The 130066-nt window shown below is 36.9% G+C and overlaps 1 protein-coding gene and 2 long non-coding RNA genes across 3 annotated transcripts; 2 read left to right on the forward strand and 1 right to left on the reverse strand.

Moving 5' to 3' along the window:
* Positions 1 to 15930: 15930 nt before the first annotated feature.
* LOC145118825 (uncharacterized) lies at positions 15931 to 17639 on the reverse strand. Its single transcript, XR_013713514.1, has 2 exons — positions 16871 to 17639; positions 15931 to 16287 (listed from the first exon to the last, which is right to left on the reverse strand). It is a non-coding gene; the product is annotated as an uncharacterized LOC145118825 (long non-coding RNA).
* Positions 17640 to 18154: 515 nt separating this feature from the next.
* Positions 18155 to 71876, forward strand: LOC145118826 (uncharacterized). The gene is made up of 3 exons (XR_013713515.1): positions 18155 to 18262; positions 18525 to 18636; positions 71688 to 71876. It is a non-coding gene; the product is annotated as an uncharacterized LOC145118826 (long non-coding RNA).
* A 24378-nt stretch (positions 71877 to 96254) lies between these two features.
* LOC145119100 (aquaporin TIP1-1-like) lies at positions 96255 to 98090 on the forward strand. The gene is made up of 2 exons (XM_079054731.1): positions 96255 to 96787; positions 97564 to 98090. Exons 1-2 carry the CDS (start codon positions 96386 to 96388, stop codon positions 97933 to 97935), a joined length of 774 nt encoding a protein of 257 aa, XP_078910857.1. The 5' UTR covers positions 96255 to 96385; the 3' UTR covers positions 97936 to 98090.
* Positions 98091 to 130066: the final 31976 nt, after the last annotated feature.

Raw genomic sequence — 130066 nt, forward strand, 5'->3', positions numbered from 1 at the left:
TAAAATGGCAACTTAATGGGTGTCCACTCTCACCCACCGCTTCCTTGATCGGTGGAGGGTCGTTAGCCGAACGGGTAGGACAAGGACTTATAAATTCTCATTAAAAGTATAATGATAATACTAAAGTAACTAAACTTTATTGAATTCCCAATCTTAGTTATTTTAGGAAAATGTGAATAAGGTGCTAATCCATGAAATTACACTTTACACTTTGTTTAAGTCGTTAGTGGAGCGTGTGTGATTAACCGGCACACTAACTTGAACTTAACAAGGTAGGTAAAGGGTGACTTAATGTTTATCATAGTATCGATGGAGCGTGTGTGGTTAACCGGCACATCGATTGAGGGGTAATACATTAAGGGTACCAAGTAATTTGCATGGTTACTTCACACCTTGTTTTGTGATCCTCGGCATCCCAGTCACAAAACTTGAAGGGCACACTCGAGATTGAAACATGCCATTGAAGAAAGTTCAATGAATCTCAAAGAATCTAGGAGTTTCTAAACCAATTAAAACCTAATTAAATATTTCGTTTTTCATGGTAGAAATTGGTGAATAGTCATTCACCTACCTTCAAATATCTTACAGCTTAGATTACGGCATCCCTCTTCTAAATTATAAAATATTGTGTTGGGTCCTAGCCTTAATATTAAATTTGGGTGTTTTGTTAAGGAATATCTCTATATCTAATCTAATCTATTCCCTCTTCTTTTCAGATGTCTTCCAATAACAATGCTTCTGGCTCAAACCCTACTAGCTCCTTCTCTCTCATGAATCTTTGTGGGAGAGTCATCTTTGATGGGTCCAACTTTACAGATTGGATCAGAAACATCAGGATGGTCACTCGGTATGAGAACAAAGAATATGTTCTCGACAAGGAGCTGAAGGTACCCGAGCCAACTGCTACTCCTGAAGAGCTTGCTGAATATGAGGTACATGAAAGAGATGCTACAATAGTGGCATGCATCATGATGGCCACCATGACAGTCGAGCTCCAAAAGTCCTATGAGGACTATTATCCTTTTGAGATGCACCAGGACTTGATGGACCGCTACCATCAAAGTGCTCGTCAAGAGCGATATGAAATAATCTCCTCCATGATAACAACCCGAATGAAGGATGGTGAACGCATCACGGGCCACATGCAGAAAATGCAAAGGTATGTGGACCGTTTACTGAAGCTGAATGTGAACTTCCCTGAGGAGTTAGCAATAGACATCATTTTGCACTCCTTGCCATCGTGTTATGATCAATTCCGCATGACATATCACATGAACAAGGAAGAAGTCACCCTCAGCAAACTTCAAGGACTCTTGAAGACCGCCGAAAGTGGTCTAAAGGGTAAGTCGGTTGTTACTACTCCTACTCCTACTCCAACTGCGGCCAATGTCTTGGCAATCGGGCATGGAAAAGGGAAGAAGAGAAAGAACCCTTCTAAGGGTACCAAGGGTAAGACCCTTGAAGGCTCCTCTTCAAGCAAAAACAAGAAAGGTTTTGTCACTCCTTCTGCTAACCCTAATGAGGCTGAATGCTTCTATTGCCATGAAAAGTCGCACTGGAAGCGAAACTGCCCAAAGTACCAGCAAGATTTGAAGGATGGCAAAGTAAAACCCAACCATGCAGGTATATACATTATATTGTCTAATAACTCACCTCATTCTAAGTCTTGGGTCCTTGATACAGGTTGTGGTATTCACATATGTTGTAATTTGCAGGGACTAAAAAGAAGTGAGAATGTGGAGCAGGGAAAGATAAACTTGATCATGGGAAACAGGAAAGCTTCACCTGTCACCAAGATAGGAGTTTATTCCTTAGTGCTAAATAGTGGGTTTACATTAGATTTGAATAAATGTTATTATTCGCCAGAAATGGCAAGAAATGTTATTTCCTTTCATGCATTGTATAAACAAGGTTTTACCTTTTATTTTGATAATAATAATGGTAGTATTGATGCTTTCTTTAATAATGTTCTTTATTTTAAAGCATTACCTTGTGATGGCGTGTATGAAATTGTATCTGTTGGATATAGTGTCTAAGTCCATAACTTTATTTGGTATGTACTTGACCCGACCCGGCATGGTCCATTTGGGTTGCATGGCATTGCAATACTTGGATAGACAAAATGAGAGAAAGTACACTTGTGATTATTAATATATTATAAGTTCTAGTATATTAATAATAGTATTATTTAATTAGTATTGATCAAGTATTAATCTAGTATTAATTGATCAAAGTGAGACTAATTAAATATATAGGGTTGATTATGACAATCATCAGTTCTTGTATGGTGGATTAATGATCCATGGTTTATGGGTTTGGTTATAACCATATGGAGCTCCATGGATAGTCCATGGGAGTTACGAACCCATGGGTCATGAGGAATGAAGAGTCATGACAATTAGGGTTTACATTTGTAACTCCTAATTATGACACACTATAAAAGAAACCCTATAGCATGCAAAATGGGCACTAGAGTGTTTCTAGAGAGGGCATAACCGATTTTCAAGTGTAAGAATTATTCTCTCAAGTTATTCCAAGTTTTGTGGTGTTGTGTGAATCATTTGAGGCACAACATTTGGGGTGCTAGGCTCACAAAGTCTTGAAGGAATCCAAGCAACAACAAGGTATGTATTTCTACTAGTATTATGTTTTATGTAATCCCCATGCCATTCTAGTTAGGAAATAACCTTGAAAACGAAATTTGCATGTATATAGAGAAAACATATATTCAAGGTTATTAGGGTTGCATGTACACTTGAGAAGTGTTAGAATGCTCAAAACCCATCAGTGGTATCAGAGCCTAGGATTGTTTTCTGTATACTTGATGCAAAACTGCTTTAAAATCGAAAATTCTGCACTCTGACGACTGGACTCGCCGAGTTCATGGGGAGGACTCGTCGAGTCCATGAACAAATTCGTCCTACTCGTCGAGTAGGATCATGCACTCGACGAGTAGGAGCGTGCTGGGCAGTTTTTTTTCGAGTTTTGTTGCTGGAAATGGATTAAAATCATTATCCCAATCTGTTTTGGACTTGTAAAATCTGTTTTTCAAAAGGATAATGATTATGTTAACCCGTTTTACATGACTTTTATCAATTTTCAAGTATTGTATATGTTTATATGATTTCTTGAAATTGCTTGACATGAATTTGTGTTCTTATGAGTTTTAGAAGATCATAGGAATTATGTGTAACCTCCATGTGTGTTTAATTCATGATCTTAATGGCAATGATGGTGTCCATAACTTGTCCTCAAGTTATGGATAACCAAAAGTCACTTCTTTAAATTGTGATTAAAGAACTAAAGAGGTTTCATAAAATGAAGAGTCTTCATTTTATGAACCATTAAAAACTCATAAGTTACAAATTGAAGAGACTTGGAATAGTTTCAAATCTTGCCCTCAAGTTTTGGAATTTGAAAAGTCTTACACTTTAATACTTTAATTCCAAATTGAACCTTAGATTTTTAAAAAGTTTAAAAATCAACACTTATACTATTATTATAATTTTATTATATAGATATGTATAAGAATATGTCATTCTTACCGTTAGTAGGCCTCATTCACGAAGCCGGTCTATAAGGGGGGTATAAGGTTGTTGCCTATAAAATGGTGACTTAATGGGTGTCCACTCTCACCCACCGCTTCCTTGATCGGTGGAGGGTCGTTAGCCGAACGGGTAGGATACGACTTTAAATACTCATTAAAAGTATAATGAATTATAAAGTAACTATACATTATAAATTCCCAATCTTAGTTACTTTAGGAAAATGTGAAATTGGTGCTAGCCCATAAAATTACAGTTTGTACCTTACCAAGTCGTTAGTGGAGCGTGTGTGGTTAACCGGCACACTAACATGGACTAGTAAGTGTGGCAAAGAGTAACTTGACTTTATTATAGATCGGTGGAGCGTGTGTGGTTAACCGGCACATCGATTAGGTAATATTGTTGAGGGTACCAAGTCAATTTGTATGGTTATTCACACCTTGTTTGTGATCCTCGGCATCCCACTCACAAACTTGAGAGGGCACAATCGAGATTCAAACATGCCATTGAAAGTTCAATGTATCTCAAAAGATCTAGGAGTTTCAAATCCAATTAAAAACTTAATTATATTTCGTTTTTATGGTGGAAATTGGTAAATCGTCATTTACCTACCTTCAACTATTTTATAATTTGGATTACGGCATCCCTCTTCCAGTTATAAATAGGTTGTTGGGTCCTAGCCTTAATATTTCATATTGGGTGTTATATTAAGGACTTTAAATCAACTAACTTGAATTTCTCCCATTATAGATGTCTAGTTTAGACAGCTATGGTCTTCCCAAATCTTTAGGAACAAGCTTCCTAATGAAGATGATATCCCAAATGGCAACCAAGGTGAAATATCAATCCCTTTGTTGTGCATTAGTGGGACTGGAAATCATACTTCACTTCCTCCACCTCCTCCAATAAATCTCCTTATCCCACAAGTTTCAAGACCTGATAAGTTCTAAGTCACTCAATCCCTATTGGCAAACAAAGTCTATATGTGCTTAGGTCTTGGAGATTAAGTCCCATATTGACAAGCCGGGAGAGCCGGGTGTCGAAGTATCGAGGTAGCTGGCTGTTGACTTGGTTCTTCAGTCACTCCCTGATGACAGATCACGACATGACCCTTAATGATCTTACCTATTTGCTTGATGATGCTGAATCAGCAATGATTTGGAGCATTGGTAAAGCAAAATTTAATTGGAAGATCAACTTCCCAAACTTCCATGGACATTGACAATGGTAACATTGGAGGTCCAGAAAAACTTTTTCTTCCCAATTGAAAGGGATTGGCCATAGTCAACTCGGTTGACCAAATGGTAAAGAGAAAGGCTAAGTCTGTGTACCGTTTCCAAAGAGTCCATATGTTTCTGTTGCCAAAGGAAGGGCATTGGTTGCGAAGCTGCCAAATTTACCTAAAAGTCCATAAGGATAGTAAAGTCAAATGTTTGACTCTGCTTTAGGTAAAGTCCATTATCTAAATTTATTAAGTTTCTATTCTGAGATTCTTATTGCATGATGTGACTGGGTCACATATTGATGTTTTAAGAATCAAAGAAGAGTGAAGAAACTTAAAGGAAGTATATGCTGATTCTGATCGTGAAGATGGATTTCGATCGCATGGTTCGGTGATCAGAATTTTGAGTTGTTACTTAAAAGTTATGATATATTTCTTAGGAATAGATAACAACAAGTTTTCCATATGGATTGTAAGGATAAGTTTTCCGCAAAGTTTTAAAAATAAAAGAAAATGGTTTTGATTTTATTTTAAGTATCCTTACAATGGCATTTGTGAAAAAGGTTGTTGCTTATATGTTTCCATTGATAAGCAATATGGGTAAATGGATTTGATTCTTTCATTAGTGGTAGTGTCATAATTTACCAAATAAGTAAAGATTCTCATCACCCAAGTTTCAATTGGATAGAAACTTGGAATCATGCAAGTTGTATTGTGTGATGAATGAGAATTTTCATCTTTGGTAAATTAAGACTAATTCCTTGTTCACATTCGCATGTAATTCAAGCGAATGACTAAAGGATCGGGTACATTAAGTTGTGCACCAGTCAGGTCCACCACAAAGGTAAATAAGATTATTCGTTATGATTTACTAAAGTTTAGTAAATATGGTTATGCTTACGAGTTTAAGTGTAATTCTGAAACATTGGAAAAGTTTCAATGTATGGCAGAATGAATAAGAAGAATCAAATAAGGCAGAAAGATAAAAGTTTCTCAAATCTGAAAGAGATGGGAGAGTACTTGTGTATTTTGTTTTATGATTATCTTAGTGATTATGGAACCATATCACAATTGATCCTCTAAGGACACCTTAGTGTGTTTGTTGCCTGAGGAGAGGAATCGTGAATTGTTGAAATGGTTAAATCAAAAGATAATTCATACTTCGTTCCAAAAACAAATCCTGGAGTGATACTCCAAGATTGTAACTTGAGTGACATAGTCTTTAGAAGGTTCATAACACTTGTCAAATGTAGAGTAAGATGTTTCCTATTCTTGTACATTTGAGATTGGTAAGTTGTGATGTTTTGGATAAAACAAAGACCAGCTAAGACCAATAGTGAGAAGTGTTGAACTTGATAAGAATCCGCACTAGCTTTTGAATATTTGTATTGTTAAGAAATGGTTCTTGACAAAGAGAAGTCTTATATGTCAAGAGGACAGTGGGAGTCTAAAAGATTCTGAAATAGTTTCAAAAACTAATCAAGAGTTTTGTTAATCACTATCCCACGACTTGAGGTTTGTAACCTATCGTGTTGACATATTCTTATTTATGTTTCTATTCCAGTTAAAAGTTGATTATGCTTGTGAGTTCTATGAGTTCTCAATTGTTTGCATAACAACCCGGAAGCAATGGTGGGCATTGTGCTACCAGGTGGCAAGAAATTAAGATTGAACAAGTTCAGTCTATATGAGTTTGGATTTGTCACTAACCTTGTCTTGTGATTATGGTTATGACAAATTCACATGGATAGGAACACATACACCATAAAAAATCTAAGTGTCATAAGATTTCTCTTTGATTCATGAAAATGATGGTAAGGAAACTCTTTCACTAAGTAGATTTTGAGTAGATAGCAATTGTGAGAATGACAAAAGGTCTAAACATTATGATTATGGCATCCCTCTTCATAATTGTTTAGACACACAAGTGAGCTATCTAAGGAAAGGTGTATGATTTTGACAAAGTCTTATCAAAGCAATTGTGTATCAGAAATCTGAACTTTGGTAAGAAAGTCAATAAAGTGTTGGTTTCTAAAAGTCCAGCTGATCTCTGGATACATGTCAAAGCTAGTGGGAGCATAAGTGTTATGCTAATAATATAATAATCATTATGCTAGTGGGAGCATGATTTTTATGTTAAGTGTTTCAAGTCAGCAATATTAATTATAGAAAACAAAAGTTTCAATTCGCCTTGAAAAAGTTGTTTTGCTATAATTAAGGGAGAGGATTTTATACTTCACTCCAATTCTACAAGCTTAGATTGAGAATTTAATCTACTTTAGTCAAGAATATATATGAATGTTATGTTGGAATGGTTTAACATAAGGAAATTCTATATATGTTGCGTTCTCAAAATTCGATTATGATTACGGCATCCCTCTTCATAGTTCGAATTATGAAAACATGGCAAATAAAAAATTTTATAGCATAAATCATGTCCCATATGCTTTGGGTATAGGTTTGATTACATGTGCTATAATATTCATCCATTCTAAATTTTCCAAATGCCTAGGGCATTAAGATGGAAAAAGGAATAGAACTGGAAATGACTAAAATGATTAAGCAAAGTTGTTGAGGGCAATCTGAGGTTTACCAAAGATTGGTTGCTCATGGACAATTAGAAGTATAGAGTAAGGACCATATTGAAATATTTTGAAAAGAGGCAACTCTTGTTTAGAAGTGATGGTCAAAATGGTAATATGGAATTGTCTCCATAGGTGGAAGTTATTCTTTGAATCTGTGTAAGATTAAAGAACTTAATGCTAAGAAGGATGTTCAAAGGAATGTACTTTGAATTTGAGACTTCATTTCCATGGAATTGTTTTCCATTGGAATACTTTGTAATTTCTGTTGCCAAGTCTTTGTGACTTCTGTGTATAGTCATTACAAGGGGATCATTGCATATAAGTTTAGAATCTAACAGATTACAGTAAATGGCAAGAGTTTGGTATTCTTGCATTTACAACGAGGATTGGAATTGTGAAATGAGCATCATTGGAATATTGTCAATTGATCTATATGTAAACATAGTATGCATACTTGGAGTATGGCATAATTGTTGTTTGGAAAAACATAGTGTACATGCTTGGAGCATGGGACAACTAATGTTTTAATTCAAGCATAAAGTTGATTAATCGGAACATAAATAATGAGTAATCAATATGGTGCTTAAATAAAAGGTGTTTTTATTTACACTCAAAGTGTTGGGGCCATATAAGATTAGTATTATTCTTGTGTTTCACTTTGCATGTTTTGACTTCCAGAATAATTATGTTATGGTATATATCATATTATTCAAACCATCCACATTCAGTCATATGTTGGAAGTAGATATGAATCAAGACTGTCATGAATTTGGCTTGTATGATTTGTCTAAAGTGCTTTAGACAATGCAATGGTTGCTACAACATTCATGAGTACTCATAAGGGCTGAGTATTGGATTCAACCCACGCTCACTTGCATCACTTCATGGAATTTATCTCGAGTGATCGTGAGACGGTAATATCATATAAATCTTCAAACCTAGAGATATGAGTTGTTGACTATGAGTTGGTTATTCATTGATTGTACGAAAACGCATTGGTAACTCGATGTTATAAAACGTGCCTTTGTGAATAATTCAACAAGTAGTTAGTACAAGCATATCAGTCGAAGTTTATCTGTTCCTTCTAGAAATAGAAGCGATATCTGGGCCCCTCGATGATTTGGTTTTGACTTATGTACCGGGCCCGGTCAGAACCTAATTGATGTGTTCAATTTAGTTCTATGTCGAAACAAATCAGAGATCGAGAAACAAATGCTGGACAATAAGTAAGACCATGTTCCATGTGTTTGTCCGGCTGATATCATGAGAACAGAGGATTATATGATCACTTATCTTAAATGGCGTATCATCATCATCTCAGTTCCGAGAGACTTTGAAAGAGCTACGATTGCTAGTCGGATTTTGAAGTCATATTTGCAAATATAGTTATTAGACTTATCCAAGTGGGAGACTGTTGGATATAGTGTCTAAGTCCATAACTTTATTTGGTATGTACTTGACCCGACCCGGCATGGTCCATTTGGGTTGCATGGCATTGCAATACTTGGATAGACAAAATGAGAGAAAGTACACTTGTGATTATTAATATATTATAAGTTCTAATATATTAATAATAGTATTATTTAATTAGTATTGATCAAGTATTAATCTAGTATTAATTTGGTGATCAAAGTGAGAATAATTAAATATATAGGGTTGATTATGACAATCATCAATTCTTGTATGGTGGATTAATGATCCATGGTTTATGGGTTTGGTTATAACCATATGGAGCTCCATGGATAGTCCATGGGAGTTACAAACCCATGGGTCATGAGGAATGAAGAGTCATGACAATTAGGGTTTACATTTGTAACTCCTAATTATGACACACTATAAAAGAAACCCTATAGCATGCAAAATGGGCACTAGAGTGTTTCTAGAGAGGGCATAACTGATTTTCAAGTGTAAGAATTATTCTCTCAAGTTATTCCAAGTTTTGTGGTGTTGTGTGAAGCATTTGAGGCACAACATTTGGGGTGCTAGGCTCACAAAGTCTTGAAGGAATCCAAGCAACAACAAGGTATGTATTTCTACTAGTATTATGTTTTATGTAATCCCCATGCCATGCTAGTTAGGAAATAACCTTGAAAACGAAATTTGCATGTATATAGAGAAAACATAGATTCAAGGTTATTAGGGTTGCATGTACACTTGGGAAGTGTTAGAATGCTCAAAACCCATCAGTATCTGTTATATATAATCTAGGAAATAATGTATTGTGTATTAACTCTTCCACTAGCTTAGATAAAGCATCCTTATGGCATTGTCGTCTTGGACATGTAAGCAAGAAACGCATAGGCCAACTCCAAAAGGATGGAGTCTTGGAGTCATTTGACCTAAAGTCAGATGATAGTTGTGAATCTTGTTTGCTTGGTAAAATGACAAAGTCACCTTTTACTGGCACTTGTGCTAGGGGTGAAGGTTTGTTGGACCTCATACACACGGATGTGTGTGGACCCTTCAGAACCGCCACAAGAGATGCTAATCGGTTCTATGTGACTTTTACTGATTATTTTAGTAGATATGGATATGTCTACCTAATCAAGCATAAGTCAGAAACCTTTGAGAAATTCAAAGAGTTTAAGCAAGAAGTGGAGAATCAGTTGGGCAGGAACATTAAGATGCTTCGATCCGATCGTGGTGGTGAGTATCTTAGTACTGAGTTCCTTGACCATCTTAAGGAATGTGGGATTGTCTCATAATTGACACCTCCTAGGACACCATAGTTGAATGGTGTAGCTGAGAGGCGCAATCGGACCTTGTTGGACATGGTTCGTTCCATGATGAGTCGAGCTTCACTACCAATCTCATTTTGGGGGTATGCCTTAGAGACTGTCGCCCATATCCTTAATCTACTCCCTACAAAGAAGGTTGCCAAAACACCTCACGAGTTGTGGACTGGAAAAGTTCCCAATCTAGACCACATCAAGATTTGGGGTTGCGAGGCTTTCGTGAGACGCGAGACTCACGATAATCTCGAACCCCGAAGCGAAAGGTATATTTTCATCGGCTACCCACAGAAATCCTTTGGTTACATCTTCTACAGACCCAGTGATAATGTGGTCTTTGTAGCAAGAAGAGGATTCTTTCGAGAGAGAGAATTCATGAGCCAAGGAGACAGTGGGAGGCAAATTGACCTTGAGGAAATTCAAGAGTCAAGTGGTGAAGGAACCTCAAACCCTAGCCCTCAACATGAGGAGGAAACTCCTGTTGAGCCGACTGAAGAATCTATACCTCTGAGGCGTTCCACCAGAGTTAGGAATGCACCTGAGCATTATTATGGTTTTCATATTACTGTAGAAGGTGAGACACTTATCAGTGATAACACACTGGTAAATCTGGATGAGCCTAACAGCTACACGGAAGCCATGGCAGGCCCTGAGGCTGCTAAATGGAAAGAGGCTATGGATAGCGAGATACAGTCCATGTATGACAATCAAGTTTGGAACTTGGTTGACAATGTACCTGATCGTAAGATAGTTGGGTGCAAATGGATCTTCAAGAAGAAGACCGACATGGATGGTAATGTACACACTTATAAGGCACGACTGGTTGCAAAGGGTTATTCTCAAACTCTGGGAGTTGATTATGATGAGACCTTTTCACCAGTGGCCAAGATTAAGTCTATTAGGGTTCTGTTAGCCATTGTTGCACTTCATGATTATGAAATATGGCAAATGGATGTCAAAACCGCTTTCCTTAATGGAAACTTGGCTGAAGATGTTTACATGGTTCAGCCAGGGGGGTTTTGTCAGTACAGAGTACCCCAGTAGAGTGTGTAAGCTCGAGAAATCCATTTATGGATTAAAACAGGCACCTTGCAGATGGAATCTTTGCTTTGATGAGAAAGTCAAAGAATTTGGCTTTTCAAGGAGTGAAGATGAATCTTGTGTCTATATCAAGGCTAGTGGGAGTATAGTCAGATTTTTGGTAGTGTATGTGGATGACATACTACTCATAGGAAATGACATCCCAACCCTGCAGGAAGTAAAGTCCTGGCTTGGGAAGTGTTTCGCTATGAAGGACCTTGGAGAAGCTGCCTATATCCTAGGGATAAGGATTTTGAGAAACAGGAGTAAAAGACTAATTGGACTTAGTCAAAGCACCTATATGGACAAAGTGTTGAAAAGGTTCAACATGCATAACTCCAAGAAAGGAGAGTTACCCATCCAGAGTAACGCCAGATTGAGTATGACACAAAGCCCTAGTACTGAGGCTGAGATAGCAGAAATGAGTCGAATACCTTATGCTTCAGCTGTAGGATCGATCATGTATGCTATGACGTGTACTCGACCTGATGTAGCCTTTGCTTTGAGCATGGTTAGCAGGTATCAGGGGAACCCTGGCAAGACACACTGGACTGCGGTAAAGAATATCCTCAAGTACCTACGGAGGACTAAGGACTGGGTCCTTACCCTCGGTGGCAGTGAGGACTTGAGAGTTGTAGGGTACAGTGATGCTAGCTTTCAGACTGACAGGGATAATTTCCGCTCTCATTCGGGCTGAGTCTTTACTCTAAACGGAGGGGCAATTACTTGGAAAAGTTCCAAGCAGGAGACAGTGGCTGATTCCACTTGTGAATCAGAGTATATAGCAGCAAGCGAGGCAGCAAAGGAGGCTATATGGCTAAAGAACTTCATCGGAGACCTTGGAGTTGTACCAGCTATAAAGGAGCCAATGGAGATTTTATGTGACAGCAATAGTGCGGTTGCCTTAGCCAAGGAACCAAGAGATCATGGGAGATCCAGACACATTGACAGAAAATATCACTTCATCAGACATCGAATAGAAGAAGGAATCCTCGTGGCAAAGAGGGTATCATCGGATGAGAACCCAGCAGATCCCCTCACGAAGGGACTGACTCGGGCTAAGCATCTCCAGCATGCTCGGAGCATAGGGCTGAAGGATGATATTAGTTTTAGTAGTTAGATAATCTTGAAATTTGTAAAATGTAATTGACATTTGATGATAAATAAAAGCTGTTATTTATGAGTAAAGTGTTGCTATCTCTTGTCAATCGTTTACTATTATTTCTTTTTGCATGTTTTGACTTACATAATAATTATGTTATGGTTTATATCATATTATTCAAACTCTCCACAGTCGGTCATATGTTGGAAGTAGATATGAATCAAGACTGTCATGGGTTGGCTTGTAGAGGTCTAAGATGTTAGACAAAGCGAGGCTACAACACTCATGAGTGCTCATAAGTTCTGAGTATTGGATTCAACCCACACTCACTTGTATCACTTCATGGAATTTATCTCGAGTGATCGTGAGACGGTAATATCATATAAGTCTTCAAACCTAGAGATATGATTTGTTGCCTATGAGTTGGTTATGCATTGATTGCACGAAAACGCATTGGTAACTCGATGTTATAAACCGTGCTTTTGTGTGTAATTCAACAAGTAGTAGAGCAAACATATGAGTCGAAGTTTATCTGTTCCTTCTTGGATTAGAAGCGATATCTGGGCCCCTCGATGATTTTGTTTTGACCTATGTACCGGGCCCGGTCAGAACTAAATTGATGTGTTCAGTTAAGTTCTATGTCAAACAAATCGAAAATCGGGAAACAAATGCTGGACAATAAGCAAGACCATATTCCATGTATTTGTCCGACTGATATCTAGAACAGAGGATTATATGATCACTTATCTAAAATGGCGCTTCATAGTTCAACAGAGTTTTAAGAGCTACGATTGCTGATCGGTTCCTGAAGTCATACTTGCAACTATAGTTATTAGACTTATCCAAGTGGGAGACTATTGGAGATAGTGTCTAAGTCCATAACTATATTTGGTATGTACTTGACCCGACCCGGCATGGTCCATTTGGGTTGCACTTCACCCGAACAATTTAAGGATAATCTTTTGAGAATAGTATAAGTTATGATTTATTAATATATTATAAGTTCTAATATATTAATATAAAATCATATTATTTAATTAGTGTTGATCTACAATTAATTTAGAATTAATTTAGAGATCAAAAGTATGACTAATTAAATATGGGCTCTTGTATTTATATAGTGTGGGCTAATGCTTATTTGGGATGTGCTAGGCTTGCATGGAAAGTCCATGGATACTCCATGGAGCTTTAACCCATGGATCTCATGGAAATGAAAAGACATGGGTATTAGGGTTTACATGGATGTAACCCTAATCCACCACACTATATAAAGGAGGCTTTGGTTCTTGAAATAACACTAGTTGATGTGTGTAAACTAAGAGGGCCGATTTCAAGAAGTTTGTGACTATTCTCTCAAGTTTCCAAGTTTGTGGTGATTTGTGACTTCCATTTGAGGCATCCACATTATTGGTGCTAGGCTCTCAAACTCCAAGCAATCAACTACTACTTAATCCATAAAGTCCAAAAATTTCAGCCTTTGCATGGCTGAAAAGAGCTTAAACCTTAAAACTCTAACTTAATCCGTACTCAACACTACCAAGCTCTTTCATGGCTAGAAAGGGACCATCAAGCAACCATTTTATACAAGACCTCTAATGCATGAAAGGACAACTAAAATACTCTGGAGTACTCCATACTCACAAAGGTTGAATCTTTGGGATAAGAAGCTCATAAAAACTCATCCATGGAGATCTAAAAGGAAACACATCAAGGTATAAACTTGATACCTTCAAAAGTTGCACAAGGTGAAATAGTTTCTGGATCCACCACCTTCTTCGTTAGTCTTCTTCTTTAACAAAAGGCCACCAAAATCACCACCAAGCTTCAAGATCTTCACTCACAAGGGATACACTCGAGATTAGGGTTTGGAAGGAGTGGAGGTTGATTAGGGGAGGTCCAACGGTGAGTTAATGTCTTTCAATATGGATGAAACCCTAAAATTTAGGGTTTAGAGGTTGGGCTCGTACGCCCGATGTACCACATGTACGCCCGTGATCTGGGCTTCTCACAAGTACGATGTGCGTACCTTTACGTATGCCCAACGTACGGGCTAAAATGTGGAACTTAAACCACAAAGGACCAAATATGCAAACTTTGATTAGGTCAAGGGCTAAAAATGAACGTACCTTATAATCATATGTTACATATATAAACAATATATATAATGTATTAAATAATAAAAATTGATTTCAAGCTACGTTGATTTTAAATAGTCGTATTGGTTTATTGTCTTTGATTGACTACAAATTTGTGTTCTTTTTTAAGTTTCTCCGTTACTACTTTCCATGAGTTTGCTATCAAGCTGCTACCTTCCCGATCGTTAGTTTCAATTTCATGTATACATGCATCAATTTTTTTTCCATGCAGTCTTGCTTTCAAACTATTCTACGCCTCTGTTCGGACATGTCTACGATAAAATCAATGATAAAAATATGATTTCAGCATATATACTTCAACATATATACTTCAACATATATACTTCAAAAGATCCGATTTCAACATATATACTTCAATAATTATGATTTAAAAATATTCACTTCAAAAATTCAAGAAAGAAAATTCAAATTTTATGATTTCTGCATCTAGTTTTAGATTTCGGCAAACAAATAACATCAAAATTCTGATTTCTGCATCTAATTCTAATTTTAGCAAATGACAAATTGCAATAAAGTCATTAAGTTTACCAAAAGTTTTGATTTTGACACCATGTTTTTTCTCAATTATATCATTACATTGACAATTTTGTTGTAATATCAACAAAATGGTCGGTTCTATTTGTTCTCCTGGTAGCCAATTTGCCCAAATTGCAATAAAGTCACAAATTTATCGTGACTTTTGATTTTGACTCTGTATTTTTTTCTCAATTATATCATTATATTTATAATTTTGTTGTAATGTCAACTAGTTGACCGATTACCATCGATCTAGTTGGTCATTACATTTACAATTTTGTTGCATTGTTAACCAATTGACCGATTACTAACCTTACAACTTAACGATTGTACAACATGTAAATGAAGACCCCTAAAAGGATAATCAAAACCAGAAACATGGATATCATAACCCTCATGAGAAATAAGAGATTAGAGTTAGGGTTTTCATTTGTACCTTTACTTATAGTTGGATCCACTGGGAAGTGCTTGTTTTGAAACATAACTTTGTTGACCTTATCCTTGTACCTGGAAGTGCTTTATCATACCATTCGAAATAGCCATAGTGTTCTTTGTCGTTTGGAAAGTATCTACAACAAAAATATATTTGTAAAGAATTTTATCACTCATAGAGATTGAAAATCATGCTTCTAAACCACAAATAACATCTCCTTAAAGGGTGAGCATGCCTTTTTCGCTAACGTGTAAGTGACTTTGAATAACTGGATTGATTTGTGAAGAAATATTCTGATGAGAAGAAGAGAATAAGAGAATGAGACATGTGAATCAAATAGCCCTTCAAATAATTGACTCTGCCTTAAAATCTTAATCAAACACGAACAAATAGTAGAGTTAAGTCAAAAAAATATAAGACTATATGATTTTAATCATGCATAGCTCCCTGAAGATTGAAAGACACTCCTGGTCGGCTTATCAATGACTCTGATGCTCCCAGAGTAACAATATTGCCCTTGCTAATAGCAAGCTGCCTAAACGAATAACTGGCTCACAAGTCAAAAAACTGAAACATGACTAGAGTCGACTAAACATTCCATTCTACATGAGCATCAAAATAATACATCATCAACATAACTAAAAACATGCCGACAATAGTGGTTGGTGTTGGATCTAATACTACCCTTCCTACTCATCTCAGACAATCAACTAATCCATCGAATGCAATGAATCTAATCCTTCATCCCTGATGCCTTGCCATAACCATAGTACTGATAATGGCAGCAACAAGTTACAATCAATACATAATGTTATCCTATACTCTCTGCTCAATTACAGGTTCCCTTGTAACTTTGTGACCCCTCTTGATCCACATATGTATCATGTTCGTTTTCTCAAATTGTAAATGTAATGACCTGCTAGATCGATAGTAACCGGTCAATTGGTTGATATTGCAATAAAAGTGTAAATGTAATGACATAATTGAAAAAAAAACACGCTGTCAAAATCAAAATTTTGGGTAAACTTAGTGACTTTATCGCATCTTGGGCAAATTGGTTACCGGGAGAACAAGGAGAACCGGTCATTTTGTTGATATCGCAACAAAACTGTAAATATAATGACATAATTAAGAAAAAAAAATATGATGTCAAAATTAAATTTTTTGGTAAACTTAGAGACTTTATTGCAATTTGTCATTCATTAAACAAATAGCATGAAAATTCTAATTTATGCATCTAATTTAAGATTTCAACAAACAAATAACATCAAAATTCTGATTTCTACATCTAATTTCATATTTCAGCAAACAAATAGATTTAAAATTCTGATTTTTGCATCTAATTTTTTATTTCAGCAAACAAATAACATCAAAATTTTGATTTATGCATCTACATTCATATTTTTGCAAACAAATAGCATCTGATTTCATATTGTAACAAACAAATACCATTTATTTATGCAAATACATATCAGAAAAACAGAAGAAATAAACCTTACCGTCGAAGTTGCAGGGATGGTCGGTGCCAAAGGAGGAAGGTGTTGGGGGTGAAGGTGGTGGCGGATGAGTGGAGGCCGACTGTAGGAAAGGAAGCGATGACACAACACTATTGGACGATGGAGGTATAAACGATTAGGGTTAAAAACCAAATAACTCTCAATTTTATATGTCAATGTTTTTTTTGTGCACTCATTAAGAGGCATGCGGACAAGACAAGAGGCTAAAATTGTTGATATCAACCGTTTTTACCGGACCAAATAAGAGGTAACCTCTTACTTAACATAGTAAAAGGTAAATTAAACAGGTTCTAAGCCCAAAAATTATTAGCTTGCTAATTTCTGTATTTTATTGGGATTAGATCTTTGTCTTTATTTGATTTTGATCTGTACTTCAAATAGATATAATAAAAAAATTCAATGGTAAAATAAAAGAAAAGATAAATATATCATTTTAAAAAAATAACACCTCCACACTTGCATATAACGACATTCAAAGACGAAATTCAAACATAAAGCCAAGATTAAAGCAAAAATAAAATTTATACTAAAATGCAAATTTGATCGGACCACTTATATAATGTACTCCATTAAAAGGTTAAAAATGATGCATTCTAAATAGTAAATACATTTCAAAATACAAATACCTTTATTTTAAAGAGAGTAAATTACACGAATCGTCCCTCGTGTAGGTGTCAAAATGCACATTCAGTCCCTATTTTTAAAAATTAACTCGGACCGTCCCTTATTATTTCAAAATTTACACGCTTCGTCCCTAGTTTAAATTTACACATTGTATCCTTTGGCAACCATAAAATGACTATTTTGCTCTTAATATTTTATTTTTTATTTAATTATAAATTATTTTATATTAAAAAAAAGAAAAAGAAATTAAATACCCAACACACTCCTCTTCGTTCAATTTCCCCCTTTCCTTCCACCTTTCTTCTACCTTTTTTGTTTCCCGGTCACCGAACTCGACCAACACTTCACCGGCTTCATCTTCCTCCGACGAACATCGCCTCACCGACTTCATCTTCCTTCGACGACATGGTTACAGAGGGTTACAAAGGGTTGTGGATGATTTCTGCTGTGGATCTCAGCATCGATTTTGATCTGTGATCCGAATTTGGTTACAAATTGTGACCTAGAGGTGATGGGTGGTGTTAAAATAAGAATATGGTGGTGTTGTCGGAGAAAGAGGAAAGTCGACGACTGCTAGGGTTTTGAGTGGCTACCGGAGTGTATATTTCTCTATAAGATCATTATCTTTCTATCTTTATCTCTCTTCTATTTCCGTGGGCGGAGGAAGCAGTCAACAAGACCCTCTGATTTTTCTTCCATCTCTGCTTTATGTGAAGAGTCAACATGTCTTTGGTTCAGGCTTCTAACAACGTAAATCCCTTCACAAAATCACATTATAGTTATGTTACTTTATCCCAATTGAAAACGAAGACGAGATTGGATTCGTTTTCACTGGGGAATTTTGGTAGGGGATTCGATTTTAGAGATAGATTTTGATGGGTGATTCGATTTCTTGAACTTTTGTGTGTGATTGTGTAAAAAATAAACAAAACTTGTGAAATGTTTTGATTTTGTGGGAATGCATAAAAAACAGAATATCTTATCTCTATCTATTTGGGGTTATTGGTGGCAGATTATGGGGCTTGAGGGTGGTAGTGGTGGTGGCAGATGGTGATGGTGATGTCGGGCAGATATCCCAGATACAAACAACCCAAACAAACGAAAAACCAAAAGAATGGGAATGGGTAAATGCGGTGTCAATGTGTGTGTGGTGCATATTTCTTTTTCTTTTTGTTTTTTCATATTAAAAATAATTAAAAAAATTAAAAAGAAACTAAAAAAGAAATGAGAAAGGGCAGAATAGTCATTTTAAGTCGACAGGGATGAAACGTGCACGTTTAAAACAAATGAGGGATGATCCGAGTTAATTTTTGAAAATAGGGACTAAACGTGCATTTTGACACCCGCATGAGGGACGAATCGTGTAATTTACTCTTTTAAAGATAATGTTTTCCAAATTTAGAACGGGCCAGATGGGCACACCTTGTAGAAGTGGGTTACCATTTACCATTTTTTTTTGGAAACGGCATTTATCATAAAAAATAGAGATGGCAGTATAATAAATGAACTTGAAGGGGTAGAAACGAAATGGAAGGGCCCATGATAAGACTTATTTATTTTTATATATCGGAGAATGGAGATTATTAACCATTTCTGTTTTAATATGAGTCCAAATCCTAATCTATCAAAATGAATTAAAAAATTTGAGTTAGCAGTCAAAATTTTGAAATAGTAAGGTTGTGTTTGGCGTTAATGCTAACAGAAAATTTTGTTTTTAGCTTATAAGCTAGTTTATTAATAAATTATTTGTAGTTCATCAAAAATTAACTTATAAATTAGTTTATAAGCTACGATAAATTATTTTTATGTCTTATTAAACACTAAATTATGATAAACTAAAAAAGTGTATTGAGTTTCATGGAATTTATTAAGAAACCCATAGGAACTTCAGTAGCAACTAAGTGCAGCGACTCTCCTTTGCAGATTGCAACCCATAAGGCCACAACCTACTTCCCCTCATATTTTTCTGTTGATGCATCGAACAAGAAGGTAAAATTTTGTGCATCTTTAAAAAAACGATGAAACCACAAAAAGAAGGATGTAAGGATCTATAATTTTTATTTTACATATATAGAGACTTGAATGAATTGGAAAATAGAAAGGGAAAGCGGTGTTACATCTTTATCTGGATCAAGATCAAAAATTTTATCTATAAAACTCTGTCAATCGTGGCGTGATACAATGGAGAAGGACGACAAATAGTGTCTCGATTTTATCTAATACTCTAGTTGTTATCATTCGTTTTTGACTTTTTATTCTTCTATTTCGTTTCAAACTTTAGAACAAATGAAAAATAACTTATTTAAAAGTTTTAAGCTTTTTTTTATCAACTTTTAGATTTTGATAACCAAATCAGAAATCCATGACAAAGTTAATGTTTTATTTTTTGCAACTAAGCGTTTCAGTCATCTCTAATAAATAGTTTAACATTAAGTTCCCTCAACTATAATGCCACAGGTTGTTGTGGACCACTATATGCTTATTTGAGAACAAACTGAAAGTAATGATATATTTAGATGTTAGCCAAGTATTTTAGTTTTGTAATTTTGTTTCCAAAAGTACGATAGTTATTAAAAAATTATAATTGTCACAAGAACTATCGGATTGATGTACAAAGTATGTTTTTCTTAGGGAGTGGGTTCGGCAAACCACTAGGTATGCATGCTCGACGAACACCGGGCTAAGGTTTCAGCATGCTGAGCTCGGCTTGTCAACTCGGTGAAATATTGCCGATGAGAGAGACTTGTTGTAAGGTTGTGTATGCTTCTTCCAAAAGATGAAGACAACCAAATTTGCAACTTTGGCAGATCCGCTCCCTACGGTTTGGTTTAATAATAGATCCTACCCCAAAGTTGAAATATCTCCGAAATTGACTTCAAGAAATTGCAAAATATCCCCATAAACTTACAAAATCTATTTATATTAAATAAAACGATTCATTTTTAATTATTATTAATATTATTTTTATTTTTTTATATTATAAAACCTACAAAACTTGATTTTGATTATTTTTTTATATTAATTAATTTTTAAAAAAAATTACCATGGCAAATATGGCAAACCACATCATGTAAATGACAAATTTTGGTTAAAGTATGACAAAGCTAACATGACACCTACGTGGACTATAGCAAGCGTGACATCACTTTCCACTAGGCTTATTGTTGGACTAGTCCGCTTTAATAATAATACAATCACTTTGATTAAAATTATGAATAATATATAAGGTAGAATATAATTTTATAATAAATTATTGATACATATATTATATTAATATATATATATATATATATATATATATATATATATATATATATATATATATATATATATATATATATATTTTGATTTAATAAAAGGACTAATATCATAAAAACCCTAATTTTTTAACGCATAATAAAAAAAAGCTCTAACATTTTTTTTATTGTTGTAACCATAACTTTCTCGTAGAATTGTCAATCTAGCCCACTTAACGAGTTTCATTATTAGCTCTGTTATTTTTTTTGCAAAATCAATCCTAAAATTGGGTTCAAAGTTCAAATTGGTCTTTGTAGTTCGCAAAAAATACATCACACGGTTTTTTAACTTTATTTTTTGTTTTTTATATACTTAATTTATTTTTGTTTATATATATATATATATATATATATATATATATATATATATATATACACACACACACACACACATATATATATATATATATATATATATATATATATATAGACTTTATTTATTATTGTTTTTTATATATACTTTATTTATTATTGTTTTTTAACTTTATTTTTCAATAATTTGACCAAAAGTCAAACCGGTCAAAAAGTAAATGGTTAACAGTGAACGACCTCCACATCATGGCCAACTCCTAGACCACGATATGGTCACTATATGCCAAAAGAGTTGTGATTGGCCATCGCTACTAGCACCGTGATTCCCTAACATCCGCGTCGCGACTCCTTAACAATCACGTAATGGTTCATGCTACCTAGCCAACTTTAAACCAATGTCTTACTCCAATAAGACTGGTACCCAAAATATCATATTTGATTCCCCGAAGGTTTATACTGAATAAAGTTTCCAACTTTATTCAGTTCAAGGGCTCAACATACCACCAACCCAAACCCTAACTCAAAATATGCCTCAAAAGGCTTGAATCTATTACATGGAAATCAGGAATCACTCTTTATGCACTCTAACGGTCTTAAGCAAGTCCACAAGTCATCCAAATGAAACGAGTGGTTCTGGAATTCTCCAAATCTCAAGGTAATCAAGAAAAGGGAACAAAGTACAACCACACGTCTAGATCAAATGAAAGAACACATAAATGAAGAGACATTAAAGCTTATAATGGTTTAGAGACAAAGTAAAAAGTTGTTTTTTCTCTGAAATGGACTCCTCAAGGAACTAAATGCTTCTTTCTGCACCAAACTTTCACACCAAGCTCAATCTCTCAACAAAGGACACAACAAGGCTAAGGTTTTCTCTAATGGAGGTGGAGGCTGATGATTAAAGAGAACCCTAAAATTTAGCAACATTATATAAGACCCAAGGCTCGAGATCCAGGGTTTTGATTTTATCCGCTACCGCATCGTAGTCCACACCTGATTGTGCCGCAACTTAAAGGATATGGTCGTGTCGTAGTCTCTTCTCACCCGCGCCGCGACTTATAGTTTTACCACCAAAATCTTATTCTAAAAAACATTAAGTCTTTAGTTAATCAATCCTGAAAACATGTGTTACAATATGTCATGCCATACATGATCGATCCTATAGCAGAAACATATGGGACTCGACTCATTCTTTCTAGTTCTTCACTAGTACAAGGACATTAATCTTTACTCAATTTTTAGCCATGTTGTATGGGTAGAAACCCTTTCTTGTATTTATTCATCTTGCATTTCTTCAAGATCTTATCCAAGTATGTACTTTGGCTAAGTCTGATTTGATGCTTTGATCTATCTCTATAGAATCTTATACCAAGTGTGTGTCTGTGTGTGTGTATATATATATATATATATATATATATATATATTGCATATTCTAAGTCCTTCATAGTGAAACATTTCCAAATCCAAGTCTTCACATTTTGCAACGTTAGGATATCGTTTCCTATAAGTAGCATGTGATCAATACTAGGAAGACTACAACAATCCCACTATCTTTGACATAAACACATGACCCATCTTCACTTCTTGAAAATCAAAAATCTTTGACATTTTCATGAAAACAAAGATTCTACCTGCAAGATTGTTTTTTGAGTCTATAAATGGATCTCTCAAGCTTACACACTATATTTGGGTATTTAGAGTGTACAAAACCCTCTATTTGTGCCATATACACGTCCTCTGTAATTTTTTCATTAAGGAAAATGATTTTTACATCCATTTTCCATAATTCATAATCATAAAATGCAACTATGAAGAGCAATATCCTAATAGATATAATATTAGCCACCGGTGAGAAAGTTTCCTCATAATCAATTCCTTGAGTTTGAGTATAACCATTCGTGACCAATCTAGCCTTAAATGTATGTACACTCATATACATACTGGCCTTGTTCTTGAAGATCCACTTACACCCAATGGTTTAAGGTCAGGTGTAGGATCAACCAAATTCCAGAGTTGGTTATAATACAGGGGCTGAATATAGCTCTCCATGCTTTGTTATCATTCGGATGCCTATGGGTCTGACAACGCTTCCTTATAGTTAGATGGCTTCTCCATATTAATTAGTGTTTTATCACTAATCAGAATGTCTCCATCTGCAGTAATATGAAAACCATAAAACTTAGGAGGAAGCAAACTCTATTAGATATGAGAAAAAGAGGCTGAGATACGTACGTTTCGTCAAATTATGTTTCAACCTCTAGTTGAGTGCTAGTGTTACCTATAGGTTCTTCGTTTTTTCATTCTCGAATCTCTTCAATATTAATTTGGCTCCGACTAGCTTCTTTGGATATGAGATCCTTTTTCAAGGAAGACTCTCATTCGAGCCACAAACACCATATTCTTAAAAGGCTTGTAAAACAAGCACCCAAAAGACTTTTAGGGATAAGGAATGAAGTAACACTTCTCTGATCTGGGTTCTAGTTTGTCGTGGGACTCGCGGCGAACGGAAACTTGACAACCCTAAACTTTCACATGTGCTAGTGTAGGACGATCCCCACTCCAAATATCAGAAGGTATCTTTGCAACATTCTTAGTTGGTACGAGGTTTAAGATATGGGTGGTTGTGTCTAAAGCATAACCCCAGAAACGTATTGGAAATGTAGCCTAACTCATCGTGGATCGGACCATATCTAACAATATTCAATTTCTTCTCTTAGAAATGTCGTTAAGATATAGTGTTGTGGGTGGAGACAACTGTGATACTATTCCACAATTCCTAAGATGATCGCAGAATTCAAGACTTAAATATTATCCACCCCTTTAGGATCGGAGTATCTTGATCTTCTTGACCAGTTGATTCTCTACTTTATGTTGAAACTCTTTGAACACTTAGAAAGTTCCTGACTTATGTTTCAAATAAACATATCCATATATATATATATATATATATATATATATATATATATATATATATATATATATATATTGAAATAATTAGTAAATATAACAAAGTATCGTTCACTGTGCCTTGTGGCAGATCTGAGTGGTCCATACACATCCTTGTGGATAAGATCCATTAAATCCTTTCATGTTTCATAACTTCCTATGAATGACGATTTTGTCATCTTGCCAAGTAAGCAAGATTCACACACATCATCCGAGTTTAAGTCAAATGATTCCGATAACCCGTTCGGTTGGAGCTTGGCGATGCGTTTCTTTTTTATATGACCAAGACGACAATGCCACAAACTCGATTTATCCAATACATTTTAGGAGGAACCAAAATTTAATATTATGTTATCATTCTTACTCATGCAAACAACATTTTCATATATATACCATTACAAGTACTAGCTTTAAAGTAAAAACAACCATGCTTGTAATCCAAAATACTTCCATTATCATTATCAAATGCAAAATGAAAAGCATTCTTAAACAATAAATAAAATGAAATAATGTTGTGTGCCATTTCTAGAAAGTAGCAACAATATAATAATCTAACTGAAGCACCACTAGTGTGATGGGCTTTATAGGTTACAAAAACTATGTGCTTACGAAATTTCACTTAACACTTAAGGGCACATGCAACCTAAAAGGATCTATGTCATACACTTTGAGTGTAACATTATATAAACAACACAACTAACATGAACCCTAATTGAATCAAAACAAAGTTAGGGTTACATTCCTTTGACTTTTTGTAGTAAACAAATCACTTAAATCCTTCCTTTGAAGAGCTTGGAAAACTAGCACCAAAAGGATGATGCCTTGAATGGATCACACCCAAACCTTGGAACTAAAAGACAAGTGAGTAGAGAGGAGGAGAGGTATAATTTTCGTTCATATGCCTCTAGGAAAGAGTATGTGCCAATGTAAGTGCCCTAAGGGTCCCATTTATAGTTTAGGTAACTTAGGACCAAAGTAAGATTTGAATGATTAAATAATAGATTTAATCCTAATTCAAATATTTTCCTTATATACTACCAGGAGGCTTTTGGAAACCCTAAAAGAGCTCCCAAAACCGTCCATATGATGGTAGGTTCTAGAACTTCATTTCCTTGCTCAACTATGAACAATTACAAGTTACCCCTTGCAACCTTTAATTAATTCAAATTAATCCCAAATTAATTCCAAATTAATTTAGTTTAATAATTAATCAATTCTAACTGACTTTCATATTAATTTATTAATCATATATATATATATATTGACAAATCAATTATTTAACAATTGATCTCATATTACATTATTAATCACATAATAAATTAACTAATCATTTATTACAATTTATTAATCATATAATAAACTAATAAATTTATTCTCTCTCTAAAAATATCATTCTAACCAAGTTCTAGTTACAAGGGCAACCAACCTACCAAATAGGAACTGGCCAATCCATGGGTACACCATGAAGTTACAAAGGTTGTACCCATGAACCAACCCCCTACATCGAAATAGGCACAAGGAAAGAGCAATAGGCCCGACCAACCTAAAAAAATGCTAAAAAGGAATTTGATTCTAATTATAAGAGTATACCTGTTTTGTTATGATCTTAGACACCTTAATCCAATAGTCTCCCACTTCGATAAGTCTATAACTCAATTGCAGGTATAACCTTGAATCAAACAACAATTTGTGCTTCCCAAGCTACTACTGAACTTTGATTCAAATCAAACATTGGCCCTAAGATAAGTGATCAAATATTCCTTCGTTCTACAAAATATCGTATGAATAGAGTCATGGATTAAATGATCAACCTCATGTTCATTTGTTTTGTTTCCTGATTTCCTAATTTGTGATCTAATTCAGACTACAAAATCGAACATATCAATTTAGTCCAGACTAGGCCTAGTTCTTATAGATCAACTCAAATCATCAAGGGGCCACATATATCGCTTTTCCAATTAAGGAAAAAGGAGAGAATAAACTTTGACTATATAATCATACATTTTACTCATCAAATTATGCATAAAATTACACTTTATAACACCCAGTTACGAGATGCGTTGGTGCAAACCAATGCACAACTGATTTGCAAAATACGAGTTATATATCTCTATTTGAATAATATAAGATATTATCATCTTGGAATTACTTACGATTGAATCCATGAAGTAATCTCTAAATGTGGGTTTATTCAATACTTAAAATCCCTATTTTAAAAGTACTCATGAATACTGTAGCAATCCTATGCAATGCCCAATCTCTATGGACAATCCACAATCGATTCATGACAGTCTTAATTCACTACTTACTTCCAAAAGTATGAACGAATGTGGAATTTTGAATAATAATTAAATTACTCAGGAAAGTAAAACATGAAAAGTGAAACATAATACTAATAAATTACTTAACTATGGTATCATACACATTGAATATAAATAAATCTCCATTATTTAATCACAATAACAATTATGAATTTATTCATTGTATAATGTTTCGAGTAATCAACTAACCACTTGAATTAAATAACATCAGTCATTCCATGTTATAAACATGCATACTATGCCTCTCTATGGTCCATCCTTTGTGAACAGATCGATTGTACATCACTTTAATGATTCTTATTTCACAATTCCAAATTCTTATCATTATCTAAGATGTAGTGGAATTTCATCTTTACATGCATTGTCTTTCTGTGATGTCGGGGTTCTAAAGTCATAGAGACAGAGCCTTCGAAATTACAGAATGTTCTACTGGAACTTGTTACTAGAAACAATTCCATGGTTTTGAAGTCTTACATTCAAGGTACACTCCTTGAACACGTCTCTTGCATTAAAGCTTCCAACTCTCATAAAGATTCTATAAACATCTCCCATTATGGAAACATTTCCATCTTTCCATATGACCATCAATTATGATCTTAATCCAAAATGTGTCACTATGGTCCTTCCCAAACAATTTCATACTTCCAACTGTCCACAAGCTACTAATATTTAGTAAACCTCAGAATGTTCTTAACAATCGTTTAATAACTTTAGTCACATGAAACTATAGTCCCTTTCACACAATGCTAAAAACATTTAAAAATTAGAATAATCAAATATTATAGCATATGTAATCGATCCTATATCTAAAGCATATGAGACTTGACTCATTATGTCCTACATAAAGACTTGATATCTATTCAATTCATTGCTATAGTATTTCCATATATTGAATCTTCCATGTTGAAACATTTCAACATGATATATATATATATATATATATATATATATATATATCTTTGAATAAGTTCTATTAATCATACGATCTAAACCTTTAGACTCAAAACAAAGTATGAGTGCCCCCTCCCTTAAGTCCACTATAGTGAAACAATTCCCAAACTTTGCAATTTTAAAAAACAAAGACATTATTTTCTACGAACAATATTATCAACATGCAATACCATCATAACAGTTATGCTCCCACTAGCTTTGACATGTACCCAGAAATCAACTAGAATTTTAGAAATCAATACCCTTTGACTTTCTTACAGAAGTGCAAATTTCTGTTACGTGATGCTTCAATAAGTCTCCAAATAGACTTCTTGAGCTTATACACCTTAGTTGGATAGTGTGTGTGTGTGTGTGTGTGTGTGTGTGTGTGTGTTTAAACCCTTCAAGGCTAATAGATATATCTCTTTAAAGTTCAAACAATTCCTTGAAATTTCTCACAATTCAAAATATGAAGATGGATGATGTAACATATTGTAAATTTGAGAATGCAAGTAACATAACCAATATCGATATTGATCTTTATCAGATCTTTAAAATCTATTAGCAAAAGTGTTTCCTCGTAATCATTAACGTGAAGTAGAGAAAAACCTTTGCCACCCAGATTATAAGATTCATATGTTCCTATCCTTGTGGAACTTTCATTTCCAACCTACAGTCATAAGACTAGGTTAGGACAAACCAAATTCAAATTCAGTTTTCCTTCATGGACTGAACTTCACTATTTTTTTAAATTTCTTTCCTTCTAGCAACTCAAGGTCCTACCAGTGCTTCCATGTTGTTAGCAGATCACCCATATTGATCAGTGTACTTTCACTTACTAGCATGCTTTGCTTTTGCAGTTAAATGAAGTACATACAACTCATAAGTATTGGCAACTCAACTGGAAGTGCACAGAAATAAGAATGTGTCAATAAAACATAATAGGTTATCAACCTCAATTCGCGTGCTAGTGATAACTAAAAGGATCATTTTCGGTTGACTCTTGAAGATCAAGATCAACATGACTCTCACTAACTTATTGACATATGAGTTTTCTCTCGCAAGGAACATTCCTTGACGAGCTAAAAAAAATATTAAAAAGTTCGTGCAGATTCTCGACAAGAAAACACTCCATAGAATAGGACTCAATTTATCTTTTGTTTCTAGATTATCGAAAACATCACAACTCCAATTCTAAATATGATAGAGTAAGAAGACATTATTACTCCACATATTACGAGGTGTTATCAACCTTCTTTGTTTGAAATGAGTTTCAAGATACGGTTTGTAGTTACTAGAGCACAACTCTAAATCTGAATGGAACAAAGTATGACTCACCTATGATCGAACCATGTACAATAATGTCCGATTCCTCTTCTTAGTCATATAATTGCACTAAGATGTTCTTTGAGTATTAGTTGTGATATAATTTCCACAATTACTAGCATGATCATAAAACATGATACTAAAGTATTCTCTTTTCTTTTCAGATTAGAGAATCTTTTATCTTTCTGCCTAATAGATTCTTCTATTTGTTCTGCTACTCTTTGAATCTTTTCAAAAGTATTAGAATTATGCTTAATCTTGTAAACATAACCATATTTACTGAAGCATCAGTAAATCATGATGAATCGAGTTATCATCGCTTACGGTGGATCTGAAAAGACCATATCAACATGTATTAGATCCATTAATCCTTCACTTGCCTCACATAAACATGTGAATAATGAATTAAGTCATAATTTCCAATGAACAAGATTCTCATGCATCATGCAAATCGAATTGTATGAATCCAAGTTTCTGTCTAATTGAAACTTGGTGATGATATTTTTTCACTTGGTTAAAAATGACAATGCCATAAGCACGTTATTAAAAGAATCAATATCCACTATTAACATCACTATTATTAGAAATATAACCAACACTTTCATTAATGCTATTGCAAGTAAATATAAATAAAGCAACTTCATAAAACAAAATTTCATTTTATTGCTAAAAAGAAAATAGGAACTTTTCCCTTACAATGCATAAAATGAAAAATTATATTTCTTGACATCTCCAAAGAGTAATAGCATGGCATTTCCATTGCCTTTCCTTTGGGATGAGAAATTTTCTTCCTTTTAGCACCAACATGGCCAATGGCCAAGAAAGTAGCGGTGAGCCTGAGCCACAAGTTTTCATCATACTCGCTTCGACAATTTTTAGCATGTTGTGTAGCTCCATCAAGGTCTTATCCAATTTGTTCATGTTGTAGTTCATAATGAACTATTGGTATAGATGAGTATATGAGTTAAGTACCATATCAATGGTTAAATCCTTAGGAAATTAGACACTAAGATTCTTTAATCTGTCTATGTATAATTTCATCTTCTGAACGTGCATACACACAAATGCTCATTCTTGAAGTTTACATGCCATGAGGGACTTCACGATCTCAAATTGTTCCTTCCTTGCCTGCTCCTAAAACATTTCCTTGAGTTGGTATCTTATGTTATACGCCCCAACATTCTCAAATCCCTTTTTGTAACATCCATAAAGTTCATGAAAAAGTTAAACTTTTAAAACAACCCATAACTCATCATTTTTTACAAAATAGTTTTCAAAGCATGTCTAATTTCAGAGTTTTCCCAAAATCACAAAACCAAACACGAGGAGGTGCACGATCACGCCTTCGCCTTTCCGTGATCCACTGAGGTACCTAAAACATAATCCAAAACTGTAAGCACAAAGCTTAGTGAGTTCCCCCAAAATACCAATACAGAACAAATAACACATATAAAATAACAACATGTAATGAGTCCACAGTTAACAGACTGTATTACCCCTGAGCCCACAACATAAGTATGACTTGCCCTTAGCCTACAACTTATGTCTGGCTTGCTCCCCGGCCTAATTAGTCCTTGGACTGAATATCACTAAGCTCGTAGTACGAGTCTGACATGCCCTTCCCATCCCTGAACTTGTATTTACAATGCTCATGAGCCCTCAGTATGAGTCTGTCATGACCTCCCCGACCCTCAGCTCATATCTGGCTTGCTCCAAGGTTTGTTGGCTACAACACGGAGCAGTACAACCTCAAACCAACCCACATAACATGTCGACATATAACATATAATAACATACACATATATGATGGGTTTTAAGCATTACAACACTCCTATGGTGTACATGCAACCCTAGATGCTTTGGATCTATGTTTTCTCTAATATACATGCAAACTTTCAAAATTCCAAAGCATCATCCTAACTAGTATACAATGGAGTATCTATACTACAAAATTCTAGTTGGATGAAATACCTTTTAGGGTAGTTGGAAACCTGGAAGCTTTAAGAGCCTATCACCAATAATGTGAAGGCCTCAAATGGATCCACAAATCACCACCAACAAATGGAAGAACTAGAGAGAGAATTCCCTGCTTCACAAAATCAGCTAGCACTCTTTTAAGATCACTTAGGTGCCAATTTTGGTAGCCTTAGGGTCTCTTATATAGTGTGGTAAACTAGGGTTACACCATGTAAACCCTAATGAACTTCCATATCCCTCATGCTCCATGGCTTAAAACCTCCATGGATTATCCATGGATCACCACATGGGTTTAGCCCAACATAAAGAACTATGGATCATTAGCCCACTTTATAAGAATGAATGATTTACCAAATCAACCCCTTATATTTAATTAGTCTCTTTTGATCACAAAATTAATTCCAAATTAATTCTTGATCAATACTAATTAAATAATATGATTTCATATTAATATATTAGAACTTATAATATATTAATAAATCATAATTATCCTCTTCTCAAAAGTCCATCCTTCAAATTGTCCCGGTGAAGTGCAACCCAAATGGACCATGCTACTCTCGGGTCAAGTACATACCAAATATAGTTATGGACTTAGACACCCTATCCAACAGTCTCCCACTTGGATAAGTCTAATAACTATAGTTATAAGTATAACTTCAAGATCCGACTAGCAATCGTGGCTCTTAAACGCCTTTGTCGAACTTAGACGTACCATTTTAGATAAGTGATCATAGAATCCTCTGTTCTCAAGATATCAGCCGGACAAACACATGGAACACAGTCAATCTTATTGTCCAACAGTTTGTTTCCCGATTTTTGATTTGTTTGACATAGAACTTAATTGAACACATCAATTTAGTTCTGACCGGGCTCGACACATAAGTCAAAACAAAATCATCGAGGGGCTCAAGATATCGCTTTTAATACTCCAAGGACTAAAAGGAACAAATAAACTTTGACAGTATATGTTTGTACTAACTATTCACTGAACCATACACAACAACACGTTTTATAACATCGAGTTACCGATGCGTTTTCGTACTATCAATGTATGACCAACTCATAGTCAACAACTCATATATCTAGGTTTGAAGATTATATGATATTATCGTCTCATGTTTAGCCGAGATGAATTCCATGAAGTGATACAAGTGAGCGTGGGTTGAATCCAATACTCAAACCTTATGAGCACTCATGAATGTCATAGCAATGTCTAATCATTTCTGACAATCTACAAGCCAAATTCATGACAGTCTTGCTTCAATACCTACTTCCAAAGTATGATCGACTGTGGATGGTTTGAATAATCCAATTATTCTGGAAATCAAAACATGCAAAAATGAAACAATAGTAAAACTGACATGAGACAGTATCATACTAGTAAATAAAAAAACACCTTTTATTTAAGCATCAAATGTCAATTACAGTTTATCTATTAAAGGTTTCGAAATAGATATCTAATCATTAAAACTAATATCATCCCTCAGCCCAATTCGCCTCGCATGCTGTAAATGCTTAACCCTACTCAGTCCCTTCGTGAGGGGATCTGTTGGGTTCTCATCTGATGATACCTTCTTTGTCACGAGGATTCCTTCTTCTATCTTGTGTCTTATGAAGTGATATTTTCTGTCGATATGTCTGGACCTGACATGATCCCTTGGTTCCTTGGCTAAGGCAACCACACTATCGCTATCACAGAAAATCTCCACAGGCTCCTTTATAGCTGGTACAAATCCAAGGTCTCCGATGAAGTTCTTCAGCCATATCGCCTCCTTCGTCGATTCTCTTGCTGCTATGTACTCTGATTCGCACGTTGAATCAGCTACAGTCTCATGCTTGGAACTTTTCCAAGTAATTGCTCCTCCATTTAGGGTAAACACCCAGCCTGACTAAGAGCGGAAATTATCTTTGTCGGTCTGAAAGCTGGCATCACTATACCCCACCACTCTCAAGCCATCACTCCCACCAAGTGTAAGGACCCAGTCCTTAGTCCTCCGCAGGTACTTGAGAATGTTTTTCCACGTAGTCCAGTGAGCCTTTCCAGGATTCCCTTGATATATGCTGACCATGCTCAAAGCAAAGGTCACATCAGGGCGAGTACAAGTCATAACATACATGATCGAGCCAACATCGGAAGCATATGGTAATCGAATCATCTCAGCTATCTCAGTCTCTGTACTCGGACTCTGAGCTTTACTCAGTTTAGCATTGCTTTGGATCGGTAAGTCACCTTTCTTGGAATTATGCATGTTGAACCTCTTCAACACTTTGTCCAAGTAGGTACTTTGACTAAGTCCAATTAGTCTCTTACTCCTGTCTCTCAATATCCTTATCCCTAGGATATAGGCAGCTTCTCCAAGGTCCTTCATAGTGAAACACTTCCCAAAGACAGGACTTAACCTCCTGCAAGGTTGGGATGTCATTTCCCATGAGTAGTATGTCATCCACATACAGTACCAAAAAGCTAACTATACTCCCACTAGCTCTGACATATACACAAGACTCATCCTCGCTTCTCGAAAAGCCAAACTCTTTGACTTTCTCATCGAAACAAAGATTCCATCTGCGAGATGCTTTTTTCAACCCATAAATGGATTTCTCAAGCTTACACACTCTATTAGGGAACTCTGCATTGATAAAACCCTCTGTCTGATTCATGTAAGCATCCTCAGCCAACTTTCCATTAAGGAAAGCGGTTTTGACATCCATTTGCCATATTTCATAATCATGAAATGCAACAATGGCTAGCATAACCCTAATAGACGTAATCTTCGCTACTGGTGAGAAGGTCTCATCATAGTCAACTCTCGGAGTTTGAGTAAAGCCCTTCGCAACCAGTCGCGCCTTATAAGTGTGTACCTTCCCATCCATGTCGGTCTTCTTCTTGAAGATCCATTTGCACCCGACTGTCTTATGACCCGGTACATTGTCAACCAAGTTCCAAACTTGATTGTCATACATGGATTGAATCTCGCTATCCATGGCCTCTTTCCATTTAGCAGACTCGGCACTTGCCATGACATCCTTATAGCTGTTAGGTTCATCCAAATTTATCAGTGTTCTATCACTGATAAATGTATCACCCTCAGATGTTATATGAAAACCATATAACACATGTGGAACACTAACTCTACTGGAACGCATCAGAGGTACGGACTTGTCAATTGGCTCAATAGGAGTTTCCTCCTCAGGTTGATCGCTAGTGTTTGAGGTTCCTTCACCACTCAACTCTTGAAGTTCTTCAAGGTCAATTTGCCTCCCACTGTCCCTTTGGAATATGAGTTCCCTCTCTCAGAAAACCCATCTCCTCGCAACGAAGACCACATTGTCAATCAGTTTATAAAAGAGATAAGCAAAGGACTTTTGCGGGTAGCCAATGAAAATACACCGCTCACTCCGAGGTTCGAGCTTGTCGTGAGTCTCGCGCCTCACGAAAGCCTTGCAACCCCAAACTTTGATGTGTGCTAACGAGGGAGCCTTCCCTGTCCACATCTCGTGATGTGTTTTGGCAACCTTTCTAGTTGGGACTCGATTAAGGATATTGGTGGCAGTCTCTAAGGCATAACCCCATAATGAGATTGGTAACGAAGCTCGACTCATCATGGAACGAACCATGTCCAACAAGGTTCGGTTGCGCCTCTCAGCCACGCCATTAAGTTGCGGTGTTCTAGGTGGCGTCAACTGTGAAACAATTCCACACTCCTTAAGATAGTCTAGGTACTCGATACTAAGATACTCACCACCTCGATCGGATCAGAGCATCTTTATCTTCCTGCCCAGCTAATTCTGCACTTCTTGCTTAAACTATTTGAATCTTTCAAAGGTTTTTGAGCTTATGCTTGATTAAGTAGACATAGCCATATCTATTGTAATCATTAGTAAAAGTCACATATAAGCGGTTAACATCCCTTATGGCGGTTCTGAAGGGCCCACACACATCAGTGTGTATGAGATCCAACAAACCTTCACCCTTTTCACAAGTACTAGTGAAGGGTGATTTAGTCGTATTTCCAAGCAAACAAGATTCGCAAGTGGCATCCGACCTCAAGTCGAATGACTACAAAACTCCAACCTTTTGGAGTTGGCCTATGCGCTTCTTGTTGACATGTCCAAGATGACAATGCCATAAGGATGCCTTATCCAAATCATTGGAAGAATCAATATGCAACACAATATTTCCTAAGTTGTCTACAACCATCACAGTTTCATATGCACCATTAGAAGGTAATGCTCTAAAATAAAAAAAACACCATTATAATAAGCATTTATTGCACCAATTTCATTATCAAATAAAAACGTGAAACCTTATTTGTATAAACCATGAAAGGAAATAATATTTCTCGCCATATCAGACGAGTAACAACAATTATTCAAATCTATTTCTAACCCACTACTAAGCAATAAAGAGTAAACTCCAATCTTGGTGAAAGGTGAAACCTTCCTATTCCCCATGATCAAGTTTATCTTCCCGTGCTCCACATCCTTACTTCTTTTTAGGCCGTGCACATCAGAACATATGTGAAATCCACAACCTGTGTTAAGCACCCAAGAGTTAGTATGTGATGAGTCTTTAAATAGAATAGTGTAAATACATGCATGGGTGGGTTTGACCTTCCCATCCTTGACATCCTGCAAGTATTTGAGGCAGATTCGCTTCCAGTGCCCCTTTTCATCGCAGTAGAAACACTCTGCTTCGTTGGGAACAGTCGAAGGAGCAGCAGGACCACCTTTGGTTCAACTTGAAGAGGATCCATCAAGAGACTTTCCCTTGCGGCTCTTGGAAGGAGCCTTCCTATTCTTCCCTTTCCCTTGTCCAATTGCCAGAACAGGGGCATTAGTAGTAGGAGTAGATACAACATTTTTACCTTTGAGACCACTTTCATCAGTCCTCAAAAGGCCTTGAAGCTTGCTAAGAGTGACCTCCTCCTTGTTCATATGATAAGTCATACGAAACTGATCATTATAGGGAGGTAAAGAGTGTAGAATCATGTCTATTGATGAGCACAAACGTTTGCAAACTTCAGCAGACGGTCCACAAACGTTTGCATTCAACTTCAGCAGACGGTCCACAAACATTTGCATTTTCTGCAAGTGGGCCGTGATGGGTTCACCATCCTTCATTTTTGTTGTAATCATGGAGGAGATAATTTCATACCTCTTTTGATGAGCACTCTTATGGTATCTTTCCATCAGGTCCTGGTGCATCTCAAAAGGGTAGAAATCCTCATAGGACTTTTGGAGTTCAACTGACATAGTGGCAAGCATGATACAAGCTACCTTGGTGGCATCCTTCTCATGTGTCCTAAACTCAACAATCTCCTGAGGAGTAGAAGATGACTCATCGATTTCCTTAAGCTCTTTGTCGAGGACATATTCCTTGTCCTCATAGCGAGTGACCATCTTGATGTTCCTAATCCAATCATTGAAATTAGTCCCATCAAAGATGAATCACCCACAAAGGTTCATGAGAGAGAAGGAGCCAGAAGGGTTTGAGCCAGAAGCATTGTTGGAAGACATTTGAAAAGGAAGAAAGACAAAGTTTAAGATTAGATAATAATCCTTAATATAACACCCAAATGAAATATTAAGGCTAGGACCCAACACAATATTTTACAATTTGGAAGAGGGATGCCGTAATTCAACTTGCAAAATATTTGAAGGTAGGTAAATGACGATTTACCAATTTCCACCATGAAAACGAAATTGTTATTAATTTTTAATTGGATTGAAATTTCTAGATCCTTTGAGATTCATTGAACAATTCAATGACATGTTTAAATCTCGATTATGCCCTTCAGGTTTGTGACTGGGATACCGAGGATCACAAACAAGGTGTGAATAACCATGCAAATGTACTTGGTACTCTCAATGTCAATTATCACCTTAATCAATGTGTCGGTTAACCACACACGCTCCATTGACCTTATGATAAACATTAAGCTACCCTTTGCCACCCTTACTAGTCCAAGTTAATGCGCCGGTTAACCACACACGCTCCATCAACGACTTGGTAAGGTGCAAAGTGTAATTTCATGGATTATCATCAATTTCACATTTTCCTAAAGTAACCAAGATTGGGAATTTATAAAAGGTTTAGTTACTTTATATTTATCATTATAGTTTTAATGAGAATTATAGTCTTTGTCCTACCCGTTCGGCTAACGACCCTCCACCGGTCAAGGAAGCGGTGGGTGAGAGTGGACACCCATTAAACCACCATTTTATAGGCAGTAACCTTATACCCCCCCCCCTTATAGACTGGCTTCGTGAATGAGGTCTACTAACGGTAAAAACGACTTGTCTTATACATATATATATAAATATTAAACCTATAATAGTATAATAGTATAAGGGTTGAATTTTAGCTTTTAAAATTCTAAGGTTTGGAATTAAAGTTTCATTTAGGCAGACTTTACAAATTCCTAAACTTGAGGGCAAGTTTTGAAACTTGTCAAAACTCTTCAAGTCCATAACATATGAGTTTAATGAAATCTTTAATAGAAAAACCTTTCATGTTCCATAACATCCATAACTTGAGGACAAGTTATGGAGTCCATTAAAAACGTTTAAAACATTATTTAACTAATACAATAATCAAATAATTCATAGAAGTTACAATTAAACTCATATGAACAAAGACAATTCAAATCAAACAAATTTCATGTAATTAGCCTAACCATATAAACTAATACAAAACATGAAACTTTGACAATTATCTTTTAAATTGGATTAGCATGATTATTACCACATCAATTATCAGAACACTCGTACTACTAGTACTCGTTAAATGCGATTCAAAAATGTTCACAGTAGTAATAACAAGGATAAAACAGGAAGCCCTGAAAACATATACATAGAATAGTTCATCGTTCTAACAATCATTCCTTTCCAAATCGACTTAACATCCGTTGCTATAAAGAGTTCTGATGTTGTCATTCGACGTGGGATTGTTTTGGTCCTCACCATACCAATTTTATGTGCCACGTAAAAATCCTTCTCCTTAAACGACCGTCTAACAAAATGCTTTCAATCTATAACGACTGCCTCAACTCAAACCTCAGTATTGTCTCACGTTTCAAAACTCATAAGTACCCATACGAGGCGTACCACGCCTTTCTAGCTTACCCTGTAGACAATAAACATAAAGTAAACAACACCGGAGAATATTCTGGAAGTACGTAATCTTCCCGAAGCATCCCCAGTAGATCTCGTAGGAATACCACTCGTACAACAAGTTAAGTTCAAGAATAAAGATTTAGGACTTATACCACTAGTCTATCACTACTAAGTGTATACGTGAGAATAGTATATAATTAAGATTTTTCGGGTTTAGGATGTGTGCTCCCGCCCTATTTCCTGTTCCTTGTCTGGTTGTGGACTTGGGGCAGGGCCACCGATCCGAACGTCTTTTCAATCTTAATTATATGCGACTTGTATACACGAGGTGATGGTGGATGAGCCAAGTATGAGTCTTACCAAGAACTTCAAAGCAAAAGCCGTCTAGGTCAATGAGTGAGCATGCTATGATTCAGACAAACATAGACAAGTAAACCAAACCCACACATTCTCCCATCTTAAGTACCGCTTACCATCCACAAACGGATGGACAGAGAGAAAGAACTATTCAAACATTAGAATACATGCTGAGGACTTATGGGATCGACTTTGGTAAAGCATGGGATATCCATTTACCATTGGTCGAGTTTTCATACAACAACAGCTACTATACTAGTATCAAAGTTGCTCCATTTGAAGCCCTCTATGGCCGGAAGTGCAGATCCCCTCTGTGCTGGCCTGAGGTGGGTGACACGCAACTAGCTAAAGGACAAGTTTCTGACAGCACTCTCACTGGTCCGAAAATCATCAGGGAGACGACTGAAAAGATTATACAAATTCGTGAACGATTGAAAGCCTCTAGAGACAGACAGAAAAACTACGCTGGCAAAAGACGGAAACCCTTGGAATTTCAGGTTAGTGACCTTGTTCTATTGAAGATCTCACCCTGGAAGGGCATGATACACTTCGGGAAGCGAGGCAAACTAAATCCAAGGTACTTTGGGCCTTTTTAGATTCTCGCTAGAATCGGCCCAGTAGCTTACAAACTCCGACTACCTCAAGAACTTAGTAACGTACACCCTACCTTCATCGTATCCAACTTAAAGAAGTGTCTATCTGATGAGACTCTTGTTATCCCACTCGATGAAATCAAGATCAATGAGAGCCTCAACTTTGTGGAAGAGCCAGTAGAAATCATGGATAGGGAAGCCAAGCAAACAAAACAAAGTCGTATCCCGATAGTGAAGGTCCGCTGGAATAAAAAGTGAGGACCTGAATTCACTTGGGAACGGGAGGATAAAATGAAACATAAGTATCCGCATCTTTTCCCTTAGTCCATGTGTATCTCTTAGACTTAATTTCGGGATGAAATTCCCTTTAACAGGGGGATGATGTGACAACCCGTTATTTTCATTATTGTAAAGGTCGAGCTAAAGTCAAACTTCTTATCTTGATCTATTTGATTTAATTAGATTTAAATTTCTCGATTCGTTAAAAACCTTTAAATTAGAAGTGTTGCTTGAATTAGGAGGGAATTTCATGAAACTGAGAACCTTGTCCGAACCAAAAACCCCCTCGCAGCCGCAAACCCTCGCATGAGCCGCAAAAGAGGTCCGCAGCCGCAAACGAGGTTCGCAGGTGCAAACGAGGTTTGCAGCCGTAAACCTCGGTCTTATCCCTTCGGTGTGGAAACCAATGAAGGTGTCCCATAAATTTTTGACCCTATATAGGGGTTGGACCGTGAACTCCTCCTCACTTCTTCAATTCCACCCGAAAACACACCCCTTCACTCTCATGAACACCAACCGTAAACACCTTTTCTCTCTCAACTATCATCCTTCTTCCTTTGAATCTTCTTAGGATCTTGCTTAGGATATTCAAGTGTTCTTCATTCATCAAGATCCTTGGGCCGTAAACCCTTGAATCTCCTTCATTTCTTCAAGAGCACTCAACCGCAAACTCAAGAACACCAAGATCTTCTTGGGCCATAAACTCCCAGGCTGACCGTAAACCCCTAGTAGCCTTCCATTTTGCTTCTAACACTCTTATTTGTAAGTTAAACTTACAAATTAGTCCAATTCCTTATCATTCTTATGATTCTATTCACTAATTGTATACATATATATTAGGTGAAATGCATTTTGGGACTTGTTTTGTCTCGGGATCTAACTTGTGGAAACAATCATCCTATATCGAACATTCAAAAGAATCACTCACACAAGGTGAGTTCATACCCCAATAATTTACCTTTTTAAATGCTTTTAGGGGGAATACAAGTAGAACACAATTTATTTGTGTTAACATTTACATATGAAAACAAACAAACAAAGGATTTCTTATGCTTTTATAAGTTGTTAAAAATCATTTCAAAAACTCCTTTAAACTATTTTAGATTGCTGTTTATTATCAAAACTGTATTCATTTATATATTTATGTATAAGTATGCTTAGGGCAGGATCACTAGTCCGACTCTCGGTTAAATCATAGTTATGCATGCTAAATATATACATGAATATTAAACCCCATTTTCAAAAAACATACTTAACTCAGTTGCATATGTTAGGAAATTGAGTCTTTTCTCCAAAACACCAATACTCAGATGGTCTGATAAGGTCCCAAGCATCTAAGCCCAAAAAGGTGGCCCGAACTTGAAGCCCAAACTCCTAAATCCAACAGACTGAGTACGCGGGGCGTACCCAGCTGTACGCTCAGCGTACTCCACTTTGACCAAGAACGCGCTGCTGACCACCTACGCCCAACGTACGCCCTGGTACCCCCAGCGTACGTGGTGGCCATGCAAAACTTCGAATAAGAGTTTATTCCATTCAGTCCAAACGTCCAATAACTAGATCCAAGTCCAAGAAGGTGCTCTTAACCATAAAGTTTCCAACTCTGTGGTTATGCATGCATCATTAAGACCCAAAACCAACTTCCTATTTGGTCTTAACCACAAAGGACCTCCACACTTTGCATGCAAGAACTAAATGAGTTAAGAAAGCATTTTATGACTTAACACAACTCAAATCTTCTGAAAAAGTAGCTCCTTTGGTCTTAGAGTAGCATTTACTCATTAAGTCCAAGAAAATGGGACAAAACTCATAAAACTCCTTATGGATAGATCTCTAAGGAATACAAGTAAAGTTTAAGACTTTATACCTTCTGTAGCTTCCCAAAGAGATGAAGATCTCAGATCTACAAGATTGAATCCCACACCAAAGCTTTTCAAAGAATCCTTTATTCTTTCTTCAACACTAAGAACACACACACATTGAAGATCAACACACATAAGGAATAGGGCTTGCAAAGACGACTCAAAGAGGGTAGAGGCTGAAAGGGTGAGGGAAATGACGTTATAAGGGGGATTATATAGGGTTCAACCCTCAAAATTAGGGTTTTCAATGTCTGATGAGTACACCCCACGTACTAGGGAGCGCCTTAGTATGCTAAGCATACATATGTATGCATGGCATACTCTCCTTCCTTCCAAAATACAATTTTGCCATTAGGGATTCTCATGGCTACTTCCTTATAATACAGGGACCAAAATGACATAAATTAAAACCATAAGGATGAATTTGAAAGTACTTGAATACCGGGGTGTTACACTTTTGGACCTCGGAGGACATGGTCACTAACATGAGGCAAGCAGCCTTATTCGACTCATTATAGTTCTTATCATAAGCAGCTACCTGTTCTTCGGTGGCATCATCAGCAAGTTCAAGGATATCCTCATTAAGAACATAATCTTTGTTCCAATACCTTAGGGTGATCCTCAAGGTGCGGATCCAATCAAGATAATTGGGTCCCGTGAGTTTCCGCCTTAGTAGTACAGAGAGTCATGAGAAGTTTGAGTGAGACGGTTATGGAGGAGGAGGATGAAGGTTTATATTAACATTTGGAGCATACATCTAAAAAAAGTTATAGTTAGCTCGATTAATCCTTAAAAATAATTACCCAAAACCAAAATTGTTTAACAAGGATAGGATCCATATATCACTTTATGATATGAGGAGGGATGCCATTAGTCACACCACGAATCTATTTAGGCAGGCAACACTATTTACCAATTTTAGTAACTATGAAATTCCTAGATCTTTGAGATTCATTGACTATGGTCAATGGCATGTTCATCTCGTTTATGCTCATATTAGCCCATGACAGGGATACCATGGATTATGTATTATACGGTGGATTAACCATGAAAAAACACATGATCCCTGACTCAATATACACTTGAGTATCTCGAGTGCCACATCACTTTCAACTATACACTCAACTTGATGTGCTGGAAAACTGCACACACTCCATCAATAGATTATAAAGAAAATGTATATTTTTCATGGGTAGCATATGATTCACATTTTGACTATTTTAAAGAGGAATTTTGTTTAAATACTTTTAACTTGAAACATCGTCCTATCAAACCCTTTCAGTAACTCCACTCAAACTCAAAGATGAACTCTCTACATTAGGGTTTACCCTAATGTAGATTATATACTAATCTATACAAGTATATCTCTTGATTGAAGGGATTGTATCTAATCTATACTAAGAACCGATCCTCATGACAAAGATATTAGATCTGCTATTTATTCTATACTTATCTATATCATTACCTAATATACAAAAGATTACATAGAATAAACTATCTTCACGCTGACGCTGATAGGCTTTATACGTTAGCCCTGATAGTGATGTATATGCTGACGCTAACAGATAGCGTGTAAAGTGTTTGACTTATCAGATCATAAGGTGTGAGCTTATATATATATATATATATATATATATATATATATATATATATATATATATAAACCGTTTAAACTATATGTGTTTATTAAATACGAATTAGACATGCGAGGACGCAATGTTATAATTAATATAAATAAGTATTCAAATTTAGAATCACTATCTTAAATAATATTTCAAATAAAATAGATATAAACAATATTTGAAAAATCTTCATGTTTGTGTTTCTTGCAAAACAAGTTAGGAAACTTGCCAAACAAGTTAGGGTTGAAAAGGTGTTGCCTAATTAGAATCTTATGCAACATCTTTCCAGAAGACGTTGCATTAGGGTCGATACAGAAAGAACTTTTGATGCAGACTTTTTCTAGAAAATATTACATTAGGTTATGATCATAAGACAACGCCTAACATAATACTTTTTTTAAACCTGTTAATTCTTTCTCGCATGACGTTTATGCAAAATCTCCCATGTGTGGAGAGGCCAAGCCTCCACTGATCGTCTCTAGGTTTTAGTTGGTAGGTTCTGAGAACCAATGAGAGTGTGATTAACTCCTGAACCTGTTCATCGGTAGTAGGCATCAAAATCTAGTCCCAAGAAGCTCTTTCCAAATGCAGTTTGTCCATAATTTTACACCTATTTTTACGCTCCAGACGATAGATATTCAGGAATGCCGATTTTAGTGTCCCAGTGACAGAACAATGTGTCATCGCATCTACCCACCTGTTTCATGATAACATCGCCCATGTTTATTTCCAGAGTGTGTAGGACTTTCTTAACCATTGCAATGTTGTTCCATGTATCGGGTATGGACTTGTTAGATATGCAATCAACATGTTTGTTACAGAAATTGTGTATCCCCCTAATGGTCTGGGCCCATAACAGTGATCCATCAACACTAATTTGTCACCACCATTTGTTGATAGGGATCGATTTAGCGCTCTAAGCGAGCCCACTGCTAGCCCGACTTTACTCTTTGGAGCTATAACCTTCTCCCATGTGACCCAATGAAATCTCTTTTTATCCACACCCCCTCCCACAATAATTGTCTCCGAGTGATTTCCAGGGTATTTATTAACCTAATTGGATCCACAAACAATGAACAATAGATTTTTAGTAGTTTACTCAGAACCACTTTTTGTAAACTCTTCCTCTAAACGATTGGCTGTTAGACTTTTAAGAGGAGAGTTTCAAGTGGAACCTATCAATTACTAGCTTCCAATATTTCTTTAAGTTCATGCTTACACCTATTGGCACCCCCACGTAGGTGAAAAGGAGTGTTGCAGGATCACATCCGAATGTAGCAGCCCATCTAAAAACTTCTTGTGAATTGGATCCAATACCAAACACTCGCGAATTATTGAAATTGAATTTAAGACCGGATACCACATGAAAACAACTGAGGATTTGTGGTAGATTTTTTATGTCACTTTTGTTCCACTCGCCTACAAATAGCGCGCCGTTCGCGTAGAGAAGATGAGAAGTGGTGAGGTCAACATTAGGAATATTTATACCTATGAAGATTCCCGTCACACCCCCGGACCAGACGGCGGAAACGTCCGGAGGCGGGTGATTTCATTGTGCAGTATCATAACAGTTGAATATAAATGAAATATAGCAAATCCAAACATCATACATTGAGATAACAAACTTACATTGTTTACATATTGTGTTTGTTCTTCAAATTACACAAAAGAGACATAAGTAAGTAAATTCCAAACTACAGCAAAATAATCCTGAATCTGCGTCCCTTTAATCTGCTTACTGATTTCCTGAGAATACAAGTCGTTTTGAAAAGCGTCTACTAAAAAGTTGGTGAGTTCATAAGCATTTTCGTATAAAACTGGTGATAGTTTATAAATCCAGAAAATTCTAGTGTTTTCTTATCAAAACAGTTGTAAGTCTTGTTTTCTATCTAGTATAGTTGCATGTGTGTATTTTAGTTTATCATATTTCGAAATTGTGAAATCGTTTTCTCTAGAAAATCCTATATTTTTTTATATAAAATAATCGTAAGTTCTGTTTCCAATTGAGTATAGTTACATGTGTGTGTTTTAGTTTATCGTTTTCGAAATCGTATAAAATCGTTTACTCCATAAAATCCTATATTTTCTGATATACAAAATGGTGGTCTTAAAACCCTAAGACTGGTGAGGTGTGAGAAATCAACAGGCGATTGTGGACATTCCGCACAACGCAAGTGGACGATCAACACAACGAATGTGGACAATCACTACCATGCATAGGGGCAGTCAACACAATGTGCCAATTTATTTGTAAGGTTTTCCCTACATAAATTTTCTAAATAACATTATCATATTCTAGTGAGCCGTTATAACCATACTAATATGACGGATGCCTGTCTTGGCGTTTCTTAGGCGCCCAAATCGATTAAATACATTTGTCACCCTAGACTGGCCGGTCTAGCTGTAGCGAACAATGAATGTGCGTGGTGTCAATACCGTATAGATCTATACACAAATTCATGCTCTCCCTCCAGAAGACTTTGGTTACAACTCTTTACAGGACTTTAAACGTACACTAATATATTTATATATTTAGGTACTTTGGAGATGCGTCTGACTAGAATACCAACATATACTTGTGCTAATTGATGAAATCCGTTATTTAATAAATAACAATAATTGTGCTCATTGACTAGGTATATTGCTTTGTTTTGTTTATCGAAAAATAATCCACATTGAATCATATTTATTAAAAATGATCCAATATTATCGAAATTGGCAAAAATGTCTCTTCTTTTTATAATTCGTCAAATAAGACCCATATTTGTCAATAGGTGTCATAAGTGGTTCAAAACTAGGCGAATTATTGAAAATGGCCTATTTCTTCTAAAATGTTCATTTTAGACTTATATATATGAAAATAATCAAAAGGCCCTTGTTTATCCAAAAATTTCATTTTTGGTCTTTTAAGAATTGAGCTGTTTCAAAAATTCTTCAATTTTATTCCATTTTCCAAAATGATCCTTATATATATATATATATATATATATATATATATATATATATATATATATATATATATGGCCGAAAATGGTCCCCAAAATCTCATTATTTCCACATTTTACCCACTTCCAAAATATTATGTTCAACAACTTGTTTAAGCACATTTTTGAAGCAAATCCTTATGGTTCTTGACATAAAGTTTATGGTTTATATTCCATAAACATACTAGTTTTTGTTTCTAACATATAATTGGTGATATATAGTTCAAAACCTTGAGACTTGCTAAAAAATCTCGAGTTCTTGAACCATTATATGGAGTTCATAACTTTAAGCATATAAATCATAACATACATGCATAAACAAGCAATTATACTAAGATTTCACAAGACACTTGACTTGTATTCTCCCCCAAAAACAATGAAAACTCAGAAGATAGGGGTATGAAGCTCACCTTGGTTTGATTTGGTGGGTGATTTTGGAGAGGTGATGAGAAGTTTAAGCCCCAACACTTGAAAAGTTTTGATAACTCTTTGAACCTTGAAACTTCCTAAGAATATTAACACATATCTTCATGTGTAAATATGATGAACTATACAAGATAATGTGGAGAATTACTAACCAAGACTTGAAACACTTACAAGGATTAGGAAATTGCTTGAAGAAAATGAAGCTTGGAGCTTGCATACGTTAGAGAGAAAATTTGGAGTTCACAGAATGTGAATAAGGTAAAATGGGACACAATGAGGAGTAGTTTACGCCCCTAAAGGAAGAAGAGAGAAAGGTTTTCGTTCCTTGGTAAGAGTGTGGGGTTGAAGTGATGCTTGCTTGGAGGACTGTTGGCTAATTCATAAATATTCGAGATTGCATAGAAAAATAGCCAAATACAACTCATAATCCGTAAACACTTAAAATATCTAAGTGTTCACGGCCTAGTAGACTTCCTAGGAATGTGTTTTTGGTCAAGTATTGGAGTCTTTATGGGGTTTACGGCCTAGATTTTGCCTAGGATAGTGTTTACGCCCCAAGATGTTTTCCCCCTTGAGTTTATGGCCTAAAGGTGGCATGGGGAAGGGTTTACGGCCAAGATTCCTTCCTTTGAAGGTGTTCACGGTCCACAAGTTCCCTAGGATGGTGTTCACGGCTACTTTTTGGTTTCTAGGGTAGTTCACGGCCACTCATAGTTTCTTAAGGTGTTCATGGTCTTAGGTGGGTCCTATGGAAGTGTTTATGGCCTTAGCTAGTAGTAAACTTAATTATATTGTCCTTATAATTCAAGTGTTCAAACTTGTGACACAATTACAAGCTCTTGTGTCTACACCATGTGATCCTTGTTTGATTGCATTGTAGATTGAATTCCCAATTTATTTGCACCACTTTGTCTTGCTTAACTTGTTTATTTTTCTAAGAGATTACCTTATGTGCGACTTTCAAAGTGTATACTTCCTTATACATGCACTTATGCTCTCATGGTTTTCAAGGTTCTTATTGTAATAGGGTTACAATTTAGACCTTGCTTGATCCAAATATTTCGGGTTGTCACAATTCCTTCCCTACATGCTGTTTTCATTGCCACACTTAATCCCTCCATTACAATGATGAACAAAAAAGGGGATAAGGGATCACCTTTTTTAACCCTTTTTTCCAAGGAGAACTCGTTAGTGGATGACCCATTTATGAGAACGGAGGCTCTAGCCGATTCCAAGGATCCCCTAATCAACATCCTCCATTCCCCCACATCCCATTTGGACTAAAAGCGAGTCTAAATACTCCCAATTTATCGAATAAAGTGCCTTGTCAAAATCTACATTGAATAAGAGGATTTGCTTTTTTACTTTCTTTGCCCATGAGCACAATTCATTAACGATTAGGGAACCGTCTAGAATGTTCCTACATTCGACAGATACCGATGGTACTTCTTTAATATTAACGTGAATAACTCCTTTTAACCATATAGCAAGAGTCTTTGATATAATTTTGTATAAACGTCCAATAAGGATGATTGGGCGGTAGTCCTCAAGTTTGAGTGGGTCCTTGATTTTTGGTACCAATGTGATGAAGGAGGAGTTGCAACCGATACTAAGCTTCCCATGCATCTCAAAATACTTAACGAGTGAGAAAACATCACCTTAAGAATATCCTAATACCTTTTTATGAATTTGAATGTAAATTCATCTAGCCCGAAGCCTTCTCATTACTACACACCCACACAACATGTTTAATTTCCTCCATAGAAAAGGGTACCTCCAAATTTGTACTGGTGTTTTTGTCTAGTGATCGAAATTTGGGACTGATGATTTTTGGCCTTGATGACCATTTATCCTGAAATTTCTTCCTACAGAAGGTGAATGTTTCCTTCTTTATCACCCCTGCCTCCGTAACCCACGATTCATCTATCATAAGCCCATGGATATGATTCTTATGTTTATGTTATAAACTTAACCATGGAAAAATCTTGTGTTTTCATCCCCGTCAACCACCCATTTTATTCTAGATTTTTGTTTAATATCAAGAGTAGCCAACCTTTCCAAATCAGAAATTTTTTGAAACCTAGTTCTCCGTTCAGTGATTTAAGCATTGTTGAGATTTCTTGTCTCTACTGCATCATCAAGATCTTTCAATCTCTGTTTAATCCTTTGCAGCTTCGCCGTCTCCTTCGGAAAGTCGATGGAACGCCATTTCTCGAGCTCGTTTTTTTAGAAACTTAAGCTTTGCCGCAAAATATCTATCAGCTGTCCCATATCCAATATAGTTTTCTCACGCGGAAAACACAATTTGTTCAAAACCATCACGCCGCATCCATGAGTTGAAGAATTTGTATGGTGGTTTCTCAAAATCAATAACGGTTGTTTTGGAGTAAAATGGGGCAATGTTCGAATAACTCTCGAGGTAATGCAATAACCGAGACAGATGGGAAATGATTTAGGAACCCATGTCACATGAGGAATCGGTCCAACTTGCTTAGCTTTAGTTAAATTTGGCAGAAATATGTGTATCTATGCCCGTCCATTCTGAGGTCACGCAACTCCGCTTCTTCAATGAACGGATTGAACCGGAATGCAGATGAACAAAATTGGGAGTTATACCTCTCCTCTGGCCTCCAAATATTATTGATATCACCAAAGACAATCCATGTTCCAACTTTCTCCCGCTTGATTTGGAGTAGATCCTCCCATGGTTTTCGTTTGTCTGACAATGCTTGTGGTCCGTAGATGTTGGCAATAATTATCATCCCCCTAATACTTGACCAGTTCCCGATGGTAATCAAGAAGTGTCGGGACTTAATAACTTCAGATACTTTGAATAACCGATTGTCCCAAATGCTTAGGAGTCCATTTGAACGACCAGAAGCATGAGTTGCGGCATGATCAAAGTCGTTGGAGCCCCAACTGATGGGTTTTGAGCAAAAGAACATTCCTATGTGCACATGCAAAACCCTAAAGCTTTGGATCTAGGTTTCTCTATTGTATATGCAAATTTATCCAAAGCTTAAAAACCCTAGATCTAGCATACAAAATCTGAAATTAACAACTAAAACAAGTTTAGATGATTACCTTTCACAAGTAGCAAGAATCTTCAACTTCGAGAGCTTAGTATCACAATTTTAATACCTCTAATGGCTTACAAACACCAAGGCAAGAAGATGATCTAGAAGAGAGGGAATGGAGGAACAATTTCGGCTCTAAGAACTTCTTAGGGTTTCTGGTAGTCGATTTCTGTAGCCATAGGGGTCCTTATATATTTGAGGTGCTAGGGTTTTAGCCAAAACCCTAATTGGATAGCTTAGGCCTTAAGCAGTCCAAACAACCTTTTGGAATAAGGCTTGGACGATTTCAAGGTGGGCTTCCACCCTAAATTTGTCCCCCCTTATATCCATAAGGATCTACAGCCCAAATCCAATTATCTTATAATTGGCAATATTAGTCCCCTTTATTTAATTAATCTAATTTAGCCACAAAATTAATTCTTAATTAATTCTTGACCAATATTAATTAAACAATATGATTTCTCTTTTAATATATTATTCTTATAATATATTGATAAACCATAATATCCTCTCTCTCTCCATAAATAATCTTGTCAAGTTGCTTTAGTGAAGGCAACCCAAAAGGACCATGCTACAACCGGGTCAAGTACATACCAAATATAGTTATGGACTTAGACACTAATCCAACAGTCTCCCACTTGGATAAGTCTAATAACTATAAATGCAAGTACGACTTCAAAATCTGATTAGCAATCGTAGCTCTCAAAAGCCGCTGTCGAACTCTGACTCGTCCTTTAGACAAGGGATCGTATAGTCCTCTGTTCAAGATATCGTGCGGACAAATACATGGAACATAGTCATACTTATTGTCCAACAATTTGTTTCTAGATCTCTGATTCGTCTGGCATAGAACTTAATTGAACACATCAATTCAGTCCTGACCGGGCCCGACACATAAGTCAAACCAAATCATCGAGGGGCCCAAATATCGCTTTTACCCTCTTAGGATAAAAGGAACAGATAAACTTCGACTTATATGCATTTACTATTCACTCATCCAATCATACACAACAATGCGTTTTATAACATCAAGTTACTGATGCGTTTACGCATTATCAATGCACAACCAACTTGCAAACAATAAACCATATATCTAGGTTTAAAGACTATATGATATTATCATCTTGCGATCACTCGTGATAAGTTCCATGAAGTGATGCCAGAAAGCGTGGGTTTAATCCAATGCTCAAATCTTATTTCATAAGAACTCATGAACGTTGCAGCAAACCTTTGCTATGTCTAATACACTTTAGACAGTCTACAAATCAATTCATGACAGTCTTCTTTCATACCTACTTCCAAAGTATAAGCGACTGTGGACTGTTCGAATAATCTTATTATTCAGGAATTCAAAACATGCAAAGTGAAACAATAGGTAAATAATTAACACAAGACAGTAACTTTACTAATAAATAATACTCCTTTATTTAATCATCAAATGTTAATTACAATTTATCTATTACACGTTTCAAAGCTATCTAATCTAAACTAATATCGTCCTTCAGCCCAATGCTCCTAGCGTGCTGCAAGTGCTTAACCCTACTCAGTCCCTTCGTAAGGGGATCTGCTGGGTTATCCTCTGACGATACCCTCTTCACTATGAGGAGTCCCTCTTCCACCCGATGTCTAATAAAGTGATATTTCATGTCGATATGTCGGGATCTGACATGATCCCTCAGTTCCTTGGTCAAGGCAACCGCTCCTTCATTATCGCAGAAAATCTCCATAGGCTCCTTTATGGCTGGCACAACTCCAAGGTATCCGATGAAGTTCTTCAACCATATCGCCTCCTTTGATGCTTCTCTCACTGCTATGTACTCTGATTCGCACGTTGAATCAGCTACGGTCTCCTGCTTGGAACTTTTCCAAGTCACTGCTCCTCCATTTAGGGTAAAGACCCAGCCCGACTGAGATCAATAATTATCTCGGTCTGTCTGAAAACTGGCGTCACTATACCCTCGCACCCTTAAGTCATCACTCCCACCGAAGACTAGAAACCATTCCTTGGTCCTCCGAAGGTACTTAAGAATATTCTTGACTGTGGTCCAATGCGCTCTACCAGGGTTCCCTTGATATCTGCTGACCATGCTCAAAGTGAAGGCCACATCAGGGCGAGTACAAGTCACAACATACATGATCGAGCCAACTGCGGAAGCGTAAGGCACTCGACTCATTTCTGCTATCTCGACCTCGGTACTCGGACTTTAAGTCTTACTCAACTTGGTATTGCTTTGGATCGACAACTCCCCTTTCTTGGAATTCTCCATACTAAAATGCTTTATTACCTTGTCCAAGTAAGTATTCTGACTAAGTCCTATTAGTCTTTTACTCCTGTTTCTCACTAACCTTATTCCCAGAATATAGGCAGCCTCTCCGAGATCCTTCATAGTGAAACACTTCCCAAGCTAGGACTTAACCTCCTGCAGGGTCAGGATGTCGTTTCCTATGATTAGTATGTCATCGACATACAATACGAGGAAGCTAACTATACTCCCACTGGCTTTGACATATACACAAGACTCATCCTCGTTTCGCAGGAAGCCAAAATCTTTGACTTTCTCGTCGAAACAAAGATTCCATCTACGAGATGCTTGTTTCAATCCATAAATGGACTTCTAAAGCTTACACACTCTATTAGGATGCTTCACATCGAAAAAACCCTCTGGCTGACTCATGTAAACATCCTCCGCCAACTTCCCATTAAGGAAAGCGGTTTTGACATCCATTTGCCATATTTCATAGTCATAAAATGCAGCAATGGCTAGCATCACCCTAATAGACTTTATCTTTGCAATTGGTGAGAAGGTCTCATCATAGTCAACTCCGGGAGTTTGAGTAAAGCCATTTGCAACTAATCGCTCCTTACAAGTGTGTACTTTCCCATCCATGCCGGTCTTCTTCTTGAAGATCCACTTGCAGCCGACCGTCTTACGACCTGGCACATTGTCAACTAAATTTCAAACTTGGTTGTCATACATGGACTGAATCTCGCTATCCATAGCCTCTTTCTACTTTGCAGACTCCGGGCCTGCCATGGGTTCCTTGTAGCTGTTAGGTTCATCCAAATTTACTAGTGTGCTATCACTAATAAATGTATCCCCTTCAGTAGTAATATGGAAACCATAAAACTGGGGTGGAACGCTAACTCTATCGGAACATATAAGAGGTAAGGACTCGTCAATCGATTCAACAGGAGTTTCCTCCTCAAGTTGAGCGCCAATGTTAGAGGTTCCTTCATCATTCAATTCTTGAAGCTCTTCAAGATCGATTTGCCTCCCACTGTCTCCTTGGCTTATGAGTTCTCGTTCTCGGAAAACTCCTCTCCTCGCAAGGAAGACAACATTTTCACTCGGTCTATAGAAGAGATATCCAAAGGACTTCCGTGGATAGCCGATGAAAATACACCGCTCACTACGAGGTTCGAGCTTTTCGTGAGTCTCTCGTCTTACGAAAGCCTCGCAACCCCAAACCTTGATATGTGCCAACGAGGGATCTTTCCCTGTCCACATCTCGTGAGGTGTTTTGGCAACCTTCTTTGTAGGGACTAGGTTAAGGATATGGGTGACAGTCTCTAAGGCATACCCCCGGAATGAGATAGGTAGCGAAGCACGACTCATCATGGAACGAACCATGTCGAGCAAGGTTCAATTACACCTCTCAGCTACACCATTCAACTGCAGTGTCCTAGGTGGTGTCAATTGAAAAACTATTCCACATTCCTTGAGGTAGTCGTGGAATTCAAGACTAAGGTACTCTCCACCTCGATCGGATCGAAGCATCTTGATTTTCCTGCCCAACTGATTCTCCACTTCTTGCTTAAACTCTTTGAACTTTTCAAAGGTTTCTGACTTGTGCTTGATTAAGTAGATATACCCATATCTGCTATAATCATCGGTGAAAGTCACATAGAAGCAGCTCGCATCCCTTGTGGTGGATCTAAAGGGCCCACACACATCGGTGTGTATGAGATCCAATAAAACCTCACCCCTTTCACAAGTACCAGTGAAGGGTGACTTGGTAATCTTTCCAAGTAAACAAGACTCACATACGTCATCATCCCTAAGGTCGAATGTGTAACAACGTAAATTTTCAAACCAAAATTTTCATTTTCAAACACATTGAAACACATGTCACATTTTCTAAAAATGTAAAGTATCAATTATTAATACAAAATTCAAAGTTGTTTATCACAAATCCAGGATTCTCCAAAATCATATTTCCGTTGCGGGTGTGTGTACAATCAAGCCGTTGCCTTCCCGCGATCCTGAGAAGTACCTGAAACACATAACACATAACACGGTAAGCACGAAGCTTAGTGAGTTCCCCAAAATACCACATACACTCATTAGCCACTCGAGGCTACAACTCTGTAAGACCCTCCGGTCAATATGTCTCAGTGGGACCCTCCGGTCCCACAACTCTGATGGATCCTCCGTTCCTAACTCTGTGGACCCTCCGATCCTAACTCTGTGAACTCAGAATAATACACAACATAAATCACAAAGACATAATGCAGGATATCACCATACTCAATATAAGCACATAAGACCCTCCGGTTACACAAAAGTTACCACTCTAGGTAAAGTATAGTGAAAAGACTCGCCTCGTAAGCTAGCAAGTAACAACCTCGTACACGGAAATCTCGAACTAGCCTCCGCCTAACACATAGGATAAATTATCTCTAATTAATACTCTACTCATACACAAAATACTACAAGGGTTGTTCTCTCCCTCTCTCTAACTCTTGGAATGGGTAAAAGACCATTATACCCTTCCATGGTCTCTATTACTCATGTCGACCAAACCCTAAACTCAACAGAAGTCAAACTCGAGTCAACAGTCCATGTTTGACCCGACTCGCCGAGTGCACCCATGTGACTCGTTGAGTCCACTCGTTTTCCTCAGAAGTCTCGAGAAGGTCCAACTCAGCTCGTCGAGTTGACCCCCAACTCGCCGAGGTATCGGATGATCAAGCTCATCGGGACAAACCTTAACAGACTCGTCGAGTTGGATCACCGACTCGGCGAGCCCATTCGGAATCTTTTCTCATTCAGACAATTTCAAGGCAGAGAACCTTCCCAAACTCTAGATCTAAACTCTAAAGGCTCATTTATCACGTAAAGCCACAAACTTTAGATCCATGCATGTCACTTAGGGCTTGAAATGCCAAGAACATGCTCTATTAAGGGTTTTTCAATCAAAGCTCTATTAAGGATGAATAAAGCAGGGACCTTTGGACTCTAGGGACCTCACAAGGTCCAAATCTGAAGTTCAAACCTCCTTATGAAGTCAATACACTCAAAGTCCCAATATTGGATGGAAAAAGCCCTAACTCCAAAATCATGAGATCTACCCAATAACATGAGAAAGGTGTGAACTCTTACCTTTCACAGAATCTCTTGGATGAAATAACCACGGATATAACATCCCCTTCTCGTCCCTTGGCTTGGAATCCTTCCCTTCTCTTCAAAAGATGCACCAAACTCTCAAGGTTAGCTCAAATACTCACTCTTAGCTCAAAGGCCGATTAGGGTTTTCTCTCAGTGAAGTTGGGCAGCTCATGAACCGCAAATGAGGCTATAAGTGCCCTTAAATAGGTCCCAAACCCGGGGATTTAGGGTTTCCTTACTCAGCGTCTACTCAGCGAGTCGACTCTCGGACTCGTCGAGTAGGTCATTAATCCTACGTGGCCACACGCGACTTGACTCGACGAGTTGTGACACCAACTCGTTGAGTTACTCAATAATCCTCAAAATAAATAAATAAATAAATAATATACCTGGGAGTCCGGATGTTACAGAATGACTCCAACACTCCATCCTTTTGGAGTTGGGCTATGCGTTTCATGTTGACATGTCCAAGACGACAATGCCACAAACATGCTTTATCCAAACTATTGGAAGAATCAATACACAAAATATCATTTCCTAAAATTGTCTACAACCATCACAATTTCATATATTCCATTACAAGGTAATGCTTCAAAATAGAAAACACGATTAAAGAAAGCATTAATAGAACCATTTTCATTATCAAACGAAAATCTAAATCCTTGTTTATAAAAACCATGAAAAGAAATGATGTTTCTTGCCATTTCTGGCTAATAGCAATAATTATTCGACTCTAGTCCTAACCCACTACTAAGCACTAAAGAGTAAACTCCAATGTTGGTGACATGCGACGATCTTCTGTTCCCCATGATCAAGTTTATCTTCACATGCTCCACATCCCTATTTCTTCTTAGGCCCTGCAAATCAGAACAAATGTGAAAACCACATCCTGTATCAAGAACCCAAGAAATAGCATGCAATGAGTTATTAGATTGAATAGTATATATACCTACAAAGGATGGTTTTATCTTTCCATCCTTGATGTCCTGCAGATACTTCGGGCAACTTTGTTTCCAATGCCCTTTCTCAAGGTAGTAGTAGCACTCTGCATCCTTCAGGTTGGAGGTGGGTGCAGCGAGACCAATCTTGGTTCCACTAGAAGAGGTGCCATCATGTGACTTTCCTTTATGGTGGCTCTTGGAAGGAGCCTTCCTCTTCTTACCCTTCCCCTGTCCAATAGCCAAGACGGGGCAACAATAGGAGTTGATGCAACAGATTTGTCCTTGAGGTTGCTCTCAGCAGTCCTCAACAGGCCTTGAAGCTTGCTCAACGTGACCTCCTCTTTGTTCATGTGGTAGGTCATGCGGAACTGGTTGTAGCAAGGAGGTAAGGAGTAAAGAATTATGTCAATCGCCAGCTCCTCATTGAAGTCCACATTTAACTTCTGCAGGCGGTCGACATATCTCTGCATTTTCTGCAGATGAGTAGTGACAAACTCTCCTTCTCTCATCTTGGTCGTGATCATCGAAGTGATGATCTCGTACCTCTCCTGCCTCGCGCTTTGATGGTACCTATTCATCAAATCTTGATGCATCTCGTAGGGGTAGAAGTCCTCATAGGACTTTTGGAGTTCTGTCGTCATAGTAGCGAGCATGATGCAATGGACTTTCGTAGCATCTCGCTCGTGGGCCTCAAAGGCAGCAATATCCTCGGGAGTAGCAGTGTTGATATTTACTTCCTTCAGCTCCTTGTCAAGGACATACTCCTTGTCCTCGTAGCGGGTAACCATTCGGATGATGCAGATCCAATCATTAAAATTGGTCCCATCGAAGATCACCCTCCCACACAAATTCATGAGTGAGAATGAGCCGGAAGAGTTCGAGCCAGAAGCGTTGTTTAAGTTTGACATCTGAAAAGGAAAAGAGACAAAGTTTGATTAGATAAGAATCCCCAATTAATCACCTAAATGAGAAATTAGGGCTAGGATCCAACAACATTATTCACAACCTAAAAGAGGGATGCCGCAATTTAAATTGCAAATAATTTGAAGGTAAGTGAATGACTATTCACTAATTTCAACCATGAAAAACGAAAAAGATTAAGTTTTAAATGTATTTAAACTTCTAAATCTTTTGAGATTCATTGAACTTTTCAATGACATGTTTAAATCTCGATATGCCCTTCAAGTTTGTGACTGGGATACCGAGGATCACAAACAAGGTGTGAATAACCATGCAAATGTACTTGGTGCCCTCGATGTTATAGTCACCTAATCAATGTGCCGGTTAGCCACACACGCTCCATTGATCTATGACAAACAACGAGTCACCCTTTTCCACCTTTGCTAGACCCAAATTAGTGTGTCGGTTAACCACACACGCTCCACTAACGTCTTGGCAAGGGTACAAAGTGTAATTCCATGGAATAGCATCATATTCACATTTTTCCTAAAGTAACTAAGATTGAGAATTTTATAAAAACATTTAGTTACTTTATTAATCGTTATACTTTTAATGAGGAATTAGTTGCCCTATCCTACCTGTTCGGCTAACGACCATCCACCAATCAAGGAAGAGGTGGGTGAGAGTGGACACCCATTAAACTGCCATTTTATAGGCAACAACCTTATACCCTCGTTATAGATCGGCTTCGTGAATGAGGCCTACTAACGGTAAGACTAGCATTTATCTTATAAATATATAATAATTATTCTTATAATATTATAATAGTGTAGGGGTGAATTTTAAACTTGTAAGATTCTAGGGTTTGGAATTTAATTATTTCAAAATTAAACTTGTTAATCAAAATTTAAATTCAAAAACTTGAGGGCAAGTTTTGAAACATTTCAAAACTATCTAGATCAAAATTCAAATAATATAATTAAACAATTAATTGATGATTATCTACTTTTGACCAAATCTAATTTCATGCAAGATAATTGATCAAATAATTCAAATAATTAAGGTTTATCAAATAAGGCAATAATTATCTAATTAAATGATAAATATCTTTTATTTTGACAAAGATAATCTCAAAGAATCAATAAAATTCGGATTTTATTAATCAAAACAATTTTGGTAATTATCCCAAGTCAAAATAAGCCAAACTCCCGAAATTCCCTCTGTCTGACACCCCGACTCGCCGAGTTCATCTGACTCGTCGAGTTCACTTTGGGAGTCGACGAGTCTGTCAGACAGAAGGCAGAAAAATCGATTTTAAGCAATGAATAAACATACAATGCATCAAATACAATAGAAACCAAGCAAGGCTCTGATACCACTGATGAGTTTTAAGCAAAAGAACATTCCTATGTGCACATACAAAACCCTAAAGCTTTGGATCTAGGTTACTCTATTGTACATGCAAATTTATCCAAAGCTTACAAAACCTAGATCTAGCATACAAAATCTGAAATTAACAACTAAAACAAGTTTAGAAGATTACCTTTCACAAGTAGCAAGAATCTTCAACTTCGAGAGCTTAGTATCACAATTATAATACCTCTAATGGCTTACAAACACCATGGCAAGAAGATGATCTAGAAGAGAAGGAATGGAGGCACAATTTCGGCTCTAAGAACTTCTTAGGGTATCTGGTAGTCGATTTCTGTAGCCCTAGGGGTCCTTATATACTTGAGTTGCAAGGGTTTCAGCCAAAACCCTAATTGGATAGCTTAGGCCTTAAGCAGTCCAAAGAACCTTCTGGAATAAGGCTTGGACGATTTCAAGGTGGGCTTCCACCCTAAATCCCCCCCTCCCTATATCCATAAGGATCTACATCCCAAATCAAATTATCTTATAATTGACAATACCAGTCCCCTTAATTTTAATTAATCTCTTTTAGCCACAAAATTAATTCTTAATTAATCTGGACCAATATTAATTAAACAATATGTTTTCTCTTTTAATATAATATTCTTATTATATTAATAAACCATAATATCCTCTCTCTCTCCATAAATCATCTAGTCAAGTTGCTTTGGTGAAGGCAACCCAAAAGGACCATGCTACAACCGGGTCAAGTACATACCAAATATAGTTATGGACTTAGACATTAATCCAACACCAACAGCCTACCACATCAATGCGATCAGAATCTAAGAGTTGACTTTCTTGTAGGCCCAAAAAGAGATGTGATTTTAGTTCTTAAGCCTCCTAACCCACGTAACCTTGTGGTCCGCGCCAATTCCCCTTATGATTAGGGAACGATTGTCTCTCCAGTTTCACCCATTATTTCCTACAGAATAGGTATTAAAGTAGGGAACGATCGTTTTAACTAGGGGTGCAAACGAGCCGAGCCGAGCCCGTGCCTGGTCAGGCTTGGCTCGGGCTTGTTTAAGTGATATGAGGCTCGAGCTTGAGCTCGACTCAATTCGAGCTTTCTTGTACCGAGCTCGGCTCGGACTCGGGCTCGACTCGTTTTTTGTTTGATGTGCCTAAATAAGCTTAAGCTCGGCTCGAGCTCGTTAAGAAGGTCGTTTACTAATACTCTAAATCCTTAATTCCCCAAATATGTTTTTTATTTTAATATATAAAATTAATTATAAATTATATTATATAAAAGCTCGTTTAGGCTCGTGAGCCTAATCGAGCTTAGTGACATAGGCTCGAGCTCGAGCTCGTTTAATATACAGGCTTAATAACGAGCTCGAGTTCGGTTCGGGCTCGTTTAAAATCGGTTTCGAGTCGAGCTTTTAACGAAAAGATCCCGAGTAGCTTGACTCGTTTGCACCCTAAGTTTTAACAATTAACGCTGTTAAATACTCGTTAATGTCTACATACGTATCCGTATTAAATATTTATATGTTTAACTTTTATAATAAATGTTACTATCTTTTTCTAAAATTTGGGGCCCTATAGATTTGAATATTTATAGGATGAAAGCAAAAGCTTTCCTCTTAAACACGACGCATGTGTGTCATTTATTATATCTGAGTTGAATCAAAATAAATTTAATAATTTTGATAAAACAATATCTGGTTGTCCATTGTGTCTCCACGTTTTTCTTATATAACTGTTTAGTGTAACATCATTTTTAATTTGTCTTGCACGTTTTTGCACAATCACAACGAGCTTTAAACAAAACAAAAATATCATTTTCTATCACTTCTCGTTTTCAGTTCACCACTTTTTCTTTTTTTTTTCGTTCGTCCTTTTGTTAATGATAAATGATATTGATTCATTTCTTTTTAATAGAATCACTGAAATACATTTCAGGCAGTTAACTATCAATTAAACCAATTCTTTAATAAGTATATATTTGATGCTTATAAGTTTCTAAAATCATATTATTAACCCCTATAACTTTCTAAAAGTTACATTACTACGCCTTACCGTTTCTATTAAATTTATGTGATTGGGGATTATTAGGAGCTCCGACGGTCACCGCCGCCGACCACGAGTTAGGCGTGAGCCATTAACAAATCAGCCTCTCCGGCAACCAAAATAAATGCTTCAGACAAGATGATGTGGTGTCTATCCATAACGTACACGTATCATTCTCTTACTGTTTTGAAGGTGAAGCTTATCTGTCATTTTGGATTAGAAGGTCCCTCCCCCAAATCGCAACACTACTGACCCCGTCCACTACAACTCTATGTTCTCATTTTTTCTATCTCATACACATTGCATAAACAACCCTCAAGTTGCTTATAATTGTTAGGATCTTGACATATGATGTTTATGTGATTCAATATTTATGCGCATTACAGAGGCATTGATTTTTTTTTTTGGAAACGGCAAACGATTTAGCGGAAGTCTCACCACAATATTTCAATGGTGACCCCGAGTTCGAGCTTTTATACAGGGCAAACTCAGCCCCCAAGGGGATTTTCAGGGAAAACTTCCCACACATGGGGCATAATTGTAAGAGACAAATTTAACTGGTTCAAAGATTTGAACTCCTGACCTCAAACCCACGTGGGTATCAAACATGGTGCATCAATCCAGCTAGGCTAGACATCACTTGCACAGGGGCATTGATATAACTTTGATTACTCATGGGTGTTTATTGGCAGGTGGAGCACGGACATCAAAACTAGAATGCGTTATATTACTTCTCTACCTTTTTTGGAGAGACATTTTACTCTCTACTTAGTTCAGAGTTTCATACGAAGGAGTTCGGAACGTTGAGTTGCATTATTTATTAGGTATTGTTGTTACTCACCATGCAAGTAGGATATTTTTATCTCAACGGAAGTATGCGATTGAGATAGTTGACCATGATGGAAATTTTAGTATAAATATGTGTATTTTACTATCTTTGGACATATATAAATATATACATATGTTGTATATACAATTAACTCTAAGTGGGTTTGTGTTCTACTCGGTGAGAGCTTTGAAACGATATATCGTATGTCCAAAATGGAGTATATGTGAATGAGATATCGATACTCAAAGTTGGGTATTTGAGAATTGAAGTTAGCAAAAGAGGTGGGTGTCGGAATGAGTCTCACATTGGTAGGAAGACCATACTCAAGTGAATTTATAAGCTTGAATGTATGATAGACTTACAAGCTTGTGTCTATGGTTTTACTCCAACTCCTACCCACACGTAGGGGGTGCGGATCTTGGATTTCGTAGGCCAAATTCACCGAACTTGTGCATGGGCGCGACCTACGGACACGAGCGGACACGAATGCAGCTCTAAAAACTCGGGCATGCTCAATCCTCATTAAATAGAATATTCAAGATTTTATAATTAGTCAATGTATATCCCGATTGTGTCTCCTATAATTATGCTTCCCTCTCTATATGTACTCATCAAGACATTTATCGTTATATGGTATGAGAGAACCAAAACAACTTAAACGAGTAACAGAAGATCCATCATCTTCTACCTTGGATCATCTATGGCTCCCTCAAGCACTTTCCCATTAAGCTCACATCCCAAAATTTTCTAGTCTGGAGACGTCATGTGCAGTCCACACTCATTGGATTCGGGCTCGAAGGCTTCATGATCGATGCCACTACAACACCGCCCTCAACCATCAGTGATAAAGACATCACCCAACCAAACCCTGCCTACACTTCCTGGTTTCGATATGATCATGTCATTTATAGTGCCATTCTCGGATCTGTTTCTGATGAAATACAACCGCTCATTACGTCGGCTTCTACTACCAAAGATGCTTGGGACCGGTTAACCACTTCCTTTGCGAGTAAATCACGCTCCAGAATTATATCCTTGAAAACTAAACTTGCAAAGAACCCTAAGGGTAGTCAACCCATCTCTAATTTTCTTAATGAGATATGATCTATCGTCGATGAGTTGGATCTCGTTCAGAGTCTCTTTGACGAAGAAGATCTCATGGTCCACATTCTTACTCAACTCGGTGACGAATACAACTCCATCACTATTGCACTTAAGGTACGAGATAGCCCGAACTCTTATTCAGAAATTTTTGACAAACTTATGGATTTTGAACGATAGTTGACAACCAATGAGCCTAGTCCCACCACTCTTGTCACCGCTAATGCCACCCATAAACAACAAGTTCGACCACCTTCTCGATCCCATTCCGACTCATGCTACACGGAACCAGTTCCCTGCATTCTCTCAACGATCTTATCAATCAAACTGATATTAACCCCCATAACCAGTAAATCGAAACAACCAATTTTGCAACTTCTCCAATATTCCCAACCATGATACTCGTGATTGTCGAAAGCTTACCCGGTTTCTAAAAGACAACCACATCTCCTTCAATAGCAACTCATTAGTTCAAGTTGCAAATGTTGCGACTTCTACCACAGGATCCCAAATATGGATGATGGACAGTGGTGCATCGCATCATCTAACTTCATCTCCAACCTCTCTTTCTTCTGTTTCTGAATATGGAGGTCACCTATGCAACTCTATCTCTCGTTGGTTGTCGATCAACATATGAACAAAGTAACCATGCCTCTCACTGTATTGTATAACTCTTAATGCATTTCTTTTAGTTTAGGATTTTTTTTATGTGCGGATAGTTGGTACGTCCGTACTATATGAAAAGTAAGTAATTGATCATGCCCCAACTTGAAACCCCCATCCCTCAAGTCCATGAGAGGGGATACCCCTGTAAGGTCCACAGAAACGTGTTTCCCTCGTACCCATCCAAAAACCAAAATTTCAGTCGATCTTAGGGTTGACCTTCCTTCTGTTGGGTCAGTGTAGAAATTCACAAGTGTCTCTTTCATTGCGGAAACACTGCACGCTTAAATATGTCAAACAAAACATACTAACTATATCGTGTCAGTATTTGAACATTGAGAATTCTTTACAATGAACTGCATGCTCTTTAAAAGAGTCTAAACATGCCTTGTAACATACCAGACATATCTCGTCAGTTGGGATGTAACGTCCCAATTTTTCATAGGAAATTTTTCATTTTTATTTATTCAATTAAATAAGAGTATAATTAAGTTATGCAGAAAACATGATGTTGATGCATGTGTACAGTCAAGCCTTGTCATTCTCATGATCCGAAGAAGTATCTGAAATAATTTCTAATCAATTGGGTAAGCACGAAGCTTAGTGAGTTCCTCAATATACCACATATCACAATATATATATATATATATATATATATATATATATATATATATATATATATATATATATATATATACAAACAATGGATCACGACCTTTTGCTGATCCACTGATTGGTTCACGACCTTTTGCCAATCCACAATTAATATGTATATCTAGACTTACGCCCTACCTTTCATTTCGTCATCAACATGAGTCTATAGGCTCTCAACCTATTATCGTTCCACCATCAATCCCTCACTTAACCATAACAATAATTCAAGCACAATAACATTTCAGTACAAAGATACTATAATTTCGGCTTTACTCAATAACTCACGTACAATAGCATCAAGCACATAAACACTATACTTTCGGCTCTACTCTGCTATCTCTTATATCATAACATACATGAGTATATATTTTAATAAATATTATACTGAGATAACTCACATGGACAATTACTCAGACGATTAACAATTATTTGAGTGATCCAACCGACGTTTAATGCGTCTAACAAGTATTAACCTATAATGCTATAAGTTATTAATATCTATGGTAATCTGTTAATAAAAGCTAGATCTTTCACTAATCTCAGTGCATACTTTAAGTTCTTTCAAAAAAGGAATAACCAGGTAAGATCATATCGGAGGTAGGATCCATTTGCTATACAGAGTATACTGTTTGGAAAATCCACTTTAAACACCTTACTAGATCTAGCCTATACATCACTCCCATAAGTAGGTCAATCAATATTATAATTTAGAATTAACGATAAATATTATTTATAAATTCATAATAATGAATATGAATATAAATATAAGTTACACTTAAAGCAAAATAAGTGTAACATAACTAACAGAGTTTCTAGCGAAAAGTCAGAGAGTAGCGGGGAGAGCTTCGATTCCAAATTCTTCATCTTTTCGGGATTTCCATCACAACAACACCTTGCTAAAACACCCGAGACTTAGAAGTCAGATCCCAGAGGTTTGGGAGAGAGTTTGAGCGAGATATTTGTAATAAGGTGTGAGAAAATGAGCTAATTTTTGTTGTAATATATAGGTTTCTCAAGTGGGCGCGTCGCGCTTTGTGGATAAGAGAGTGGCACACTTTGTTGACAACACTCTTCCCATCTGTTGCCACGTTTTGTACTCTCGCTGGTCCACACCGCCTATTCGGCAGAAGATCCGGACCTCTCTTTGCCATGTGACGCGCTCTCAGATCGCCACATCATCATACACATGTATTTTCTTAGTTTTTAAAAAAATCATATCTCTCTCATACATGCTCCGTTTTTTATGTTCTTTATATCCATGCGTAGGTATTTCTGAGTACTAAAACTTTCCTTTAGATCTTAATAGCTAATTTGCAATCTATTTTAAATTCATGTTTTATGAAGATTACACTGTACAGGACCGTGCAAAATTTACTACTTCTTCATACGAACTCCGTTCTCGATTGTCTTTATATCAATGACTTTGTTTTTACGAGATCTTCAACTCTCGTTTACATTGCTTTGGCTAACAATCAACCAATTTTCATTTCGATTTTTGTGATGCATACTATTGTACTATGTCGAACTGGAACTTTTAAAAATGATAACTTCCTCATATGCAGTCAGATTTAGGCTTTCTTTATATGCACACTTTTGTAATGTCGACTGCTACATATTTCGTTAAGAATACATTTGTTGAAAAGCAATGTATCAATACTTTGAATTTCGTAATCAATCTTTTATATTGTAAGGTGAAAACAGGGTGTTACATGAGAATATTGGGATCATGAGTCGATATTTAAGAAAGCACGATACTTTACAGGAGACATATGTTGGACAAGCCCATCCATAGAGATAGCCAGAAGAAAATCTTAAGCATTGTGACATCACCTATTTTTTAGAACCAAAAAAAACTTTTCTTTTTGCTTTAAAATCATAATATCCTTGTTTGTGGAAAATCCCAGTACAATAAAATATTTTGTGGAAATTGTCTCGTTTTATTAAAATATCTTTGAGTAAAGATGTTTCAAAATACAAAAACTCTAAGGATGTCATAATCAATACATAACATTGTTACAGCGTAATGACCTAATGGTCCTGAATACTATTGCAAGTTGCCTCTTAATCACTCCGCATCCTAAACAAGCTCCAACAGCTTTTAACCTTGTTACCTGTGATGCATATACTTTGAGTGGGTCATGTTGGGAAACCTGGTGTGTGACATCACTATTTTTACTGTAAGAAAAGACATTTTTATTTACGCTTATTTTAAATCAGAGTATTATTTTATGAATGCGGAATTTGTCCCATAAAATTATTTCCGAGGAAATGTTTTTCATTGATTATTAAAAACTTCGGATGTCATATATGATACAAGAAACATAAGCATAAATGTAGTCATTACATGTATTACAAATACTTTTATATTATGGCCTATATTTCCTCGAATCTCTCATCAGATCCAAACATCATTATCTCTGTACTTTTCCCTATGATATAAAGAAACTGAGTGGGCCAGGTTGGGAAACCTGGTGAGTACATAGGGTTTTCAACCCACAATATTATAATCTTTAATTTATATTTTTCAGAAAATAGATAACCTAGTTACCCTTTCCCATTATCCCCACTTCTTAAATCTTAAAACAATGATCTCAAGGGATCTCTCCTAAAGGATATTCATTGACAACGGTCATCGTTTATACTTCTTTAAATAACCGGACACAACAGTATGATAGTACTTTGGTCACAACACATCATGTCATAGCTCATTATTTCACACAACCTTTTTCTAACTATTTCTTTCCTAAATGACTTGGCACAGCAGTACAATAGTACTTTGGGTAAGCACAACAATATGATAGTAGTTTGGATGAGCATAGTAGTACGATAGTACTTTTGGGTAAGCACAATAGTACGATAGTATTTTGGATGAGCACAACAGTATGATAGTACTTTGGTCACAAAATATTATTTCGCATAGCCCTTTACTAACCTATCACATCCCCTTATTTATTATCTCACACAACCCTTCACTATCCTCTCAGAGCCTATTATTTATTTGTCTCATACAACCCTTCACCACCTATTCATACTTTAAGTATGATAAATATATAGTTTAATCAAGTAATAGCTATATCGTGTTGCATAGATATATTAAGCACAACTAAATAGCACACATAATATTTAAGCAATTAGAATACTTGTATCTATGTATAAGTTGAAAGTAACTATGTGGCCACTTGTTTAAAGTGGGTAGCTTGTGAATTCGACAGCGCTTCGCCGAGCACCATGACTTTTCATTTGATAAGACCTAGGTTTAATTATCACTTAGTCTTAGTCTAATATTCCTCATGACTAATGATAGTCTAGATTCCTTAATAATCCTAATGTCTACAATAAGAGGCGCGTCGCGCCTCAGAGGTGTGCCGGACTGATAGTTCACTCGCCACATGTCGCCGCCATACTTGCATACCTCAACCTCTTCTATAGGGTGACATGTGTCACATTCTCATGGAGCCACATGTCCAAACCTTGTTGTGCCATGTCATCCTATCTCTTGGAGAGAGCGACTACCAGACCATGCCACATGGCACCTCCAGGTGTTGCCATATCATCGGTCCAGGTAAATTCTCATAGATCTTCGGACGACCATAAATTTAGCATATGAGCTCCATTTTCTATGTTCTTTATATCCCTAGAATCCTATCGATGAGCTCTACAATTTTCATTATGGTATCAACAGTTAATTCTCACTCCAACTAAAATTCATATTACTGGTTTAGACTGTTGAACTCCGTGTGAAATTCATAATTCCTTCATATGAACCCCGTTCTCGACTATCTTTATATCGACGGACTTCGAATCGCGAGATCTTAAACTCTCGTTTAGATTGTTTTGGCTAACAATCAACCAATTTGAATTTCGATTTTATGTTTTTACTCTTGCGCTGAAACTTTGAAAAATCATAACTTCCTCATACGAAGTCAGATTTTGATGTTCTCTATATGCACATTCTCTCTTTTATGATTTCTAAGAATTTTGTTTAGATTCCTTAGGCTAATAAGCAACCTATCTGGAATTCATTTTTTATGACACACATAGTCATGTCGGTTTAATCGCGAAACTTCGAAGAAGCATAACTTTCCATACGAAGTCGGGTTTCAAAGTTATTTATATGCACATAACCCTTGCCGCATCTAATATAATTTTAGTTAAGATTATTTATCATAAATAACCTTCTATCAAAATGTCGTTTTATTGTTCAACAATAAACTCCCTAGTAGACTTATAATATGTAGTTTGCGACGTGCAAGACTAGCGATCTTCCCATTCGAGGGTTCAAATTATAATAATTATCACTTATTTTATCTTAATTGTATAGCTCGAAGTTATGGGCGTTACATGGTAAAACACATAGGGTTTTAGATCCCACAATATTATTATGATAATAATTTATAATTATCAAACCTGTAAACCGACTGTTTCTAAAAAATATAGATATATCTCATAACTTAGATATCTATAAAACATTACACCCATACATACCCATCCCAACTGATTCTCACAAATCCTAGTCCATATTTATCTGGAAGAATCAACTAGCATGATGGTATCCCTTTTCATCTACTTTTGTGGGTTATGAGCTCACACTAGCATCTTAACTCACAAGACCATCTAGAATGATCAAGTGTTGTCATCTTACTTTGTGAGATGACCATTCATACCGTTATAATTGCCTAATCTGGACACACCATTTCTCGTCATCCAAATGAATACTTTATTTTACTCTGATACGTAATATGTACACCGACGCCTGATAATGTCACAAAATAGAGTTCTACTCTCTATTCGTATTGCACACATCCTTAATATGATGCTACCCAATATCCAAACTTAATTGAACTAAGCATCACCTCTAAGTCCTAGTATATAACTAAACAAGATTACAAAGCCTATAATCAACACAATTTCCTGCCTGTGTAATATATTTACAATACAAGGTGTAACTAAACACTCCTTTGATTTAACTCAAACTAAGCGCACTTTATAAATCTTATTTCCTTACTAGGTAAGACAACAGTGCTTATAATCGATTTCCAAAACATTTTCCTATTTATTCCATACTATCGCAATACAGTATGCGACGATTCTTTCATACAATTTAACGGGATCTAAATATTCTTTATACGTCTTAGTTTTAAACTTTGACAAGATTTCAATACATAAATTCAACTTTTAATACTAATTTTGTTTAGATGACACTATCCTAAGTTGATGTATATATTCTTTATTGCGGACGTTACAATGTGGTGCTCGTAAACACTTAAAAACTGCTCTCTACCGAACCGTCAGTTCAAATGCACTTCCATGTCTTGGAAAATTTTACTTAAAAGGGCACTCGCCAATGTATGTTGGGATTTTCACAAAGCTCAATTCTCAGAACCGTGTTGCGAATAGAAGCTAAGGCACAAGCATAATCATAATCAATGCCACATATGTCGCTATCCCGCAAGATGTGGTCTTGTAACACCTAAATTGGGCCCTTGAGGTAAAAAAAATCATATGAGGTAGCCTTCACTTTCGAGTACAAACCCAAACCACCAAACCTAATGGGTAGGGAAATAAGTCGCCACTGTCACCAAAGAAAGGTCCACCACAAACCACGATGTCCTCTATCGCCCCTACATAGTCCTTTTTCAACAAACAACACTGACTCCTCCATGTGAATGGGTTGGCATGTACTTAACCCAAAGAAAATTTTAGAAATACCCATAGAAGAACAAAGTAAAAAAGTGATCAGTCTATGGGCTAGATAGTTACGGAAGAAGGCGTATCAAATTCACAACGTTTTCAGCTCTTTTTATGGCTAACCTGCTAATGAAACTAGAGTCTCTACTAACAAATTCCCTAAGAAGTTTCACCCCCAATGGCGGCCTCCCGATGTCAACTAGGAATAACCCCTCACGAAGCTTCCTACCATTACAAGATGGTCAAAAGAGCTCTGTTTTCTTGATATTTAATTGAAGGCCCAATTCTAGACCAATCACCTTAATGATGTCCAATACTTTGGCAACCTCCTCTGAATCTCCAATAAGTATTCCATTATCGAGGTACAGTGTATGGAGAAGAAGCTTGCAATTGTTTCTAATATTATGCAAAAAGGGTGTAGCATAAGAGTAAAAAGAAATGATCCAAACATGTCACCTTGCTGAACCCCAGTGGTGGACCAAATATTTGTGTCTAATAGGTAAAACATTTCTACTTGACCATATAAGAATTCTACCTACAAGGATATAGAATGACACCTCAATTTGACCTCATAAAGTAATGCTAAGTTGTCCACTAGTTTAAAGGCATTGGAAAAGTCCACGATGAGCATGGAATGAGACTTATCAATATGGTGTTCACTCAATACCCTGTTGAAGCTATATAATACGACCTCAGCGCCACCCGACACCCCATACCTAAATTGAAAATCATTAAGATACTTGGCTATTTCTTTACCAACACTTTTCATAGCCAGCTTGGAAACTAGATATCTCCATATAGTGCCTACTGCAATAGGTCATATTTCATTGTCAGGTTTTAAGATTGGCACAAGAAAAGAAGAGGCTACAAATTCTGCCAAACTCAACGGGCATCTTCCCCTAGTGTAACATCCCGAAATTCAGGTACATCTCTTTAACCATTCTTCTTTACCAAATTGTCAAGTTTATCCCCTAAAAGAAAGATGTTGCAATCGAGTACGCTGGGCGTACTGAAGAGTACACTGCGCGTACTCATGCGCTTGTTATGGACGCGGACCCAATTAGGTACGCTGGGCGTAACTGGCCCAGATGCAAAACCCTAAATGTGACTTGAGGACTATAAAAGGAATGATATGGTCCTTACCCCAGCCACCATTTCCAGAGAGTGAAACCCTAGAGAGCTAAGCCTTCGTTCTAAGCTTGTGTGTGTGTGTTCTTAAGCTTGAAAGTGCCATTTTGTGGGTGTGAAGAAGAAGAGGAGGCCATTGTGGAAACTAGAAGTTGGAGGGCAAGCTTAGAATCGAGTTCTGTAGAGGTTGGAGCTTCACTTGGAGGTAAAAAGCTCAAAGCTTTCCTTGTCATTTTGATTTGTGCTTTATGGACCAATTTTTAGGGTTTTTGGTCCCAAGGTGGAGACTTTATGAGCAAATGGTCTCCATAAGCTTAGATCTGCCCTATTTCAGTGTAATATGTGATGTAGGCTCATAAAAATCCAATCTTGGACGTTGAGATTAAGTCATGCATGAGATTAGTGCTTAATGGGGAAAGAGGATATATGTTTGAAGTGATTGGTAACCTCTACAACCATACAAAGGCTTAAAGGTTTTGACTTTATGACTTAAGAGACAATAGGGAGCTTAGATCTGAGATATGAGCCTAGGTCTTAATCTATTCAGACCAAAAATGAAGAAAGTAGGAAACTGGGACTTACGCTGGGCATAATCCCAGTACGCGCCGCGTAGGGGGTCGAGTTCCCCGCTTCTGGATGACACAGAGTACGCCCTGCGTACAGATCTGGTACGCGCAGCGTACCTCTCCACAGTTGACTTTCGTTGACTTTTAGGGTTTGGTCAACGCTTGGACTTTTGGATCATTAGAGGGGTAAAATGGTCTTTTAGCTTTCTGAGAGGACATAGGAAGGGACTAGCCCAGCCTTGAGAGCCGTTATTGATTTGAGATGATTACTTTATGTGTTTAGGCGGGGCTAGGTCATTGTTGCGAGATTCAGGGATACCGAGCACGTGAGTTACTAGACAACATACGAGGTGAGTCTTCTCACTATACATTACCTAGAGTGGTATATATGTGCAGACCGGAGGGTCTTATGTATATGTGTATGTTTGAGATTTATGTGCTTTGTTTTATATGTATGCTATGTGTTATATAGACCGGACCAGAGGGTCCTCGATCAGACCGGACCGGAGGGTCCAACGATTTAGACCGGACCGGAGGGTCCAACGAGCTAGACCGGACCGGAGGGTCCAACGAGCTACGGGACTGGAAGGTCCCGCTGAGACACATTGACCAGAGGGTCATACCGAGTTGTAGCCTTGAGTGGCTTATGTGCTGTATGTGGTATTTTGGGGAACTCACTAAGCATTTATGCTTACCGTCTTATATGTTATGTGTTTCAGGTACTAGCGAGGATCGCGGGAAGGCGCCGACATTATTTGTACACACTGGCAGAGGATTATGTTTTGCGATTATGGGATATGTTTTATTATGATGACATTTGATCATGAGATTTTGGGAATATTATATATGTTTTTATTATGTTGAAAAAATGAAATTTTTTTTTGAAAATTTACGTCGTTACACCTAGCCATAAATTAACCACAAATGTAATAACACATAGGAGGTCTTTGGCTATAATCGACCCTTCTCCACAAAGAACATTTAAAATTTGTTGAGCTCTCAACATGTCTCTCTCACACAAGGTTCCTTTAGGGAAGGATTTAATTCCCCTAAGAAAATTGCCAATATCAACTACAAGGTGAGGTTCTGAAAATATGGTACTCGACATGGATGGCGGTGGCTTGTATAAATGTTTATCCTCCAATTCCTTAGTGGTATCACCCTCGTATGGAGCAACCCTCAAGGAACATAATACTTTCATTGCTACTGTAAAACGCCTATCTTCGACCTTACATAGACATTTCCTGATGTTGGTGCTCCCCAATGTTTTTTCCTCTTGAATGTACTATTCTTTTATGCCTTGTTGCTCAGTCTTGCATTGTCAACCAAGTTTTCAACTAACATGGCTATGCCGTTGATATGTGTATTTTTATACATATTTTTATACATTATATCTTAATATTTTAGCCTTTATTATTCTCTTTTAGAACTAAAAGGTACTTATAATGCTTTGAATTATGATTTGCAGCTATTAGTTATTGATAGAGCGGAAAAGAAAAGACTGGAGCGGAAATCGGGCTTAGAAGCTAAAAGAATAAAAATGCTGAAAACTGCAATTACGCCCAGCGTAATATAAATTACGCCAAGCGTAATGCTGAAACACGGACTACGCCCAACGTAGTTAAGGTTACGCCCAGCGTACTGGGTGTTTATCCAGACTTCCCAATCGCGATACAATTCTTGCTACGCCCAGCGTAAACCGACTTACGCCCAGCGTACGTAAGTCGGTCCCAAAGGTTATAAATAGCGATTATTGGCCAGCCAGGAGAGGGGATTCGACTTCTAACCTAATTTAGTCGAAAAATAACTTCTGTTAAGCCGTTTTGAGGGTTTAGGAGGCGGCCGAAAGGCCGTTAAGCTAACGGGAGCGGAGATCGGAAGGATTAGAGAGCGGATACGTGTCGGTAATCATGTGGTTTGTTAACGTGACCATGTTTAGCATCCCACTGTGATACTATTATGTGTTTACTTTCTGATTTAGGTGTAAAAACCTTTTACTTTGTGTTTATGATTTAATAAAACTTTGATTATTGGATTAATTGCTATATTGGATTGTTTGATTCATGTTTAATTTATCTTGCCAAGCTTGTTAAAAGATCCTTACGCGTTAATGATAATTATTTGTTGTTAATTGTCAAGTAAATTGAGTTGTATGAACATCTGCTAGATTGCTTGTCTCTTATGATTTTGATGACCATCAAGATTATATGTCTAGGAATAACGAATGTGAAACTAGGATTAACTAGGAAATAAGTAAGTTAACGTGTTAGCCTTGTATGATAAACCATCAACAAGAGGTTTAATTGAATTAGTAATTTGATTAACTATTATTACAAGTCTTGCTTGATACGAACTGAACACTAGGAAGCATGTTAGTTTAATCAACTGATCATTGTTTGAATTGACTTGTTTGCTAAAGGATTAGTAATAGTGAACGCGAATCTAATCATTTTAGGAATCGGTGAACATGAATAAATGAATTTGTGTATGCAATTGTCTATGTTTTTAAGGTGTAATTTATCTAAATCAAAGTACCTGAAGAGATTTGTTTTCCTGTTAGTTTATCGAGATTTGTTAATTAATTGTTCGTTTGAGATTTAATAAACCCCATTTCCTTATTCCTTTCGTGTGTTTTGTAACCTATAATCAAATATTTTAAATTAATTCACTACCGTTCCCCTTGTGTTCGACACCCTTGCTTATCAAAGCTATACTATACTCGATCGGGTTCACTGCCTGTAAGGTGTGGTTTAGATGCGATAAATTAGGAATTATAAATAAAAAACTAGTGCATTAAAAATTCACATCAAGTTTTTGGCGCCGTTGCCGGGGAACGGTTTTCAATTACTTTAGTTTATTTGATTATTCGTTATTTGTTTTTATTTTTAGTTTCATTTTCGTTGATATCATTTCACTTGTCGGGAAGGTTTTTGTTGCTATGTGCAGGAATTTGTGATCATACACATTGATTGGCTTAACCTTTTGCATGGGTTTCGAGAATGCAAGCGATTAGGGAATTCTTGACCTGCTTAGCCTACTACTTTGTTGAATTGTCCAACTCAATCCATGGGGCGTAGTATAGCAAGGCATATTGTGGTGGTTAAGTAGAAGACCAAGCTCTTGCTGTTCTTGACTAGTTAGGTCGCCTCTTGTTCTACTTTTAGTTAAAGGTGCGAAGAAAGCAAAGGAAATAGTCTAACGGGTCCCGAAAGTTTTTGTTTTCACAAACCATTTCTTGCATGCAAGAGATTTATTCAACAATTGTTGCTTGATTTCGACGAAGACGAGTGATCATGATATCCCGTTTATTTTTAGTATAACGTGTCGCTTGTCTGAAAGTTGTCGATGTTGCAGAAATTAAATTGTTAAGAGTCTCCAATAGAATTAGATGGAAAAAGAGAATTGAAATAAGGAAAAGGAAATTCGAACTAACTAAAATTACGCCCGGCGTAACCATAATTACGCCTAGCGTACTAAGCGGATGATCGCGACCAGACTAGCCAGGGAATTGGAGGTACGCCCCGCGTACAATGGAAATTACGCCCAGCGTAAGTCGGCGTCAGGTAATCTTTTAAACCCTTTGACTTTTTGTTCTTCCACCATTTTGTTACCCCAACCCTACGCTACGCTGTGACGGACGAATTTCCCCCGAAAATTCCGATTTTCCTTCTTTTCTTGTAGAATCGACACCGAGGTATGTTCTTTGGTTACCCTTTGGCTTAATTTTATGTTTAATTTCTAGAAATTGGTTACATTAAACTATTTAGAAATCTAGGGTTTCTGCATATCTTGAAATAGGGCCGATTTCAGTTGAATGTATGTGTGTTTATGGCTCAAATAGACCGATTTCGCTTGATTGGGACTTAATTTGTCTTTAAACTCGTGTATTAACCTTCGATTTGGGCATTTGAACGAACGCATACAGTTCTAGACGCTAGCCCTGTGTACGACCCCCCCATGTATTCGTCCCCTAGATTGTTTACTGCCCTACGTGTGTGCGTAATCTGAAGGCATTGTTATGGGTTATGATTTTTGAACGAACAGGGACTGATACGCGTTCTTGGACATACAAACAGGGACTGCGCATATACCCATGTAATGCATTATTATGACCTTAGAACAAACAGGGGGCTGATACGAGTTCCTGGCCGTACACCCAGCGTATGCTGGACCTACGCCCAGCGTACAGCCCAGACCAACACCCATATTTTTCATTTAAATCTGTTAATGCTATGGGTATTTTGTTTTGGTTTTGTGTTGTTTGTATTTTTGCAGATTATGGCTCGTAGAACTCAAAGAACCAACCCACCCGAGGACGTGATAGATCATCGTTTCTTGCAATTCCCGCAAACTCTACACAATGAAACTCGGGCCAAATATGTGAGAAATCTGAGTCTGCTGCTTACTAAGGAGATTGACATAGCACCTTCATTTGATTGGGAATTGGCGGCCCAGACTGGACTTGCTGTGCTAATCCAGGATTTTTTACAATACACCCACGCGGACGCGAGTGGCGTGCATTTGTTCGTATGTCAGGGTTGGGCACGATTGTTCAGGATCCAGGAGCCTGTGTATCGGGAATTTTTGCTGGAGTTTTTGTTGGATATAGTGTCTAAGTCCATAACTTTATTTGGTATGTACTTGACCCGACCCGACATGGTCCATTTGGGTTGCATGGCATTGCAATACTTGGATAGACTAAATGAGAGAATAAGGCACTTATGATTATTAATATATTATAAGTTCTAATATATTAATAATAGTATTATTTAATTAGTATTGATCAAGTATTAATCTAGTATTAATTCGGTGATCAAAGTGAGACTAATTAAATATATAGGGTTGATTATGACAATCATCAATTCTTTTATGGTGGATTAATGATCCATGGTTTATGGGTTTGGTTATAACCATATGGTGCTCCATGGATAGTCCATGGGAGTTACAAATCCATGGGTCATGGGAAATCAAGAGTCATGACAATTAAGGGCATTCATGTGTAAACCCTAATTGTGACAACACTATAAAAGAAACCCTATGGCTAGCAAAATCATGACCTAGCGTTACTAGAGAGGGCATAACCGATTTTGAGGCTAAGTGACATTCTCTCAAGTTATTCCAAGTCTTGTGGTGTTGTGTGAAGCATTTGAGGCACAACATTTGGGGTGCTAGGCTCACAAAGTCTTGAAGGAATCCAAGCAACAACAAGGTATGTATTTCTACTAGTTTTATGTTCTATGTAATCCCCATACCATGCTAGTTAGGAAATAACCTTGAAAAAGAAATTTGCATGTATATAGAGAAAACATAGATTCAAGGTTATTAGGGTTGCATGTACACTTAGGAAGTGTTAGAATGCTCAAAACCCATCAGTGGTATCAGAGCCTAGGATTGTTTTCTGTATACTTGATGCAAAAACTGCTTAAAAATCGAAAATTCTGCATTCTGACGACTGGACTCGCCGAGTCCATGGGGAGGACTCGCCGAGTCCATGGGGAGGACTCGCCGAGTCCATGAACAAATTCATCCTACTCGACGAGTAGAATAATGCACTCGACGAGTAGGAGCGTGCTGGACAGTTTTTTTCGAGTTTTGTTGCTGGAAATGGATTAAGATCATTATCCCAATCTGTTTTGGACTTGTAAAATCTGTTTTTCAAAATGATAATGATTATGTTAACCCATTTTACATGACTTTTATCAATTTTCAAGTATTGTATATGTTTATATGATTTTCTTGAAATTGTTTGATATGAATATTTGTTCTTATGAGTTTTTTAGAAGATCATAGGAATTTTGTGTAACTTACATGCTTGTTTAATTCATGATCTTAATGCTAATGATAGTGTCCATAACTTGTCCTCAAGTTATGGATAACCAAAAGTCACTTCTTTTAATTATGATTAAAGAACTAAAGAGGTTTCATAAAATGAAGAGTCTTCATTTTATGAACCATTAAAACTCATAAGTTACAAATTGAAGAGACTTGGAATAGTTTCAATTCTTGCCCTCAAGTTTTGGAATTTGAAAAGCCTTACACTTTAATTCCAAATTGAACTCTTAGAATTTTTTAAAGGTAAAATTCAAGCTTTATGGATTTCATTAAATTAATTAAAGTGTTTAATTAAAAGAGTTAATAATTCCATAAAGACATGGTTTAAGTTTAATTAAATTAAGTATAGTTTAATTAATAGATTAAACCACCAAGTATTTTAAATGTTTAAAATACACCCTTATACTATTATTATAATTTTAATTATATAGATATGTATAAGAATATGTCATTCTTACCGTTAGTAGGCCTCATTCACGAAGCCGGTCTATAAGGGGGGTATAAGGTTGTTGCCTATAAAATGGTGACTTAATGGGTGTCCACTCTCACCCACCGCTTCCTTGATCGGTGGAGGGTCGTTAGCCGAACGGGTAGGATACGACTTTAAATACTCATTAAAAGTATAATGAATTATAAAGTAACTATACATTATAAATTCCCAATCTTAGTTACTTTAGGAAAATGTGAAATTGGTGCTAGCCCATAAAATTACACTTTGTACCTTACCAAGTCGTTAGTGGAGCGTGTGTGGTTAACCAGCACACTAACATGGACTAGTAAGTGTGGCAAAGGGTAACTTGACTTTATTATAGATCGGTGGAGCGTGTGTGGTTAACCGGCACATCGATTAGGTAATATTGTTGAGGGTACCAAGTCAATTTGTATGGTTATTCACACCTTGTTTGTGATCCTCGGCATCCCAGTCACAAACTTGAGAGGGCACAATCGAGATTCAAACATGCCATTGAAAGTTCAATGTATCTCAAAAGATCTAGGAGTTTCAAATCCAATTAAAAACTTAATTATATTTCGTTTTTATGGTGGAAATTGGTAAATCGTTTTTTACCTACCTTCAACTATTTTATAATTTGGATTACGGCATCCCTCTTCCAGTTATAAATAGGTTGTTGGGTCCTAGCCTTACTATTTCATATTGGGTGTTATATTAAGGACTTTAAATCAACTAACTTGAATTTCTCCCATTATAGATGTCTAGTTTACACAGCTATGGTCTTCCCAAATCTTTAGGAACAAGCTTCCTAATGAAGATGATATCCCAGATGGCAACCAAGGTGAAAGATCAATCCCTTTGTTGTGCATTAGTGGGACTGGAAATCATACTTCACTTCCTCCACCTCCTCCAATAAATCTCCCTATCCCACAAGTTTCAAGACCTGATAAGTTCTAAGTCACTCAATCCCTATTGGCAAACAAAGTCTATATGTGCTTAGGTCTTGGAGATTAAGTCACATATTGACAAGCCGGGAGAGTTGGGTGTCGAAGTCTCGAGGTAGCTGGCTGTTGACTTGGTTCTTCAGTCACTCCCTGATGACAGATCACGACATGACCCTTAATGATCTTACCTATTTGCTTGATGATGCTGAATCAGCAATGATTTGGAGCATTGGTAAAGCAAAATTTGATTGGAAGATCAACTTCCCAAACTTCCATGGACATTGACAATGGTAACATTGGAAGTCCAGAAAAACTTTCTCTTCCCAATTGAAAGGGATTGGCCATAGTCAACTCGGTTGACCAAATGGTAAAGAGAAAGGCTAAGTCTGTGATAGTCCCGTGTACCGTTTCCAAAGAGTCCATATGTTTCTGTTGCCAAAGGAAGGGCATTGGTTGCGAAGCTGCCAAATTTACCTAAAAGTCCATAAGGATAGTAAAGTCAAATGTTTGACTCTACTTCAGGTAAAGTCCATTGTCTAACTCTATTAAGTTTCTATTATGAGATTCTTATTGCATGATGTGACTGGGTCACATGTTGATGTTTTAAGAATCAAAGAAAAGTGAAGAAACTTAAAGGAAGTATATGCTGATTCTGATCGCGAAGAGGGATTTTCATCGCATGGATCGGTGATCAGAATTTTGAGCTATTACTTAAGAGTTGAGACATATTGCTTAGGAATAGATAACAACAAGGTTTTCATATGGGTTGTAAGGATAAGTTTTCCGCAAAGTTTTAAAATAAAGGAAAGTTTTGATTTTATTTATTTTAAGTATCCTTACAATGACATTTGTGAAAAATTGTTGATTATATGTTTCCATTAATAGCAATATTTGAAAATGGATTTGATTCTTTCATTTGTGGTAGTATCATAATTTACCAAATAAGGAAAGATTCTCATCGCCCAAGTTTCAGTTAGATAGAAACTTGGAATCATGCAACTTGTATTGTATGATGAATGAGAAGTTTTCGTCTTTGGGAAATTAAGACTAATTCCTTGTTCACATGTACATGTGAGTCAAGTGAAGGACTAAAAGATTGGGTACACTTGGTTGTGTGCTGGTCAGGTCCACCACAAAGATAGATAAGATTATTCGTTATGATTTACTAAAGTTTAGTAAATATGGTTATGCTTACGAGTTTAAGTGTATTTCTGAAACATTGGAAAAGTTTCAATGTATGGCAGAATGAATAAGAAGAATCAAATAAGGCAGAAAGATAAAATTTTCCCCAATCTGAAGAGATGGGAGAGTACTTGTGTATTTTGTTTTATGATTATCTTAGTGATTATGGAACCATATCACAATTGATCCTCTAAGGACACCTTAGTGTGTTTGTTGCCTAAGGAGAGGAATCGTGAATTGTTGAAATGGTTAAATCAAAAGATAATTCATACTTCGTTCCAAAACCAAATCCTGGAGTAATACTCCAAGATTGTAACTTGAGTGACATAGTCTTTAGAAATTTCATAACACTTGTAAAATGTAGAGTAAGATGTTTCCTATTCTTGTACATTTGAGATTGGTAAGTTGTGATGTTTTGGATAAAACAAAGACCAGCTAAAACCAATAGTGAGAAGTGTTGAACTTGATAAGAATCCGCACTAGCTCTTGAATATTTGTATTGTCAAGGAATGGTTCTTGACAAAGAGAAGTCTTATATGTCAAGAGGATAGTGGGAGTCTAAATGATTCTGAAATAGTTTCAAGAACTAAATCAAGAGTTTTGTTAATCACTAGCCCACGACTTGAGGTTTGTAACCTATCGTGTTGACATATTCTTGTTTCTGTGTCTGTTCCAGTTGAAAGTTGATTATGCTTGTGAGTTCTATGAGTTCTCAATTGTTTGCATAACAACCCGGAAGCAATGGTGGGCATTGTGCTACCAGGTGGCAAGAAATTAAGATTGCACAAGTTCAGTCCATATGAATTTGGAAGTGTCACTAACCTAGTCCTGTGATTATGGTTATGACAAATTCACATGGATAGGAACACATACACCATAAAATCTAAGTATCATAAGGTTTCTCTTCGATTCATGAAAATGATGGTGAGGAAACGCTTCCACTAAGAAGATTTTAAGTAGATAGTGGTTGTGATATTTGCATTCTCATATAGTTAGTGGAACGTGTGTGGTTAACCGGCACACTAACTAGTGAGAATTGCAAAAGGTCTAGACAAACATGTGAGCTATCTAAGGAAAGGTGTATGTTTTTGATAAAGTCTTATCAAAGCAATCTACTATCAGAAATATGAACTTTGGTAAGAAAGTCAATAAAGTATTGATTTCTAGAAGTCCAGTTGATTTCTGAGTACATGTCAAAGCTAGTGGGAGCATAAAGTGTTATGCTGGTAATCATTATGCTAGTGGGAGCATGACGATTATGTTAAATATTGCAGGTTAGCAATGTTAATTATAGAAAACAAAAGTTTCAATTCGCCTTGAAAAAGTTGTTTTGCTATAATTAAGGGAGAGGATTTTATACTTCACTCCAATTCTACAAGCTTAGATTGAGAATTTAATCTACTTTAGTCAAGAATATATATGAATGTTATGTTGGAATGGTTTAACATAAGGAAATTCTATATATGTTGCGTTCTCAAAATTCGATTATGATTACGGCATCCCTCTTCATAGTTCGAATTATGAAAACATGGCAAATAAAAATTTTTATAGCATAAATCATGTCCCATATGCTTTGGGTATAGGTTTGATTACATGTGCTATAATATTCATCCATTCTAAATTTTCCAAATGCCTAGGGCATTAAGATGGAAAAAGGAATAGAACTGGAAATGACTAAAATGATTAAGCAAAGTTGTCGAGGACAATCTGAGGTTTACCAAAGATTGGTTGCTCATGGACAATTAGAAGTATAGAGTAAGGACCATATTGACATATTTTGAAAAGAGGCAACTCTTGTTCAGAAGTGATGGTCAAAATGGTAATATGGAATTGTCTCCATAGGTGGAAGTTATTCTTTGAATCTGTGTAAGATTAAAGAACTTAATGCTAAGAAGGATGTTCAAAGGAAGGTACTTTGAATTTGAGACTTCATTTCCATAGCAATTGTTTTCCATTGGAATACTTTGTAATTTCTGTTGCCAAGTCTTTGTGACTTCTGTGCACAGTCATTACAAGGGGATCATTGCATATAAGTTTAGAATCTAACAGATTATAGTAGATGGCAAGAGTTTGGTATTCTTTCATTTACAACGAGGATTGGAATTGTGAAATTAGCATCATTAGAATATTGTCAATTGATCTATTTCACAAAGAGAGGACCATATGTAAACATAGTATGTATACTTGGAGTATGGCATAATTGTTGTTTGGAAAAACATAGTGTACATGCTTGGAGCATGGGACAACTAATGTTTTAATTCAAGCATAAAGTTGATTAATCGAAACATAAATAATGAGTAATCAATATGGTGCTTAAATAAAAGGTGTTTTTATTTACACTCAAAGTGTTGGGGCCATATAAGATTAGTATTATTCTTATGTTTCACTTTGCATGTTTTGACTTCCAGAATAATTATGTTATGGTATATATCATATTATTCAAACCATCCACAGTCAGTCATATGTTGGAAGTAGATATGAATCAAGACTGTCATGAATTTGGCTTGTATGATTTGTCTAAAGTGCTTTAGACAATGCAATGGTTGCTACAACATTCATGAGTACTCATAAGGGCTGAGTATTGGATTCAACCTACGCTCACTTGCATCACTTCATGGAATTTATCTCGAGTGATCGTGAGACGGTAATATCATATAAATCTTCAAACCTAGAGATATGAGTTGTTGACTATGAGTTGGTTATTCATTGATTGTACGAAAACGCATTGGTAACTCGATGTTATAAAACGTGCCTTTGTGAATAATTCAACAAGTAGTTAGTACAAGCATATCAGTCGAAGTTTATCTGTTCCTTTTAGAAATAGAAGCGATAGCTGGGCCCCTCGATGATTTGGTTTTGACTTATGTATCGGGCCCGGTCAGAACCTAATTGATGTGTTCAATTTAGTTCTATGTCGAAACAAATCAGAGATCGAGAAACAAATGTTGGACAATAAGTAAGACCATGTTCCATGTGTTTGTCCGGCTGATATCATGAGAACAGAGGATTATATGATCACTTATCTTAAATGGCGTATCATCATCATCTCAGTTCCGAGAGACTTTGAAAGAGCTACGATTGCTAGTCGGATTTTGAAGTCATATTTGCAAATATAGTTATTAGACTTATCCAAGTGGGAGACTGTTGGATATAGTGTCTAAGTCCATAACTTTATTTGGTATGTACTTGACCCGACCCGGCATGGTCCATTTGGGTTGCATGGCATTGCAATACTTGGATAGACTAAATGAGAGAATAAGGCACTTATGATTATTAATATATTATAAGTTCTAATATATTAATAATAGTATTATTTAATTAGTATTGATCAAGTATTAATCTAGTATTAATTCGGTGATCAAAGTGAGACTAATTAAATATATAGGGTTGATTATGACAATCATCAATTCTTTTATGGTGGATTAATGATCCATGGTTTATGGGTTTGGTTATAACCATATGGTGCTCCATGGATAGTCCATGGGAGTTACAAATCCATGGGTCATGGGAAATCAAGAGTCATGACAATTAAGGGCATTCATGTGTAAACCCTAATTGTGACAACACTATAAAAGAAACCCTATGGCTAGCAAAATCATGACCTAGCGTTACTAGAGAGGGCATAACCGATTTTGAGGCTAAGTGACATTCTCTCAAGTTATTCCAAGTCTTGTGGTGTTGTGTGAAGCATTTGAGGCACAACATTTGGGGTGCTAGGCTCACAAAGTCTTGAAGGAATCCAAGCAACAACAAGGTATGTATTTCTACTAGTTTTATGTTCTATGTAATCCCCATACCATGCTAGTTAGGAAATAACCTTGAAAAAGAAATTTGCATGTATATAGAGAAAACATAGATTCAAGGTTATTAGGGTTGCATGTACACTTAGGAAGTGTTAGAATGCTCAAAACCCATCAGTTTTATGCTACAGTTTCCTATGACCCTAGGAAGACACCCGATGATAGGACAGCCTTTTCCTTTAGACTGGGTGGTGTGAGTCGGGAGTGCAGTGCGATTGAGCTTGCCACCCAAGTTGGGATATATACCGTAGACGAGACGAGGAGTGTCCACTTTCCGGCATTCCTTGCTGATTGTCTCACGGGCCGGCCGGATGACTACAATGAAAACACTTTCTGGGCAGAGATTACTGGGGGAGTGTACACACCATCTACTGCACGGGGGAGGATGATTCGGTCTACCACATATAGATTGTTGCACCGTCTGATTTCCATGTCTCTCACGCACCATAAGAATAGTGAGAGAGTGCCTTCTACAGACTTGTATTTCTTATGGTCGCTTGTTACTCCAGGGAGGCACCTGAACCTTCCAGTTGCTTTAGCTGCTTATATGGGTAGGAGGGCCAGGGGACTTCAGGAGGATAGCCCGATTTGCGGGGGGGCATTTTATCACACAATTAGCTCGATCCTATCAGTTGTTGACACGCGAGATTACGAGATCGATGGTGTTTCATGATATGAGGGCGATGAGCCTTCAGTTATTGGAGTCGATGCGTGTACTTGAGCGGGGCGAGGATGGTGTCTTACGGGTACGATCAGATGACGTGGCCGACGAGGAGGGTGCAGTCGAGCCACAGCCACGACGAGCCCAGCGGCGTAGACCTGCTCCTCGAGGAGCGCAGCAGGGACCTGAGCCAGAGATTGATATACGTTACCTGGCCCAGCGCGTGGACGAGGGATTTCAGCGCATTGACGAGGGATTTCAGAGCCTGGGTAAGCGTGTTGCACACGTAGAGAGACGACAGCAGTGGTATGGGGATGCGTTGACTGCATTCTTTGCCCATCAGGGGTTTCAGTACCCGGTTCCTTTTCCTCCACCATTCCAGTCACCACCTGATGGAGCCGGTACATCTGGGACACAGCAGCACGATGACGAGGATGACGAGTGACTTAGTTTATCCTTTTTATTTTTATTTTTGTGTTATTTTTAGTTTATTTTTGCGTTGCTTAGTATTAGTATTTTTATTTGGTATGTAATTAGTTTAATTTAGGTTGTTTTATTTTTGTTTTCCATGTTGATGCTCTTTGGTTGTTTAGATCTTTGCAGAATTTTCGCCCTTAGAAAGCTGGCAGTAAGTTCAGCGGCTAGGTTCGACTGTTGCTAGAGAGAGCCGTGTGAGAGTTCGAAGATTATACTCAAGACCCACGATTTTTCATAAGTGTGGGGTGCGTGTTGATTTCGTGAGAGATTATTTAGAAGAGTGGCATTTTTACTATATTTTGACTCTTATGGTATGGATGAGTTGTTCCCACACCATAGTGTTTTATTTTGACGCGAGGTAGAAGTATCATCCCGGCAGCCACGATATGGTTGACACTTTCCTATGTCGTGGGGGAGTTTTCATCGCGATAGGAGGCTGCCATTCTTGATATGACGATACGACCAACAATTTTCACATTGTGGCCATGTTTCGATTTCACATCTCTCGACGAGACGACGTGGTTGACACTTTCCCACGTCATGGTTACTACATATTGCATTTATTTGCGATCTTTGCACCACATCTTAGAAGTCGGCGTTCTTGAAAATTCAGAAGCAGCAGTTCCAGTTTCCAGTCTTTCAGCAATGTTTGGAGCAACTTGTAGCAGCCCCATTCGATCTCGCTACAACTACCCCAGGGGAGTCTGTTCCTTTTTCTCTCTTTCTATGTGCTTAATTAGTTTTATGCATACAATAAGGGCATTGTATGAAATAAGTGTGGGGTAGGGGTCTAAAAAGTAATTTAAATTGAGAAATTAAAAATTGCTAGATTAGGAAAATTTAAAAATTTATAAACTTGAAATAATAGTTTAATTTAGGAAAATCTAGTGATAATTTAAAATTTTGCTAATATTGTATGGGATGATCCGATGAGAACCCAAATGTTTACCTGAGCCAACACATGTTATAGTGTATTTGTGGCTTCCCATTTCCTAGTGAAAAGTCATGAGATATGAAAGGTAATCTGGTAGTTTGTATGACATAATATGTTTTGCAGCCTAAACCTGAAATCCATCCAGGAGAGCTTATGTAGTCATTGCACATAGACTAATACCATTAGCCAAAAAGGGTTGAAGTTAAGCGCCCCTGCTTAAGCATGTAGGTTTTGAGTGAAAAAAAAAGTGAGATACATGTAAAAAAAAGAGAGAGAGAAATTACCAAAAAGTGAAAGAATTTTGGAGCTATCAAGTTGAAGATTAAAAGAGCAAAATTCCAAAGAATCAAAAATTGGAGATACCAAAAATCAAGAGGTGGTGAATTCAAAGAAATAATAGATCAAATATTCAAAGAAGTGAAGAATTCCAAGAGCTCCATTGTGGTATCAAAAGTTGTAATTTCTAGAATATGTATGCTTGGGTAGCTTTACAAAAATACCTTGAGGTTAAGAAAGATTTCTGAGGATTGATTCGGAGGGTTGCAGAAATGAGTGCCGTATAAACTAAGGGGTGAAGGTTCATAAGGATTGTGAGTATTTAAGAGTGGGAAGTTACTTAGGAAAAATTTAGACACAAATACATGCATTGCGGTCTTGGGGATAATGGCTGGGTTTGAAATGGATTGTTTTATGTGATATTGGTAAAATAAAAGTAAGTTTGTTTGGGGGCAAGCAAATGCTAAGTGTGGGGTATTTTGATATGTGTATTTTTATACATTATATCTTAATATTTTATCCTTTATTATTCTCTTTTAGAACTAAAAGGTACTTATAATGCTTTGAATTATGATTTGCAGCTATTAGTTATTGATAGAGCGGAAAAGAAAAGACTGGAGCGGAAATCGGGCTTAGAAGCTAAAAGAATAAAAATGCTGAAAACTGCAATTACGTCCAACGTAATATAAATTACGCCAAGCGTAATGCTGAAACACGGACTACGCCCAGCGTAGTTAAGGTTACGCCCAGCGTACTGGGTGTTTATCCAGACTTCCCAATCGCGATACAATTCTTGCTACGCCCAGCGTAAACCGACTTACGCCCAGCGTACGTAAGTCGGTCCCAAAGGTTATAAATAGCGATTATTGGCCAGCCAGGAGAGGGGATTCGACTTCTAACCTAATTTAGTCGACAAATAACTTTTGTTAAGCCGTTTTGAGGGTTTAGGAGGCGGCCGGAAGGCCGTTAAGCTAACGGGAGCGGAGATCGGAGGGATTAGAGAGCGGATACGTGTCGGTAATCATGTGGTTTGTTAACGTGACCATGTTTAGCATCCCACTGTGATACTATTATGTGTTTACTTTCTGATTTAGGTGTAAAAACCTTTTACTTTGTGTTTATGATTTAATAAAACTTTGATTATTGGATTAATTGCTATATTGGATTGTTTGATTCATGTTTAATTTATCTTGCCAAGCTTGTTAAAAGATCCTTACGCGTTAATGATAATTATTTGTTGTTAATTGTCAAGTAAATTGAGTTGTATGAACATCTGCTTGATTGCTTGTCTCTTATGATTTTGATGACCATCAAGATTATATGTCTAGGAATAACGAATGTGAAACTAGGATTAACTAGGAAATAAGTAAGTTAACGTGTGAGCCTTGTGTGATAAACCATCAACAAGAGGTTTAATTAAATTAGTAATTTGATTAACTATTATTACAAGTCTTGCTTGATACGAACTGAACACTATGAAGCATGTTAGTTTAATCAACTGATCATTGTTTGAATTGACTTGTTTGCTAAAGGATTAGTAATAGTGAACGCGAATCTAATCATTTTAGGAATCGGTGAACATGAATAAATGAATTTGTGTATGCAATTGTCTATGTTTTTAAGGTGTAATTTATCTAAATCAAAGTACCTGACGAGATTTGTTTTCCTGTTAGTTTATCGAGATTTGTTAATTAATTGTTCGTTTGAGATTTAATAAACCATTTCCTTATTCCTTTCGTGTGTTTTGTAACCTATAATCAAATATTTTAAATTAATTCACTACCGTTCCCCTTGTGTTCGACACCCTTGCTTATCAAAGCTATACTATACTCGATCGGGTTTACTGCCTGTAAGGTGTGGTTTAGATGCGATAAATTAGGAATTATAAATAAAAAACTAGTGCATTAAAAATTCACATCAAGTTTTTGGCGCCGTTGCCGGGGAACGGTTTTCAATTACTTTATTTTATTTGATTATTCGTTATTTGTTTTTATTTTTAGTTTCATTTTCGTTGATATCATTTCACTGGTCGGGAAGGTTTTTGTTGCTATGCGCCGGAATTTGTGATCATACACATTGATTGGCTTTACCTTTTGCATGGGTTTCGAGAATGCAAGCGATTAGGGAATTCTTGACCTGCTTAGCTTACTACTTTGTTGATTTGTCCAACTCAATCCATGGGGCGTAGTATAGCAAGGCGTATTGTGGTGGTTAAGTAGAAGACCAAGCTCTTGCTGTTCTTGACTAGTTAGGTCACCTCTTGTTCTACTTTTAGTTAAAGGTGCGAAGAAAGCAAAGGAAATAGTCTAACGGGTCCCGAAAGTTTTTGTTTTCACAAACCATTTCTTGCATGCAAGAGATTTATTCAACAATTGTTGCTTGATTTCGACGAAGACGAGTGATCATGATATCCCGTTTATTTTTAGTATAACGTGTCGCTTGTCTGAAAGTTGTCGCTGTTGCAGAAATTAAATTGTTAAGAGTCTCCAATAGAATTAGATGGAAAAAGAGAATTGAAATAAGGAAAAGGGAATTCGAACTAACTAAAATTACGCCCGGCGTAACCATAATTACGCCTAGCGTACTAAGCGGATGATCGCGACCAGACTAGCCAGGGAATTGGAGGTACGCCCCGCGTACAATGGAAATTACGCCCAACGTAAGTCGGCGTCAGGTAATCTTTTAAACCCTTTGACTTTTTGTTCTTCCACCATTTTGTTACCCCAACCCTACGCTACGCTATGCCGTCTTCTGTCCCCCAAGTAGCTAATACGCTCAGGATATAACAATGTTGCAAAAACTTCATGTTCCCGAACTTACCTTCCTGCCTTTCATTGGGCTTGAACAACTAAAGATGGCTTAACAATGTTATTTTTAAATTCTTAATTTTCTAGGAAGAGTGCCTTTTTTGGTTTATGTTTACTATATTGAAAAATCAAATTCTTCTTTATTATTTGTTAATATATAGATATAGTATCTTTTTTGTTGCTACTCCGCCGAAGATACTATTTTTTATAAGAAATAATAAAGGAGGAGATCTAGACCTGCCAACCACCGCATACCCTAGTTTTGTTACAAGATCCACCACTGTTACGTAGAGCCCCCTTACGTGTCAGGAGAGTCCAATGTTTTTCTTTTGGTCAAAAACCATCTCCAACCCATAATACTATATTTTACACTAAAACCTATAATTATAGTGTAAAAAATAGCGTTAACATTAAACCGCTCCAACCCATTACACTCTAATTAACACTAAAAAATATATTCTATGTATACTCATATCTGTCGAGTTTTTATAATTTAACGAAAACAATCGTTTTATTTATTAAGATTTAACAAACTCGATCCATAACTTTTTATTAATATAACTATATAAATTGTATTTTTGAAAATTTATAACCATAATTACTTATATATAACTATTTATCATATTATTGAGAAAACCCATTTATTAAATAAAAGAAAATAACATTTAACACAAATCAAGATAAATAGCATACATGCATTTTGGAAATATCACACATACATTTAAATAAAAACTACATATTTGTGCATTCAAACGTTTTCTCATAAGTGGTTAATTAATACATTTCATAGATCGAAATGATCTTCTTTATCCTTGATGTATCTATGCATAGCAAAAAAATATTTGAATTTTGTTATCATCATTTATCATTGGTTCCACATCTATCAGTATTACTTCTCTTGCAATTTCAATCAGTACATAAAGATCACATTCATCCTCATTTATCATATTATATAAAATAACACATGTAATCATTATGACTTTTATATAAATCGTGTATTGCATTTTAAATTATTAAGTATAATAGCATAGGTAAAAATATCAAATATAAACTATAATTATATAAAAAAAAATTAAACTAAAAATATATAAATTCAAACTTCTCAGACTAATATGTACTATCGAACTTTATCACTAAACAAAGTGTTGATGAATTGTATAATATTATATTTGATGTTACACTTTTCACCAACATTATATGTAACACCCTACTCGGGTATTTTTTTTTTCATTTTGGACCCTTATATATACTACTTCTTGTTTTTGGACTTGTTTTGCAAAGTTGGAATAGGAGGAGGGACCATTTCTGCCAAACTCGAATTCTGGTGGCGGGGCTCGAACGTGGGGCGTTCCCTTGGGAAACGCAGTGCGTTCGCGTGTAGAGCCCAAACCCTAATTTTTAGGGTTTGAGACCTATTTAAACACCTTAAGCCCCAGGTGTAGGCCTCATTCTCTGCCTCCACAACCTTCTAACCTAAATCTCGAACCCTAGTGTCTCCAAGAGCCTTGTGAGTCCATTGAGTGTGTTTTTGGTGTGTGTTGAAGCTCATTCAACAAGGGAAAGCATAGTGCAAGGTGGTGATTCAAGAAGGAGCTCATAGATCTTGATTTTCTGCTTCATTTCCAACTCACTTGAGGTATAAAGCTCTAATCTTATTCATGTAAAGCTTAGATCTTGGTTCTCATGTATATTTGTCCCTATTTGGTCCCATAGTGAGATCTTGTAGTTGTGATCATTGTTGAGGCTTTGAGTTGCTCCTCTTGGCATTTTTTAGGGTGTAGATTCATAAAGTTTGCATCTTGAGAGTTGTGTAAGCCCCATGCATGAGATTAAGCCCTCTTATGAGAGTTGAATGTTATATTGTGAATTTGGAACCTTGTGGGGAATGCAAAGTCACCAAGTCAGTGACTTTATGGTCCTATATGCTCTTTAGGACTCAGATCCATGTTTTGGTCGAGTGGCTTTAAGCATTAAGTGCTTAATAAGCCTTTTTGGAATCAGCATGCAAACGCGTTGCATAGGGTCGAGGAACGCCCTGCGTTACGATTTGGGCCCTCAATCTGAGTCGAGGGCGAACGCCCAACGCTCCACCAGGGAACGCCGTGCGTTCGGGGCATCAGTAGGATTTTGGACCTTTTGCCTTAGACTTGGTTTTGGGGTGTGGGCTTAGTAGTTTGGGTCCATGTTTAAACTAAGGACTTTGAAGTATTGGACTCCTGGTTGAACCCACTCCTTTGGGCCTAGGATTGCATATTGGGCCTTTTGGATATAGATTTGGATTTGGATTTGGGCCAAGGCCCAATTGGGGGAAAAAGGGGTAAAAAGAATTGTAACACCCCGAATCTTGGATGTGAAACTTGAGAGTTATAATGCACATTATAGGACCTACTCGACGAGTTGGTTGGTCCCGACTCGTCGTGTAGGAGCTGAGCTGGTCGCGCGAATTATGGAGCCTACTCGTCGAGTCGGAGGGCTGGACTCGACGAGTTGATTATGTGTTGAGAAAACCTTAATTTTCAGGGTTTGCACCCTATTTAAAGGACTCTAAGCCTCTACCCCGCCTCCCTCACCACTTCCCACGTCCAGAGAACAAAACCTACTGTGCTAAACCCTGTCTTGAGTGTGTGTGTGTGTGTGTGTGTGAGGCTTAAGGTGTTTATTTGGTGAAATTCTTGAAGAAGCTTGAGGATTCAGGAGCTTGGATAAAGGAGAAGGCAGAGGATCTGTTATCTACATCATTTTGGCATCCTATTTCAGGTAACAAGTTGTTACCTTGATCACTCCAGTATTAGATCTCCTCATGTATGAGTTTATGGCCCTTTCTAGCTTCTTTTGAGTCATTTGTGGTTGTGAGCTTGTTGGAAGGGATGAGACCTCAGATCTGGACAGTAGGAGGTCCCTTGGGGCCAGAGATGCAAGCTTTATCAAGCTATTGGCCGACTTTCATGCTTTGGACCCTCTATAGAGCTTGTTTTGGCATTTTGAGCTCTAGATGCCATGCATGGACGTAAAGCTTGCAGGTTTACATGTTACTTCAGCTCTAGAAGGCTAGATCTAGAGTATGTGACCATATTTCTGCTTAAAATCATCTGAATGAGAAATGGACTTAATGGACTCGACGAGTTGATGAGCCAACTCGACGAGTTGGTTAGGGTTTACCCCGATGGGCTGGACGCGTTACAGACTCGGCGAGTTGGTGAGACAACTCAACGAGTTGAGAGGGCTTTACCCATCTTTGGATTCAGAGTGAACTCGACGAGTTGATGTGTAACACCCAGAATCAAAAAGACCAAGAAAGGAAAGGAAACCCTGAGTCAAAGGGGTCAACTCGTCGAGTCTAGGGAAGAACTCGACGATTCGGAGCGGGTTCCGTGTCAAAGATTAAGTGACCGACTCGGCGAGTCGGCGAGTGGACTCGGCGAGTCTGGTCTGGGTTTGGAAACCCTAATTTCGGGACTTGGTACCCTATTTAAGCATCTTATTCTCTTCCCTGGGGCTCATTTGCGGCCCCTATTGTCCAGAACTCGAAAACCTAGCCACCCAACTCCATTGTTGAGCTAGTTCTTGCCTTGAGAGTGAATTAAAGCTTGGAGAAGGAAGAAGGACCTTGGTGGTGCAAGAAGAAGTTATAGATCCAGAGTTGGGGTAGCATTTCAGACCATGTAGAGGTAAAAAGCTTATACCTTGACTGTTAATCATCTAGATCCCTTTTCTAGCATAGATTTTGTCACATTTGGACCATTTCCATGGTCAATCCGAACATTGAGCCATTGAGGACGAAAAGGACTTAAGATCTAAGCATTTCTGAGCTTTAGAAGCTCTGAGGGGGCAGCTTTACCCAGCCATGGCTTCATTTCATGACCTAGGCCTTCTTTGTAGCTTGGATTAACTGTTCTAGCCTCATAATACCTTGCATGCACGTAAAGTTAGCAACTTTACGTGCAATGCTAGCATTAGAAGTCCAGATCTATGGGTTGAAGGTGTTGCAATGGACTGTAATCGACAGAATAGAGATGTCACAAGGTGGACTCGACGAGTCAGTTCATGGACTCGGCGAGTCAGGTCGCAAACCCAAACCCATCTGTTTATGATTCGGATCAGTGAGTGGAGTTAGTAAAGGATTCAACCAAATTGGGTCCGTAATGGACATGAAGATCATAGTACTCGACGAGTTCGAAGAGGAACTCGGCGAGTCCAAGACAATCTTCTTAGTTAGGAAGATGAACTCGACGAGTTGTTCATACAACTCGGCGAGTCATGGCCTAGATATTCATACAATGATGATGAACTCGACGAGTCCAAGGATGAACTCGGCGAGTCGGTTGTGTTGGATTAATGTCTAAGTCCATAACTATAATTGGTAAGACTTGACCCGACCCGGCATGGTCCATTTGGGTTGCATGGCATCATGCATTTGGATAGACTATAATGAGAGAAATAACACTTAAGGTTGATTAATATATTATAAGTTCTAATATATTAATAAGGTTATTTAATTAGTATTGATCAAGAATTAATTTGGAATTAATTAAGTGATCAAAAGGAGACTAATTAAATATATGGGTTGATTGTGTAAATCATTCATTCTTATATATGTGGGCTTGTGATCCAAGATTCCTTATGTTGGACTAAGTCCATGGGGTGACCCATGGATACTCCATGGAGGTTAAAATCCATGGAGCATAAGGAATGGGTAAAGTTATGAGTTACATGGTGTAACCCTAATAGCCACCATATAAAAGAATCCCATGGCTCAAGAAATCGTGCACTAATGTGTGAGTGTGAGGGCTAGACGATTTCAAGGAGTGTTCAAGTTTCTCTCAAGTTATTCCAAGTGTATTTGGTGTTGTGTGAACCATTTGAGGTGTCACACTTGGGGCACTAGGCACTCAAGCTTCATGAAGACATTCTACATCAAAGAGGTATGTATTCTATCTTGTTATATTTATTATTTTGTATGCTAGATTAGGATAATACCTTGGATGTTCATAATTGTATGTATAATAGAGAAAACATAGATCCAAGGTATTTAGGCTTGCATGTACACTTAGGAGTGTTAGAATGCTCATAACCCAACAGGTTGAAGATAGTCCCGAAGTGTTAGATGAAGGAGAACTCGTCGAGTTCTCGCTAGACTCGACGAGTGGAGTCGGAGTTGTTTTGGGATTTGAGGAGCATGGACTCGGCGAGTTGGCAGAACAACTCGATGAGTCGAGTCAACTGGAAGGTTGACTTTGACCAGGACTTTGACCTTGAGAAGGACTTTGACCAGAGTTGACTTAGTTGATTTCTTGAGGACAGTTAGACTAAGTGTTACTATTATTTGGTATTGATAGCTCGGGGAGCTAGAGGAGCAGCAGTTCGGAGAGTTGTTGGATAGCAGCCAGAGGGTTATCAACTGTTTCAGCAGTACGAGGTGAGTTTCCCTTTGTGTGAATGGGTCTACGGCCACAATGCCGGCCTATGTAGTGACGAGTAGGAAGACCTGGGGGTTAGCCCTAGGCATTGTATGCTAGTATGATATTCCGGACCAAGGTCCGATGTCGGGCAGGTGCCCAGTGAATGGTTTGCATGATAGATTATACTTGTTGTCTGTGTGATACTTGTATGTGCCTGGTAGGGAGGTAAGGGTGGGCGAGGTCCCGTATCTCACCATTAGCAGAGTATAGACGGGGTTCCATATCTCATTAGTAGCAGAGCAGGGCGAGGCCCGAGATATGAAAGGAGTGAGTGTGGGTGGGGGCCCGTATCTCATTATCAGTGGGAGTGTGGATGGGGTTCCATGATTCATCAGTAGCAGACAGGGCGGGGCCCAAGACAGGCGAGGCCTTACATCAGTAGTACAGTAGAGTATGTTTAGCTTTATGATATGTGTTATGTTATATGCTTGTATTTGTTGGTAGCGGGTGAGGCCCAGAGACAGGCAGGGCCTAAGAGAACAGATCTATATACCGAGCGGGGCTCGATGGAAGGCGGGGCCTGATGCCGGGCGGGGCCCGATGCAGTGGGCGGGGCCCAAGTTAGTCCGGACTACAGTCCGATGACGGGCAGGGCCCGATGTAGTGAGCAAGGCCCAGTATGTGGTATGTGGTAGATTGGGGAACTCACTAACCTTCGTGCTTACGGTTTTTAGTTTTGGTTTCAGGTACTTCCGGTAGCGGAGGGAAGAGCTCGGGGTGATCGCATGGCACACACACAGCAAAGAAGTTTAGCCTGGGATGTTTACTCTGATAAAATGAACAAGTGTTTTGAAAAGATACTCTGATTTATTATATAACCCTTTTAGTATGTTTGAAATGATTTGATACTATGATTTAGTAATGTTTTAAAAAGAAATTTTTGGTCATGATTTTTGGGTCGTTACATGATGGGACAACTCGACGAGTAGTTGGGGGTTTTCCTGGTCTTTTGGATGCTGCATGGACTCGACGAGTTGGCTAGTAACTCGGCGAGTTGACTCGGGTTTTCGTGATTTATTGAGTTCCGAGGGACTCGACGAGTTCATGAGTTGTACTCGGCGAGTTGAGTCAACATGGACTGTTGACTTGAGTGTTGACTTCCGTTAACTTTTAGAGTTGGATCAGTTTTGACTGTAGACTTCCGTTGACTTTAGGGTTTGGTCAACTGTGGATTTTGGAGGCCATGGAGGGGCAGAGATTTGACCAGCAGCTCGAGTGTGGGATACATTGTTTTACTCCGCGAGGTGAATCTTCTCACTATACTTATATGTGTGGTAATTTATGTGTGACCAGAGGGTCTTATTCGTGTCATTGACCAGAGGGTCTCCTTTACATTTTTTACTGGAGGGTCTTAGTACATTATTGACCGGAGGGTCTTAGTACATTATTGAACGGAGGGTCTTAGTACATTATTGACCGGAGGGTCTTATTTGATTATTATGTGATATGTGTTATTATGCATACTGTCTTTGTGACTTATGTTGTTATATTATTATGTGTATATGTTGATCTTATGTGCTTATACTGAGATATGTGATAACATGCATTATGTATTGTGATTTATGCTGTATATTATCCTGTGCATTATTGAGATAGGACCAGAGGGTCCAACCCGAGCCGTGAGACCGGAGGGTCTTCACTAAGATACTGGACTGGAGGGTCCAACCCGAGCTGTGAGACCGGGGGTGTTCACTGATACACATGACCAGAGGGTCCTTATCGAGACATAGCCATGAGAGGCTAATTATTGTGTGTGGTATTTTGGGGAACTCACTAAGCTTCGTGCTTATCGTGTTATGTGATATGTGTTTCAGGTACTCTTGTAGATTTCGGGAAGGTGAAGGCTCGATTGTACACATCTGTCGGCTTATACAGATTTGAGGATTTTGGGATACTCTGATGTTGTCTGGAAAATAAATTACAATTTATGTGATGATGTGGATTTATGAGTAATATTTTGAGGATTAAAAATAAAAAATTTAGAGCGCTACAAGGACATTTACCCTAAGTATGAGTCCTTAGTCAAGGATGTTATTCCAATTATTAATTGGATGTTTGTTTTATGTGATAGCCCGGTATTTTCCATGAGTCAGCAGTCGGGGATTTCAGTGTAGCTTGACATTGTGAGGTGAGTTTTCCTCACTATACTTAGGGGTCGACGACACCAAGGCCGACCCATTGGATTGATATCCTAGTAGTTATTGATATGTTGAGTATGTATTAGATATGCATGCTAGTTTGATATGCTAGTCTAGTAGATCTGTAGGACTACCTGTGATACTGTTTGATTATCTATATGTATATTTATCTGTTACATGTCGACATGTTGTGTGGGATGGGTTGAGGTTGTACTGCTTCGTGTTGTAGGCAACAAACCTTGGAGTATGCCAGATATGAGCTGAGGTCCAGGGAGGGCATGCCAGACTCATACTAAGGACTCATAAGCATTCCATATACAAGCTGAGGGCCGGACAGGGCATGCCAGACTCGTACCGAGGGCTAATCATTTGTATTCCAGTCCGAGGACTGAGGGAGCAAGCCAGACATAAGTTGTGGGCCCGAGGGCAAGCTAGACTTATGTTGTGGGCTCGAGAGCAAGCCAGATGTGAGTTGTGGGCCTGATAGGCAAGCCAGACTCATATTGTGGGCTCAGAGGTAATCCAGTCTATAAAGATGTGGACCCATTGCATGTTGTCATTATGTGTATTATTTGTATGTATCGGTATTTTGCGGGAAACTCACTAAGTTTTGGGCTTACAGTTGTGGATTTTGTTTCAGGTACTTCGGAAGATCGTAGGAAGGCGAATGCTTGATCGTGCACCTCCTCACATTTTATGTTTTGATTCTAGAACTTCTCTGATGATTAAACTATTTTGAAAATAATTTGTAATAAATGGTGGTTTCTGGATATTTGAAAAGTTTAAATTTTTTATGAATTTTACGGATGTTACAATATATATAGTGTTAAAGTTAGTGTAAAGTTGGAACATTATAATATAAATTTCAATGTAAAAGGATTTAGTGTATGTTTTAGTAGTCTTGGAGATGCCCTAAGGAGTTTTAACCTACTATCATGGTCGCCTCAACTTAGAGTTTCAAAAAATAGAAATTAAGGGATTATATTGCAACTATTGCAAAACCCTCAAGGCCTTTAAAGCAAATAACCTCACAATTTATTATCATGTCGAGTCTCTCCAAAAAAATTTACCGGCAACCGGCTACGCCTCGTACCCCAAGTTCAGTCCTCATCAATATAAACCGCCGGTGATCACCCATGCATATGCTGTGACTCGACTATTATTCAAACACTTTCTTGCCACTTCTTGATCTTGATTTCCCGACAATGCCGATCCACACACAGCTTGTCGACCGGGTTGCCGTCGGCCGCTACCAAGACGAAGTGACTCATCCCAGCGCCATCAAGGCGTTTGTGGCAGAGTTCATAAGTACTCTGATCTTTGTGTTCGCCGGCCAAGGCTCCGGAATGGCTTTTGGCAAGCTCACTGACGGTGGTGCAACCACCCCAGCTGGTCTAGTGGCGGCGGCACTTGCACATGGCTTTGGTTTGTTTGTGGCTGTCTCGGTCGGAGCTAATATCTCCGGCGGCCATGTCAACCCGGCTGTCACCTTTGGTGCGTTCATTGGTGGTAACATCACCTTACTCCGTGGAATCTTCTACATCATAGCACAGCTCCTTGGCTCCGTCGTAGCTTGCCTGCTCCTCTTTTTCTCCACCGGCGGTTTGGTAAGTTGATCACTTTCTAATTTTGAAACTAAAAATATAAATAATATGAAAATTTTGGATCGATAAGTTTTATTAATGGAAGTAAAATGGTATCAAAAGCATATAATATTGACAAAGTTAATAGGCTTGGCAATAAAATCAATAATAAAAATGATTTTAACTATTTGTAAAATGATAAAGTATGTTTTTAAATAATTATTTTAAAGAAACAATAATAACAATAGACTCCAGAATTTTTATTAATTATATTTATTTTTACACGAATAACATACATTAATTATAACTTGATAATCTTTTGTAGTGGTAGTATTTTATGTCTTTTCAAAATATGTATATGTTGTAACGAATTTTTAAGCAATTTCATGTCGTTTTGAAGTGAATTACTTAGAAATTTCATAACAAAAAGTATGTGGTTAGTATGAATTACTCTTGTATAATTAGAAATAAAAATGTGTAGATGTTCATGTTATTTTACTAATCTATGTAGTAAAATTTAATTTTTTTTTAATTTAACAAACTTATCTTTTTATCATTTGATGTTATATTAAATGATAAAAAAATAGTGATTTGTTATTTTAAATGCTAGAAAAATTAGTTATATAAATTGATCAAATATGTGAAATATACAATTTAATTATGTTGCGTCAGCCTTTATTAATTTCACATAATATAATGCTTTATTTTACGACAATTTTTATATACCACTCATTTGCTTTGCAATTTTATTAAATTATTAAATACGAATTTCACGAAACAAAACCTAATAAAAAATGCAGGCAACCACCGGATTTTCATTGAGCGCCGGAGTATCAATCTGGAACGCCTTTGTCTTCGAAATCTTGATGACTTTCGGACTGGTGTACACCGTGTACGCCACTGCCATCGACCCAAAAAAAGGTGACGTCGGCATAATCGCTCCGTTGGCAATTGGATTAGTGGTGGCGGCTAACATTTTAGCCGGCGGTGCATTTACCGGAGCATCAATGAACCCCGCCGTTGCATTTGGCCCTGCGGTGGTTAGTTGGGACTGGGGGTGCCACTGGATTTACTGGGCTGGACCCCTAATCGGTGGTGGGATCGCCGGTGCCATTTATGAGCTTATCTTCATTAACCGCACTCATGAGCCTTTGCCAGGATCTGAGTTTTAAGGGATGTGAAAGGACATTTATGACCTTGTTAATCTTTGTTGTGTCTTCTGATTTATGAGTTGGTATTGTATGATTGTATTTGTCATTTATATTGGCGTTTTCTTATTTAATTTAATTTAATTTCCATTGTGTGGAAAATAATTTTTTGGTATCAACTACGGTTTACGAATATAAATCTACTAGGAAATTATGGATGTTTGTTGTAATAGCCGAAACTAGTTTCTATTGGGATAATGCCATTGTTACATAACGAATTATGCCCTTCATTTTATTTGGTCACTTTTGTTTTATTAGGTCACTAAAGCGTCAAAATCTGTGCAAAAAACATTTTATGGAATGTGAAGGACCAGGTTACCACATTTACGTGACATGCCACATACTGTTTCACCATAATATTGTCATGTAGCGCAGATGTGTCATGATAGCCTTCATCCTATAAAAATGAAATTTTTTTATTAAAATTTTCAATTATTGTTGTTATTATCATCAAATAAATTTTAAAAACTAAACATGAATTCCAGGTGTGTTACCCACCATCAATTTATTAACCTCGTCATTCACCTTCCTCTACCCGTCTCCGACCACCACCATGACACCATCACCATCAGGCTCCTGGTCGTACCACCACCACCATCATCGTCCACCTCCCAATTTGGAATTCTTAAATTCTTTCCTAAACAAAAATTATAACTCAAACAAAGAGTTGGTAGAAATTAACGAGCCATTAACCAAATACACCCCACTAGAGCAGCAACCAGTAAAGCTTAAATTCAAGTACAAAGACGTCCATGTGAGAAGATATTGAGCTTGTCCCCCACTTAATTCCTATTAAACTGAAAAGTTAATGATTAAAACTCAAACAAAGATGATGTTAACATCAGCATATTTCTTGATACCAAATAGAGATAAGAATTATTATGATAAGTTACGTAGGACCCATTTATGATTCACCAAAACTTCAACGCATAAGGCCATCGGGTATGAGGGGTATCTTCTTGTGTAATGATCTAGGTGGAGGGATTGTCGAACACCGCCCCCAATGGGAGTAAGTGTGATGCAGATCGGAGCTGGTCACGGACCTTCACAAACGATTTGGTTGGCTATTCGAATTTGGGCCGTTTGGCGCATTCAATTTGGGACTGTTAGCATTAATAAAAAAAATCTTTGTTTTTTTCTAATTCAAACTTCACCGATTTGGTTGGCTATATGCAAACACATAATACGCATAAAATTTCTCACAACAAATACTCTCAACAATATGAATAATTTTTTGGGTGCTATTTCTTCTTCTTCATCCGATAACGATGATTCTGATGATTAGTTGATTTTGCACATGTTGTTGTATGTGGCACATGACATTGTGCGTCAGAGAGGCGAAAGTCCAAATAATGGGCCAAGCTCATTGGCCCATAGGCCCATGAATGGTGACAACCAATCATATTCCACCATGCAACATCTTTTGGAACATTCATCCATGTCATACAACACATGAGAATCAGCGAGACACATGATGGAGCACCTTGTATCATAGTGGAGCATCATGATGAACAAGTGGCGCATCATGAACATTAATGGTCCAACATCCATCATGGTGGCACAACATGGTGTAAACCTTGAGCAATACCAACTTCTAAGCATCCTTGAATGATCTTGAGCATCATAGAGGACTTCATAACATACTTGGCTCATCAAGGACCAAGATGGTCCAACTTGCACCATGATGGTGCAACAAGTGTATGGATGGCGTAACAGGCTTCAAGTGTGGCACAAGAACATCAATATTGGAGCAACAACACCACCTTGGCGCAACAGGAACCTACATGACACAACAAGGACATGCATGGCGCAAGAGCATACTCCATGGCTCAACAGGAGTAACCCATGGCGCAAGAGGGAGCATAATGACGCAAGAAGGAATGCCCTTTGGCGCAACAACATCCTTCTTGGCCCATTCCCTTGTTACTCCATATCACTCCCAAGTGCTCCAAACCTTTTCCAGGAGCTCCAAACCCCCTTCTGTACGAACCGTTCCTTTGGCACTTGATCCTTTCCTTTCTCAGATGATCCATTCCTTTCTCAGATGATCCGTTCCTTTGTTACATACTCCATGAACCCCAAGTGCTCCATTGAGTTCCAAGTGCTCCAAATACTCCATGAACATGATCCAAATGCTCCACGAACATGATCTAAATGCTTGAGTCACATTTAACATGTTTTATTATGATATACTTTGAATGTTTGGAAAAAGATAATTGGTGTTTTGGTTGTATTAAAAATGAAATTTTTACCTCATAATTTTTGGGACGTTGCAAGTTGGTATCAGAGCCTTAGTTTGATAGATTCGGACACACTCTCGGGTGTGACTACACTCAAAATGAGGAATTTGTAATTTTTTAGAAAACAAAATTCTAAAAGGATTTTGTAAAGAAAAAGTGGGTGTGATGCGTGCAATTGGCCGAGCTCAAGTAAGTGATTCCCAAAATACTCATACATGTTGATATGTTATATGATATGAATGTTTTCATGCTAGGATAATGCTAGGGATACTTTCAGGAATTGCATGATATATTGGTCTGATATGTGATGTCTTGTAGCCTAAGAAGCATTTGATGTTATGCTAAATTGGGAATATGTTTTGGTATCAGTAATTTCTAAGTGTATGCTTTAAAAATTATATACGGTTAGGATCATATAGCCCTAGAATGACTTATTTGGCCTTATTTCTTGTATTGTGTATCATTTGCATGCCTAAGGCAACCGACAGTGAGAGTAGAAGTTCCTAGCATGAGTGGTAGTAAGTGAGTGGTGGATATTCTTTGTTTATTTTGTGGCTTGGAGTGTTACTGCTCGAATGCTGCTTGTTTTATGCTTTGTGGAACTCTTAAGTGATGTGAGTTAACTATTGAGTGAATATGTTAAGTCACATGCGACAAAGGTTAAATAATCTCAGAGTGATGGATTTGACCCCATTGCATAGCTCTTGTCTGAGTCCAACCGTTATAGGGATGAGTCTTTTACTCGAAGGATTATCTAAGCTTTGTTTAATGTGATTGTATTCATGAAGTGGTTAGTTGACATTATCGGGAGTTCTTCAACAGCTGATGGCAGGGTGAGGACGGGACCCTAGGGGAACCTAGGAAGTGATTTAGAGAGTTTTGTTATGTTGTTTAGCAAGTACTTGGAGTACCAGTTTGAGAAGGTGACTTGGAGGATTCGAGATAATTCTTGAGGAAACTATGGATAGGTGTGGAAGGTAGTATCGAGCCCGTACTACTGAAAGCACAAGATCTATACTCGAATCGAAGAGAGTCTTGGAGAATCTAGGAAGCCTGTGGGATGAGGATTCTTGGGTATGTTCTGATCATTTGTATGATTATTTTTCAGAATGGTAATAAGCACACATGGAGGAGGTTCAAGTTCTGGCGCAAGCTCAGGTGCATGTACTGAGCCAATTGATGATCGGGGGCAGGAGTTCATCTCGTCGGAGATTACCCATGGTATTTTGGAGCAGACTCCTATGATCTTCGGTTCGGTCAAGGAGGGGATCGTGAGGATTTTGGATGAGCGCCTGGGTGCGTTTCGCACTGAGATTATGGCGATTGTGGGAGCTCGCACTCTTTCCTTCAGATAGTCCCGTGCTTGTGGAGCTCTTGAGTTCTTTGGGGAGAAGGACCCCATTGCTAGTAGGAGATGGTTAGTGGATATGGTGAACGCTTTCTGGACGAGTTTCTGCCATGAGGGGTCGAAGGTCAGATTTTCTTTCTGTCTTCTGAAAGACAGAGCTCGAGAATGGTGGGAAGAGGTAGACTTAGCTTTGGGAGGTGAAGCCCTGGAGACGATGACTTGGGATGAGTTTGTGACCCGGTTTAGGGCCGATTTTGCACCAACTATTGAGGTGCAACAGTTGGCGATGGAGCTTTAGGACCTTCGCCACATGACCGAGACTGTGGCAGAGATCACTACCAAGTTTCGGGAGAGCGATTTTGTTGGTCCCGCAGTATGCAGCGGACTAGGAGATAAAGAAGGTAAGGTATCATGACATGCTGGGGGATGACATCAGGGAGTTTGTGACTTTGTCAGGGTGTGACCCTAAATGATATGATTGTTATAGTCTATAAACGGGAGATCCATTTGGAGCACCTCGGGAAGAGGAATTTAGAGGAGACTCATATCGCAATAGGCTAAGCGAAGAGGCCCAAGACACAGGATTCGTGTTTGGGACGCCATCATAGGGTTTTGGTGATGATATTTTGTTGGATTAGGTGTCTAAGCTCATAACTATTTTGGTATGTATTTGACCCTATTATGAGCATGATCCTTTTGGGTTGCCTTCACTCATGCAACTTGATAGGATGACAAGAGGAGAGAGAGTAGAATTTATTATATGAATAATAAATTCGTACTCAAAATGGTTTTATTAATATATTGCAAGATTAATATATTATTTGGAAATCATATTATTTAATTAGTATTGATCGGAAATTAATTTGGTGATCAAAAGAGACTGATTAAATAAAGGGGACTGATATTGCAATTATTTGATAGTTGCTAGTTGGGCTATGGATTCCTAATAGAAAGGGATTGGACGAAATCTATGGAGAGTCCAAGAAGATTTCGTCCAAGGGCTTTCTAGATGGGCTCCATGGATTGCTTAAGCCCTAAGCAAGGAAATTAGGGTTTCCACCATAAAACCCTAATAGCCTCAACTATAAATAGATCCCTTAGTATATGGAAATCGACCCTATGTTTCTTAAAGTTTCCCTAGCCGATTTCCTCCTCTCTCCTAAGTCATCTTATTGCATTGGGTGTTTGTGATTCCATTAGAGGTGCAACATTTGAGGCACTAAGTTTTCAAAGGTCAAGGAGTTCTTGTTGTTACTACATAACAAGTTGAGGTAATCATTCTAACTTGTTTATTATGTCTATTTCGAAATAAGCATGCTAGATTATGGTTTATTGCTTTGGTATTCAATGTTGTATGTTCAAATTAGAAAAACCTAGATCAAAGCAATTAGGGTTGCATGAACACCATATGATTGATGTTATGCTAATAACCCAACAGTGGTATCAGAGCCTAGGTCGTTTTTCTAGTTGAATAGATGCAAAAGTGAACTGCCAATTGATCAAAAAAGTCGAATTTTTGCTGTCTGCGAAGCCGACTCGGCGAGTCCATCAGTGGACTCGACGAGTTGCATGAACTCGGCGAGTCCATCAGTGGATTCGGCGAGTCCAGGGTGCTGTTGCCGGAATTTTCGATTTTTTGAGCAGTTTTTTATGAGGATAATTACCAAAACTTGTTTTTCTTGCCTAAAATCGATTTTTCATGTTTGGTATGGTTATCCTTATCAAAATTAATGGATTTGGTTAAATATGGATAATATAGGATTATTATGATTCAAATATTTGACCTAGTAAGCTTGAAAAGTTTCAATTTACATCCTTTAGGTTTTATAGTTTAAATTTGAACTTAAAAAGTTTTAGTTTTTGAAATTTAAATAGTTAAACCCTAATATTTTAAAAAGTTTCAAAATATGTCCTCAAGTTTTGGAATTTATAATTTAATTAAAAAGTATTAATTTTGAAATATTAAATTCTAAAACCCTAGTATTTTGAAAAGTTCAAAATTACCCCCTTTATGGATTTCATTAAGATTAATTAAAAGTTTAATTAAAAGAGAGAATTAATAAATTCATAATAATATGGTTTAAGATTAATAAAATTGAAAGACTAATTTATTAATAGATTAAACCACCTAGTATTTTAAAAGTATAAAATACACCCTTATACTATATAGAATTAAAAGTTTAATATTATATATGTATAAATAAATGTCAGTCTTACCGTTAGTAGGCCTCATTCACGAAGCTGGTCGATAAGGGGTGTTTAAGGAAGCGGCCTGTAAAATGACCGCCATTAGGTATCCACTCTTATCCACCGCACTCTTGACTAGTGGATGGTCGTTAGCCGAACGGGTAGGATAGGACACAACCTTCCATTATAAGTATAATGAAATACGAGGTAACTAAACACTTTTATAAATTCCCAAATCTTAGTTACTTTAGGAAAAATGTGGAGTTGGTGCTAATCCATGAAATTGCACATTGCACCTTGTTGGTCGTTAGTGGAGCGTGTGTGGTTAACCGGCACACTAATATGGGACCAATGAAGGATCACAATGGGTAGCTCGTAGATTATCATAGATCATTGGAGTGTGTGTGGTTAACTGGCACATTGATTAGGTGATAGACATCTTCGAGAGTACCAAGCTAATTTGCATGGTTATCCACACCTTGTTTGTGATCCTCGGTATCCCAGTCACAAACTAGAAGTGCATAATCGAGATTAAACATGCCATTGAAAAGTTCAATGAATCTCAAAAGATCTAGGAATTTCAATTCATTAAAACCTAATTTTCAATTTTCGTTTTCATGGTGGAAATAGGTAAATCGTCATTTACCTACCTTCAAATATTCTGCAACTGGATTACAGCATCCCTCTTCCGAGTTGTGGAATATTATGTTGGGTCCTAGCCTTAATATTTCATTTGGGTGTTATATTAAGGATTGAATCATTTAACTTGAATTTCTGTGATAAACCGAAAATTTCTACCTTGTAAGTCAATTCAATCAATCAAAAGTAAGGCTTGTTTCTATTACCTTTATGCGGTGTTAAGGGTTTGTTTTAGAGTTTCTAAGCCTAGTACACTCAAGGATTGTGTGTTAGGAAGTGTTAGCATGAGATCATTGAGTTGCAATCGAGCCGGAAACACCCTCACAAGTAGTTCACGGCCGTGAACCCATCTTGGACCGTGAACTCATGCTATATACATGAGTTTTAGCCATTTTTTATTCATTTCTCACCTCTTGGTCATGAACCTCTCAAGTCTCTCTCAAGTATCATCCACAAGCACTTCAATCTTTCACTCTTAAACACCCCTTTCCTTTGATACTCCATAGAAGCTTACTAAGATCTTCAAACACTAGCCAAAACACAAAGATCTTCAAGTGTTCTTCATCTTTTGGGTCGTGAACCACTCATCTTTGGGCCATGAACATCAAGTGGGCCATGAACCACTCATCCTTGGGCCGTGAACACTTCATGTGTTCTTGGGTCGTGATCACACCATAGGGCCGTAAACCCTCCTTCAACCTCCTAACTTGCTTCTAGCACTCCTTTGGTGAGTTATTCTTGCACCCTAGGTTGTTTCCCAATCATCTTTTCAGTTAGATTCACTAATTACATGCCAATATGTATCATTATATGTCATTTAGGACTCGTTTGTGCCTCGGGACTTCATTCGTGGAACTTATCATCCTTACTCGAATCTTCAATTGAATCACCCACATAAGGCGAGTTCATACCCCTATAATCTATCTTTTAAATGTTTTTAAAATGCTTTTAAGGGGGGGGGGGATACAAGTTGAACACAATGTTATTGTGTTAATATTTACCTGTGATAACCATCACATTAAAGGATTTCTTATGCTTTTGTAAGTGATCAAATCAATTCAAAAACTCTTTTTAAAAGATGTTACTTTGTTGTCTATAAAACTTCATTCTTAAAGTACATGCTTAACTCAGTAGATAATTAAGTCTTTTCTACAGGCCAGTAACAGTTCAAACAAACATACTAGTAAACTATAATAGGTATAGTTTAGAGGATTACTACTTACTACTTCTAGAACAATGAAACTTACAGGAGTCAGTTCATACATGAGTCAGTTCTTACATACTATAACTAGAAAAGAAAAGAACATACATATTATAACTAGAACATAAAGGAACATACATACTATAACAAGAACAAGATAACATTAATGTGAGCCACTACTTCATGGCATAGCAATATACTGTTGTGTCACGTTTTGTAACCAGAGTCTCCTGGAGGGAGGGCGTGAGTTTGTGTATAGATCTATACGGGATTGACCATCCTACACCTTGCTGCTAGCTACAGTAGGACCTGCAGGTCTACGGGTGACAAATGTCATACCATTTCGATGTCTTTAGATCGTCGTGTTTTATACTAGTTAATCAAGCATGGTTATAACCTCATCACATTTTACCTTAATTAAACTTATTGGTTTTACGGTAGTTAGTACATCAGTAGTTATTTTATACAATGCTACCGTACATCTTCATTTTTTCCCCATTACACTCATATAGTGATATTCTCACAACGAGTAATCTAAACTATTTTCTAGTAAAGATAGTTATAAACTTGGGAAAACATACATTCTTACGAGAGAACAAACAAACAAAATAGTCAGGTCTTGGTACATTCAGTTAGAAGGGGGCCTATAATGCTAACTTTATGGTTCCTTGGTGGATACATTAGGGATATATATTAATCAGATCTGACATGCAGTAAGATGTGTGCTTTCCGCTTCTTTTCCTGTTCCTTGTTTGGTTGTGGGCTTAGAGCAGATTCACACAATCTACTATCTATTCGATCTTAGCTATAGATATATATATATATATATATATATATATATATATATATATATATATATATATATATATATATATATACTCCAAGTAATCATAGGGAGTAACAGGTATGGGTCATGTCATAGCATACAAATTAATTATACCGCTTTCTAGTACAAAAACATACTTTTCGGATAGAACATTAAGTAGGTAAAACTAGAAACTTATCTGTAAAAGGTTTGATACGCTTTATTAAACCCGTATAACTTAAAGGTCCTTAAATGATTAATTCTGTAATACCTTAGCTTATAAATGAAGGTTATATATAATTAATATCCGATAGGCAGTGGAATGTGTTCTTTCCGCCTTACTTCCTATTCCTTATTTGGTTGTGGGCTTAGGAAAGATTCACACATTTAACTGTCTGTTTGATATTAGATTATATATAACTGGTATAAACTTAGTGATTATAGAATGAACTATTGTGGTTACCATTTTACCAAAGGAAATATATGATTTTCTTAAAGAATGTTTTCTTCAAATATAATAGAGCTATTACAGTTAACTCCGTAAGTACCAAATGAATACGCCAAGGTTATATACAATGAAGACCTAACAAACAATGGGATGTGTGACTTCCGCCTCATTTCATGTTCCTGCTTTGGTTGTGGGCTTAGGGCAGATTCACACAATCGATTGTCTGTTTACTCTGGGTTTGATATAACTTGTATCAATTTAGTACTCGTAGAAGGAATTGTAGAGTCATTTTTACTTATCATTCATCACATTAGAAATATAGGATTTTCTGGAGGAACACGCGAACTTTTCTAAAAAGAACTTATTGTATACATTTTATAACTAAAATACTTATGAACTCACCAACTTAAATGTTGATCTACACTTTCAAAATAACTTGTATTCTCAGGAAACTAGTAGACAGGTACACGCACAGGGATTCAGAAGATGGAGCATAGTAGCTTCATGTATTTGTTTTGTTATTTACTTTTAGAATCAATCTTTTGTGAATCTAATACATTGTAAACACATTAATATTAATGAAATGGTTGTTTGTTTGTTACTTTGATTACTATGATGCATGTGTTGTGATACTAAGCATGACATCCTCCGCCCCCGAACGTTTCCGCTGTTCTGGTTTGGGGGTGTGACAATTTCTCCCGTTTTGTAGATGTCAAACTCTTACAACTACGGTTTTTCCGAATCCTTTGGAAAAAGCTTTCCACATGAAGATGATGTTCCATGATTGGATTGTGGAAATGGAAATAATGCTTCACTTCCTCCACCTCCTCCAGTAATTCTCCCTGGCCCACGTGCTCAAAGATTTGAAATGTTCAAAGTCAATCAAGCTCTATTGGATAACAAACACGAAGATGGAAAGTCTGTATGTGCTCATGTCTTGGATATGAAGTTGCATATTGATAAGTTGCATATTGATAGATTGGGAATTTTGGGTGTCGTTGTCTCAAGGAAGCTGGCTGTTAACTTGGTTCTTCAATCACTTCCCGAATCATATAGTGAGTTCATTAGAGATTACTATATGATGGACCACGACGTGACCCTCATTGATCTTACCTATTTGCTTATTGCTGTTGAATCAGCAATGATTTGGTGCACTGGTCAAGCAAATTTGACTGGTAAGTCAACCTCCCAAACTTCCATGGACATAGGCAATGGCAACAATAGTCCAGAGAGGATTTCTTCTCCTAAGGGAAAGAGGTCTGCCATGGTCAAAAAGTTTGACCATAAGAGAAAGGAAAAGTCTGAGATTGTTTCTTGTGTCATTCCCAAAGAGTCTATATGTTTCTATTGCCAAAAGAAGGGGCATTGGTTGCGAAATTGCCCTAACTACCTAAGAGATCTAAGAGATGGGAGAGTCAAGATGTATGACTTTGCTTCAGGTAAATCCACTATCTAACTCTATTAAGTTCCTATTTGTAGATTCTTAATACATGATGTGATAAGATTACATTCTGATGTTTTGTAGGATCGAAGAAAAGAAAGGAAGCTTAAAATAAATAGTGAGTTGAGTCTGATCACCAAGAAATGGATTTCGATCGCATGATTCGAAGATCAGATTTTTAAGCTGTTACGTAGAAGAGTTAGGATAGATTGCTTAGGAATATTTAGTAACATAGTTTTCATTTGATATTGCATTGTAAGGATGTGACAACCCAAAATTTAGCATTGTAAATTCAATCAATTTAATCCAAAGTCCAACTTGTTGCGACCACCTTTTAGCCATATTAAAGGACCCTTTGATAGCTTCTAAGCTTAGTGTAATGTACGAATGGGCGTTAGAATGTGTTTACTCGAGGATGGAAAGATTGGCTAAGTCTGGAAAACCACTCACAAGGTGTGTACGGCCGTACACAGGGTCTAAGGCCGTACACCACCTTCTATATATATACATGGTGCTCATTCCTTTCTCATTTTCTCCTCCTCCCAACCATGATCACTCCCATTCTCTCTCAACTATCATCGGCCGTGAACACCCCAAGGCTCCAAAAATGTAAGTATTCCAACCTTAAACTTGTTATACTTGAAAGACCCCTGGATCTAAGCCTCGATTCTTCACATTTTGGCCACACCTTCATGATCTTGAAGGGTGTACAGTCGTAAACCCTTCATAGGTTGGCCGTACACACCCAAAAAGGGTCCAAATCAAGTATTTTGCCCACCTTCATGTTGAACATTAGACCCACTAGCTTCCCCATGGATCAAATCACCATTGTTGCATGTTTCTTCCATGGGTGTACGGCCGTACACTCATTGGCCGTACACTCATGGGTCGTACACACACATTGGCCGTGAACCCTGGTCGTACACTCTCTTGTATGGTCGTGAACCCTCTTTCAGTCAATCACATGTGATTGTAACACTTCCTAGCAAGTGTTTCCTAGTCCCTAAGGGTGTTTCCTTTCATGTTAGTTGTTTAAAGCACTAATTACATACCCTTATATGCCATTATATGTCATTAGGACTCGTTTGTGTCTCGGGAAGTCATTCGTGAAACTTCTCATCCTTACGCGAACCTTCAATCGAATTACCCACCTAAGGTGAGTTCATACCCATATGTCTTTACTGTTTTTAACGTTTTCAGGGGGAATACAAGCCAAACATAAATGCTTTTGTGAAATTTATACAAAAAGGATTTCAATAAACTTTAAACGGATGCAATTGATACAATCATACAGTTTTCTATAATTTCATAAAACATATAGATGTTTTATCCCTTTTGTACTATGTTGAGCATAAGGGGAGTTTTCATCATAATCACAGAACTATCAATGTAAAACATGAATTGAATGCATGAATGAACATATAAACTATAATAGGTATAGTTTATGGAACAATTAACATATCAATGTACAAAACATAGATTCAATGCAACCATACATCATAACTATATAATGTGTAGTTGATGAGATATGCAGACAACAAGTTAAAATCAATGGATTCATTTATTCTACATGTAATCGTTAGTATAGCATTTTATGAGTGAGCATTCTTCGCGTACTTATTTAAGTACTAACAAAAGCCCTGAGATTATAACCAGAGTCTCCTGGAGGGAGAACGTGAGTTTGTGTATAGATCTATACGGGATTGACAATCCCGCACCATAACTGCTAGGTACAGTTAGGCCGGCGGGCCTGGGTGACAAAGTCATTTCGATTCCGACGCCTGAAGAACGTCGTTCAGGCAATTCAATGGTCAAGTATGGTTATAACAACTCATAAATTTGGTACTAAGAATATACGATTAATGTATGAATGGTAATAACTTTAATTAGTTTTATTATAAAGTAATAGAACTACTATATATTACAGTTTTCAAAACTTTCCGAACATACTATGCATACTATTGATAATCAAGGTTTTCATGCTAACAGAGGTTTCTTATATAATAAATCAGTACAAAACACATTCAGTGAGATTCAGTAACCAATTACACATGTTAGAAAATATTGGATTTTCTTGGAAACGTTCAAACATTTTTACAGAGCCATCAACAAGTTTTCATTACAAAAACATCGCTTATAAACTCACCAGCTTTATGCTGATACTCTTTCAAAAACTGCTTGTATTCTCAGGAAAACTGTAGACAGGCACCTCCTGGAGTTTTTGAGAAGACGGAGTGTATAGAGTCACATCTTTTCTTTTGATTATACTTTTGATGTACAAAGTCAAGAATTAAACAGATTTAATTACCTTTATATATATATATATATATATATATATATATATATATATATATATATATATATATTCAATGTAATAGTTATGTTTACTTTGATTACTGTAATGCAATGGTTGTGATACTATACATGACGTCATCCACCCCCGGACGTTTCTGCCGTTCCGGTTTGGGGGTGTGACAAAGGACAAGTTGTTTCCGCATTTTTATAAATAAAATAAATTTTGTTTTTGTCTTATTTATATTTCCTTGCAATGGCATTTGTGAAAATTGATGTTTATATATTTCTATTTTTAGCAATATTGAAAAGGATGTGATTCTTAGTTATGTTATTTGTGGTAGTGTCAAAATTTACCAAATAAGGAAGATTCTCATCGCCCAAGTCTCAATAGGACAAAAACTTGGAATCATACAACTTGTATTGTGTGATGAACGAAAAACCTTCGTATTTGGGAAATTAAGACCAATTCCTTGTTCACATAAGAATGTGAGTCAAGTGAAGGAATGGAGGGTCTGGTACATAATGTTGTGCACTGGTCAAGTGCACCACAAAGAACGATGAGACTATTCGTCATGATTTGCTAAAAGTTTAGTAAATATGGTTATACTTACAAGATTAAGTGTAATTCTGAATCATTGAAAAGTTTTAATGTATGGCAGAATGAATAAGAAGAATCAATAAAGCAGAAAGATAAAAGGTTTCTTCAATCCGAAAAGAAAGGAGAGTACTTTTGTATCATGGTTTATGATCGTCTGAATGATTATGAAATCATATCACAATTGATCCTCCAAGGATAACTTAGTGCACTAGTATGGCTAAGTAGAGGAATCGTGAATTGTTAAAATGGTTAAATCAAAAGGTGAATCATACTTCGTTCCAATATCGAGTCTTAGAGTCATACTCCAAGATTGTGACTTGAGTGACATAGTCTTAAGTAGGTTTATAACACTTATTAAATATGGAATAGGAAAAGTTTTCTTATTTCTACACATTTGAAATTGGTAAGTTGTGATGTCTTGGATATGACAAAGACCAACTAAGACCAATTGTGTAAAGTGCTAAGTCTTGATAAGAATCATCACCAACTCTTGAATATTTGTTTGTCAAGAATAATCTTATATGTTAAGAGGTCAGTGGGAGTCTTAAAAATCTTGAAAAAGATTTCAAGAACTTATCAAGAGTAAATCTATTGTCTATCACTAGCATACGACTTGAGGTTTATAACCTATCGTGTTTGGCATGTTCTTGTTTCTATGCCATTCCAGTTTAAGTCAACTATGCATGTGAGTTCTATGAGTTCTCAATTGATTGCATAGAGGCAAGGCACCCTGATCAATGGAAAGTACATTGATAGGTAGGGGTAAGCTTCTCAAAGACTTGGAAGCAATGGTGGGACCCTTGATGGAAAGAAATTAAGGATGAACTAGTTCTATCTATATGAGTTGGATTTGTCACAACCATTGTCTTATGATTATGGTTATGACAAATTCACATGGATAGGAACACATACACCATTAAATCTAAGTGTCATAAGGTTTCTCTCCATTTTCATGAAAATGATTGTGAGGAAACGCTTTCACTAAGAGAGATTTTAAGAAGATAGCAATTGTAATATTTGCATTCTCAAATTCGATTATGACTACAGCATCCCTCTTCATAGTTCGAATTGTGAGATTTGGCAATTAGTTTAAACATTTAAGACTTATTGCTATAAGTGCTGAAATTGTTTAGACACACATATGAGCCATCTAAGGAAAGGTGTATGAGTTTGAGAAGCTTAGATAAAGGCTTATCAAAGCATCTCGTATCAGAAATATGAACTTTCGTTAAGAAATTCAATAAGTATTGTTTTCTAGAAGTTCAGCTGATTTCTGGATACGTGTCAAAGCTAGTGGGAGCATAAGTGTTATGCTGGTAAGGATATAATCATCATGTTAGTGGGAGCATGATTATTATTTTTAATGTTGCAAGTTAGCAATATTAATTATAGAAAACAAAAAGTTTCACTTTGCAAGTTGCAGGGGTTGAAATGTTGTTTTGCTATAATTAAGGGAGAGGATATTATACTTCATTTCAAATCTAAAAGCTTAGATCGAGAAATTTTAATCAAATTTAGTCAAAAGATATATATGGATGTTATGTTGAAAAGATTCAACATAAGGGAATTCTATATATGACAATATTATAACAAGAAACTGGTAAAGTATCACGTCTTTCGTGAATCATGTCTCATACGCTTCTGGTATAGGATCGATTGCATATGCTGTAATATTCGTCCGTTCTGATTTTCCAAATGCCTAGGGCATTAAGAGGGAAAAAGGACCAGAGCCGGATATGACTAAAATAATTAAACAACTGTCAAGTACAATCTAACGTTCGCCAAGGATTGGTCCTTGTGGGCAGTTGGAAGTATGTAATGGATGGAACATATTTACATTATTATGAATAGATATGACTCTATTTAGAATGAGTTGTTATATGGGAAATATAGAAATGTTTCCATAAATGGGAGTTGGATATCAAAAAATCTATGTCTAGATTAGAAACTTTTATGCAAGAAGGATGTTCAAAGGAATGTACTTTGAATGTGAGACTTCATATCTATGGAATTGCCTTGTAACAATCTCCAATAGAGCACTTTGTAATATCATTGGCAAAGTCTTGGTGGCTTTGGTGCTGTGACATTACGAAAGGATCGTTGCATAAAATGTTAGAATCTAACATATTCTAATAGTGGCAAGAATTTGGTATTCTTACACTTATGATAAGGATTAAGAGTTATGAAATGAGTATCGTTGGAAATGTGTTCAATTGATCTATTTCACAAAGTATGGACCATAGGTAAACATAGTGTGCATGCTTGGAGCATGCGACAACTGTTGTTATAATTCGAGAAATAAGTTGATTATCCGAAACATTATGCAATGAATAATGAGTAATTAATATGGTGATTAAATAAAACGTGTTTTATTTATACTCAAGAGTTTGGGACCATATAGGATTAGTATTATTCTTGTGTTTCACTTCGCATGTTTTCACTTCCAAAATAATAAGATTCTTTAAACTATCCACAGTTGATCATACTTTGGAAGTAGGTATGAAAGAAGACTGTCATGAATTGGTTTGTAGATTGTCTAAGTGTTTAGACATAGCAAAGGTTTGTTGCAACGTTCATGAGTGCTCCTGAAATAAGATTTGAGTATTGGATTAAACCCACACTCACTTGAATCACTTCATGGATTTTATCACAGGTGATTAGTAAGACGATAATATCTTATATTCTTTAAACCGAGACATGTGAGTTGTAATTTACAAGTCGGTTGCACATTGATAATTTGTAAACGCACCAGTAACTTGGTGTTATAAAACATATTGTTGTGTGTGATTTGATGAGTAGGTACAAGCGAGCATTTGAGTCGAAGTTTATCCGTTCCTTTTACCCAAAGTTGGATAAAAGCGATATCATTGGGCCCCTCGATGATTTAGTGATGACACCCTAAAGCGCTTGGCCAATCCAGGACTGATTTGATTTGTTCAATTAGTCAGTCGTCATAAATCGGAAATCGGGAAACAACACATAGACTGAGAGAATGATTAAAGACCATGTCTTATGTCTATACGATATCTTGAGAATGGAGGAATATATGATCCCTTATCTAAAGGACGCGCTTCTGATAAGATCAGAGTTGACAGCGGCTTTTGAAAGTTACGATTGCTAATCAGGTTCTGAAGTCGTACTTGCAAAATAGTTATTAGACTTATCCAAGTGGGAGACTGTTGGATTAAGTGTCTAAGCCCATAACTATTTTGGTATGTACTTGACCCTATTATGAGCATGGTCCTTTTGGGTTGCCTTCACTCATGCAACTTGATAGGATGACAAGAGGAAAGAGAGTAGAATTTATTATATGAATAATAAATTCGTACTCCAAATGGTTTTATTAATATATTACAAGATTAATATATTATTTGGAAATCATATTATTTAATTAGTATTGATCGGAAATTAATTTGGAATTAATTTGGTGATCAAAAGAGACTGATTAAATAAAGGGGACTGATATTGCAATTATTTGATAGTTGCTAGTTGGGCTATGGATTCCTAATAGAAAGGGATTGGACGAAATCTATGGAGAGTCCAAGAAGATTTCGTCCAAGGGCTTTCTAGATGGGCTTCATGGATTGCTTAAGCCCTAAGCAAGGAAATTAGGGTTTCCACCATAAAACCCTAATAGCCTCAACTATAAATAGATCCCTTAGTATATGGAAATCGACCCTATGTTTCTTAGAGTTGCCCTAGCCGATTTCCTCCTCTCTCCTAAGTCATCTTGTTGCATTGGGTGTTTGTGATTCCATTAGAGGTGCAACATTTGAGGCACTAAGTTTTCAAAGGTCAAGGAGTTCTTGTTGTTACTACATAACAAGTTGAGGTAATCATTCTAACTTGTTTATTATGTCTATTTCGAAATAAGCATGCTAGATTATGGTTTATTGCTTTGGTATTCAATGTTGTATGTTCAAATTAGAAAAACCTAGATCAAAGCAATTAGGGTTGCATGAACATCATAGGATTGATGTTATGCTAATAACCCATCATATTTAACACATAAGTTTATCATTAATCAGATTGAATTTGTTATCTGTTTTTTCAAGTTCAAATGTTACTCAAAGTTGATTGAATTAATCTTATTCAATTTTGAGTAAAAAGTTGATTTTTAAACATAGAACGAATCAAGCTCAAGCTTACAAGAGCTCGATTCGAATTTTTATGAGGGTTTTTTCATCAGCTACGTAATATGCAAGTGTTAGTTATGGTTGCAAACAAATGAAACTTTTATTAAATTGTTTGGGTTCATTGTAATTGAACTTTTTTGTCCATTTTTTAAAACAATCTATAAAGAATTTGTGTTTAATTAGAGTACATTACTAATTTATATTGTCAGTAATTATCTACCTCTTTTTGTTGGAGCGATAGAATTATGTATCTGGTGTTGCTCTCCCTCCTTGAAGTCGAGGGTTCAAGTCCTGTAGTTCACATAGGTAGAATAATTTAGGAGTTGTTTAGTATATTTGTTGTTTAAAAAAAAAGTTTTGATAAATTCGACATGTTCGACCATTTGATTGATTTTTTTTAGTTTTTATTTTATTTTACCGATATATATATATATATATATATATATATATATATATATATATATATATATATATATATATATATATATATCATGTTATTTGAGCTTGATAAGTTAATGATAATCCTACATCATGAAGATCTACTATAATAAATGAAAATCAATTTTGTCACATGTCAATCTCTAATTAGTTTTAACACATGTCAGTTTGTGATATTTTTTAAATAAATAATATTCACATGTCAATTTATGAGTTTTTTCAATTTTTAAAATTAAAAAGACACATAATATTTTTACTTATATATGTAAAGTATTAAATGTAATAAATATGATAGTAAATTCCAATTAATATGTTTTTTCATTACTTACTAGGTTATAACCCGTGTGTTAGACGGCTGAAAAAAATAAAAAGAACAACTTATATAATAAGAAAGAAAATTTGTTTAGTCATATTTTTGCAAACAATTATATGTAAAATATAACTGATTTATATTGATAAGTTTATGACCGTCTTTCTTAATTATTATCTTAAATGGTTACAAAAATGAAATAATTTTATATAAATCATTATTAATAAGAAAAACATAAAGATGTAATATGAAACATCTAAATTTAATATACTAAATAAGAAAAAAAATTATACATGATAGAACAATATAAAAAAGAAACTCAAAATATCAGTATTCTCTTTCATAGTATTCTTTTTCATGTTAAAAACATGTATAGTGGATGAATTTTAAATAACTTATATAGTATATATACTTTTAGATTTTCTATTATACAAATATAATTTTCTAAATTTTCTCATCTCTTTAAATGAGAGTATAATCTATGTTCTTCGAATCTAAAAAAAAGTACTTGCTTAAAATAAAGATGATATACAATTAATTATTTAAAGGTAAACATTTTGTAAGTTTCAAAGTTTATATGTTTGTGACATTTTGTTAAAGAAGTAATAAGTTAACTAATTGGTAGATATGTTAGCACCGAAATGTTTTAATTAATAAAATAAACTAATTATCATCAACTAAAAAGAATAAAATATTTGGATAAAACAATCATTAATGTTCAAAAAAATAGGGCCTCTTTTTTAGCCTCTAAAAGTGCATAATAATATGTAATGCATGTATATGTCGTAATGCCGCATAAATGTTGTACTTAATGTCTAGTTAATCGGTTTTATAAAAGTTTAGAAAACTCCTCCCACTATAAACGGTTGTATATATCACATAAAATTTTATATTTTTTGTTTAATGTATTGATTTGAGTACAATTTTCTTTGGTTCGAGTGTTGCTATATATTACGTTTAAAAAAAACATATATCAACAAACCACATAAGCTACAACACCACTTAACCGACAACTATCTATTAATTTATTTGTAACTATGGGTAATTAGTTGTTTAAACTTTTGATTGTTTTTGCCCTATAACATGTTAGTGATGAATCATAATATTTTTTTTTAATTGGGATATTTAGAATGATTTTTTGTTAAATAAGAAAAACGTATTTAAGATTTAAATTAAGAAACTATAATTTTACAAAATGACGTTAAGGAAAAAAGAAATGATAATTATTTATCCTTAATTTATGGGATAAAGCATAATTTTTGGCTATTTAAATTTGGAATGTTTAATTAGATAGAAATGAATTTGAATTCTAATTTGGTATATGATTTATATCAAACGCTTAATTGATTTCGGAATATCAAACAAAGAATTCAAAATTCAAATTAGGATTAGATTTTTTTTTCTCAAATTTTGAAGGTCAATTAAAATTGTAACCAAAATTATAGGATGCAATTAATAAGAGCGGAAAGAAAAAAGAAACTGCCTTAAAAGAATGCCACATGGCAAATATAAATGCTATTAAAATGACAGATGACAGAAAGATATTACTACTACTAGTTTATAACCCGTGAGAACCACAGTTACAAAATTAAATAAACTTTTATCTTAAAAACTTAAAATTATTAATTAAGAGATTTTTTTAGTTATATAAATTTTAATCACTGATTTAAATAAATATGTGAAATTATATCATTTTATAATTTGTATTAATTTTATTTTAATTTTTATTCTAATGTTATTAATTTAATGTAATTAGAATGATAAATTTAAAATTTAAAATTTGAAATGAAGAATCAATAAGTTGACAAGTGGCATGCATTAATTACAAGACATAATAAGGTGACGCACGACAAAAAGAAAATAAAATATGTATTAATTAGGAGGCATAATAGGGTGCATGTCAAAACGATAATAAAACTATTTTTTTTATTAGAATAGGGAGATTTTAAAATTTTATTTTTAAAAATACTTATTATTTAAATTTTGATATTTAATTTTTTTTAATCAACCCGTAAAATATACGGGTGTTACACCTAGTTTATTAATGTGATAAGTTCAAGTTTAATACATCTATCAAATGAATGTGTATGCTAAATTATTAAAATGCCCTTCTTAGTTGATAGAATGCAACTTGGTCCTTTTAGGCTTCTACGCCTCAAATAAATGAGGTAGAAACAGTCGTCCTTTCTTGGTCCACTCGTAATGTCATTTGGTGTGTCCCATTCTGAATTTTCACATGCCATGACACCATGTCCAAAACTTTGGATGATTATTACGACATTTCAAATCTTTTACTCAATAAATTTATTAAAAAAATAAAGAGTTTTTAAGAGCGTAATTAGTACAGAGCTTTTGGAAACATTCGAGAATTTGTAGCTTTTAGCAATTGAAAAAAATCAGTGAGATTAAGTTACCTTTTTCCTACTTTATTTCTTCTCAAAGGAACAAACATCCCCTGTGGTCTGCTCATGAGCCGTAAGGCTACAATCTGCAACATATGTACTCATTGTTTAAGTTTCACGTCATAGTTTCTAATTTTTTTTTTTTAAGGTTTTACTAAAAATCCCAAAGTAATTGTTACTTTATTATTAAGTAAATGATTGAAATTGTCCATGTGATTTACTTAAATTGTACATTAGTCTTTAAGTTTTTTCACTCAGATAGTCCCTAACGTTTGATTTTATTGTGTTTTTCGTCCCTCATAGAAATCAAAAGACTAATAATAACCTTTGTATTTTATTATTTATTTTTAAATATTTATTAATTATAAAAAATAAATTAAATAATTAATATGGGTCTCACTCTACCCAACCACCCTAATCTTCTAACTCTCTCATCTTCCTTATTTCTCTCACTCTCTCTAATCAGTTGAAGAATGTGCTTTGGAAACCACCATTCACCGTTGGAACCACCGTATCTCTGCCGGAACCGCCGGTCATCGTCGAAACCAATGGATCGTTGCCGAAAATACTAGAACACCACCATCATCGATTCTCTCTTCTCGAAGCTTTTCTCTACTCCAATCTCTCGTCGGAAACCGTTACAACCACCATCATCGGTTCGATTTACTCCAATCTCTCACCGGAAACCGATGTCACCTCCATCGGTTCTTTCTACTCTATCTTCTTAACCTCTTCGCAAAATCAACTTGTTGATTGCCTTCTTAGACTGGATCTGTTTGCCCGTGGTCAATGGAAGTGGTGGTGGCTTCAAGACATATCCGGACAAAATGGTGTTGGCTTTAAGGCACTATAGCGGTTTTGGCTTCAAGCGATGATGGTGGCTTCAAATCAGAGATGGAGGTGGTGTGTGGTGTTTCTCCAACGATCTGGTCTCGTCGAAGTTCTTCTTCCAGATCTGATAATGGACAAGAAGAAAAATAAGGGAGATATCTTGGATTTAAGTTGTAGGTTATGGTTAGAGGTACGGGTGATTGTTTTCCGGTGGCAGGAGGAGGATAAGTGGACAGGGGTAGTTTTCCGGTGGCTGTCCGGCGAAGGCGCTAAAATGGTGGTATAGAGTGTTTTAGGGTTTTCTATAGTGGGAAGGTTTAGAAGAGGAGTGTAGGAGGATTAGTAGTGCAACATACCATTTTAATTTGGTTTATTAAAAAAAATATAAACCAATAATAAAAGTAAATAAAAAATATGAAAGGGAAAAATGGTCATTTTACATTGGACAGGGACGAATAACGCAATAAAATCAAACAATAGGGAATATCTTAGTGAAAATTAAAATAATAATAATAATAATAAATATAAATAAATAAATAAAATAAAAATAAAAAAATTAGGGACCAAACGTATAATTACTAGTAAACCATATGGACGATTTCAATAACTTTTTCTTGTAATATATATTAAAGAATTTAGACTGAGGCGTTAGTTTTCTTTGTAATCAATTAAATTAGAATATATAGGGCCGATCTATTAATTTTGAAAGTCTTATGCGGAAAGTAAACATTGGTCTCTAAATATAATTTTTTATATTAAAAAATATTAATAAGTCGATAATTATTATAAAAAAAATCAAAACAAAATTTGACATTGATTTGTCGCTAATCTGTCAGGAATCTGTCACTAATCAATAATCCGCCATTAATACTAATGTATGTAAAAAAAATTCAGACTCCTTAAACGACACAGGCCTTGTCTGACTGCACGTCTCACACATGCCCTAGACCGACGTTGAGAATATATACAATTTTGATCTAACCCGATCATATAGGTTATTGCTAGTGCCCTCATACGAACAAAATTCTTAGATCCGTCATTGGCTACTAGCAAAAGTTGTTGAATATGTCCTGAATGTTATAATTTAAATAACAAGTATATTATGTTTAGAGAAAATAAATGAAAAATAGTGTAGGCTGTTAAATTCATAATTTAACATTACCGTGTAAAATCAAAGTTAGAATTTTTCTTATTTCAAGATATGTATGAATTGTCCTATTCATAAGTGATGGGTCATAGAATTTGGGTTCACATATGAATCGAATGTCATTTATTTCGGCCACCACCAGCATGACGATGGTGGTCCGGCTTTTAAATACAAGAAACCTAAAATAGGTTGATTTTTTTAACATTTACTATACAAAAATGACATGTTACTTCATTTTTTGTAAACTAATTGTATCATATTTTAATATAGGAGATTTTATTAAGTAATAAATTTGACCTAACAAAAGACTAATGTTTTGAAGCCACCAAACTCAATTTGGTTTAGTCTTTCTACTCGTATTGAACACTAAAAATAAGAGTTGGTAGCAATTTTATCAAACTACTAAGTTTTTTAGGCTTAATCTTACTAAACAATGTAGTATTCTGTCTCGGAGCAGGCCCACGCGGCGCGGTACTTGAGCATAATCAAGACTGAGATTTGGCAGTTTCTATCTACCCAGCGATGCGGTACCCTCTCCGAGCTTCAGGATGTCGCGCGAAGACGGGAGAATGAGATTGAGACTCAGACGAGGCAAGAGAGGCAGCCTCCGGTTTAGCCACATCCTACAGCAAAGCGGTCCAAGCCCACTAACTCATTTTTTGGAGGATATAGTGGTCGCACTAGTGGTGAGTGCGGCAAGGTTCATGAGGGTGTTTGTCGATCATCTTCTGGGTGCGAAAAATGTGGCAGGGAGGACCATATTTCTAGGGATTGTCATCAGCAGGCCCCCATTAGCGTGCACCAGCATTTGTTACCATTGTGAGCATGTTGGCCATATGAAGGCCAGTTGTCCCTTGCTAGCCGCCAAACCAGTGCAGGCACCAGTCCCGACTACTTTGAGGATCACGGATGGATGCTAAGGTAGGGCGGAGTCCCCGAGGGATCTAGGTCGTGCTTTCCAGCTCACGGAAAAGGAGGCCAGGGCGGCGTTGGACGTCGTTACTGGTATGTTTTCATTATGATTCTATCAAGTTATTTTGTTGTATGCTTATGATTGTGTTTCTTTTAGGTACCTACTTACTGAACTCCTTACCTTCTCTTGTGCTTTTTGACTCTGGTGCGAGTCAGTCCTTTGTTTCTCGATCCTTCATTATTAGTTTTGATATGTCTCTTGGAGAGTTAGAGTGCCTGTTACGAGTTTTCATCGCCAACGAGCATGGGGTTTCTTCATCGAGTGTTTTTCGAGATTGTACATTGGAGATTTTTGGGGTGTCTTACCCGATCGATTTGATTCCTATCCCTATGGGGGATGTATGCATGATAGTAGGGATGAACTGGTTGAGCAGGTTTGGTTCCATGATAGATTATGAAAGACAGCGGGTAGTCGTTCGAACCCTAAGTAGGGGAGAACTGACAATTTATGGCCAGGGTACCAGGGTTGGATCAGTCTTTGGTTCTGCTGCAAGGGCTTGACAATATCTGCATCATGGGTGTACGGGTTATTATGACATCCCCAAATTCACGGTCATTTTAAACATTTTAGTTATGCTTATTTGAAAATCAGAGTATTCATTTTTAAAGAATAATGTTGCGGAATTTGTTCCCAGAAAACATGATAAATATATTATCAAACCATTTCCGAAGAAATGTATTTTGTTTATATTAAAACTTTGGGATGTCGTCGTCAATACATAAACATAAGCATAAACAGACTTTACATTCATTTACACTAGTGATTTACATCTCCTTTAATCTCTCAGTGTAATGTAGCTTCGTGTTGATTCCTGTGCTACACATAAACTGAGTGGGTCAAGTTCGGAAACCTGGTGAGTACATAGGGTTTTCAACCCACAATAATATAGCTAATTTGTTTCTTCACATAATTCATGTCAGACAATTAACCCGATTACCCATCCTCGTTTTCTTCATTTAATCATCCCTAAAGGTTTACCCTAAGGGTCATCTCCTACATTGTATTTACCTCTCATCGCATTTCCTTATATGTTTGTTCCTAAGGACTTTTCCTAAGGATCCTCGCCTTCAATGAATAGGCAGTACTGATTCGAGGATTACTTCCCCAATATGTGTCCAGTAAGGGTTAGGGTATCATCACAAGAATACGTAGTTACAACATCGCCTGAACTCGCAATTCATAGTAAGGGTTAGAGTATCATCGTATGAACATGTAGTTACACCATCACCTGAACTCGTAATTCATCACCTACAGGTTATGAGCATGCTGGTGTTTCCACATGACTGTCTAGAATAGTTCGTGGTCGCCATCTATACTCTAGTAGATGACTACATCGCCACATCGCAGGTCAAGATTATAACATTTCCTCACATCTCACATCTCCTATTTATCATCACTTATCTATCACCACCTAGTTATCATCACCTATCTCTCATCACCCATCGCTACCCAATACGTATTTATAAGTATAAAAGTACATATACAGTTTGAATCAAGTAAAACATGTATATTTTGTTCATCCAGCATAGATATCAAGAACGCATATAATATGCACACATTGAATGTAATTTATATTGAATACTTCATATCTATGTGTAAGATGAAAGTAACTATCCACTCACTTGTTAAAGTGGTGATTCCGAACTCGGATAGTGCTTCGCTTCTAACAATATAATTTCCTTCGACGAAACCTAGTATTTATTACCACTAGATTTTAGTATAATATTTATCATGACTAATTATTAATCTTAGTATTATTATCTTTATATAAGCGTTAAACAATACTTTTCAACCACTATGTACAGACAGTGGCTAGACATGAAACATCGGAGGGCAAGGCCATTTTGACATTATAGCACTTCTGAAATCCAACAACCCAGGCGACCCTTCAAACCGGATTTCCCGTACCGTGAGTAGTTAAAAAGATATTATAACGAATAGATTATATACTGATTATAAGTTCATAATATCAATACTAAATTTAAACATAAGCTATATTTAAAGTAGGGTAATCATATCTCACTTACAGAGGGGTTTGCTAGAAACCGGGCTCAGCGAGGGCAGAACTTTCCGAGCTAAAAAGCTCTTTTTCTCGGAGCCTTCTAACGCTATAAGGCTTTCCTCTAGCACCTAGAAGATACTAGAGGTTGGGGGAGGGTTAGAGAGAAGTTAGAGAGAGAGAAGGGTGAGGGACTGAGTTTTGAAGGTAACCCTTGCACCCTTTATATAGGGGTCTGGTCTTCGGTCTACGCAGGGCGCTCCTCGGAGGAACGTTGTGCGTACGAGGGTACGCAGCGCGTACTAGGGGGCAGGTGTCCGACTTCAAATGGGGCGACGTGGTCGTTTCGTAGCCAAGGATGCGAGAACGCGGGGGCGTTGGGTTTCTCTGCGCGGGGCGTTCACATGCAATTTCGCATCAACCACTTCCAACTTCTAAATTTCGTAACTTTCGCATACCAGCTCCGTTTTCGACGTTCTTTATGTCCACGCTTAGGTGGAGACGTACTCTACAACTTTCGTTTAGACTCCATCGGCTAATTTTGACTTTATTTTTAAAGTTATATTTTAACAGGCCTGGTAAAGTCCGTTAAAAATTCATAACTTTGTCATCCGACGTCCGTTTTCGTCTGTCTTTTTATCATTGAGCTCCTATTAACGATATCTTCGATTCTTGTTTAGGTTGTGCCGACTAAAAATCGGTCGATCTAAGATTCGAATTTCGGGCTGCATACTACTTTGCCAAATTTTAGAAAATTCACAACTTCTTCATACGAAGTCGGATTGTAACACCCAGAATCAGGAAGACCAGGAAAGGAAAGAAAAGCTCTAAGTCAAAGGAGTCAACTTGTCGAGTCCAAGGAGGAACTCGACGAGTCGGAGCGTGACCCGTGTAGCGGATTAAGTGACCAACTCGGCGAGTCGGGGAGACTGACTCGGCGAGTCTGGTCTGGGTTGGGAAACCCTAGTTTCGGGACTTGGCACCCTATTTAAGCCTCCATTGTACAGAGACGAAACCCTAGCCACCCAACTTCATTCTTGAGCCTAGGTGTGAAGATTAAGGTCCCTTTTGAGTGCATCTTGAAGGTTGAAGGAGAAAGGAGCAAGGAAAGGAGTATAGATCCAGAGTTTGGGTGTTATCTCAGATCATTTGAAGGTATGAAGCTCATGTCTTCGCTATTAATCATCTAGATCCCCTTCTTTGCTAGTATCTTGTCACTTTTGGGACCATTTCCAAGGCCAACCCGAGTATTGAGCCTTCGAGGACGAATAGAGATTAGATCTGAGCATTTCTGAGCTCTAGAAGCTCTGAGTGAGAAGCTTTACTCAGCTATGGCTTCCTTTCATGACTTAGACCTCCATTGAAGTTTATATTAGGGTGTTCTAGCCTCATAACACCTTGCATGCACGTAAAGTTAGCAACTTTACGTGCAATGCTAGCATAAGGAGTCCAGATCTATGAGTTGGAAGTGTTGGAATAGACTGAAATCGACAGAATAGAGTTGTCACAAGGAGGACTCGGCGAGTCAGCTCATGGACTCGGCGAGTCGGGTCGCAAAACCCAAACCCTTCTGTTTATGAGTCAGATCAGTGAGTGGGGTTAGAGAAGGACTCAGCCAGTCTGTGCCCGTGATGGACATGTAGATCATGGTACTCGACGAGTTCAAGGAGGAACTCGGCGAGTCCAAGGCAATCTCCTTAGCCGATGAAGATGGACCCGGCGAGTTGTAGAACAACTCGGCGATTCGGTTAAAGATAGTCCCGAAGCGTTAGATAAAGGAGAACTCGTCGAATTCTCGCCAGACTCGACGAGTGGAGTCGGGGTTGTTTGGGATTTGAGGAGCATGGACTCGACGAGTTGGTAGAACAACTCGGCGAGTCGAGTCAACTGGAAGGTTGACTTTGACCAGGACCTTGACCATAGTTGACTTAGTTGACCTCTAGAGGACAGTTTAGGCTAAGTTCTATTATTTGGTGTTGGTAGCTCGGTGAGCTAGGAGAGCAGCGCTTCAGAGAATAGTCGATTATCAGCAGAGGATTATCAGCAGAGTTCAACAGTACAGGTGAGTTTTCTTTCCAGTAGGAACGGGTCTACGGCCACAATGCCGGCCCGTTTAGATAACAGTAGTTCCGGACTTGGTCCAATGCAGTAGCTCAGTATGCTTGATGTCTTTGTGATTCAGGCATGTATATGTGTTAGTTAGTCCGGATCTCGGTCCGATGAAGTATGCAGTATATGTGCTTATGTGTTATATGTTATGTGGTAGTAGTAGAGGGGTGAAATAGTCCCTAGTATCCGGTCGAGAGGACCGAAGGGGAGGCCAACACCCAGATATGCTAGGCAGTATCCGGTCGAGAGGACCGAAGGGGAGGCCAGCACCCAGATATGCTAGGCAGTATCCGGTCAAGAGGACCGAAGGGGAGGCCAGCACCCAAATATGCTAGGCAGTATCCGTTCGAGAGGACCGAAGGGGAGGCCAGCACCCAGATATGCTAGGCGGTATCCGGTCGAGAGGACCGAAGGGGTAGGTCGGACACCCAGATATGCCTGGCAGTATATGTATGTTATATGTTATTGTATGGTATGTGGTAGTTTAGGAGAGCTCACTAAGCTTCGTGCTTACAGTTTTCAGTTTTGGTTTCAGGTACTTCCGGTAGCGGAGGGAAGAGCTCGGGATGATCGCATGGCACACACCATAGTTAGTCAGCCTGGGATGTTTTACTCTGATGATAAGAATATGTTTTGAATTTAACACTCTGATTCTATGCTATAATTCATGTTATGGATTGACAATCGTGGTTTATGTAATGTTTTTTCAAACGAAATTTTTAGTCATGATTTTTGGGATGTTACACAGATTTGGGCGTTCTTTTTTTTTGCACACTCTCGATTTAACATATACTACTACTTTCGTTTAGATCGCTAAGACTAAAAAGTAATTTATTGTAAACTCACTTTACATCACACAACGTGGAGCCGGTTTTGTCGTGAAACTTCGACATGTCATAACTTCTTCGTTATAACTCGGATTTCGGCGTTCTTTATATGTACGGAACCCTCGTGACATTTACTATAACTTAGTTAAGATTATTTATGAAAAGTTCATTTTTGACGCTTATTGTCTCTAGATTGACTAACTCGAATCTGTAGGTGTTACAGTTATCTCGCATATATGGTTGACACTCGGGTAGAAAAGGGAGTTTTGGTTTCGGATGTGCCTGTAGTCAGAGTATTTCCAGATGTATTTCAAGAGGAATTAATCGGTGTGTCTCTCGCGAGACAAGTGGAGTTCAGGATCGATATGATTCATGGTGTAGCACCGATTACTAAGGTCTTGTTTGATAGACATCTTTCTAGGTCCAAACAGATCTTTCTCGTTGAATGGAACGGAAAGACTGTTTTGATATGCACAAAAAAATAGGTCTTTCTCGGTAAAATACGTCTTTCCTAGAAAGCTTCAAAACCATATATTTCTGGCTGAATATGTGTCCCAAACCTCGCCTCCTTTTTTTCTTGGATTATTAAATTCTTTAAAATAAATTTTTTAATTTTTTTTATTAGATTATTACTTTTGTATTGGATTATTATATATTAATAAATATTATTTTTAATATATAATATTTATGTATTAATTAATATTATTTTATTGGATTATTATTTTCTTTTAAATAATTCTTTTTTATTTCCTATTTAGGGACTAATTCTTTTTTATTGGATTATTATATATTAATAAATATTATTTATAAACATATAATATTTATATATTAATAAATATTACTTTGTTGGATTATTAATTTCTTTTAGTTAAATTTTTAATTCATTTTTATTGGATAAAAATTCTTTTTTCTTTGACAACATCACTATCATCCTAATATATTATTTTAAAAAAAATTCATCCATCCCACCACTATCAGACATAAACCGGGTCAAAAATCACATGTTGAGTTGTAAAAAAAATTAAAATTGCTAGAAAGAGTAACAATGTAGCATCAACTTGAAAAAAAAACTAAAAACAACTTAATCGACATTTTATTTGGATTTTTAAATGATTATTGTGTAATTTTGATTTTATATGACAATTTGTATGTTTTTATAATTATTCAACAAATTCATCCATCATAGTATAGAACACCAGGGTAATATTGTCATTTTTCATCATTCAACACATTCAATCATATATACAATCAAAACATAGTTTCTTTCTCGGACAGAAAACTTTTCCATACAACACTTTCCCCGACAGCACTTTCCCGAACAGAAACTATCAAACGAGACCTGAGGTGCCATACCGATTAGCACCACCAGAGATGCAGGAGTTGTCATCTCAACTTCAGGAGCTATTGGGCAGGCAGTTTATTAGACCAAGCAGTTCGCCTTCAGGAGCACCGATCTTGTTTGTGAAGAAGAAGGATATGTCTCATCGCATGTGTATTGATTATCGGGAGCTGAACAAGTTAACAGTGAAGAATCGTTACCCACTTCCACGGATTGATGATCTCTTCGATCACCTGCAGGGTGCATCTTGGTTCTCCAATATCGATTTGAGGTCATGATATCACCAGATGAGGGTTAGAGAGGAGGACGTGGAGAAGACAACGTTCCGAACTCGTTATGGTCATTACGAGTTTGTGGTGATGCCATTTGGGCTCATCAATGCGTCGACGACATTTACGGATTTGATGGATTGGGTATGTAGGCCGATGCTCGACCGTTCGGTCATTGTTTTTATCGACGATATTCTGGGCTATTCCAAGACCAGAGAGCATCATGAGGAGCACCATCGGAAGCTGTTGGGAGTTTTTAGGAGGGAGAGGTTTTATGCCAAGTTCTCGAATTGTGAATTTTGGTTACGGGAGGTCCAATTCTTGGGACACCTCGTTAACCAGAACGGGATTCATGGGCACGACATGTGCTAAAAGGAATTCTGAGAAGAACGTGACTCAGTCGACATTGTCAAGCTCTACTTATGTGGAGATTTTGAAAACCTTAGATTTGGGGTTGATGATGGGTTATCAGATGGATGGTAATGAAGAAGTTGTGAAAAGGGTAATTCAAGGTGAATGTGTTAAAGAAGTGATCCAATGATTTGTATGTCTTTGAATTTAAGAAGAGCGGGGGATGCGTATAAACAAGAGTGGGTGCGTGAGCTAAAATTTAAACATCAAATAAGTTTTATTAGCTGTCAAGAAACACAAATGAAGATGGATTCAGTTGAGGTTGATCAATTTTGGGATAACTCAAGTTTCAGATTTGTAGGGGTAGATTCCAGTGGGAAGTCGGGTGGTCTCCTTTGTCTTTGGAATCCCTTAATTTTTGGGGTTATTGAGGTTGTTAAAGACAGGTCCTTCATTATGATTTCAGGTAACCAGAATGGTATACAACAAAGGGTAAATCTTGTTAATGTTTATGCTCCAAATAATTTCAAGGAGAGATTGGTGCTTTGGAATGCTTTAAAAGATATCAAGAACAACAAAATGGCATTTGGCTTTTTATGGGAGATTTCAACGAAGTTCACTGTAAAGAAGATCATTTTTCAATGTTTGGCTTGTGACTATAGTATGGAAGATTTTAACTCTTTTATTTGTGATGTCGAGTTGTATGATTTTAACATGGGGGGGGGGGGGGGGGGGGTAGAAAATTCACCTAGATGAGTGATGATGGGAGAAGTCTTAGTAAAATTGACAGGTTCTTAGCAAATGATTTGTTTCTATCTAGGTGGGCTACAGCTGCAGTTACGGTCCTTCCTATACTGTATTCTGATCACAACCCTATTGTTCTGATCACTGACACTCTTGACTTTGGACCCTCATCTTTCAAATTCTTCAATTCTTGGTTGTGGTTAGATGGGATCCCAGAGGTTGTGCGAGTGTCTTCGGTGAATCAGATTGAGAATAGGAGGGTTGATCTGAAATTACTTAAAAAAACTTCAAGCTCTTAAAAGTGATATAAGGACTTGGGGATCGGATTTGACGTCAAAGGAAAATTATGAATATTCTGAATTATTGACTAAAATTGATGACTTGGAGATCCAGGATGAGGATGAGACCGATGCTTTGTCGTCTCCAGAACGATTGATGAGAAAAAAAAATTGGAAATACAGGATTATTGAAATCGACTCCAACAAAATGCAAGAATAAGATAGGAGGTGGAAAGAGACGAGAATAGTAAATTTTTCCATGGAGTTATCAATGGGGATAATAAGAAAAACAGGATAAATGGTCTTACAATTGGGGGGGTCCATGGGAGATGGACCCTATATGGATAAAGGATGTTGTTTAGAGTTTTTTCTCCTCCAAATTTGATGAGAATGATCTGGTGAGACCCAAATTTGTAAATAACAGATTCAAGAAGATTTTGAATGACAATAGAGATATGTTGGAGGCTTCTTTTTCGTTGGACGAAGTCAAGAATGTGGTTTGGAGTTGTGGTAATGATAAAGCATCGGGCCCAGATGGCTTTGGCTTTACTGTCAAGTTTTTGAAGGAGTTTTGGGATGTTTTAAAAGGTGATGTTTTCAGATATTTGAAAGATTTCGAAGACACGGGATTGATAGAAGTAGGGTATCTCGCAAGTGGAGATTGATGGTTTAGTGAAGATTATTGTTTGCACATCGGGTAAGATTCCGTTTACTTATTTTGGTTTACCGTTTGGATCCAA

This window comes from Lactuca virosa, chromosome 6 (assembly GCF_052849685.1).
Source record: "Lactuca virosa cultivar CGN04683 chromosome 6, Lactuca_virosa_CGN04683_v6, whole genome shotgun sequence".
Classification (NCBI taxonomy): Eukaryota; Viridiplantae; Streptophyta; class Magnoliopsida; order Asterales; family Asteraceae; genus Lactuca; species Lactuca virosa.

Excerpts from the sequence above, each read along its gene's own strand:
- LOC145119100 (XM_079054731.1), top strand. The coding sequence starts at position 96,386 with ATGCCGATCCACACACAGCTTGTCGACCGGGTTGCCGTCGGCCGCTAC. Across the intron at positions 96,788-97,563 it reads TTTTCTCCACCGGCGGTTTG|GCAACCACCGGATTTTCATT; the intron begins GTAAGTTGATCA and ends TAAAAAATGCAG.